At 39.6% G+C, this 144,179-nt stretch overlaps 4 protein-coding genes across 4 annotated transcripts; 2 read left to right on the top strand and 2 right to left on the bottom strand.

Moving 5' to 3' along the window:
* Positions 1–22,340: 22,340 nt before the first annotated feature.
* LOC139726757 (uncharacterized) lies at positions 22,341–52,665 on the top strand. The gene is made up of 3 exons (XM_071637749.1): positions 22,341–22,854; positions 47,828–48,078; positions 52,099–52,665. Exons 1-3 carry the CDS (start codon positions 22,341–22,343, stop codon positions 52,663–52,665), a joined length of 1,332 nt encoding a protein of 443 aa, XP_071493850.1.
* A 33,489-nt stretch (positions 52,666–86,154) lies between these two features.
* LOC139726755 (HEAT repeat-containing protein 4-like) lies at positions 86,155–104,256 on the top strand. The gene is made up of 13 exons (XM_071637747.1): positions 86,155–87,139; positions 87,669–87,812; positions 88,150–88,376; positions 89,483–89,591; positions 90,483–90,659; positions 92,190–92,374; positions 93,082–93,096; positions 97,330–97,629; positions 98,123–98,306; positions 99,703–99,888; positions 100,880–101,069; positions 102,300–102,501; positions 103,432–104,256. The coding sequence occupies exons 1-13, from the start codon at positions 86,155–86,157 to the stop codon at positions 104,254–104,256; spliced, it is 3,729 nt and encodes a 1,242-aa protein (XP_071493848.1).
* Positions 104,257–110,851: 6,595 nt separating this feature from the next.
* Positions 110,852–116,278, bottom strand: LOC139726754 (pancreatic lipase-related protein 2-like). Its single transcript, XM_071637746.1, has 5 exons — positions 116,227–116,278; positions 115,000–115,283; positions 113,894–114,122; positions 112,023–112,174; positions 110,852–111,157 (listed from the first exon to the last, which is right to left on the bottom strand). The coding sequence occupies exons 1-5, from the start codon at positions 116,276–116,278 to the stop codon at positions 110,852–110,854; spliced, it is 1,023 nt and encodes a 340-aa protein (XP_071493847.1).
* Positions 116,279–120,683: 4,405 nt separating this feature from the next.
* Positions 120,684–124,708, bottom strand: LOC139726752 (inactive pancreatic lipase-related protein 1-like). Its single transcript, XM_071637745.1, has 5 exons — positions 124,701–124,708; positions 124,196–124,523; positions 122,606–122,837; positions 122,202–122,332; positions 120,684–121,001 (listed from the first exon to the last, which is right to left on the bottom strand). Exons 1-5 carry the CDS (start codon positions 124,706–124,708, stop codon positions 120,684–120,686), a joined length of 1,017 nt encoding a protein of 338 aa, XP_071493846.1.
* Between the last annotated feature and the right edge of the window lie 19,471 nt (positions 124,709–144,179).

The raw sequence follows: 144,179 nt of genomic DNA, 5'->3' as shown, positions 1-144,179 counted from the left end.
GTTGTTATGAAAGGAGGTAGTAAAGTTTGATTGCATTTAGAGTGTGCCTCCCTTAACAATAACTATGACAACATGATGAAACTTAAACATATTTTGGCACTCACATGACGGAACTCAACGAATGGAGAGTATGTAAGAAAAACAATTATTCACTCCAATTTTGAAGGAAAATAAAGATTGTATATTTGAATCTAAATCCACTGTCAGAAGTGGACTTCATGATCCATCTGTGATCTTTGTTTTTCTGTGAGAAAGACACTTACCCATCGCATGCCGCAAATTCAACAATGCCTATACTTTGGATGAGATTAAATCTGTCATGGCACATTTTTATCACAATTGATTGCACTTAAATACAATCACATTATATCGCACGTCATAGTACAATAACATCGCTGAGCAGCAACAATGATAAACACCTCACTCTCACGGTATACATGAAGATCAATTTCAATCGACAAAAACCAACGGTGAAAAGCGAAGGAGAACTGAAACAATACAATCGTGTCGGAGGAATGAGGTGTATTTATTGTGGCAATATCGAGATTAACATTGACAGAATATTTCGAACACAGTTGTGGGTTTTACATTTAATAACTTATCTAATCTTTGGTGTTGTTGTTATTGTTGTGTTTTTATACATTTTAGGCGTCATAAGAGTAGTATACAATATATCTTTTCTTATGCATGTCGATACATTGTTGCAAATTGTATTTTTATTCATATCGCCCCGCTATCTCATGGTTCCCTTTATGTTCAGACTAAAGTTTAAAGTTTGCAAATGATGAAAAAGAAAGTGACTTATACATACATCAGAAAATAACATTAAAGAATATTTTTCATTATGAGTTTCTTCAATTTGTCTCCGTCTACAAATGAAATTTGTTAAGATCGCAACTGCTGATCTTTAAATTAACAAGTATGTCGGAAATAAAGAGAACCATTTGGACTCGAACCTGTCATCTACTGCTTTCCGGGCAACGACACTACCACCAGGCTATCCCTGGTTGCCGGCAGTGACACGATGAACATGGAACAATACCCAAGCTCTTAAATATTGTTATAGGTCGGGTAATTGAACAGAAATTATAAACTGTAATATATTCCCTGCTTGAGTTGTAGATGTCGGTTTAATGTATTACGTTGTGATCGTGTATGTTACTGCGTATGTCAATATTTTTCACTTTCAGTTCTAGTTTGTATCACGTCTTTGCTTGTATAATATGGGTGTATTTTATGTGTATTCGTTGTAATATCCAATGCACTCAGATTTTCCATTAAGAACAATAAAAAAAATCAATCAACAAAATCAAGCATTATAGACGTTTTCAATCAATTCGTGATGCAAAAACGTTGAACGCTCGTTAAAAGTAGCTCTCACGCCTGCATCTATGAGATTTTGACTCTGTTAGCATTTGTAAAGCTCTGCTTTATAGGGGGTCCTTCCATTTTCCCCCCTGCATGTCTCAAACCTGCCATTCATTGCTATGGTCAGCATATTTGTTTTGGAGAAAGATTTGCCAATTGATTTAACTGTCTCATTTGCATGCAGTGTTAATTTGTGTTCTGTTGAAAAATGAACTAAATTTTGAATTGTTGAAAGAGCTGCAAGTGCGTTCTAACTAATTCAATTGTACTTAAAATAAGCTTTGCATGGTGTACGCAGATTTGTGCAATCAACGCATGTAAGTTGTACAATTCATATCATTTGATATTGTTTTCAAAAATATAGTTGAGAGAATAAAATTCTAGTGTATTTTTTAAATGTATATTTTGTATCAAAATAAAGTTTGACATTATTATAACAAGATCTGCTTTTTAGCTTATCTATATAAGCAGAAAATTCAGTTTTCAAAATATTCAACGATAACTTATTACAAACAAGCTAATAATAATTTCATCCAAAATCGATATCGATCTTACTGACCAAATTCTTAAAATTTTCACGAGAGGCCAATAAAGTCGAATCATCAGCAAATAGAACAAACTTCACAAATTGTGAACAATTTACCACATTATTAATGTACAAAATATTATCAAAATAACAATGGTCCAAGGATTGAACCTTGAGGTACACCCGATGAAATGATTGGGGGATCGGAGGAATGCCCTTGATAAATAGAAAAATGTTTCCGGCTTAAACCAAAGAAGGAGTATATCTCTATTTCCTTAATACTGTAACTTTGACAGCAGTTACTGTATTGAGTGTGACAAAGTATCAAAAATCTTCGATAAATCCAAAAAGAGGCGATTGCATGTCTATTAATACTGATATTATTCAACATTTTATCATATAAACTGATAATTGGAAAATCACTGGAAAGGTGTTGTTGTTTTTTTAATCGACACTGCTGGGGAGTAAGCAGACTATTACTTGCCAAATAATTGTACAATCTATTATCCTGTAAACAAATATCTCGAGTATCTAAGAAAATAATGTTAGAAATGGGTCTCTAGTTATCACAGTCAAACGTAGTATCCTTTTTATGAACTGGTGTAACTTTTACTTATTTCATTTTTGACAGATAAATGTCTGTCTGTAAAGATAGTTTACATGTATAAGTTGAAGATTTATTTATGCAATACATAGTGTACTTTCAAGACTGTTACAATGATTGATACTCTATCAATGATTTCACCTTTAGAGGTGGAATTAAAGAACATTGTTTTCGTTCTGAACATTTTAGCATGAAGCTTTAGAAAAATTCATATCGGACGCAATATCCTATACGGTTTGGCATTAATGGGGTTGTTCCAATGAGTAAATGCTTGATATCCGGGACAAATTATCAAAATGATAGTCATTTTATGATGACAAATTATTGTAATGACTAGATATATGACACAAATAATATGTGTTTGTAGCTTTCTTATACAATGGAAGTTTCCTGTATGATATGGGTAAACACAGAGCTCCAAAAATGCATTTCATCGTGATCCGTATCATGATTGTGTGTATGTATGTGTGTGTGTGTGTCTGTGTATGTGTGCGTGCGTGTTAGTGTGTTAATAACAATTGTGACTTGAAGATGTTTATTGGAAATGTATCAACAATCACGTCAAACAATCTTATTCCATCGTTGCGCATGTACATTTCCAAATCATTTCAAATTAGCCATATCGATTTAAATAAAGTGGGCTTTCTTTTTTTCTGAAGCGGTCTTCAAAATGTACAATAAAAAAGCTAAGCTTTTTAGCAGTCCCCTCCATTTCCAATTGTCTACCTAATTACCCATTATCTGATTGATTCTATGTGACTTTCTTTAAATGTTGTTACCTTACCATTAATTCAAGTGCAGATTTATGTATTTGAAATATACTTTGTATTCAGATAATTACGTTGTGTTTGTGATTGTGTCTATCTTTTGTTGGAAATGGAAAATAAATGAAATTATCAAATACAAAAATGAAACAATTTGATTGTTATGTCATTTCCCTATAGCTGGCTTATACAAATGATCATTTCATGAAACAATGGTACAGATGGCAACTAAAAAAAAAGAAACAGATAGGTCGCTGCTTTCTTGCAATGACTTCCGAGATAAAGATGTTTCCAAATGGGTCGTCACAGCTCTTGCTCATAATCATTTGTGTGTATGTGATGGGGGGGGGGGGGGGGGGGGGCGAAGGAGGAACTAGAAAGATAGAAGCTAGAGAGGTAAGACATTCGGTGGCTATTTATCGTAGCCTGGATGACGAGGAATATCGAGAAAGAGTCTCTTCGATGAAGGGATAGAGGGGAGGAGGTCTAACCGAGTCATGTGAGGTAATTGTGGACATCCCTCAAAACGTCTGACACTCTCGCTCCAAGCGACAGCTTCGGCATTTGCGGTATAACGACTTCATCACCTCAGCTCTTTAATACTTCACTGATAGCCGGCGATGTAATGATCCCATTCTCTTCTTTTCCCATTTCCGTGTCCCGGCCCATACCCGTCCTCATTCCTTCTTCGTTTTTTAACTAAGTTTTCTCGATCTCCCCTGCCGGCTCATTTTCCCCTTCATTGTTTGCCTCCGCCATGCCCAAGCCCCGGCAAAGAGTCAAGTTGAGGATCGTTTTTCCATTTCTCGTACCTGTAATCCGTCTTGTAATTGATCGCTTTAATTTCCTCGATTGCGAGCACCCTAATCGTCGAAGGAGGGGCTAAGGTAGGGGTATAGCTGGCCGAGTGGCGGGAAAACTCGGGCTGATAGGGGGCTTTCAGAAATGACAAATCGCACTTCCGCCATTCTCCAGCCAGGATGAATAAAATGTCACGGGCTTCTGGCCGGGAAAAGGTGTCCCCACACAAATCTGACGGTAGTCCGATTACCAGTAATTCCTTTCTCATTCAACTCATTCTTTCGATTTTCTTTTTCTCTTTCTGTTTCTAAATTCTTGTTTAAGTCTCTTTCTTTACTCTTTTTCTCTATCTCTGTTTAACTGTTTTGTTTGTTTGTTTTTTCTGTCTGTTTATTTTAATTTCTTTCTCTAATCTTTTTCTCCTACGGCAGTTTTTCATCATCACTTGTCGTGAAATTGGTTATGACATCCCGAATTACTTGAGTACATATCATCTATCACTATATCATTTGATGTCTAACCACAAACTGTTCTGCTTATGTAAAGTACAAACCACCTTCCTCTGCTCATCTCCATCCTCTGTGTTCGATGATGATTGTGTATAGTTGTGTTTCTGCTGTGATGTAGTCAATACTGCAGCTACCCACACTCACTTGTTGGAATTGCGCAAAATTTGATCATGATTTCACTGACCCCAGACAGGGTAGCCATCCCAGTGGATACTCGGATACCCTCTCTTTTTGGCAGCTGTCGGAATAGACTGAAAAATGCCTAACCGATATTGATTAACCCAAACAGAGACTGATAAAAAAGGAATGACTAATGTATCACAACTTTTCACGTACAAAAGCGACATAAGTGTTATCCAAATACAAATGCTTAGTACACCTGTATGATAAGGGGGGGGGGGGGGGGAAGCGTAATTGACAGTATACGAGTCAAGTTGATTACCCCAAATAGCTAATGTTATGCACAAACCAGTTAGTAGCAATCAACACAGATGTTGTTGTATTAAGTTTAGATGTGCATTCATAGATGAACTAATGTTTAAAGACAGATCAACTCGATTTATCTCTATTGTTTTAATATGGGAAACACACTCGAAAACGAAATGAGTCATTGTTAGATACCAGACGAGAAGATGCGTTTCTCCGAATTTACTGGGTCAGACATTATTTGCACCAAGGACCACATTTACAGGGACACTTGTCCCTCTCTTTCGAGTAGCGATCGGGCCGCGTCTAGCGGACGAGCTACCGACTCGAGCACCCGCTATCAGCCCGTGACCGGCTCTCATGAGACCACGCATGTCCTCAAATGGTGCTTCATCTACGGGGTCCCATCATCCGACCGACATAACGACCGTCTCGGTCAAACATCCCTTGTCCGGTTGCATCGCTATACCTCTGATCGGAGAATCAAGGGGGGAAATAAAAAGGAAGGGCCCCTCTCGAAATTCTAATACCATTTCGCGCCGAACCCCCTCCCCCCTTTCATAGCCCTGGCAAGTAATTTGTATCGCGGTTTGATTGGCTTTAGTTTGAGGGGGTGGTTATTACAATCTCTGCACGTCGTATTTGTTGCGAATTCTTCGCAGTCGCAATCTCGTCGACCGATTTGGCGTGCTCGGCAACTTGCGCGGCAAATCGATGGTCTCTCAGCCACAAACCCCTCGAGTCCTCAGCCCCGATCTCTTGCAGCTCTTTCGGGAGGCCATTTTACTGTCTGTATAGTTTTTTCTACCGAGCGATACGACAGCGCCTTGTTGACTTTCTCTTCTTCGAGATAACTTGATTCATGCCCCTACTTGATGTTGCAGCTGGCAATAAATGGCTATAAGGACTCAATTACTTGCCAAGCTTAACCGCCGTGCAACGAAAGGAAGAAATTTTCTCATTTTGTTTTGAATGCATTGTTTATCAACCTCAGCTATAATCCACAGTGTTGTGATCACTGCGAAATATCAAATGAAAGGTGGATTTTGGTGGGTTACTATTAAGGAGCAACACCAAACTGACTATATACCCTTTGCAATTATTATGTAGCTGGGTTTTGTGTGCTGTTTAATTCTGCATTTTGGCAAAGGACATGGATTATGGGGAAGGTTGATATTGTGCTTTCACGCTTTGCACCTCCGTCCCTCACTAAGCAAACCGTCTTCATCACTTTTGCTCTAGAACTGCAACAAGTCAGACATAACTAATCTTTGATACACTCTTCCCATGAGGCTCAGAGCGCTTAAAAGATTACATAAATGGAACATTAATTATAACCACAGTTCAGAATGATCTAATTTAAAAAAAAAAAAATGACCAAGTTTCAAATCACCATTTGGACGTCACACAATTATTGGTCCACTCAAATAAGAAAAAAAAACAATTTTAAATACATTCACATTTCTTGACTTGACAGTGTCATGAAGGCATATTTTTGGATAGAAATGAGATGATCACCACATTTACGTTCAGTCTGTCTTTAATGTTTAATGCGTGTATACCACCATTTCTCTGAACACATTGCTTGCACCTAGTTAGGCACGATGTTTCACGATGGCTGCCCGTCTACTATCGTGGGCTCATGGCACGCTGTCATTGTCTTGTGACGAGCATGTCAAATTACTTGATTGTGGCTCCAAACATGTTCATTTTGACATGTATGAAGTATTCTTGCTATAAGAGAGACAAAGTGTGGGTGAGACCGTTCTCTAGATCTGTTGCAATACCAAACCTATTCCGAAAACATTGGTTCTCAAACGGATTCATCTTATAGATCATTAGAAATAAAATCATGATGTTAATTATCAAATTGCATTGCATTCCTTTACGTGATTGACAATATAGCTTTGCTACTTTTTCATGGATATAGTCAATGCAATAATGGTAGTTTGACATAGTAGCAATGACATAAAAACATATACAAATAATGATATCATATCATATTATACTATATATAGTATAATATGATATAATATAATATGATATGATATGATATGATATATAATATAATATAATATAATATAATATAATATAATATAATATAATATTATATAATATAATACAATATGATACAATACAATATAATATAATGTAATATGATATAATATAATTTGATATAATATGATATAATATAATATAATATATATAATATAATATAATATAATGTAATATAATATAATATGGTATGATATAATACAAGATAATAATCAGCAGAGAATATGAAGTAAACAATAATAGGCATATCTCTATATTCGAGTTTTAAACGTTCGCCACATAAATGTGCGATATCTCAACAATCACATTTCTTTATCCCTCATCTCTCTTTCTGCTCTTTGGTGGTTTTATTTTTCTTTCCTTTTTCCCCTCTCATCCATTCCCTACCCTCACTGTGTTTATGTCTTCCACTCTTAGTTTCTACACAACGAACACTCTCATCCTGGAGGTTTCGATGGCTGAGTCTTATGAAGTCCAAGGCACTCTGCCCGGGGCGGAATATTCGCTTTGATTATTTTCATATCCATCTCAACAGCGACTCCAGCGAGGTGAGAGTTGCTTTTAGTCTGAGAATCAACCCCCAATAATTTGCCCGGGGGACCAGAGAGACCTACATACTCTAGACAAACGCAGACGTTAACGCAAACCGAAACGCAGCATTTTGTAAATATATAGTATTGTAAATTTTAGGGGTTTTTTCCCCTCTTTTTGAAAGTGATGAGGGAAGTCGTTTTATGATGTCAGACAAGTGTATAATGATAGTGATTGAGAGAGATGCATAAACATGGTAAAAAGCAAGCAAATAAAACAAAAACTTACAATCGTTGTGACACTATCAGTGAGTAAGCGAATAACAGTGGGCGCAAATGATGTCATAACCAGCAACATTTATCATAGTCTGAGGATGGATGATTAAGCCAAATTACCAGAAACAAGATATAAGAAAAAGTAAAACAAAGCATGAGACAGACTTCAATTAACTTCCAGAATAAATGATTATCACCCCAAACAACCCAGCCCCTTCGTGACTTATTAGATTTATCAATAGAGGATTTTTTTTCACTTTTCGAAATCTTACTTTAAACCGGTTGGAGAGAACTTTTATCAACCTGTTTGATAGGAACTTCGCAATAACGTTTATTGTTAGTTTAGTTCTAACGATTTGTTTGAGAACTGTAGGAGATGCCACACCCGAGAGATGCATTCATTCAAAACCTCTTCGATGTATCATCCGCCTCCCACTATGCGAGAATTTAGTACACATGAAGATTGACCAGTAAGAGGAAAAGAGTGACATACCGTCACCGCTCCACCATTCTCTAGCTGCTCGACGTTCCGCAGACCAGGACAAAGTTCCTGAAGGGAAGCGTTACCCCCTGGAAACTGGAGACGTAGAAAGAATTGGGTCAAAGGAGGGCTGAACGAGCGACGCGAGCGGTAATAATCCCGATGATGAACTCGTTCGATCGGCACAAAAGATTGACCGTGAAAGTCAATCTTCTTTTTTTTTTCTAGGATTGTTAATTTCTAACTGGTAACTGCCAGATAGAATACAGATACGAAGTGTTGCTCGGTAACATTAAACAACTATTAACACGACGACAAACGGGACGAGAAGAACAACAACACAAACACATAAAAGAATCGAAGGTAGAATCAATGGTGATTCATAGCTGCACAATGAGGGACGTGAAGCTACGAGGGAGTTCATGGTTGGCGCATATTTCATTTGACCCTACACCACAGACTTTTAAATAGCATGAAAAAGGTTTGTGACGAAGCATTTTTTGTTGAAGTATACCATCTTCGTAATCAATGTAAATGAAATGCGTGGAGATGAATTGTTGATGAATCGCTTTCACCTGTACGTTGTAACAAGTGTGAAACCACATAACTTGACATTCGAGCTCCTCATTTGCCAGTGGACATTGGTGGATTCTTGTCGTTTTAAAGTCAATGGCAAATACACAAGCATTCCCATTCGACCTATATTTTGCACATGCGCAAATCTCAACAGTGAACTTCGTTATTGTAGTCTGCTAGAGGTTTTATATACATGTACTATCTTTCAGTATGAATGCTGGGGTAATAATAATGGTAGGGCCCTCGCAGCAGTGGCAACACTGAAGAGGCTACCCTGGATGTTCAAAAGAAAACCTTATTATTTTTTTGATGATTGATATTATTATTGATATCATTATTATAATCATTATTATCATTATCATCATCATCATTCACGTTAGTAATGCTGAAAAGCAATGTCATTATGTAATATCATTTTTGTTTCGTTTTGCTTTGGCGAGATATAATGACTTTTTGTGTTCTACTCGTCGTATAAATATTTCGAAAAAAAGATCCATCTGTCAAAATGGCAATTAAGCTCATGACTTCACGACTTGGGATTATTGTCGTTCTAAAATGATATGTCTCCAAGTTTTTTTTTTTTAGGAAACATTAACATGTCGTAAAATACTAAGCTATAGTGTATGGTTTGCTGGGTAATCTAAAATGAAAACAAAAGAAAACAAAGAAAACAAAACAAGACACATCGAACTGAAACTTTTCAAGGGTGATGTTTCATGGAAACTATACTGTGTACAATGATACAATCTTTAATGTGCAATTCGTGCAGGGAGGTATAGCCAGGTGCCCGCACCTCGTCAGGGGCCCGAATACCGTCACCCCGCTTAAAATCGTTTTGAGCGCACTGAACAAAAATGTATGCCCGAGACTGTGTTCTGTACGCTTGAAACTTGGCAGGACTACCACAACCAAGCAAATTGTGGTGAAAACCGAACAGTTTTTCGCGAAAATCTGAAATTTTAATAGGGCTATAGGAATACGTGTTATATGTCACCCGCACGCATCTTTTACGTGTATGTCTATGGGAACATCACGGTCATCGCACACGTCTTTTACGTGCTAAGTCTATGGGAGAGCGGGTGATGAGTTGCGGGCCCCTTCCTTAGCGCGCAACTTTTTCGCATCGTTCGCCTTTGACGACGATAGCTGCAAATTTTCAATATCGATCAGTGAACTTGTGATTCCATCGGAATTTTCAGCATTTTTCCTGTATGTGAGTTGGATTTCAAAGAATTTCAGTGGCCAAATGTGATTCAATTATGGGCAAACATTAACTATGACGAGGTGCGGGTCACCCAAGTATACAAGTTTTATGTGTAATGGTATGTTTATGTCCTGTGTTATACAATATGACGGACTGTATTTTTCATAACTTTATAAAGGAGAATTCCAGACCAATAGAAAGTTTGTCTGATAAGAAAAAGTAAAAATCTAATGAGCTCAACAGCGAAAACTTGATCGAAATTAGATGAAAATTTAGGAAATTAGGAAAGTGTGAAGTGTCAATAATGTTTTTGAGCAGCATAGATATGAATACTAGTATACAAATGAGTAATTTGATGAGATCATGGTCAAATAAGTTGTCATATAGTTTGTACACAAAGTCCTGACATTTCCATGTTGTTGTTGTTGCTGTTGTTGTTGTTGTTGTTGTTGTTGTTGTTCAAACGCTATTATCTCACTTTCTCAAATTCTTACGTGTCTGACTAATCATCTTTTTAAAGTTTTTCAAACAGAATTAACATCATGGTTTGCACTTTCATAGCAAGAAGATAATATAATTATGTCTGTTAGCTTTTTGTATACGCTCAATAGATATTGCGAGGCGTTAAAATCATCAGCTCACTCTTTGCATACTCATATCAACTGCTTGAGAACTGTTTTGTCAAAGATTAGGGGAAATCCACAATTTCATAACTTCCCTAATCTTTATCCGATTATGGTCAAATTTTCGTGGTTTTCCTTACGAAATTTTACGCTTTCTTTTCGCACTTAAGTGTAACGGGTCTGGAATTAACTCCTTAAGTCGTTGATCTAAAACTCATACTCATTGAATACATATTATATTTATCGACATTTCAAAATGTCACGAATAACCATTTCCTGGATAACTTACGTTGATTTATCAACCTGTATTCAATGAGATTCCCTTTTGCAATGGTTCTCCTTATCTTTATTTGTACATTTATCGTTTGAATAACTCGCCTATGATTTAGATCAAGTTATAATTTACAGACATGCAAAATAAACCATTTTCAAGGGTATCCCTTTTACACTGTTCATTCTCATGAAGAAGGTTGATGAAAGGTGCTGATATTGGCATTGCATATAGGATGATTTGACATCGCCAATCAAAATGGGAGTACTTGAGCTGAACAAATTCATAGATGGTTGTTTAATCGGAAAACATAAGATGAAGATTTGGTAAAATGCTCTGTGTAAGAATGAATGATTGGATAATGAATTCGTGTCTGGAGTATGAGCAAAATTGAGCAAAGGTGACGCTGAAGAAATAAAGTTTGAATTTTGATAACTCAGCTTGCTGAAATTCGATGGCGTGTCTGTTTCTTGAGTATCTGGTACTTTTTATTTGTAAATAAAAATAATCCTTTCTATGACAAAAAAAAATATCATGCCTATCATATCTTTAGCATCTCCAAACATTATGACAAAAAAATCAGAATGCTTCCAAAAGTGAACCACTTGAAGAAAATAATATATTTTAGTAGCAACATGGCGACACGCTCAAACTTTGACAGAAAGGAATGGACGACAAATTAAGGGGTTAGAACCTTGAGAATGTTATAGACCAAAATTATATTTATTTTTATTTTTATACAAATATGAATATAATCTTATCTTCTCATGAAAACACTTGAACAGGAATATGGACAAGCATATTCAACTACAATAACAGTGTTATATTTGATTATGTGAAAACGTATGTTTTAGGACATTGAATGCTTGAAATAAACAATGAAAAAGACAACAACAACGAAAAAGAAAGAAAGAAACGGTCACTTCAGTCTGGAACCCAAGACTATCTTGGCATTATTTGCATGTACGCCTTCGCATTATGATACGTCGGCTTACTCAAAGTCGGTACATTAGCTCATCGAAGATGAACATCAACTCTAATGCAATAACCTCTGGCTACGGAGGTCGCGCGTAAGTGTTGCGAGCACGTGAGAGGATAACAACCAATCGCTGCTTGATAATATTTCCGATTCGACAGAGTCACTTGATGTTGGTTGGACTGATTCAACATCGACTCGATCAATTAGTCGGAGTAATTACTCATTAAGATGTCTTAATTGATTGCCACGTTATAAGAACACATATCGGTCCAAGAGCGAACGCCCTATAAGCATAGCTTGTGGCACTTGCCTCGAATCATATCAGGGTCTTGTCTGATGTGCACACCTATAATCAGTACATCTGTCAATCATAAATTGCATACGCCATCACATTAATTGCTTTGTTATCATACCAGCATGTGCATCTTCTCAGTTTATTCTATCAAAAATTGATGTAACCAGGCATACGCGAAAATACAGATAGAAATACTCTGGGCAGGTGAAATAAGTCGATTAGTCGGCGGCAAAGCAGCTCGTAGGCTACTAGTACCTTGCGCAATCGCGAATGCGACCTACCAAATAATCAATGCTCACAACCTTTGTGAAGAGGTTCAGGAGAAGGCAAGTTCTACTTAAATAAGATTAAATCACAACAGAGGAAGAAGGAAGGACGCAACAGTCATCAGAAGAAGAGTGTAATATTGTGTCTTAGATTCTGTGGTTACCAAGTTACAAGATCTAATCAATCAAAAGGGCGTCTACTGTGGATTCAGTAAAATGCAGAACGTAGAACAAAATGTATAAACAAACAAACAAACAAACAAACAAACAAACAAACAGTCAAACAATAAAGCAAGAGCACCCGGCAAGTTTGAAGAAAATTAAATGAACAATCTGTTCAGAAGTAGTCAATCATATAGACTTGTCAAAAGTTTAGCATAATGTCATATGCCGCCCTCTTTAGATGGAAACTATTTGTAATGCACCAACAGCAGAATGATATCAAGAAAATATTAAAAACAAAATTTAGAGTTTATCAAAGCCTACTGAGAAAAGTGTAGGAGATATGTTATGACAGATATCTTTCTCATTTAATTCTGGAGGAGTTAGATAGATTGCCATCAATATCCTACCAGTATAAAGGAATAATTAAAAAAAGAACTGTGACTTTTGTACAGATTGTCCTTATTTCCTCATCAGTAATTTCTTTGTTTACATTACATGTACATATATCTTATCGATATTTTATACTCATATAATATTGTATATTATTATGTACATACATTTATAGGGGAATTCCTCATCAAATATTGGTCAACTTTGAGAAACCAGTTACTTAAAATTCCAACTTAATGATTCTACATTTTCATGACAGCACTCTTAGCAATCGAAAAGAGACTTGGCTCACATTAGTATAGTGGTTGCCTACTCGTCTTTGTTACCACGCACTTCGCTACTAAAAGCATTATATACTGTATTATGATCCTTGCGTCGTTTATCAGTGGATGACAATCATCACGAAAGTGTTAACGCAAGTTAGACGGACACCGGACAGCTTTTCCGCGAAATTGAATCTAGTCATGCTTTCCTCTTAATCCAATTCGGAATGGCAGACAAACAAACGCTATATAGCGTTATAATATGATCAGTTTAAATAGATGCTTCTCGGAATGTGGCCGGTTTCCCCGGCCGCGCGGTGACCCGATCAAAGATCACAGTGTGTTTAAGTGATGTTCAGTTTGAAGAAGAACGTGAATAACGGCACAGTTATGAAGAGGTTACAGTTCGTTATTCCAGAGATTCATTATTGCGAAGGTTCGTCAATCCGAAAACTAAATAAGGTTCGTAATTCCGGGGAGGTGACCTCCCTGGTAATTCTTTAGTATACGTACCTTCTTTTCAGTAGCGGATGAACGAACTTCCGGACAAACGAACCTTATTTCTTTTCCGGATTAACGAACTTTCGGAATATCCAAACTTAATTCATTTTCGGACAAACAAACGTCATTTCATTTTCGAATTATTGAATCTTCGGAATAAAAGCCTTCGGATTAACGCCACCGATGCACAATGATATTAGCGAACTCTTTTTTATATTCGAACATCGAAGTAAAGGGAATATTTCGGAGTAACGCACCCTAGGAATAACGAACATGACCTGATAAATATTACCTTACAATCACATTGCCTTGGCTGGCATGGAAGGCTGCGGTATACTTTGCGCTGATTAAAAATAATGACTCATTGATTAATTGACCGTTGTAAAAGACAGTAAGCTACTTGAAGGTGACAATCTGACCATGGATATGACTCATTAGCACAAACTAGGTACTGTTTCTGTTTTTAAAGTCGTGTATAGTTAAAGATGTCGATTTTTGTTGTTTATCAGTTCATCTAATTTGTTCTTTTTTGTTATTTCTTTTCTTTTCTTTTTGTTTGTTTTGCTCAAACCTCTGCTGTAATCAAAATATAGATATTCTTCTCTGCTACACCATTTCTCACAATTGACGTTGACACAAAGTGTTTCCGACCAACCACTGTTTGTTGGAGGAGATCGGGGGGGGGGGGGGATGGGGGAGGTGGGATGAGGGGGGTAGGGGTGGTTCCACTTTCCTTGTTGATTATAAGTAGTGGTGGTAATGACACCAATTTATCTTTTCCCTTTTGACTGCATTCAAGTAAAAGGTTCCATTTGTATTCTTCTTCTTTTTTTCAAATGATCATCTGAAACAGAAAGAAATCTTTTAAATCGAGTGATCGTTGCCCTCCCAACCACCTGTTACCATGACAACGAATATAAAAGCTTGCTCTGACCCTTCCAAATTTATGACTTTTGGAATTTGCCAAGGTCAAGAGTGGGAGTGGTGCACACTTGGAATCAGGAGGACTGAAACCAATTACCAAGCTCGCGATGACTTCTTTCCTCCGACGGCAGAATAGTTTCGCGTATTTTATAGTCCCTCGTCAAGAAATGTAAGTTTGCTATGAATAACGGACAATGGCATCTTTCACTCGTAGCAATCAATGGCCATCTTCAAAGACTCTGCTATCAACTCAACTTAAGTCGCAAGTGTGCAAAGAGAGTCGTATTTTGATGTAAAATGTGATATCGAAACCACGCAGTTGGCCCACTGACCGAGCGCGAAACAACGCAGTTCTGATGTCGTCTGCACGGAGAAGACCTGGAATGGTCTACATCTGGTTTAATGACTGGTGAAGGGGCCGTTTGTGGAAATAAAAAATTGGAGTTTCTAGAATCTGGAATGAATTATAAGATCCCACTTGCCTTTAAGAAAACCTAAAGTTTAAAAACTTATTCACCGACTTCAAAGTAAGAGCGCAGAAAGAGTTTATTGCTTATTGATATCATTGTTAACCACACCGATGCTCTTTACATTACCACATTGATAAATAAAGTTTACAGCTCTTTAATTCCAATACATAGCTAAAACATTTCACCCTGCAGTATCAAAGTTTATATGACGTCATTATGTACTGATTCTGGTTGCTGTATATCAGTCAATGATGGATATTATTTCCTCTTGCGGAAATGATTAAAATGAGAGGACAGCAAACTATAGATATGGATTGAAATGCTTGTTGAAGATCAGAAATGCATCAAAAAATCCAACTGTTCTTGTTGTGAAATGCACACGGAAGTAAGTTAAGAGTGAATTGCAAAGAAAAGTATGTAAACAGTGACTTGTTTGCATGTGTGATCGATGAATTGTTATCTATAGTGATGGATCGTTTGATCATACGTCGTTCGAATCCAGTTGTGTACATTTAACAGACAGTATGATATAAAACATTTTGAAACTGTTATGTATCAAGTAATCGTATGCTTAGATACAGAAATAAAACTTGCTGTCGGGCGGAAGGTCGGTGGTCTAGTGGAAATGACACCTGTCCGGAGATCAGGAGGTTGTAGGTTCGAATCCTGCTTGAGTATGTGCGCCCATGATTTTTTATTATGGCTACTACTAAAACACTGATCAATTCAGTGATTATTTAATTATTTATGTAGGGCAATTTGTCAATCAGTTGCAAAGAAATAAAACGTTGTCAAATGTCAAGGCAGTCATTTGTATTATGGCAAAGATAATGATGTTGAAAAGCGCACTTTCCGTTAGGTCTCTGCTTATTTGCTATAAGCTGTAAGAATGTTACGATGTGTATTATTAATCATGTACATATTCAGACAGTCTCTCCCCGCAGAAAACTGTGGCGGGGTACAACGACCTCTACGGCCATGAAAAAAGGGGGAGCTTCAAGCGCAGCTACGCTGATGGCTATACGCTGAGGCTCACAACATGTTTCTGATATTCACCGGCTCAGCTAACGTACTTTGTAAGTTTCTCTTCAATTCTGAGTCGCCGAGGAAAGTACGTCTTTACTCTCTGTAGGTGCATAGTGTAATATACGTAGCGTAAAAGTTGAAGTTCAGCAGTGCAGTTTTTGAGGTCATAGAGTGATGCAAAGGAGTTAGTAAGTTAAGTATTGTGTGCTGGTTAGAGTCTGCTGGAGCAAAATTTTGTTACTCTCAGTAAATCAAGTAACCTTGCCTTCGTTAATGATGGAATGAGATAAATATCATGTTTTACGGCAACACAATGGTCGGTGTATGTCGAATTTTGATGCAATCAGAATTTACAAACGAATTCACCACTTTATAGTAAATGTTATTATCTTATTTTAAAGTATCCGAAATTCTTGAAGAGCTTCGTGAGATATTGAGAACCCCTTCATTTTTTTTTTCTGCAGATGGTTTTTAATGGTCACCTGTCCCAGTCCATGGTTAAATTCTCCCACATCCAAGGTTTTGATGGGTACTAAAAACTTGCAACTGATATGACAATTAAGGCAATTGCTATCTTTCGATACATCAAAATAACTTCAAGCTCGAGAATGACTTATGATAAAGATAATGGATGTCATATTTTCTAATCTCCTGGTACCCGAATTGAAACTGAGAGCTGCTGAGAAAGGTGTATCAAGTTTGCCGCGTGACTACATGCTAATTACTCCAAAGGAGGAGGAGGAGGGGGGGGGGGGAGAAGAAGCATCACGGATGCTCCTTGGACGAGATGAGACGGCCCAGTCTGACAGGTTAAATCGAGTTTGAACATTGAGAAGCCGAGAAATTGAATTAGTCGTGTCGCTGTCTTCACTTGATCCTTCGTCATCAACCCGTGCGGAATAAACAACACGATGGATAATGAGAGGAAAATTAGGGCTGGCGGAAACGAGCACTAATGAACGCGCCATTTCGCTTCAATGCGCTCACCGGCGTATATCTAGATCCGAAGACGACCGAATGTTCATCTTTTTTTGTGACCCCGCTGGGCTCGGCCAAGAACCAGCGTTTGGTCTCGTCTTCTTGAATATTTTGATATGTATGTAATATTCCTCAGCAAATTGTTTACAGTTATTATCTCGTTCCCGTCTCTAAGCCTTCTTTAGTATGTTTGATTACGAGGAACAAATGCTACGTACGTGTATCGAAAAGAACCGAAGATTGGATCACATTTGAAAAAAAAAATCTAGAGACACTATAACAAAATAAGACTCTGACAATAGCTAAGGAATCATAGAAAGAAGGCATTCAGATAAGATGTTATAAATGATCATTAGCATCAACAACCGACTCTTTGTGTGCATTGAATTGACACAACTCGAGTGAAAATGCACCTTTTTTTTTGGTCAAAAACTTAGCCGTCATCTGGGTCTTAGCGTTAGATGAAAATGGCAAGTTTGTAAATATTTGGGAGAATACAACAGACGAAAAACGATTTTACGATGATACAATATGACAGCTGTAATAAAAGTGTGTCGCCTTGACGGTAGGCCAGCTATAAAGTCATCTAAAAAAGGCCATTACCATTGTTTTTATTTCCCCACTCCGGTTGGCCACTTGACTGGGTGGCTGTTGTTCCAGTCTGACCCGCAGCGGTACCTCGGGCGACTCGTTCCGCGTTCCCCCTTCAGTCCCACGCATTGACGTGAGTGGTGTATCTGACACTTTTGCCCATGAGGGGAAAATCATATCTAAAACGATACATTTTTTTTTCTCTCCTCCCGCCCTTCATTCCCTCACTGTCGTTTTGTGGGATAAGGGTTGAGTCGTGTCGCTCTCTAATGGCACCAATTAGCGCCTGCTGAGTAGCCGTATTGACAAGTACCAGGCTTAAATCTCACTTGGGAGCTGTTGGGTACCTGGGTGGGAGTGAGGAGGGAACTAAACTCCGAAGAATCTCGGAAGAGAGAAGAGGACCAGGAGAAAGGGGGAGAGAGAGAGGAAAAGGGAGAGCGAAAGGAGATCCACGAAGATTGAGGTCGAGGGGGAGAAAGATTTGGTAAACGATGCTATAATAACGATTTTGACTTCTCGCTTGAATGAAGGCCCGTGGGTGGTACGAAGGCTCGCAGTTGATGTTGCTAAGCTGAGCTGAGACGATGGGCTAAGCCCCAGGTATTTTCGCCTCATTATGACGACCAAGTTCTGCGGCGTAAATCCCAAAGCACACACGACATTAGCCTGGCTCGAGGCTCCCCCGCTGATTTCTTTCCAAAACGGTTCAAAACCAGTCTTCTATGACCTGATCAGAAACCCTGCCCGTTCACAGACTCTTATAGTCTTACTGTACTCCGCTATTTCCTTATTTCTATCTTTTCTTCACATTGAGTATCTTTCTTATGTGAAATGATTATGTTTCGATAAACTTTCTTCTTTAGGATTTTGAACAAGGCGGTTGCTGTAGGCACATGGAATTGTTCAAACATCTAAGAAATATAGTGACAGACACAGCTGTCACAAAGAATTTTGATTGTTTAACAGAAGTAAAATGCATATCTACATAGTAGACAATAAAATTCCGGATAAAACATCTTGAAATCATTAAAAAAAGTCAGGGACGCCTTTCATCTCGAGAAAGTTCTCATTCCTCATCTATGAAACCCCATCCATTTCAAGCTTAATCGCTCATTTACATGATTTGATTATGTTTGCTGCACACTAAAATTGATCAATATGTTTATCTCTTTGTGCATTGTTTTGTTATCATTTTAAATCATTGCACTTGTTATTCTTTGTCTTTGTGCCTTCAAAACTTGTAATCAATTTGTATTTGATTGAATGCGAAAATAAATAAAATGAAATTAAAAAAAAAATCCTCTTCAAGTTCCGTTTGTCAGCCTTTTTATACTTCGAGACATAATGGAATATCTGTATTCACACAAAGAGTCTTTATGACTACAGCTAGATGATTTAGTTAGATTTACATGCCAGTGACGATTGTATTGCATGGTGCTCCGGTAAGATGGTACGAAATTCAAATATTTCTTAAAGTTCGTATCTGTACTGCATTGTGATGATGCAATGCAAGAATATATAACTCCCCACAAAGCAAATCGTAAATAGGATGTATAGGGCTATCATTTATTTGTGACGTATGCTGTCTCATGAATTCTGCAGCATGCTTCAGTTTCCTTCGGCCATAGATTGTTCCCGGTTTAGTGCATCAATATGACACTGACTAATTTCCAAATCAACTGGTGCAATGACTTAACCGACATACTGTAAACACCCTAGGAAATAGTAAGATGCTTTAGCAACCTTCCACGTACACTATAAAGATCGCAATTTATTGTGTCTCTTTACCTCCTGCAAATTGTCCACCACGCTCACACTTAACACAAGTACAATTACAGCTTGGTGGCTACTACCTTTGTCCGTAATGAGTATGTGTGTGTGTTTTTTTTTTCTTGGTCATCGCACAAACGTTTCTCATTACGTTTATCTATCCACCAATCTGTGCTAACGCCAATTTGTCACAGTACGTCAGATGAAGTCGATCATTTTCGACCAATTAGAATGCTGTCGGTGGACATTCACGCCGCAAGCGCTTCATCAATACAATTACAAGAGTGTCGTCTGCCGATGACTAATTGGCGGGCATTTCATGTGCATGTTCACGGGTACGGTTGGAGATTTGTCTAGAAGGATGGATTGCATCCTATGCTAACGAAAACGAAATAGGAAAGTCTGTTTCCTTTCTTAATCCCCCCCCCCCAAGTTTGACCAATCGATTGACAAGAAATAGAAATCAAAGAAACCATAATTATCTGGGTAATGATAACCGACGTTGATTGTAAAGAGATAGAGAAAATACCAGTGCACATATCAGCAATGTTTTTAGGAACAATACTAATAATGATACTGATGATGATGGTAATAATAGTAGTAGTAGTAATAATAATAATAATAATAAACACGTAACAAAGGTGAGATAATCGAAAAGTAACTTCCATAATAATTGCCTTAGTGATCGTTACCATAAAAGGTGTAATATGAGCATCTAGGACAGTTTTCTGGGAATGTCTCTCAATAGTCAAATTGATTGTGATTGGAGGGATCTTCTTCTTTCTTTTTTAGTTTTCATATCCTTTAGTTGTAATACTAAATAAGATATTATAATTGAATATTTCAGATGTGTAACGAACCTAAAGCGTGTACATCTCTGTGTCATTTTGTTATGCTGATCTAAAAGTGGTGTGACTTTTAATCGTAATGTCGAAAACGATGATGGCTTTGTAGTGGAAAGATTATCTGTCTATTAGAATATACAATACATAGGCCCTATTTATAAAAGCGAGCGTCTTTCTTTAGGAGGTTTACCCGATAATTAAATTCGAAAAAGAGATTAAAAATGATCACTAAGGTAACATAATTTATATTATATTATATGATATAGATATAGATATAAAGGTGAAGCGGACTTGGCCTCGTACGTTGTGGGTGCTGCATTATCTTTATGTATAGGTGTGACGGAGGAATGACTCGAAGACGTTGCAGTAATGTTCACTATAGCCTTCCATTCTCCCGAGCTTTCGACTGGTAACTCGGTCGAAAGCTCGGGAGAATAAAAGGCTATAGTGAACATTACTGCAACGTCTGCGAGTCATTCCTCCGTCACACCTATAATATATATATATATATATATATATATATATATATATATATATATATATATATACATATATATATATATATATATATATGTATATATATACTATATATTTATTCAGCTACTTTAGTGATTATATTTTTGTTGTTTCTTTTTATTTTTAAATTATTGGGTAAATTTGAGAAAGAAACGTGTTTTGCAGGAGCATTCCACACAGACAACTGAGTCCACCAGAATGTGCACGTGATGCAATTCAACATTTGAATCATTACCAGTGCTAAAATATGAATTCTCAGATGCTCGTAAAACTGTAGTTGATTTACGAGCAATCGCGGTAGGGTTAAGCCCATGGTCTGTGTGATATGCTCCTAGCGCAACCAGTTCACCTAACGAGAACGCTGCAAACAGACGGTTGGAGAGACAGACTAGCTAGTGGATGAAAGGGTAGCAGAGCGCATGCGCACGTCATCGTGACGTAGAAGGAAAGGGACAGCCCCCCTTTTCCGACTGTCCCCCCGTCCGTCCTTGCGCGGAGGAGATCACAACAAATGACTTCACTTCACGCAGCCCACACCGGCCATCTACCGAGGGGGGAAACTCCGGCTCGCTGACAGGACCAAACGCGAAAACAATCGTCAGGGCGTTGATAGCTCGTTGGTCGCCCAAGAGGTGCCGCTCGTAGGCATCCTCCCTGTCGCGATTACCTCTCCTGCAGGATACTCGCTCACGCACCCAGCAGCACCTCGGAGGACCTATTTAAATCAAAGCGGTTCGTCACCGCCCGTCACTGTAAAATCTTAGGCGTACCCGACCTGGATGGACCCGCGTTCGTCATTCAAGCCCAGTTTGGAATTTCCGGTTTTCTCCGAGACCCAGCTTTGCGGGATTCCAGGTCTTATCAACGGTTCGACATCTGGACAATGTTATTTTCAATCGTTTTCAAATGTGAACGAAATATCAGCATCTTTTAGGGTCAGGAACAGGATTTAGAATGTCTTACCAGGTCCTCCTGTGTTTGGACAACATCAAGTGAGATAAGACAGCATTCACTGTGTGGTTCCATGCGAGAATAAATGATTTATGTATTCGAACTGGATTTGACTTCTTTGAGAGCTTCTGTGGGCACGCTGCTGTGACATAAATGCTCATTATCTTATTTTGTTTTCAATTTTGGAGACCAATTTTAAGATTGCATTCAAATCGTCCAATAATTGGAAAAGCTTGGATTTATGACTCTTTCCAGCAAGGATATCTATCCCAGACTTTGGGATAACTGAAGACGAAGGGGCAGAAAAATAGACATTCTTCGTTAAGCTGTATGAGTGGTGTAATTTTCCTGACTTCCTGTGTAAAGACTTAGAGAAGTCTTGATTTCTGTGTAATGTTTCCTCATTGTCCACCCGAACTCATGGCTTTTACCCCAGTCCACTCGGCAAAGTTTCCCCACCATCCCCCCTTTTCCCCTCTGGGTCCTGCCTTCCCTCCAGTGGTAGCCATCGGGACATGGCATCCCCACACGTACCGCCCACCGACAAAGCGCCCTACCCCGTACTTTATCACCGACATTCTCGGCCTCACCGACCCGGCAGCGGCGGCGGCGGCGGCGGCGATGGCCGTCGACCGCCAGCACCACCACTTCCACTACGCAGCGACGGGCGCTCTACCACGCTCACCGCCCTGCCCGTGGGATACGGCCAGCCTGGCGCAAGCGGCCGACTTCCACGCGCACTGCCGAGGGTTGCGCGCCTCTTTCAAACAGGTCGTGGAGAAGGCTGGTTTCGAGAAATCCAAACACGATTCGTCATCCTGCGAAGGGCACATTTTGCTAGGCCATAAACAAGCCAAACTCGGGGCAGACGACAAAACAATCGACCTACTCCATGCGGACACAGGTGGTGAGTACAATTAAACCATCCATTTACGCCATCCAGACCCCTGTAAAGTAATGTATATCCTTCATTGTCTAATTACCGTTGATTGTACATTTCGGTGGCGGTAACAGGCATTTATATTGCACCGGGGGTCTGTAACCAACCACCATTTGCCACTTTTCACCGCCGCTGCCTCTTCATTTTATCGCAACCATTTTAGTTTTTATTGAGGTTCGTCACCATTTTACGAGCAACAGTAAAGCAATTAGCGAGCGCATTGTGGGCTCAAGTGTAATTTTCTAGCCATTAAAGCCAAATTATAAGTGTAGTAATGGGCCATTTAATACCCGTGTGTGTGGGAGAGGCAGGGGGTAATGCTTTACGTGACGTATTTATTGTTGAATTACTAAATCGTCACGTCGACTCGTGTACCCGCTTCTCTGCCTTTCAGTGGGAAAGGTAAGTCGCCAAGTTGGCGATTCTCTCGCATATTCACCGTGACCTCCAAAATAGAGACACTCCGGAGTGACTGGTGATTAAGCATGCACATTTGCGGGCTGTTTTCGCAAGGATTGGGTCGGGTGTTTATCCTACTAGGCGCTGCCGGTGTCTCGTATCGCGGCAGAAGCGCGGGTATCAACTCAAGCACGCTTGGCCCAGTGCATCCCGTGTCGAATGGCTCGCCGCTGGAGATGTGCAAATTCGAGAGAAGAAGAAGAAGATAAAAAGGACAATCAAAACATTTTCCCGAACGATTTAGTGGACGATAGTAGTTCTTTTTTTCCCCTCTCAGCAGCGAGTCTGACTCGCGACTAGTATGATTAGCCGTGGGTCATTGTATCCACAAGTGCATTTAAGATGGTCTCTATTAAGTTACACGGACGAGAGTGGCGCGATTCAAAGAGAGCAATAGCCAGCGAGGATAAGAAAGTCAAATCAGTTCATGGCTTACAACGAGCACCAGTTTGAAACCCTCTTTTTCTTATTCTATTTTCCCTCTTTTAAATACTTTTCCTGAAGCAACTGTCAGCGTCCACTCGGCAACTGTAAATAGGTGATATCTGTCTTAGAGTTTGAGGTGATGAATCGATACCTAATCGTGTCAGTGGGCACCTGCAACTTTTAGGCAATATAATACACGTATATCAAAACATTCAGGATGAAAATTTATTCCAAGTGGAGAACATAGTTTTAGTAGACACACCATACGTACAACGTCAACTAAGCCATTTCCTCCCTTTCAAAGATTCATTATTCATAGTCATTACCAGGGAGGTGTATCTCATACCTCCCTTCCCGGACAAACGGAGTACATTAAAGCTTAATGTTTAGCAGCTCTGAGTAATACCAGGAACATAAATGGAACACATTTTCAAGTTGAGAGTACCATGTCAGTGATAACTGAATAGACGCAAGTTTTAGAGGTAAAATAGGCATGGTAGTTACAAATTAGAAGATCCCAGTAAGTAGTAGGTACCATAAGCAATCAAAAATTGACTCAATGTGTTTTTCAATGGTGTTAGATATTATGCAAGTAGGACTATTTGGGAAAGAACTTTCTAAAACTCTGATGTGATGCGTAGGTTAAGGGAGAAATCAAAAGACAGACATGGAGAACAGATTAGCGGAACATATTAATTTATATACTTACAGTACTTATTCACAAACGCATACGCTCGCGTGCACATGTAATACATAATTTTACACAGAAACATTTGGCGGCAGTTATTGGCACATCTCATGAAAGATACCTCTCTATACCTCTTTTATCATCAGAAATTCGGGATTGAGGGGGGGGGGGTGGTTGAAAGCAGTCTTGCTTTAATCTCAACTTGTCTTATCTATTCCCTCTATTTCTTTTTTCCCTTCCCGTCTCTTTCCCATATCTTTCTCATAATGCGAAGCTTCAGTTTTAGTTTTAGCTGTTGTTGTTGTTCTTCTTCTTCTTCTTCTTCTTCCTCTTCTTACGCCATTCTGGTATAATACTCTGTTATTTTTATATTCTTAATTGTCTCACTATGATGTGATTTAAATTTTCGGTGGTTCTTATGACTACGACTTATTTACCATTAATTTATTGCAAATGTTGTGTTTGCAGCAATGAATGAAACGTTTCGATTTTTTTCTATACGTCCAAGAAAAAAGACAAAATATTATTGTATAGTAAGAATCATTTTAACTCATTTATGTTCGTTTCTTTGCTGTTTATGAACAAAAAGTGGAAATGAATTCAAATCAATCAATTAATCAATCAATTAAATAATCAATCTATCTATCTATCTGTCAAGTAACAATACATTTACTTGCTTAACAGCATAAGAATAAATTTGCTCACTACTATAAGCTTTACTACGTCGTAACGTGGAACAACGAAAGAAAAAAGTGAAAACTAGTTTTACAAAAGAAAAAAAAAAACTTTAACCAGGGAGCCAAGTATTACCAATGGAAATTTTACACCAAAATGCGACCAAGAAATGTAGTTCATTGTGTATCTTCCCATAAGTGACAAATGTCTCACCTTAGGCGTTTCAAACACCTGAGAGCAATCGTTTGCTGAGATTTTATGGTCAGGCCACAAAGAATATTATTGGCAGAGCCGAGGTATGTCCCTTTTTATACTGCAGATCGAGTGGCACACTAACCTTTGCTGCGTGTTTCTCAATGACAAATGATAAACTTCTCGCATTAGTTGTGGTTTCATATATAGAGTTCTGTTCGATAGAAATCGTCGTATATACTCGGCCGTTTGTACCTATCCTCTTCTTTGATGACGTCATAATGAAAATGAATAAACCGTAACTACTTTCGCTACCAATCAGCAATCAGTAAAGTCTGAGGTTGCTGTGAAGCTATATCTTATCTAATCATTCTTGAATAAGAAGATGGTATTGTTTGAGTCTACCATCACTTTAAAACCTTTGATGTAATGCAGAAGGATATCAAAATTTAGGCGTTCAAGATGTATGAAGAATAGTTTGAATTTTGTGTAATCAGACGTAGTGGAGGGAGAGAGAGAGTTAGAGAAGAAGCGATAGCTAGATGCATCGTCGTACTTTTTCATATCTTATTCATGTTCTTCTTTATTTCAGATGTGTCAATCTCTTCAGTTTTTTTCGAACTTATAGGGCGGACCATTTCTGAATCATAATTATATCTAAAAATTTCGTTGTTCTCACTGCAGTCAGTATTGTAAGTATAGAGATAAAGCCAATGAATTTGTGTTGTAAATAAAGATCAGGCACTGACGTAATCTCCTCTCATAGCAGTCTCGATCTCGGGAACGTCTATTTTAGATCAAGGAGAGTATGGCGTCGCTTTTGCGGTCTTGGGGCGTGTTCGATACAGTCCCTTTCGATACTACGTCCCACATCACTATAGGGCCCTCGCTATGTAAGTCGTCCTTAGCGTCGTATAGAATGTGAACAGAAATAGATGTGTTCTCATGAATAGGACATGCACACACACACACACATGCACCACATAAACACACAAGCGCGCTCACGCTAGTCCCACCGATCTTTGGCATGCCACGGAATAAGAAAAAAAACCAACAGCAGAAATGTATATACATATCACGTTTTATCTGTTTAAAGCTGCACATTCAAGGAAAAATCTGCTCAGCGAGAAAAAAATTTTCAAGAAGTGTTATATATCAATAAATTCATGAATCTGAAATGAATGCAAAGTAGGGAACCCGGGGTAAAGTGGACCAAAAATGTTTGTCCAGCCAAAATGAGAATTGAAAGCAGAGTAAAACAAGATTTGTTTTTTAATGTTTATACTATTATCTGAGGACTACCGCTAACAAATGGCAGTAGAATTTTTTTTTTTCAAATTATCAGTTTTATCAATTACTGTGAATTTGAAAAAAGTATGAAAATTCCACTTTGCCCCAAACCATTGTGGGGCAAAGTGGAATACAAAACGCAATGCATGGGGCGTGCGTAGAAACGCACCAAACTTCATTTTACCCACAAACCCCTTAGTTAACATGTTCCACCTTGCCCCGTCCACTTTGCCCCAACCATGTATAATTTTATCAACATGCAGCACTGTGACGTCGGCCATCATTTGCTAGCCCTGATATCACGATTTATGGAAGCTTAAATTACTTCGTATTACTTTATGCGGAAATAAAATCATTTTGAACTGAATTGAATTGAATTGAAATCCATGCATCGTTGTTACCATGGTTTTCGAGATACTATTTCAGATAAGCATAATGATTTGGCATGAAATATATAATCATCAATTGTTGGTTTTGAGGTATGCAAAACAGATATTTTCCCTAAAGACACACATACAATTATTTATTTACACAGCTCTGATATCAAAAGATGGAGCATCCCTAGAGGGATCTTGGTGCATGAGCTTTAGATTCAAGACTGAATATATATAGGTTTAATGGGGGTGTTTCACTTTGCCCTTTGTTGTTCTTTGCCCCGGGTTCCCCCCATGTCAATGAAATATGAAAAAAATGCTGAAAATTGTAACAAGTTTTTACCATTTGAGTGATAAAATGAGAATAATGAAAATAAGAATACCTTGGACAAGCATTTAATTTTCAATGTCCTAAAAGAACACCATATAAAATAGATCAGATTAAGACAATATATATATATATATATATATATATATATATATATATATATATATATATATATATATATATATATTGAGATGATAAATGAGTGAAATATCCTTCACCCAAAAGTAAACTTTGGTAGCCTTCTTTGGCTAATTGGGCTCTGTCGTGTAACCCGTCTTGAAAATATGATGTTGAGCCGCTCGACCCCTTATTGGCCATGTTGGCCGACACTAGTTCTCTCGTCCTCTCTCTCTCTCTTTCTTCCTCACCCCCCCCCCCCCATTCTCTCTCTCTCTCTCTCTCTCTCTCTCTCTCTCTCTCTCTTGTCTCTCTCCCCCCACCCCCTCTCTTTCTCTCTCCGGCCAGGGTAACATCTCGAAACTGACCATCCTATTTTCTGAACAAGACTGCATGTCGAAGAAGGGTGACGAACACTCCTGTCCCACCCTCGTCCCTAGTTTATTAATTGTCTTCACCTTCTTTCTAGTTTCGTTTCGTTCGTTTTAGTTTGTTTTGCTTTTGCTTTGTATTGCTTTGCTCGACAAATTGAGTGAGCACGATAATTTCATACTTAATGAACTTTCTTACTCTTTTTTGTATGAGCTTGATCTTGTTCGTGGTCAAGGCCCGTTTGCGTATCTTTAGCTCTGAACTAGTGCATAATCATGGAACGAAACTTCATTCTGGCATTGAAATGTACCCTGTGTTTGTAGGGGGAGGTGAGAGTTGGGTCTCACCTAATTACAACGCAATCTTCTTTTTGTTCATTTTCAATATTGATAAAGTCGTCCACGTCAGCCTGACTAATTGATAGTCACGTGAGATTGTGTGTACATTAGCCTTATTAATAAATTAGTATTGTCATGTGACATTATGTTTAGTTAATTGTTGGCTCTGATTCTTTGGTTTTGCACCAGCGGCTATTATCTGCTGGTGAATTAAGGGTCACCTGTCCTCAGCAAGATATTAATGCAAATGACATAATATTGGTTTCACTTAAAATATTATGCTCTCTTACTGTGAGGGCGAGTTTTAGTTCCCCGTTTTACTGTTATGATTACAGGTTTCATGTAAAATACGTGCCTATAAGAAGAGAATTACCAATTCATCAGCTACGTACTGACGAAGAGAAATATCTATCATTTTGTTGAAACGATATCAGTCCCTCGACATGAAGGTTGTTTTTAATATAATATGACAGTGTTCCTATTCTTTCCCTTAAATATTGACCTGAGGTACATCTGTTTAGCTTGATAATTTCTTACTACCGAAGATGATCGCTGGGTGTACATCAAAACAAGAACATGTGTGGCTTTTGTGCACAGTAGGCAAGCTGTTGGTGTGACAATTGATCAGCGTATATACACAATTCGCTTCTCCACAATCATTTGCCTTTGACGCTAAATGTTTGCGTGCAATGGTTTCGATTGTTTGTTGTTGTTGTCGCACGTATATAACATCGTTTGTCAAATAGTGCAACCGAGAAGGGGAGGGGTCATCAAGTGCTCAGGGCCTTGTCGATGGCGCTAGATTTGCATGTAACTGTCCGGGCCCGCGGTCGAATGGCTTTTAACATGGGGGCGAGGAATCAATATCACTAAATGCTCGGCTAATACTGTAATAATTGGACTAGCTCCAGACGCGCCTATTGATCGACACCAAAGTGTTCTCTTGCGATCATTTGGGGTTTGGACCCATTATGCTTTGGGGATTGAGAGTTACCAAGAGGCATAGCGAGGCAGACAAACATATTATGAGGAAGTGGAGGAGGGGGGGGGGGGGAGGTAGGGGAGGGGGCGGGGCGGGTCGAAAACCACACTAATAGCGGGTATTCTGTCGGTAAAGCACTTTAAGTGATGTGAGACTGGAGATGAAAAAAAAAAAAAAACCCTCAACAACGATTGAATGAACAATGAGACATGTTAAATCACAATAGTCTGAATAATGATGACACTTTATGACACAAAAGATAAAGTGATGAAAATAGATATTTTGCTGGCGAACAAAAATCCAGAAACTATATTTCAAGAGACGGACATTTTACATTAACGAAAGATTTCAGTTTTTGTTTTCCTGCCATATGTATTGATTCATATTGAAACTCATGATACCGAACTACGATGGCAAACACACTGTGCATTATAGTTATCGTTTCAGAGCGTAAGCTCGCTCGTATCGCTAGATGTGTATATGGCAAATCATAGCTATCAGAAATCGAAACGGAAACACTCGTGTTACGTCTGTCATTAGAGAGGTGTTAATATTTCCCCTTCCCCTTCAGAGAAAATTTCCACTGGAATATAATGTCGATGTGCAAGGCTGCAATTAACAGTAGAAGCGCCTTTTTTCTACCTTCAATGCCTTCATTGAAAGTATAAAAAAGAAACAAAAAGCAACAAAAAACTCAACAACAACAAAATTCATAGTTCATCGACACATTAAACCGTGACTACATACACTCTTCTCACGTAAATGTTGAACCCCATTCAGCCCCCACGAGTCTTGTGGCCTGAAGTGGAGTGAGTATAAAGATAGTAGACTAGAATGGCATTTAGACAAAAGTCTTTTGACTTCATTATCAATCAAGATACCGAACGGAATATGTCGCTAATGGGCTCCATTGATTAGTTGTCTGTCAAGTCGCTTTGATTTCTCCAGTGTTTACACGATGTGTCGATTGCTAGTATTGCACTGGTGTGTCAGAATTGTAACTCTCCCCATATAAATGTCTTCGTTTTTAAGATATCCTACTGTACTGAATAACAGAAAAGAGTGCTTGTCAACTATCAGATATCTGTATATTCGGCAATAATATAGAGATTATGATGTTTCTCATATTTGACTTGACACAAGTAGATCAGCTGTCGAAATCTTGACTAACAGACGTACTCTCACGAAGCAAACATATCACGATGTGTCTTCATTATTTTCCTTCTGCCTTTTCTCTCTTTTTTTTTTTTTTTTTAGCTGACGTATAGATTCAGTAGCTGTGCATTGCAATTTCACCTGTACTAAATCTCACTTGTTTTGTGAAAGAAAAATACATAGAAAAAAATATTTCCTTTATAAAAGTATTTGATTGGAACATGACAAAAGAGGACATCGGAAAAAGTACGTTCATTGTGATTACTAGAAAGACATTGCAATTTGTATGACATGATATTTTTATGAAGGTAAACTCTTCAACACCGCACAATGCAGAAAAGGATTTCACTCAATTCACAATTTAGAGTTGATTGTTGTCCTCATGTGAATGTCTTTCAAAAGAGTAGTATTGTCATGACACAGAGTAGTTAAACTGTCTGATTATAATCTTAATCTGATTAAACATCAAACATATATTTCATTGTTTTTCACTGTCAAGAACAAAATCAGAGTTGCTTGCAAGACATGACACCCTTAAGCAAACATTTTGATAATCTCTTCTCAGCCGATCATCTTCACAAATAGTCTAATGACAGACGAAATAGGTCTCTGAATTTCAATTACATAAAATAATCGTGTGCCAGTGAAGTACATTGTTGAGAAGGAAAAAAAATCATTCCATGCTTTTGTTGATTTTTCTGAAAGAAAAGTAGATTCAAACCACCAAAAATAGGGGAGAATATTGAATTTTTGGCCAGGAATAACAATGCTATGGGATTTTAAACTTTCATATGGTGAACTGTATAGTGAAATAGCTTTCTCGTCACATTTTGCAAATGATTGGTGTCATGGCCTCGCACTTGTGATTGATTAATTAATTAATTGATTGATTGATTGATTGATTGATTGATTGATTGATTGATTGATTGATTTATTGATTGATTGATTGATTGATTGATTGATTGATTGATTGATTGGTTGGTTGATTGATTGATTGATTGGTTGACTGATTGACTGATTGACTGATTGATTGATTGATTGATTGGTTGACTTTATTTCTGCATTTCTTTTTCATACATCAATGTAACCAAAACTCAATTGAACAAAGTTATCGAGTATTCTTTGAATCTAACAGTTGAAACAGATAGGTGATTAGCAAAAATGTACAGCATTATTAAGTGATGGTACAAAAATAATTCAATCAGTTCGCACTCAAATTCTTTATGACATTTTCCTTATATATATATATATATATATATATATATACATATATATATATATATATATATACACATAATTTTCCTTATATATACATGTATGAATTCAAGAAAGCTAAATTACATCCTTCATATTTTAGTAAAACTTTTTTACTGTTCTACACATGTTTGACTATGTATCATTCTTGAAAAAGTGTACGGTACTTGAACACTTAGCTAAATTTCACTTCTGTTTTATGTGGACTCTTACCCTTCTAGTATAAGTATATAGATAACGGTCAACGTAATTCAAGGGGCAAGTGCCGTCTAGTTTCATCTTCTTAACGGTGACTTCCCTTTCCCTTGCAGGGAGGGGGATGGATAAACTTATTTCAAGGGCATGAAAACGTCTTACTATCGCCTAAAGAAGAGAAGAGTAAAGGTTGAAAGCAAGCAAATGATACAATGTGCAAATCTCTTTTGAAACTTTCCCATTATGTAAATATTTTGCACATAAAACGTCATTGCACTAAACAGATATTCCAGACGACTTGTATAATTTCACATCATGTAGTACCTATAACTTGATAGTGCCATGTATAGATTTATCGAATTCATTGTGGTCCTTGAGCAGATAAGCCAATACCCAAAAACCCAAAACAGAAAACAATGAACAAGAATGATAACATAGAGGCTCTCATATTCTAGAAAGGTAGCAATGTGATTCCATTACAATACCACTTGCTCAACAAGTTCTCATGTGTAGAAAATATGCATGCTGTCTTCTTTTGTTCTGCTTCAGTTCCAATTTTGTTTTCTTATGTGGAGCTGCTATATCATTGTTATTTGTTATCAATTTTTAATACCCTCCTATTCCTTATCCCAAACACTATAAATTCTGAAACTCTGCACCCAGTATAACCAATCAACAGATGTTTACATGCAAAAGTCTGAAAATGATCCGTAAGTTTCGTTTCAGACACCCAGTTATCCCAAGCTACCATTAATCAAGGAATCACGTGGCCGTGCCACAATCTCCACCTGATTTAAACTCACATGATATACATTTCACTTTACACATTGTCTGTGTCTTTGTCGTTCTAGTTTGTTAAATCATCGTTGTTGCCTCGGAATCTCCTCCCCTCTTTAACTCTCTCTCTCTCTCTCTCCTTGTTTTTATTGTCATGTTGCTTTGGTTTAAATGATCCACTTACTTCTTAATTATCACATGATCTCCACCAAGTTTAATTAACCCCTCTCAGATCCTGTTTACAAGAAGGAGTGCATCACCGCCTAGGGCGATAATTAATAAACATATTAATCACCATGTTATGGACATCCCCCCTTCCCCACAACTAACTGCCGCGTCTCACGACAGTCTCTGTCATGTGATCATCGGATATCCGGCTACCGATGACTCAAATGTTTTGGAAAACCTTTGCCATTATAACAATTACTGTTAGATTGAAAGTGTGAATTACTTCGTCACTATAAGTCGTACCATAATTTGTATGATACCCATTATGAAACTTTCTGGTCATAGATAAAAAAAAAAAGAATAGAATAACAAAAACCATGCCTGGAAACACAGTATCAGTTAAAGTGATCTTGTACATAGTTTTTTTTTAAAATCTAATTCTGTGAATATTGCCACCATTGAAACATCGTTATACAGCGAAACTCAATGACCCACATTGTATGCGTCAAGCTGAACAATCATTGCAACATTATTCAAAGAGCCAAAGCAGTAAAGAGGCACAAAGGTCCGTTTTTCTAGTTAACCCGTCGACTGTGGAAAACGGTTGTACTTTGTCTTTACTCTATGGGGGAAGTTACTCTCACGGAGGCAACAAGAGTACTCTCGCAGTACTAACATGACTAAGGTATAGTGAATAATACAGTGGTTTTGCAATCTGGAATAAGTTAATGGAATAAGTTAGTAGTGCCCATGCACCTTTCGAATAGTATCTAACACACAAACACACACAGTCCCCCCCCTCTCTCTCTCTCACACATACACACACACACACACATTCACACGAATATGTTTAGCAAAACTTTCAGTTATCATATCAGTTTGTTTTATGATTTAAGAAAATGCGTTAATCGCACTGCTAGAGGGAAGGCTCTAGAAACAAAGCTGAATTCCCTCATTGATATTCAATTCTAAGTACTAATGTCGCCTCATTATACAAAATTGTGATATGCGATTACTTGTAGCTATAAAAGCAGTAATGCTGTATGAGCTCAAAAGAGTGTCAAATCTAGTTTCATCGTGTCGGCTATTGCAATTTTCATTAGTCACACATAATATACTTCACTGCATCTTTTGATTTTAGATAACATTAATGAAGTCTGACAAACTTGCAAAAGAGAACGTGCAGTGACTTGACTGTAGTCATGCAGTCTAACTATAAATGGCAGCAAGTTTTATTTTAGATTGAGAGACATCTTCTCTGATATTGCCGGAAATAATATAAGAATTTCACACAATTACAATCATCTTCTTCCTACATATTTCATTTGATGGATCGCCTGTTTTTCTCTATCTCGTGAGAAAGAAACATTGTGGAAGAAAAAAAAAGAAAGAAAGAAAGAGAAGAGCAAATGTCAACATATCTTAATTGAATCTTGCCAAAAGGAGAAACAAAATGAAATGATGAAATGGATAAGATTCTGGATGCTTTGGTATGATGGTTATGCAACAAACACTATAGACTACAGAAAACAAAATGGATAAGAACGTTTCATTTGCATTCCCTCCTTTGAAACTCGATCTTTCTTGTGACAATTGTAAACTGTCCAGTGGTCACATGAGAAAAGAGAAGAAAGTGGTGGAGAATGCTGGCTTCGATCGCCGAGAAAAGAAGAAGACATTGATTCACCATCGGACTCGGTCCCCCATTCAGACACTTAATTGTCAAGCCCATTACACAACAATTAGTGGCAATTAGTGAACAAGGTTTGGCGGCGGAAGCAATGGGGATCAGATTTACGGGACGCGCGTCTTGTAATATCCCTTGCTGACTCGCAGCAAGTGCTCAAAGGCCATGAGGTTCTGTGAAGGACAACTCCGTCTTTTTTATCTCTTCCGCTCGTCCTCTTTAGTATACATGCACATCAGTATGTATTTATGTGTGTATGTGTGTATGTATGTATGTATGTATGTGTGTATGTGTGTGTATATATGTATGTCTGTATGTATGTGTATGTGTGTGTACATGTATGTATGTATGTATGTATGTATGTATGTATGTATGTATGTATGTACGTATGTATGTATGTTGCCACACCTTCGTCATTATCTCTACCTCCCGAGGCAGTCTTGTTTCTTACGTTAGATCATCCCTTTAAACACAACAGTTTGTTTTTTATAACTTCTTCAACTTTCCCATCTCTTTCACAATATTGATTCTGCTTGAACTTAACAACTCTTGTCGACAACTTGTTTAAAAACCATAATCTGTTTACTTCAGTTTTCTTCTCCCCAACCCACCCCTCCCCCTTTCCTCGTGCTCTAAAAGGTCGTGAAAAACGTGAATTGACTACCCACCAGTGTAGCTTTTCCCCTTTGTGTTAGTGGGGTATTGTCGCCGTAAAAGTTAAAGACCAGCAATCCAGGGGAACCATTAGCACAACCCACTAATAGGTGCCAATTAACCCGACACTCGTCACCGGACTGTTAGCTGCTTCGTTAAGTGTCGCACCAGTCACGGTAAATGTTGCCACTCAGACCCGACAAGTGTCCTGTCATGGGTCTCTCATCCCTCGTTCATCACTTTCACTAAAGTCATAACCATGATAACACACTTGCGGTACATTAAGTACAATAATTCCTCTGGCCTTAACCGATAACTGATGTCTGCATTGAGTCTCACAAATACCATTTTGATTTAATGATAGTATAATCATTTTCCGAAGTCATGCAAATTGCATGAAAACATTTGGATTTGGAACGTTCTCTGTTGAAGGCACTAATACATGCACATGTTGGATTACTTGTCTATTGTTCATTTCGATTCAAGGAATGAGTCAAAACCGTGAAATATTTCGATGCAAACTTTATCGTTGACGATTCATGTCGGGTACAAGTCGATCGGTTGGGACAATTTCGACAAGGTGGGACGCGTATTTCTCCCACTCGCCGGTTCCTTTATCAAGCCTGTTGTCTGTCCAGGTAATGCGATAAATATGACGAAACTGTCTGACAAGACTTTGACGGACAGCGGACAGCAGCCCTCTTCACTATATCTGCATCGATGAAGTGACCGATGTTTACCTATTTCTGGACTGACCGGCTGACTGACTGACTGACCAATGTTTGGGTGGACATTCTCCGGCCGCCCTGCCTCGGGTGACTCTCAAACTCTTCAACACCCATTGTACGATTGCCGACACATCTTGATTCAAAAGAACCAAGTCTGAAAGCGCACGTCCGACTTTACCGTCTTGGTTAGATAGCGTCTCGCAATCACGCGTCCTTTTCAATCAAAAAGGAAGCTGTCTCTTTTATCTCTCTTTCTTGTCCTTCCATCGTCCCCCTCCCCTTGCTTCTGTCAGCTGTTTCACACGTCACTTGTATTAAGTGTTGCTGTCTCCTTCTTCTCTTTAATAATGCATTCATTATCTGTTCGAAATCGTATGTATTCGCGAATAGGACCTGAGATCAGATGTATTTTTACTTTTCTGTTATACTTTTCCTCATTTTTGGAGTATTGTACTGAAGGTCCTCCACTAAACGTGTTCTTCGGGTGAAATGTACCTTTATATCAATTTCTGCGAAGATTTCTTTCTCTCTGTCCGTTCAACTTCATTTGTGTTTTAGTTCATATAATATGTAACGACCGTGCCATCCGAATCCAAATCTCCCTTAGCGTTGTTTGTATTGTCTTTTTGTTGTCTCTTGAGTTGAATTTTTTGTTTTGTCTCGCTTTATTTTCATTCGGATGTTATTCCACATTCAACCGATATAGGAGCTAGCCTCAAACTCTTGGCTCGCCCCGGGCGATCAACTGCAAATTCTTTCCCCCCTAAACCACGACCAGCACCAAACGGGAATCGCAACACGCCACTCATGTCTTATGTAGCGACTAAGTGCTTCCAAATGGCGTCTAATTGTGTATTTATCACGTCAGATGTTTTTTAACTCGCATACCCCTCTAGTCCGCCATGGACGGCGAGGCTTAGGGTGGTGTTGTTGTCGTTGTTTTTCCAAAGGTGTTTTCAATACGATAGAGTAGTTGCGCTGCGAGAGAGGACGGGGCAAAGAGCAGATACAGGCATAGTGGATGCAATTAGTGGAGGAAGTCGGATTGATATGCGTGTTGCTACTTCACTCGCAAACTGTAGTGACACATCGTCGATACCCGCTGAAAGTCTAATGACGTGGTTAGCAAGGCAAAACGTGTCGGGGCGGCAGGGGCAGAAAAACTTGCTTAACCCGTGGCAGTACGTCGTCGTACTCGGCAGGAGAAAGAGAGAGAATCTCTGCTTTTCGCACGGCCTAGCTCTCGCGTAACCTGATAGCACCCACCCGATTCATATTCCCGCTGTGTACGAGTGTTCGATCTTATTCATGCTGCCTTGTATCGAAAGCTAAGCGAAGTGTCCAAAAATGCTTGTGAAGGATTCATTGCTGACGTAACACTTAAAAAGTGATCCCTCGTGTACTTCTCAGTAGATGGCCAATAATGCCTCAGGAGTGCGTTTATAAGTGCAACTGAAATTATTGACGAAAGCCATTAAGATGTGGCCCATAAATCAAAGACTGATGAGATATTACATTATCAGAAAATGAGCTGTTTATGATAATAACGAAGAATTTTTTACCCTTCCCTAATGTTACATATTTTCTGCAAATTCTGTGTATAACACAGTGATACACTGTAATGATGTTTGTCTCTTATTAACAGCCAGGCGTTTAGCAAAATATTTAACAAGTCATCATGATACACTATTGATTTAGTGGACGTAAAGTTAAAGAGAGATACTCTAGGGTACCCTTAACTGACACTGGTGCGACTACTACTACTACTACTACTACTACTACTACTACTACTACTACCACTACTACTACTACTACTACTGCTATTACTATTACTACTGGAAAAAATTACTGGAAAAAATTATTCATAAACGCCTGTACATTTTTCTTCATGTAAATGACCTACTTATACCTAATCAGTTTGGATTTAGAAAGGGCCATTCCACCGATTTAGCTATAATTCAATTGTTAGATAATAAAAAACATTTTATAGGAATTTTCATGGATTTATCAAAGGCTTTTGATACCATAGATCATGATATATTAATTTACAAATTAAAAAGATATGGTATTCGTGGTTTAGCACTTTCTTGGATTATTGATTATTTATCCAACAGAAAGCAATATGTACTATTTAAGTCATCTAAATCTCCGAATTCTAATATTGTATGTGGTGTTCCCCAGGGATCAATTCTTGGCCCCCTACTGTTCCTTGTATATATTAATGATATAATAAATACATCAAAAACTCTTAAATTTATACTTTTTGCGGATGATACTAATATTTTCTACTCCCATGAGAACCTCGAAACACTGTTTAATACTCTGAACATGGAAATAGACAAAGTCTCCCGATGGTTTATATGTAATAAATTATCCCTTAATGTCTCTAAAACAAATTTTATACGTTTCAAACCTACTGCTTCACAGAACATTAACAGCAGTTATAATATCAATATTGATGGATCATCTTTAACTGAAGTAAGATCTACTAAATTTTTAGGAATCACAATTGACTCGAGTTTAACTTGGAACGATCACATTCATAATATCCACACGTCTGTCTCAAGAACTGTAGGAATTTTATATCGACTGAAAAACTTCATTTCTCAAAATTCCCTGACTATTCTATACAATGCATTGATCTTACCACATATCACATACTGCAATATCGTTTGGGGAAACTGTGGCTCAACTAAAATCAATCCAATTCTTACTCTCCAAAAACGTGCTGTACGTTTGATTACCTATTCCCGTTACTTATCCCCATCCAATCCCCTATTTCGTCAACTAAAAACATTGAAAATTGAGGATCTTCACACCTTTCAAACTGCTGTTTTTATGTATAAATATACATTTAATTGTCTTCCAAAAATTTTTGATGGCTTCTTCACTCCAAATTTCACCGTTCATTCATATCCAACACTTCAGTCGTCCGATTACCATCTCGAAAACCCCAGAATCATTTTAGCTCAAAAATCATTAAAGCACAATGGACCAGATATTTGGAATTCTTTACCCCCTAATTTAAAACAACGTACGTCGTTGAACATTTTCAAACGAGAACTAAAAAACACCCTCATAATCCAGTATACTTCTGACACATAAATATTCATACCACCTGGTCAACAAACACCCTAAACAATGAGTTCACGGCCATAACTGAAGTAACATTCACCTCATCACACTGATACACAAAATAACACTCAACGTACAAACCAAGATTCATCCCAACTAGTCCAGTCAATCTAGCGATTTTTAGGGGGTAACCCACCACTAATTGCAACAGTAGGAATTTCACTGCAGTGCAAGTCGTTGAGGCCTCCTGAACACCATACTAAAAGTCCCAAAAAATCCAGCGGGGCAAAATAGTAAAATTTGCATAATATGCAAATTAGCACCTGAAATGAGAGGAAATTGACAGATCTCAGCTTCCCGTCGTCCAATTTTAAAGAATTGAATGTATAAACTTATATTTCGTAAGTCAAAGAACACGATAGATGCCTTTTCGAATCGGTCGTACAAAAATAATTTGCATAAAATGCAAATTAGCGGTAACTGTAAGAGCACATTCATAACAACAGTACTCACGTTGGCATAATGAACGTTTTGCATATGGGGACGCGGGGTTGAGAGGGTAACTTTGGGCGCCTCCCAAGGGGCCGCTTTAAATGTGCACCACTTTTTACTATAAAAGTATTGTAAAGCAATGTCTCCTGTATTGATTACATTGCATTTCTTGAAAACAAAAATACCCTTGCTATAAGGCACGATCGCATTTTGACAGTATGTACGTTTGGAACATATATATTCGCGTTATATGATATTATATGTTTTCTATATTGCCAAGGGCATTTCGGGGGGCACACTCCACAGGGTCGCCCTTCAATAAGCACCCTCTTTATTGCGTAGATCTTGTAAAGCAAATCTTCTTCTATCATTTTCATGACTTTTCATTTATATAAGAGTGTATTTGCTGTATTGCTGGACCTACTTTTAAAACCATTCATGCTATAAGAACTGCATTTGCGTTGCTAATATCCGTATTTTGTCATAAAGGGCGTGAGCGTAGGTGTAAATTTAGACGCCTCCCCAGGGATTACCTTTGCATGTCCACCTTTTTGACAATGTAGTTATTGTAGAGCAATGTTTCCTCTATCAATCAGTTGCATTTTTTGGGAAACAAAAGTGCCTTTGCTGGAATTTCGAAAACATGTACGTTTGGAACATATGTATATTCGCATTATGATCGTATTATGTTTTCTATATTGCCGTGAGGGTGGAGTATTTTTGGCACATCCCACAGGGTTGCCGTTTGATGCGGACCCTCTTCAGTGTATAGATCTATCATTTTCATGACTTGTCATTGATAAATAGTGTATTTGCTGTATTGCCGGGACTACTTTTAAAACCATCCACGCTAGAACAACGGTGTTTGCGTTGCTAATATCTGTGTTTTGTAATAAGGGGCGTGAGCGTAGATGTGAATTTGGACACTTCCCAAGGGATTACTTTTGAATGTTCACCCTTTTGACAATATAGTTATTGTAGAGCAATGTCTCCTCTATTAATTAGCTACATTTCTTGGAAACAAAAGTGCCTTTGCTATCCAGCACGATGGAATTTTGAAAACATGTACGTTTGGAACATATATATATTCGCGTTGTATGATATTATATGTTTTCTACGTTGCCGTGAGGCCGGGTTGAATATTTTTGGCACATCCCACAGGGTTGCCATTTAATGTGCATCCTCTTCACTGTATATATCATTTCCATGACTTTTCATTGATAAATAGTGTATTTGCTGTATTGCCGGGACTACTTTTAAAACCATCCACGCTAGAACAACGGTGTTTGCGTTGCTAATATCTGTGTTTTGTCTTAAGGGGGCGTGAGCGTAGGTGTAACTTTGGACCATTCCCAAGGGATTGTCCTTTAATGTTCACCCTTTTGACAATATGGATATTGTTAAGGGATGTCTCCTCTATTAACTACAATGTATTTTTGAAAACAAAAGTGCCCTTGCTGCATGGCATGATCGAAGTTTGAAACATGTACGTTTGGAACATATAGTATATTCGCGTTAATGATATTCAATGTTTTTCTATATTGCCACGAGGGTGGGGTACTTTGGGGCACATCCCACAGGATTGGCATTTAATGTGCATCCTCTCACTGAATAGATATTGTGAAGCAGTGCTTCTTCTATCATTTCCACGACATTCATTGATATAAAAGAGTGTAGCTGTATTGCCGGAACTACTTCTAAGACCATGCACCAAAGAACGTCAGTATTTGCGTTCATAGTATCCGTGTGTTGTAATTATGGGGCTTGAGCGGAGGTGTAATTTTGGACACTTCCCAAGGGATTGCTTTTAAATGTTCACCCTTTTGACAATAAAGTTAATGTAGAGCAATTTTTCTTCTTTTAATTATATTGCATTTCTTGAAAACAATAGGGCACTTGCTGCACAACCGTTGGAAAATTGGAACATATTCGTGCTAAATGATAGTGCATGTTTCCTATATTGCCCTAGGGGTTGGATGATTTGAACACATCCCACTCGGTGGCCTTTGAGTGTGCACCCCTTAGACTATATGAATATTGTAAAGCAGTGTCTCTACCATTTAAAAATCATGAAAAGTAAAGTGTTTTTATTTACAACCCGGCAGAACGACTTTCTACGTGCATGTACAACTGAATTTGCTTTGGCATATAATGCATGTTTTGTTAACCCGTTTTGGGACCACGAAGGTCAGTGTATAGGGGTGATTTGGGCACTTCCCAAGGGCTTGCGTTTGAATGTCCAACTTTTTGACAATATAGATATTGTAAAGCAACGTCTCCTGTATTACATGAATTGTATTTTACGAAAATAAAAGAGTATGTGCTAGACAGACGGAAGAACTTTTCTGAGGCATGTACCCATGGAACATTTTTTCGCTGTTGTATTATACTGCATGTTTTTCATTGCCTTTAGGGTGCGTTGGGTTACTTTGAGCACCTCCCACAAGGTGGTCTCTGCAAGTGAACCCTTTGGAATGTATGGATATTGTAGATCAATGTTGTTATTTCATATTTACTCCGGCAACCTTTATAGAAATAAAAGTGTCTTGATATGGCAGGAATTCAATTCAGTTCTTATTTCATTTTTCGACAAGAACATAATATAGACATTACTTTTTTTGTAATAGAAAATTAAATTGAATGAGGTGCGTAAAACTATGTAGGATGAAAAGAATGTTCAATGATTGTAGCACCTTACGATAATTTTACATAGTCATAAAACTCAAGTGATAGTCAAATAACTCAGGGAACGACCTTTTTTGAGACATGCTTTCCATGCATTCCTTTGACTGTGCTATCTTCAATACCTCAAAACCCTCAAGGGTGCAAGAGCTGAATCATCCAGATTCGAATAAGCAACTCTCCAAATAGAGTTCATTCATTACAAAATTGGACAAGTTACAGATGTTGACAGTTGTTTAAATTCGTACTTTGATTCTACGTAATTAATGGATAAGCTATCATTATCTGTCTGATAACAAACTATTATTCGCTTAAATTTATTCATGCTAGGTTTCCAATGCTGAAAAGTTTGTTTTTGGTGAAGAGAAACCGAAATATCACATTTGAACACTCTTGATATGCATATATCGGGCACTTTGATACATTTGAATATTCCGTTGGCTCGGTAACCTTTGCATATTATGCAAATGAGGTCCAGATTATGTACATGGAAATGTTTGCATCGCACTAACTGACATTGCAAACATAGGTTTCAACACTTTCGGTGTTCCAATCTGAAACCTAGAAGTATAGTTTTCATAAAAACACTGTATTTTAATCATTATTGGAGCTAATTTGCATATTATGCAAATGAGGCCCAGAATATGTACTTGGAAATGTTTGCATCGCACTAACTTACATTGCAAACATAGGTTTCAACATTTTGGGTGTTCCAATCTGAAACCTAGAAGCATAGTTTTCATGGAAACACTGTATTTTTATCATTATTGGAGCTAATTTGCATATTATGCAAATGAGGCCCAGAATATGTAAATGGAAATGTTTGCATCGCACTAACTGACATTGAAAACATAAGTTTCAACACTTTCGGTATTTCGATCTGAAACCTAGAAGCATAGTTTTCATGGAAACACTGTATTTGTATCATTATGGGGAGCTAATTTGCATATTATGCAAATGAGGCCCAGATTATGTACATGAAAATGTTTGCATCGCACTAGCTGACATTGTAAACATAGGTTAAAACACTTTCGGGTTTCCAATCTGAAACCTAGAAGCATAGTTTTCATGGAAACACTGTATTTTCATCATTATGGGAGCTAATTTGCATATTATGCAAATTTAGCCACTTTACCCCATTGGATTTCTTGGGACTTTTAGTATGGTGTTTAGGAGCCCATAACAAGTTGCACTGCAGTGGAATTCGTACTGTTGCAATTAGTGGTGGGTGAAACCCTATTTTGACTGGACTAAACACAATGCACACCGCACTGCACCGCACGCCCTTCACACAATTACTTCCCACTCAGTGAGTGGCAAGATTTTCTTTATGTATCTCTTTATTGTGCCCTTCGCACAATTACCCCCCACTCAGTGAGTGGCAAGATTTTCTTTATGTATCTCTTTACCTGGGGCCATCTTCCTCGTCAAGCTTAGCTTATGATGATGGTCCCCTGCATTTCATTTTTATCATTTCCTATTGCTTCCTTTCATATATGATATTCGTTCTTGAAAAAAAAAAAGAAAATGTATGTAAGATCCAAACGTTACGAATATTAGCTGTGTAAATGATTATGTAAGTATATTGTTGATTTGTGTATTTGTATTTATTTTGAAATGCAGAAATAAAAACTGAACTGAACTGAACTGAACTATTACTATCGTACTTCAACTACGTCTGCTACTTCTTCTTTTTCTACTACTACTATTACTACTACTACTACTACTACTACTACTACTACTACTACTACTACTACTACTACTACTACTACTACTACTACCACTACCACTAATGATACAAATGGTGCGGGATAATACATGCATATAAAGAAACGTACTGTGAATAAGATTACCACTTCTAGGCAGACAGAGAGAAAATGAAATATGTGAATCATATTTATACTTGTCTCTCGTGTGTCCAATATGGTCCTATCATGAGTGTAAATAGTGTAAAATCTACTTTTGAGCGTTTTTAACTTGGTTATAAGACTTCGTAGTCAATGGTTTGGAGTCACCATGCAGTGTTATAAGATTTTATTACGTGAAGATCTGCCTCCAAGTAAATGAATACTGCCACTAAGGTGTGTTTTAGGAATCCTTTGTCAAACCAATCCCCAGAGGACATGGGCACTGTCTTGATATGGGCAAGGTCTTCCTTTTTTGTGTGTGTGATGCCTTCTTTAGTAATCCACATTAGTCCATTAAAGGGCCTTCAAATGTGAGAGATGTTTGAAACATTCCGAGTTTGAAAAAGAAGAAAGTCCCTCCTTAAAAATAGATTTACCCATATAATTGTCTCTTTTTTTTTAAAGTAGAAGGAGGTAACACATGAATAGCGCCGCCACATTCAACAGTCCGTCAATCTGTCAGATTTTCGCCAGCAGTGAATGCGGAGCGATTTCTCTTTTATGTGCGACTACAAGACGTTATAGAAGATGTCTCAATTTACAAATCAATAGTCGCGACACAAGCGAACATTTCATTTTTGTCGTCAATGGCCGAGCTTGTGTCGGAGGCAGTAAGTGTGAGGCGAAGGACATTCTCGTGTTTGTCTGAAGTGGATCGTGTGAGACGGTCGGGGAAAAAAAAAGAGACAGGGTTCTTAACGTCTAATAACTTTAAAAGTCTATCAAAGCTCTTGATTGTGCACGCGGTGAAGAACTGGTAACACTTGCGACAATGCCGACAAATGGCTATTAACGCTCCGTGACACTTCGACTAAATTGATGAAAAACCCTTTTCTATGCGTCCTTTCGCTCCATTATCCTGGGCCAGCGGCCATAGTGGGGAAAAAAACCCGGAGTGCAGCAGACAATCACCTGATTACTCACTGAGGGGGAATCCAAATGGATGCCGCGCTAAACCGATCGATCAAAAGCAGAAGACAGTGTAAAAAGGGGTAAATATGATTTGAGGGACAAGTTTTTTCTTACCACCATATTATACTGTCTCAAACACTCGGCGGGGCAAAATCCTACTAACAAGAGAGAAGGGAGTCGAATGAAAAAAAAAAAATCTAACCCGATTAATGCTCAACACAGGTAAACCGGCATAATCTATACGCGGCAACAGCTTCGTAAAAAAGGGGATTTACGTTTCAAAATGACACCCAGACTTACTTATTGCTTGCATCTATTGACAAAATTATCAACTTGTCTTGCTTCAAATCCCACGAAATTAGCATTGCCCTAGTTGATGACGTCGGTGTTGTTGGAACTTATGCGTATAAGTGGTTCTTTCCTCTGTGTGCGGAACGGAAATGGAGGTTCTAAATGCTACACTAAAAGTGCACGATTAACTAACTCAGCAGTCAGCACATTTTGACATGAAAAGAATCCTTCTTGTTTTAACTTCATTCTTTTTCTTGATATTTTGCAGGCAAAGACTAAGAAATATTGTTAATACTTTGAGATTTGAGATATAGCACGCCATTTATAGATACCAATGTGATGACAGCCAAAGTTTTGTACATGATGAATTATCATGAGTGAATAAATGTTGGGATGCATTCAGTTTATATTATGTTCTTTCTCTCTTTATGTATGTATATATATATACATTCATAAAGAGAGAGAAAGAGAGAGAGAGGGGGGTGCTTGCGCATGTATGTGTGTGTATTGTGTAGGACCTATATCAACACTAGCCCCTTGGAAGATTAATGAAATATGCGCCAATATAGTATCCACCAATCTTAACCGAAATAAAGATGATTTTTAATCTATCAAGTTTACGAAAAATACTTTAAAAAAGGGGAAGCAGGCTTTTCTTTCATCATTTATGCACGATTGTAAGGATCAGTCAGTGATGATTTCGATGTATATGCAGGGATTTGTAAATGGAAGAGTCGGTTTTGAACATGATGAAAATATGTCACCTGTTAAACTTTTCAGCGTATCTTTCCACGTAAAATTACGCACTTACAGGCAAGGTCATTTTCCCCTCGAAATTCCACTTCGCAGTTTTTTGAAATAACAAAAATCAATATTGGTATCTTTTTTCCTTCTCTTTGAGGTCTTCTCTTTGCATAAAAAGATGCTTAAGTCAGAAAATCAAACATAATTATAAGTCAGGTATCAGCCGATCAGAATTGAGTATTCGGGGACCTATGTTAGATTTCCTGACTTATGTTTGATCGCATCTTTTTTTTTTCTTTTTCTTTTTTTTTTTTTTGCAACAGGACCCTAGTTATCTTGGGCATCTCTGAAAAAGGCAAAAACAATGGTTGTGATATTTTCTCGATTTGTATTTTATTTGCAACCTTATAGGAATATGTCATGTCACTACATTAGGTATATAAAGATAAGGCTTATATCAGTATTGTTACCCTTGGAATTAAAAGGTTTCGGAATAGAGAGAGTAGGTAAGAGAAATGGTTCCGGGTACAATTCACAAATCATTATGGAGTCATTACCAGGTAATCATTAATAGTTAGATTGTGAACAGTACTGAATTTGTGAAATACGCTCGCGTGTATATCATGTCAGCCATACGTTTTAAAGTTAATAATTTGTGTGTTGTGCATATGTTTGTGTGTGTGTGTGTGTGTGTGTCGTGAGTGAGTGTGTGATTTTTCATGAATATTGCCTCCCGGCAATGTGTATTCAGATATGACTTTATTCACAGAATTGTTTACTCACGCCAAGCAAAAGGCCAGAGCCACACAACGCGCAGGGAGACGATCGAGGGTATCATTAGCCAGACACAGGGTCCGTCGCGTGCCACTTGCTTTTGAGCGTTTTTGACGGCGTTCTGTCGCCGATGCTTGGCGGTACAGTAGTGCCGCGTTGCGGCGGGAGCACGCTCCGCAGTCGAGCGTTTAATGCTACGCGGGAGGAAGCGCAATGCTACCCTTCTACATACGGAAAAAAGGGGGAAAAAAAGCAAATATAGAGAGACAGTGAGAGAAAGAAAAATATATATATCTGTTAAAGCCCAGTGCTGATGTTTTATGAAAAGTACGCATAATACCCACTCTCTCACTCTGTATTTTTTTTTTCAATTCTCCCCCCTCCTTTTTGCCTTCCACACCTCTACTATAATCGCAATAAATGTTGTGTTGGTACAGTCGTCGCTGTGCATAATGATGAACAGTGCTAAATATCAAGTACATTATTCTATGTGATTACCAGCATGAATGGCCGCTGAGACAATTCTCAATCAAGCGCTGCCCAGTATCACTGAAAGTATAATGAAATCAGAAAATCCGATGGGGGTTAAACCGTGTGTATGGTTGAATTTCTCTCCGAATCCTTATTTTCATTGCGTAAAAGTATTAAAGTCCTGAACTCCTGCAATTCTTTGTGAAATATACATTTAACAAAGCCGAAGTCATACTATATCGTATCACTAATGCACCGACTTAACACGTTTTAATACTCATCGTTATCAACATAATTGATTTGTATCAACATTCTACTCAGTAAATTCGGGGGGCATATGCAAGTTAAAAAAAAAAATCAATATGACACTCTTTGAAAAAAAGAAAATGTCTAAAGAGTTGAGATATATTCGGTTAAAAAAAGCTGTAACCTACGTCGTTTCCAGTTGTGGATGGAATAGACATCAGCATAAAAAAAAAAATTCACCCAAACCGAACAGGATTATGAACGGTGCTCTTCATACTGCAGAATTTACTATCTATTTTGTGTTATTGTTTATCTTGCTCCTGTCCATTACAAGTTGATAAATAAAAACAAAAAACAAGGCCAACTATTCTTTTGTCGTCGTTGACACCCCCCCCCCCTTGTCATGTAATATTTATTCGCCCTGATTTATCTTGTGGTAATATTAAGCTTTCCAACACTTAGTTATATAATTATGTGCTTCTGACAGGTCACGACAGTGACATCTCAGACTGCAAGTCGGACACGAGTTCGATCTCCAAGAGGAAACATCCCGCGGACGACGACGACGACGACTCGTCATCGCACGACGCGTCAAGCAAGGAGAAGAAGAAGAAGGCGCGGACGACGTTCAGCGGGAGGCAGATATTCGAGCTGGAGAAGCAGTTTGAAGTGAAGAAGTACCTGTCGGCCAGCGAGCGAGCTGAGCTTGCGTCATTGCTGAACGTCACAGACACACAGGTATATGACCATAATTATATACTCCATCTCTCAGATTTATTATGAATTAAAGGGATTGTTTAGTTTTGGTTGAGATGGGTTTTGTGGTTTCCAACTTTGTGTGAGATAATGAAACACCTTTTATGAAATATGAAAGGGCGTATAATTATTTCTACGAGGAATTAAATATTTATATGATGGAAATTGGTTTTGAAATGGCCGAGATCATTGCATTATCCAGGGACAAAGAGGTCCTAATGTATAAAAGTCGGGACCCACCTTTTATTAGTACCACTTTGTTTTATCTTGTTTTTGGATATCTCAGCAATTTCAAAACGATTTTCATCTAATAAACTTTTAATTCATCGTAGAATTGTGTGCTCTTTAGTATGTCATAAGTGGTTTCTAATTATCTCATAAACAATCAAAATCTGAATCCCCGTCTACACCAAAACTATACCATCCCTCTCGTTCCGTTCTCCCAGCGTGCACTTGTACATTGTAAGAACAGAAAAAAAGAATATGCACAAGAGCCCAAAGGCAGCAGTTGCGATCATTTCGAAGTCTCGAACTTTACCACCAACAAATAATTGCTCTTTATCGTCGAGGAGAACATGTATATAGCGGGCCGTTGTTTCTCTTTAATGCTGGTAATTGTGTTTATCGCAAACGTCTCGTGGGCCCAGAACAAACAATTCTAGAGCGATAAAGACATGTATCCGCAAATGGGTTGGGCTTGTAAAGTGATATGGTAACCTCTCGGAACAATACATTGGAATGTGAAGGAAAGAAATTTATATCTTGATATTTAATATCAGACAGGGGTAATGTAATGCATATCGATCGGTTTGTATATAAACACTCACACCCAGAGAAAAAAGAGTATTTTCATTCACTTGATTCAGCTATGCATTTTGAGAGGGCAAAAAAAGCTGAACCAAATTTTTCTCTACTGGATGCAATTTTCATGCCCTTTTCAGCCGAGTCACGGTACTATTCATAAGTTACGGACACTTTTTTTAGTAATCCAATTACTGCAAGAGTAGCTTACAAAAAGATGTGGCATAACTGATTACGATCGTTACAGATTTGCTTGTGAAGTCATTTTTTTTCACATGGCGCAATAAATAAAAATCGGTTTATTGTAGTGAATGGGAATAGACAGGGAACTAAAAAAAAATCAGTGAGATATATTGTTTCTCGTCACCAATTAGTTGACTTTTTACTCGATTTTCAGAGACAGAGATTCAGACATGCTCTCGACATGCATGGCCGTGCTTCGTTTTAGGGCACTCGATCTCCACGATTTTAGAGTGTCTTGAAACAATCCAGTGATTCAGAGGAGTTATTAAAATTTGATACACTGAACCAACTTTCCTCGGTCAGCTGAAATGTCATGAAAGGCAATTACGTCCCCATTTTGATACCATGTGAACAAAACCGGAAAATGTTTCCATTAGTAGGGCTAGACCATCTCCCCCTTCATACACCGATATGTATGACTGCTCTCCCCCTCTCTCTCCTCTACCCCGCCCCTCCCACCCCGCCCCTCTCACTCTCTCTTTCTCATACCTCTTTTAAATTGTAATGTATTTTCTTATCCCACGGGTGGATTACAGTTTTTGATTCCACTTATTCTCTTCCTCTGGCTTTCATTTTCGTTTTATGTCATGGGCGAGTGAAATGATGTTTCCATCCATTGAGATGGCGCCCACTGGGGCGCACAACACATCAAGCCGAGCTTGAATTGCCGCCTCCGTCCAGAGCTTGATGCATCGTAGACCCGGCGATCGTCATGGTCGACTTTTGAGACGAGATCGTTTTGATATCTAAATAGACTTGTTAATGATCATAATTGCTCGGCATTCGAGGGCACGTGCCGCTACGGACAAGCAACTTGCGGTTTTGATATGATTTTTCCCCCTTTTTTTTTCATCGTCAGGAAGAGAGGCAAGGACATCGAAGATTCGCTTTAGATTCATTTCCAGGGGTGTTCGAGATTCGAGCATTGCTGCTCAAAAGCAGGGAAATGCACAACAACGCATTTCCACTAATCCCTCATTCTATTTACATCAGATACTTTTCTCGCATCGAGCTACCAACGCGGTCACGGAAGAGCGCGCGCTCGTACAAGTGCATTCGATATCAATTTCCGTTGAATCTTTATGGAATTTCGCAGTGATAGAAGCGAGTGCAGAGGGAGAGAGAAGGAAAAAAGAAAGGGAGAGTGGACGAAGAGAGATAGAGGCTGTGGCCAAAACTCATCAAATGATCACGTTTATTTGCTCGGTATCATCTTTGCATCTTGAGAAGAATGCACGGTTCGAGTGAAAACTAATCCGTGAATCATTCGGCAATTACATGCTCTCCCTTTCTCCCAGAACACTCATGCGCTTACTGTGTACAATTTGCGGAATCGTTCTTTTTTTACTCTTTATTGCTTGTTTGCCCCTCCACGCGGACAAAAGCCATACTGTAGAAACTTCTTCGTACACTTCGTGTATTTCTTTCAGAGTTTGGCTGCCCACGTATCTCCGCCAAAAGTTATAATCAATCAAATTTTCGTCACTGGATATCTTAGACAGGATGATCAATCAATTCCCATTGATTCTTGCGAAAGAAACAGTGGCGGGAAAATAAGAATGAAATTGAGACGGGGCAGAACGTTTGAAGTCACTCTGCTACATGAGGGCCGGGCGGCGAGAATGGGAAAGAGGAGAATAGAGAGGGGGTGGAATGATTAAAATGGATGGCCGTCGGATCATGCAGCGACAGATCTCGAAAATTAATTTCGAGCGCGGACGCATGCGTACGCACATACCTTGGATCTCGATAACGGGGGTCGAAAAAGAAAGAAAGAAAGAAATGCAAAGACAGCTTAACCAGGCAATTATGCGCGGGAAGGATTCAAGTGCGTCTTGTTTCCTGTCATTTGTAAGGATTATTGCATTGGAGCGTGACTAAGAAAGGTAATGATGACAGATCTCAGGAAATTCACGCCGTTGTCGACATGTACAGCAATTCTTTTCTATCACACAAAAAACACACACACTCAAGTGAGAGTGTGTGAGAGAAGAGAGAGAGAAAAAAAAATATGAAGGAAACCGAAAGAAAGAGATACTTTTGTTGAGAATTGTGAAAAAGTTGGGTGCACTTTCTCCCACTGGATTGATCAATGGTTTTCGATAATCTTTTGAGTGATCTTAAATTTTGAATCGCAATCAAAAGTGCTCTACATCAGTGAATTGTGACTACATGCTGATTGGGTTTTTGCTTTTTTTTTTTTTTTTTACAGAAATAGCTCGCTCTGTCTGACTGATTTCGCTGGCGTTAACACACTTAAGATGGCGACGAACTATTTGACTGCTATAAGAAACAGGCCGATTATCTCAGTGATAACAGGCGACTTTTTAAGTGCGCACTGAGAGAAGAGGCGATTTTTTCGATGTTCCCAAGGTGCAATTACGCATGTCTCGCTCCATCATGCTAATAATTTGTCGTCGCGTGTTCTCCCGCGAGCTAGTTTTGTGGAATTCTCAAGCTATTAACAACACGCCACCGTTTCGCGACCAATTTGTCTCTGTTCATACTTTGATTGCGCTAAACGCCGTAATGGGCGCTCCAGGAAACCTATTAGTTGCGTTCAGGAAATGTAGCAACTCGTCCGGCTCTTTGTTAGCAGGAGGCGCGAGATCCCGTCGGATCGTGGGCAGGAAGAGCAACATTTTACTCCGACCCTGTGGTTTCTCGCGTCCTTTTTTTCCCCCTACATCCTGGCGCGAAAACGTCCTCTCTCTATTGGCTGCGTCACAAAGCGACGTCCGTGCTCCGTTGAGGGATTGCTCGTTAAAGACGCAAGCGTGCGCGCACGTGTCTACACGAACGGAAACGCTAATTTGCATTTTACTTATCGAACTCGCGTGTTAACAAGATAATGGACCGCACGAATTTCCTCGTGTCTTTTTTCTTCGTTCACCATCCCTCCAAATCTACATGCCTCTCCCCCTCACTATCTCTCATTGTTGTCTTTGCTTGCCCCAGGTTAAAATATGGTTCCAAAATCGTCGTACGAAATGGAAGAAGACGGAAGGGATTTCGAACGCCGAGGCTGCGGAGCACAAGATTGGCGGTCCCAAGCACATCGACACAATCCGGCAGAAACAGCTCGACGCCAACAAAGGCAAACTATGTCCGGACACTATCGCCACCAAGAGCGAGAATCCAGACGACGCAGAGACCCAGACGAAACATCCCGCCGACGAAGTCGTTGTCGAAGGTACGCCAAGTCTGACGTCGATAAACGGAGCCGCCGAGCCCGCAGGCGACGCACGCGCCGAGTATGGGACGAGCACCCAAACGGACATCGACATCAATGATCAGGACAACGAGACGCAACGAGAAGTCGATCCCGTGAAACACAGCGTGCGCGATGTCTGCATCGAACTCTGTCGAGCTCCGGTTGAGCGATGCCAATTCGGGGTGGGACTTCCCCCGTTAGTCTCGAAGGAAGAAAAGCAGGACCTACCAGAGTCCATCTTAAAACCAGAGAACATCAGCCCCCCGCTTCAGAGACCACTCGAACAAGACGAACCTACCTCGGACGTATGATAATTTATTGAACTCTGCCGACATCTTATATCATGTACACTTGATTTTGACCACTTTATGTATATTATGAATCCATTTATATCATGCCCTCAGATTTGTGTACTGTGTAGCTGTTCTGACTATTCTTAGACGTGCTTATATAACTTTGGAGACCCTCTAGAACAAACACACAAACATAACCTGAAACAAGTATTTGTAACGTGAGTTCTATATGTAATCGATGTGAATGCCGTCATCTATTGATTGATGAACGCTTGAAATGACTGGGGACGTCTTCTGGTTACTGCGAACGATTTCTTGTCTAAAGACTATCATGTTCGCTGAGTTTCAACCAAGAAACGAGTAAACGAGTCGATGGATTGCTGTAGGTCATCACAACACCCAAGCAGTGAAGGAAAATATAATAATCGGATGGTCATAATAACAACTTTCTTCCAGTACATGCGATATGCAACAACAGGCAAACCCCCATTGAAGTTCTAGGTTATCATTGTTCAAATCAGATTTATATGATTTTAAAGCAAACTGTTGTCTATGGTTACACACGCACGCACACACACACACACACACACACACACACACACACGACAGCAACGCGAGAATCGATGATTTAATATGGCGCCCCACACTCACACATGGTTGATAGTCACACATATACAGACGAAAAAAAACACACCAATCATTTAAATTCATCGCTGACCAAGCTGTATCTCCGTGCTCTGGCTTTCTGTGATAATCATTACGTACAATTCCGATTGAAGTTCATAGGGTCGTATTAACCAGTAAATTATATCCCGTGATCAGCCAATAACATTGTTCTATTTAAACGGGTATACAGGTATATGCGGGATCCAAGATCTGCTCTCTCATCACCCATAGTCGGTTGCGTGTGGTATATGTATTCACTGAATCCGACGACGTTCTAGCAATCTTCCCATTGTGAAGCTAATCGAAACACAAATTTCCCGCTTTTTAATTGGGTCGTCGCATTGGGCGGGTAGGTGTAAAAACATGGCCATTGTGATGTAGTGTGGGGGAGCAAACTGCGATGTCACCAAAGGGGGCACATTGCGCCCCTTCATGTGTCAATGAGAATGTTCATTCAGCTATTCACACAGCGGGGTCAGCGTGTTTTGTTTGCCGCCCCTTGTATCTATTTAGACACCATGTTGACGCCTGTATTCAAAGTGTAATGGCCTCTAAATTCAGCATATACTGTCACGTGGTTTTTATGAGAAAAACCTGACTGAATAGACTGGTCTATTTCTGTGACGGGTTAATTCATCTTCTCTTATCCAATATGTTAATCATCATCATTACTAATACTGTTATCATCTTTATCATAATGATGATGATGATGATGATGATGATGATATTAGTAATGATAATGGCAATTATTATCACCATTTTGATTACCTTTATAATCCTTATTATTTTCACCATTATTTTTAAACTTTTATTATTGTTATTATTCTATTTCGTTTTTTCTTTATTTGACACTTAAAGCAACCGCCGGAATACAAATTTCTGGATAGCCAGAGGATATTACACGGTTTATATTTTTTCAATGAAATAAGCAACCCGATGATAAGCAAAATTTTATCCTATGGTTTGCAATGGACAATAATGGCAAGAAATTATCACTTCACTTGGCGGGATCTGCTAAATATGTCGTAATGGCCTGAAATGACTCTGACTATGGCAGCAAATCCGTTTGACAGGCTTTTAAAGTTATCCTACATATTTATTACAAGAAATGCTCACCTGAGCATACTCTTCCTTTAAAGATTTCGGAGACAGCAGTATTGTAGCATGTAACACTTCCAGGCGATCATTATCAGTTATCCATGATATCCCGCCGATCATAGCGGTGCGGGCTGAAGCAGACTGGCACAAGACAGATCTTAGTTCTTCCCACTTAACATGTCAATGCAAGTTTGAAGCTTATAAACACTTTAATGTTTGAGTCATTGTGGTACAGTTATACAGATCTGATGTTAGCTACAAGATGCAATTACAGTCTTAGATGCTGATGAGTTGAGACAATTGTGATGAAGAGAAGTGGCCCACGTTGATTGCAATAAGAACTAACATTTTATTAACAGATCAAAAATGCATCGCATTTTGACTGATGAAAATCATGCAGCCGGTAAAACACTAACTAGGCGCGACAGTTACGAAAGTATACGTGTTACTCTGTGTGTCCCTTGTGCTTCTGATGTGTATCTGTATTCTGTTATATACTGCTCAGCAATACCCACCTAAAGATTTTTAAAAAAGGTACGAGGGGAGAGTATTTGGAACTTAGAATGACACATATATTATCAATAATCGTCGAAACAAATTTCGGATATATATGCGTTTGCGAGAAAGAGAGGAAGGATTATTCATGGTTGTCATCGTTAGCAATAAGAGTGGAGATGACAGTTTGATAGGATGCATTCGATGTTTCATATTGCAATCAATAAAACTGCCAATGCATTATGCATCTTAAGTTACGATCGAGACCCCCTATAATACATTTGAATCTGCATCCTTGTCAGCTGATCTAACTACAGGTCCATCAAGAAGAAAACAACCATCAAAATCATCAAGAATAGTGTTCGTTACAAATCCTCAACAAGGCGGACTCTGCCACACTTGCGGCACAACAGCATCTCGCTTAATTGTGCCCATGCACACGTAGTCGTTTTTTTCAGCAAATTGTGTGTTGTTGTTTTTTCGTCGCCAACTTTATTGTCATGTCCTGGGATGCTACACCAACATGAGGTTGACTTTCTTTGTCCACATCTTTACTCGCAGCTGTAAATAATTGTTTGTGAATTTCGTCAATAAATTACCACATCGTATATCTGTTGTATACAAGCCAAAACACGGCCTTACCAAGTCGCATCATTTTAGTCGTACGCAATTTTCAACAATGTGAAATTCTCATTAACTATCTGCTCCTATTGTTATCAAACTATCTAGCCTCGTAACCTCTATCGATTGAGTCAAAAGTAATGTGAACGCACACACATAAACAGACGTATTATGTAGATATATGTGAATTGAGTACGTTGTCCACGTGTTGGTGTGATAATATCATCAAAAATAACACTGAAACCAAGTTTATGCTGTATTCTATTCACCAACATTTTTTTTTTTCGGCACACAAATTTTCGAGCGATTCTCTCTTTCTCAAGTGTTCTTGATATTGAGAGAACAATATCAATTATATATATATATATATATATATATATATATATATATATATATATATATATATATGTTATATATGTTATATATATATCTTCGATGAGCTCATTACATTTGAATGGGAGACAGAGAGACAGAGAGAGAGGGTAAATGGTATATTGAATAGACGTATCGTGTACGGCATTTAAAACACGCGACATGACAGTGGATATCCCATGATGGAAGACGTATTCAGTTTCGGACAGAGTAACAAAAGATAATATTCACTCTTTGATATTTCTCAGCAGCTTTCTCTTCTACGCCGGAATACATTCTCATCCCTGTATTCGAATTTTTAGAAAGCTTGTAAGCTTGTGGTCATTGTGAGAGGTGATTCTCATCTGAATTATTTTGTGCATTTCAGGTTTATATCTTTGTTTGTATTGATACATTTCCCTCTCTAATACCTAGCCGTAATACATTAGGGTGCGCGTCACGAGTTCGATACCCACGAATCATACAGCACACAAGTCATACAACCGATGAGTTCGACAATAAGCAAATAGGCCCATGAGTCTGACACTAGGCAAACAAGACCCACGAGTTCGACATTAAGCAAACAAGGCCCATGAGACGTACACATTAAGCCCCGTGATGTAATGTCGAACTCGTGGGCCGTTTTTACCTAATAAAAATGTCGAACTCATGGACCTTATTTGCATAGTGTCGAACTCATTGGCCTTATTTGCCTAATGTCAAACTCATGGGCTGTATGACTCTTAGGCTTTATGACTCATGGACCTTTTTTTCAATGCCGAACTCGTGGGTCGTATGTCTCGTGGGTGTTACTCTCGTGGAATGACCCCAAAATAATACAGACTACCCGTACAAAACTCTTAAATGTCGAATTCTATGGACTATTTCGTTGTATACATTTTGTTCTCATCTACAATAACTCTACAATATTCTAACTGTCGTGTAAAGGCAAATGACCGTAACTATACTATCATGCACAAACTTTCACGTTACCTATAAACCTGACATTTATTTGCACAGATGAGGTAATCATAGTCAACCACTACGGCATCTAATAATAACGATAATAATAATGATGATGATGATAATAATAATAATGATAATAATGATAATAATAATAATAACAATAATAATAATAATAATAATAATAATAATAATAATAATAATAATAATTGTTATTATTATTATTATCATTATTATTATTATTATTATTATTATCATTATTATCATAATGATAATAATAATGATAATAATGATAACAATAATAATAACAATAAGGTCTTATTTACCCAGGGTAGCCTCTTCAGTGTTGCCACTGCTCTACCAGGAGGGCCCTGCCATTTAATATCATTACCCTAGCGTTGCCAGGTACCCATTTATACACCTGGGTCGAGAGGGACATGGTGGGTAAAAGCATCTTGTCCAAGGACGTAAGCACTGGGCGGGATTCGAACTCGGGTCCTCCGATCGGGAGTGGGGAGTCTTATCCACTGTGCCACACCGCCACCATCTATATTGCGCATGACAATAAATGAACATTGTGTCTACAGTTTCAAAGTGTCTCCCTCAAACTGAAAAAGAAAGCAACAAAAGCAACAGGTCGCGTCTAAATAGATTATATAGTCCATTTCAATTTATTTACTCCTTAGAACATCATGAAGTTTACAAAATTTGTATTTAAAACATACATGATATCAAGTATTATAGTGGCGGAATCATGAGTACAAAAATAGGCTTACTGAAAGGGATCCTTTTAGGCAAAAAAAAAAAATCGTAATGAAAATACATGAATTCATAATTTTGCAATTACGTTGAAACAAACATAAGTTAGACACAGTACAATACAAAAAAATACAATACAATACAAAAACAGTGAATTTATATCAAAAGACAAATTTAGCAATAATTAACATGCGGTGAGAGTGAAGTACAATGTATAGTACATTATTTTCATGATCAATTTTGTGGAAGGTATTATAATTTATGCAGATCAGCCATATTTTTTGATGGGTAATGGCTGTTTGATCAATATGGTGATTCCAAGATAGTCTGTCATCTATAGTAACTCCGATTTCTTTTTTACTTAAAACTCTATCAGTTTTGTTATTCTTAAAATGTAATTGTAAATCAAGTATCAACGCCGTTCTGAAAACTTGAAGGATATAAGCATGGCAAATGTAAAGAAACTGTGAATTTGAAAGTGTCGGGCAATACAGCATGGCTATAGTTCTTGATGTGACCTATCGTCGTAAAAGCTTGCGGATGATTATGATATATTATAATTAGAAATTATTCATTAACAAATTTACAGGTAAGCTGCGTGCTAGAGTTCAGGGTTTGATCACGTCAGGCGTATTTTTACGAGTCAGTTGCTCACGTCAGGTATATTTTTATTTTTAGGAGTCAGTCCATCTTGTCTTTATATAGTGTTAAGAATATCTGTTATGCGGTGTGTGTGTGTGTGTGTGTGTGTGTGTTTTGCAAGTAGGGATCCTTTGGAAATTGAACAAGAGTTCAGGAAATGCTCCGGTTTATATGAACTTTTTGATATTTTGTCATAATTCATTGTCGAAATATCCCTGACAGCAGGTCATGCTTAAGTTTTGGCCCAGCTCAAGTCAGCTTAACTCTGCGAAATTAGTGATAGACCAAGACCAACATCATACTGACGTCCGTCTTGCGGAATCGTAAGTTGTCATCGAGAAATTATAATCATGCAGGCTTGTTCTGCTTAAGCTAGGGCTATACCGATCAAGAGTTAAGACTTGAAGAAAAACCGCCTCGCATACTGCATCTTATCATTATGATGAAGCCGAAAAGGACAAACTCACGTGCTATATACAGTAAGATAGCGTATCAGCTACACGTCCTGTGGAATCGTATACTATAGCTATATCAGTCACGTAACGAATCTTACTCCTGAAAGAGTTTGATCGAAAGACCTAAATTTTGCGGAGTCGTGAAGAATATTAAGGTGACTATACAGGAGAAGGAGGAGGAGGAGGGGTCATGTTGTGGAGGCTGAACACCTCAGCTCAGCTGAGGGTATAGGAGTCTTATCATCGTCAACGACATCATAGTGGTTCAGGAGGTGGAGATGACATTTTACGTCCACGACTATTCTGTCATTCTGTGAACACGTCGATGTGTGCCACCAGTAATGGTAGGATGAAAAGAGAAAATCTTTGCAGTCTTGGCGGGGTGGATTCGCCTGCAGATCTGTTGAACAAACCGAAAATTAGCTTCGCTGTGCTCAAGAGTTTACTCATTGGCATCCATACACTGGTTCATCTATGCCATATCTCTCTGTGGGTGGAAGAATCGAAAGTTAACCCACAGTAGACTGTGAAAGGGATCAGAAGGAATATTATGTTGATCGTTTTTTAAACCTAAAATCGCTAATCACCTTATCTTTATTTTCTGTGTACTTAACTTATGTAATGAAAAATGTGACGAAGTAACGAAGTTTCTGTTTTGTTTATTTCTTTTTCTTTGAGATCTTTGACTACATGGAAGCACCGTAGCCCAAAACAATTGTATAATGATGTACGTTTGATATATATATATATATATATATATATATATATATATATATATATATATACGTACATTTACGTTTCATGTGAGTTGTATTCATAGAATTGGATGCATCACATGCTTTCCTGTTCTATTTCCTATCATTTCCAACTTTGTGATTTCGTCATTTCTCGTAGGTATAACAGGGCAAATCATAACCATTTTCTTAAAACGTAACTGCTGTGATTAATTTTTTTTCTGAAATATCATTAACTTTGTGACTTCCGTTCTGTGTTTGTTCTAAATATTCATTAAATCCAGCACACCTCGATACAGACATTAGAGATGGGAGTCTATAGCACTTACCAACCATTCAAGTTAGACGGGTTGGAGAGCTTCGCATTTGCTCACTGTCTGAATCCAGTATATCTTAATCAAAGCGCGTCGTTTTCCCATGTCATGCAAGAGAAAGGCTGCCAATGAGGAAGAGATAGATGGATAGATAGATAGATAGATAGATAGATAGATAGATAGATAGACAAAGAGCGGAAGAGAAAGAGAGAAAGAGAGAGAGAGAAAGGGAGGGAGAGAGAGCTGAACAGACATCAACCGTCAAACTTGCAGGCCGCTTCCCGTCTTTTGAATTCCAAACGCGCGCGACCCATCAAGAGTTAAGAGTTTCTTCGAGACCTGAATAAATTAGTCTGAAGAGCCAGTGCTGGCGGTGATACACCAGCTTCTCCGTCCCATTCAGTTCTTAAAGACGTCTTAATAGCCGCCAGGTACTGCTTAAAGAATCCACTAAAATACAAGTCCCCCAGCTCGAACGGATAGTTGCCCGTATAACAGGCGTTTAATGAGGCCAAGAGTCCCGTTTTTATTTCCCCCACTGTTTTCTTGCCTCGCTCTTTTTGGAAAGGGAGACAAAATAAATCGGAAATAAACAACGAGGCACTAAAACCGCTTGTGGGCTGCCACTGCATCACGCTGTTTGAAAAGAGTCGACTCTAATTCATCTGTCAAAACTGAAAGTAAGCCATCAAGCAGAAACGCTGGAATTGATATATTTAGATGATGGCATGATCGCTAGCCTGAGCTGCCCCTGAGGGAGACCGGCGGCCATCTTGAGCGATAACAAGACTTCTTCGCGCGCTCCGATCGACTGAGAGCAGGAGCGGCTCTTGTCTCCCTCTTTCGGCTCCCCATTTCCCCTTTCTCCGTGATGCTGCTTAAGTTTTCGCTGCTCCAGATAAAGACAAGGGGAGGCCTTGAAACTTCTTCGTTCTGGAAATACCTTAAGATGCATGGGGGTGGGGGAGGAGGGGTCGATCAAGTAAAAAAAAAAAAGCAGGGGAGAGCTATCGAGGCTGTTCAGCTCCATTAAGTGAATGTCAGACAAAACGGTTTTACTAATCTATTGACATGAGCAAAGCATTTATTCAAGCCCCCGAGTAAATGGGTTCCACCGGGCTGGAATTCGATCCGTAGCGGAACAGCGGCGAACTCCAGGTTGCCACTCTCCATCTCTCTCCCCACCCCGCTTGCTCTCTCTGCAGTCGGTTTCTGAGAACATCTATACAAGGATGAGCGAGGGAGTCGGCATGGTGAACTGGAGGAGAGGCTAAAAGGGTTATAGGGAGTCAGTTTGGTGTGATGAGGATGGACGGTAGTCGCAAGGATGAGGGGATGGAGGAGAGAGGTGGGGGTAGACGTGTTTTTAGGAGGAGGGACAGCGCTTGGGGGACATTGTCATGAGAATGGGTATACAATGTATGTGATAGCAGAGGATCGTTGTGAATGCAGAAGGTCGTAAATGTATGCTTTTGTGTGAGTGTCTGTAGAAGGGGTCATCTTGATGGGACCCCCTCAAGGTGTCAAGGGAGGGGATACAACTGTCACGATGTGTGTCTTGGATGTATGATGATGATGATGTGTGTGCGTGTGTGTGTGTGTGTGTGTGTGTGTGTGCGCGTATGTGTGCGTGTGTGTGAGTGCGTGCGTATTATTGTATATATATATATCCATATATATATATATATATATATATATATATATATATATATATATATAGTGTGTGTGTGTGCGTGAGTGTGTTTGCGTATAATCCGTTTTAGGTGGATATGGGTTTAATATAAGTGTGAAAGAAGGAGATGATTGTATACTATTGTAGACGATGTTTTGTGTGCTTGTGAGTGCTAAGTGTGAATGTGAGTGTACATTGGCATCATAATTATACAGGGTCCGCATGCATGCAGCCTTGGGCGTGACTTACAGGAATTGAGATGGAGGGGACTCAGTAAATGTGACCATGTAATTAACACTGCAGGATAAGTTTATAATCCTATGTTCCAACTGCATCCACAAAGTTGCATCACGGCATTCTCTTTTATCAGTCCTGCCCAGTTTGCTCGGCACTTCATTTTGTGTATTGAACCCCTCATCGGTATCATGTCACGTTTTACCTGAAATGTGGGGAAAAAAGTAAAACTGAACGTGAAATGATTGGTCTCTTAATTTAGATAAAGAGAAAAAGCTGTATACGGATGCCTTCCCCCACCAATGCAGAAGGAGGGATGTGTGATGAAAGTGGATGTTGAATTGCGGTGAGGAGGAGGGTACGTGGATGGATGAGAGTGGGAAGGGGTACGACAACCACGACAGCGTTGTGTTGGACACATTGGAGGGATATGCATAATTTGCCTGCAGAAGTGGACAAACCGTGGAAAAAGTGAAATGGGTGCTTTTTGGGAGTTTTCGTAGCTGAGATAAACGAAACATAGAAAAGAAACATTAATTCTGCAGTTCCACTCTATAAGTGCAATTAAGTTTAGTCTATATTAAAAGAGTGAAAAGAAAAAAGAAAAATAATACTATCCGTTTCATCAAAATCAAATGCAAAATCAGAAAATATCGTTTTTAAGTTTTGTATGCATTTTAACGTTTATCAGCGATATTGATCGCAAAAGAAATGCAAATTAGAAGATATAACAATATTTAAACTGCAAGATTTGTAACTGATTTGTACACAACGGAACGCACAATGAAGAGCATATAATGGTCTTGGTAACAACTTGGAATTAGTGCAGCGCAGTGACCCCTAAATGTTATCTTTTCTCAGTTACTGGAACACGACAACGATGTGATACAAGTTTGTTTTTCTCCATGATTTCGCTTGAGAAAACAACAACAACAACAACAACAACAACAACAACAACAACAACAGCAACAACAAAACCAAGAAAATTCAGTGCAGATGCTGTACAGGTCAGTGGTGAAGTTGAAGTGCTTTAAGCTCTGCATGTGCGGGTGCCTTGTCAAAAACACAATGAACAATAAAGGAGGATATAAAATTGCAATGGCGCCATTATGCAATTTCGAAACGAGTAACTGCCGACAAAATTATGCTGAATTGTCCATCTTAAATGTGTTGCAAACTGTTTTGTTAAAACCCGCCTCGTACCATTAATGAATAAATGGCTGATTTCCATGTATCTAAATACATACTAGTAATTATTTTGATGTTGAGATGACAGTGATTTGAAGTTCAATCGCAATCAATCATGAAGTTTTGCATCAATTCACTCCCACACCCTCAATTGTTTCCTACTTTATCACAGGGAGTTCATCTCCAGTTTATCCCCTTGAACATCTATACGAGCACTCGGGGTTCTCTTTCTCGTGTAACGTTTTATTTTAATGCACTATCCGTTCTCTCTTGGCGAAAATATCCAAATAACGTTAAGAAGGAACAAAGCATTCAGCGTATCATTGAATCCAGTGGTGTAACGAACTTTCACTCATCAACAAGAAATGAAATATGCGTGATTTTATGTTATGTATATCTCCACATATTTTGTATATTTCCGGACATGATGGACTCCTTTTCAGAGCGCCTGAAGCTCGTCATTGTGCGATCGGAAGAAAGAGAGAGAGAGAGAGAGAGATGGGGTATATTATGGCAAACCGCAACAACGCGTTTAAACAGCTACAACGAGCATTAATCAACTCATCATATCTACGCTTAACTATCTGCTTTTACAGTTTTACGACATCATGATCGACTAATCAGGCCATTCAATTCATAATTTTGGCAATTGCGCTGTCTGGAGAAATCCACGAGGCATCGTCTTGGCGCTATTCAGACATAATTTGGATTTAATTGTGTTTACAATGCTATAAACCACTGCGATATCATGGATATAGGATGGGAAACATTATATCTTTCGTTCGCTCAACACAAATTCACATGGTCCTTGTCCCAATTTTGAATAATACTCACTAACCAGGACTAATCAGATTGAACTAAATATTAGTTTTGTGGAGGCAGTGCACCAGGAAATGATATTTTTGGATAAAAAAAGTGGATAACACTCCTTGTTGTGTTCTTTTCTTCATGACAATACGGTAATAGCCCACCCTGATTAAACTTGTTTTCTCGTTTTTATCTCTTATTTCACTGATGCAGCCGTCTAGATCTGTACAATTAAGATGTAACATGAGATATAAGCAGTGGCATGATTATGATTTTTCTCCCTTTAAGCACTTTGAAGGCTTTACTAGTATATTGATCTAAATTATTTTTATGTTAACCAAATATAAGCCACTTTAAAATATGATAACATCAGAAGCAAAAGATAATCCACTAGAAATGAAAACATCAATGGCACGCTACTAGTAATGCGTCGTAGACAGGTGATAATAATGAGCCCTCTGAATGTAGTTAGTTAACTGTAGAGATTTTAAGCGCTGCCCATTTTGTCTCACTGTTTTAAATCAGGAAGGTGAGTCACCTCCCTGTTTAAATTTTGTTTTTTTTTTCACATTATGTTGAAAAGGAGTTAAATGTTATTTATTAAATCCGCGAAATAATAAATGTGATGACCGTATGTAAATATGATATAGACATTGCATAAACATGTTTTGGTGCTAATTGGAATAAGACACAAGAATGTATACCAAATTATTCAATTTATTTGTATGTTTGTATTTGACTTCATTGTATGCGATCATATTAGACAGTGGTTCGTCTCGTATATCAATGAGTCATTTGTTGGATGGACAGCAATTATAGGAGTGCTCAAATAGCTGGCATTGTTATAAGCATGTGGCTAATCTTATGTAGAGTAAGAATCTCAGCATCTCCAACGTCACTCTGCAGTTGATGTGAACATTATCAATAATGTACTGACTTTTTTATTTATCACCAGTTTGTTTTAACTTATAGCAAGTTTCAACCAAAACCGGATTCTATTTCTTTAAACATCCTTCAAGTGAAATTCAAATTTACAATTCCACTTTAAAGTGACTTTAATTGATGCAGTAAACGTCATTATGTCTCAATTCTCCCATTGTTTTTGCATTAAAATTTTATATTTTTCGTCAACATTTCCCCAACACACATATAACCACGTTTTGGTTGTAAAGTCGACACATTCGAAGAGAAAACAAACGTATTATACACAATGTTCCTTGGAATGCAACCTTTCGGTTCTGTAAAGGGGGATTTTGGAAAGAGGAATACGTTCTCTTGAGCTGGCTTAACATAACTTTGAATCTTCGTAAGCTTGCATCAGCTGGTTGCTCTTGATCACAACAGTGAGGAGAATACAAACTAGCATGTGTCAAGGATAGTGTGGATGTGACATTGCAGAATGAAATGGACACCTATTCCATGGGGATGGGCAAACAATGGTGTATTTGCTGAAATTTGAAGTCAAATTGCCACCATTAAAATTGCGACCGTACCCAGTTTCGATCAAGGGCAACCTCATAAACGACATATTTTTTTTTTATTGCGCCTCTGGGTTCTCTCTTATCTCACGGGTGAATATTGAAAAAGAATATGACTTGCATTTAAGAAATGGAAAGTGTCTTTTTCTGTCGTACCCAACAGCAAATCAAAACACTCGTTTGGTCGATCGCAATGACGCACACTGTTAGTTTACTCGCGTCAATGGACATAACATGGATACCCTAACAGTTAATTCTCTCGACTTATCTCCCTTCCGTTAACTTGGTATTACTCTTTTCTGAAACAAATCAAGACTCTTCCATTACATCCTTCATGGAATATTAAACAAATAACAGAAGCACGAATAACAATATTTCATCTTGCCCTCTATCTTTCCCCTTCTCCCTTTCCATCTTTGAATATAGGCACCCTATCTACGTGTAATATGATATACATAGATGCACAAATATCAATCATGAAAATACTTATCTAATTACTTTGTATTCCCAGTGATATTTTGCTTTACAGTATAGTTTATACCCAAGAATTACTTGCTGTTTTTTTTTATTCTGAAGCAAACGTCAATTACAGATGTCCCTTAGGAAATCCTTTGCTTATTATAACACAGAGAAATAGTCACACCATCGTAATGAAACAAACTATTTTTTTTTTTTTACAAATGCGTAAAACGAAGGCGGCTTGTGAAGCATACACGCCTTCTCGCAATCATCATCGTTATGTGAGGAAGACGAACCGGGGGGGGGGGGGGGGGGGGGGGGGTTGGGGAAGAAGTTGTTTCGAATGACATTGGAGTCACGTCACCTGAATGATACTTTGGAGACTTCCCACTGAACGCTACGTCAGAAGTCATGTCGCCTTTTGGGTGAGTATTATACCTTTTATTCCAACCTCTTTTTGTTTTCCTGATTGAAAAAAGAAAACTCTTATGGATGTTCATTAGTTCTTTTATCATTGATTTTGTGGTCTTAGAGTCACATAGATATGAGATAGATGTGCACCATATTTCTAAGAGAGAGAGAGAGGGGAGGGGAATGGGCGGGAGAGAGAGAGAGAGAGAGAGAAACAAATGCAGACTCTAAAGTGACTTCAATGGAAACTGCATATACTGTAGGATAACATACTTGGATCCTCAGATCGACTTCCCAACGTGAATTTATGATAGATTATTCCACGTCCATTATACTTGTTCTTATCATTTTTCCATCGCACATATTATGTAGAGGTAAATCTGCTCGAAGCAGAAGTTTGAATGAAGTTTGAAATAATCTACCATCATAAATTCACGTTGGGAAGTCGATCTAAGGATTCAAGTGTATTGTTACCCCTTTATTCAGTTTCAATCATTTGAAGTCAGATGGAACTAGACTCTGAATCAATCATTTCGATGTCAATTCTTTGTGTCATCCTCCATCCATGGTGGAAGTAGCTCCATGATCTATCATCAAACTTTGCCTTCTACAAGGCAGTCATAATGATAGCCTTGGTCACGTAACCAATGACGCCCCTCGAGTGGAACCCTTCAGCCGTTTACCACCCGAGCGACGTTGGATGAGGGCTCCCAGTGGAAGCGATGCCCAAAAAATGCCTTCAACGAGGTGACATTCTCTGACTTCCAGCATGTCATCGACTTCGCTTTCTTTGGGTGGCAGCGTAAGGTTCAGACACCGTCAAAGCAAATGTGTCGGACTATATACAGACATTATATAACGATGGACGTAGTAGTAGTAGTAGTAGTAGTAGTAGTAGTAGTAGTAGTAGTAGTAGTAGTAGTAGTAGTAGTAGTAATAGTCTTAGCCCCTTCAGTATCAACATTGTTCTCCAAGAATCTTGATATTATTATAGAGCACCATCAGAAATACCAGGTAGCTACCATACTGCCCCCTAGATTATCCTGTTTAACAAATCCAAAAATCCCATCTACCTGGATGGGGTTGTCATACTATCAAATTGACTATGGACAAGAGGAAGAATCACTGTTTGTTTTGCTTTACTTTGTTTCGTTTTGTTTTTGGAGCGCCCAAATCCACATCGTCAACTTACGGCCAATATTTAACTGTGTGGTATTACCATGGCGGACATATTCTAGAAAACATTTTGCGTATACATTGATCAAGTCATGCAGCCGGTATTTGGATACGTTTCAAGTTAACGAGTGAATAAGGAAAGAAAAAGGGACAAACAAAAAAGGACGGAATAGATAGATGATATAGAGACAGACAAACAGACTGATTGACAAATAGGAAAGTAGAAGGGATAGATAGGCAGAAAGAAAGAACTTAGGCAGATATATGGTTAGATAGATAAATACAATCATAGAGATAGATAGACAGATAGATAGATGGATAGATAGATAGATAGATAGATAGATAGATAGATAGAAAGAAATATAGAAGATAGATAGATAGATAGATAGATAGATAGATAGATAGATAGATAGACAGATAGATAGATAGATATAGATAGATAGACAGATAGATAGATAGATAGATAGATAGATAGATAGATAGATAGATAGATAGATATATAGATAGATAGATAGATAGATAGATAGATAGATAGTTGGATGGGGAATGCGAGAGGGAATAATGCGGTGAGGCAGACTCTTCCACTCTCCGCTGGGGGACATTTAAGTGTCCACGTACGTGTGGTAAAACACCTCAACAGATCAATCCAAATATACTCTGCACCCATTTCGATGACTTTCGTGTTGACTTTGCTCCAAAGGGGGTCAAAAACATCCGCACATCAGTGCCCTGTGATTTTCCCTTAAATGGTACCGGAATGGGACACGATCGAGGGACATGCCAGCCACTTAAAAACCTTTCGTCCCCCATGGAACCAATGTGATGGAGAAGATATTGAAAAAGGGAGATGTCACGAGGAAAAAAGAATGGATAAAAGTCTCTGCAATGAATAAGAACTGAGGACTTTGAATGAAATGGACTTACAATGAATTAGTTACCGTACGTGCAGCCTTTTGTTGAAACCACTACTTGTGGAGGACTTATAATTCCATACACCATTTTGCCCGTAATGATACTAAGACTTAAATTTGATTATCTACTTTGATTGTTATGCCGTCACCATCATCAGAATAACATCTAGTTAAGTATTATCTTTTATACCTTAATCATTCATGGGAGGGATAAAAGGGCCGAATGAAACACTAAGTGCGCAGCTCAAATCATACTTTATACTATCAAATTTCTTCAAGCCTTATTGTTTTGAGAATCCCCGTTTTTTAAGTCAAAGTAGCGTTATTTCAAGTTTTTCGAAGTTACATTACCCTGCCGACTGACGTGTACCTCACTCCTCCCATCCCTGGTTTGTTGCGTAGCAACCAGTAAGAAACCACCACTTCACCTCTTCCAATTTATCCTCCCACTGTTATGTTGTATCATTCTGTCACAACGATGTGAATTAACATGAAGGGTCTGATTGCAAAACGAGCGATCCGCATTCTTTTTAAGTTGAGATACTTGAGACGAAAGCTGAAAAAAAAGAAGAAAACATAATAAGAAATGCTTTTATCATAACTTTAGGAATATGCCTTGTTATGTTACAAGTGAGGTATCACTGGAAATCTTGCTCTATCTGATGATGGACTAAGGCCTACTTTAAAGCGTTTAATAAAGGCGCTTAGCCCATTTTGCGATCAAACCTTTGTTATCATGGAGACATGTACAAAGTAAGACTATCATCTGAACTTCCACCCCACCCCCACAGGTCTCACACCTGTAATCAAAACGGACCCTCAGGAGCTTTCTGAGGTCATCGTTTCAGAGATATTATATTAACTGTATAAAAAAATTAAGATCGTCACCGTAATAATACCTATAAAGTATCATAGTAATCTGTGTATAGGCCCTATTAAAGGAACTCTGCAATAAGTTTCAACTATATGTGTTCTGGTATTTTTTGCTTATCTAAATCACATGTATTTAAGATATAACCAAATTTGTCTCGGCGTCGACCGACATAATCTCTGTATTGTTTAGTTTCTTTCAAAGATGTCAAGCCATAGTCTGCCTACCTGAGGGAACTAACACTACACCGCCTCCCCTTGGAAATCGGAGGAAGGAATTTAAACAAATCGGTTTGCCTGTGTACTACACAGCGACAAAGTGAATTATTCGTGAATTTTTATATTTTGATACGTTTCGTAACACCATTCTATCATGAATGTAATGGGAGACTATATCATTATGATTAGTATGTACGCTTGCAAGACCGTCAGACTGATTCGCATTTTCTAATGGGACGCCCTCTTCGGCATCTGATTATATTGCTGCCTTTCCCTTTTCTCTTCGGTCATATTGTCGCGTTTTTACCCTCCCTCACCTCCCCTTCCCTTTCTCTTCTCTTTTTTTTTTTGGGGGGGGGGGGGAGGGGTGGGAGCTGTTCAACTTGTGAATTCACTGCTTCCATCATTAGAAGTTGACTCGTGTTCATGACGATCAGTATCAAACAGAGGGGAATAAAAAACGGAGAACTTTGCAAGATTTCAAAATAATGACTAGGTGTCTCGTTTCACCTGACCCACCGTATGGACCCAGAGGAGGGCTATTAGGGGAGTTTTACTGCCGATGATCGGGCCTCAAAGGCGTCATTACCAAGCAATGAGGAGGGTGCCCGTCACGAATAATTGGCTCCCTCCACGCTTTGACACTAACCGTCGAACTTGAAACAAACACGTGATACGCGATATTGAAGCGAAGCTCGTCGTTAACTGCGTTTTTTGTTTGTTTTTATCGCTCTTCTGTTTGATATGCGCATATTTGTCAGGGACAGGTAATTGAGCGTTAGATGTGTTTGTAAGATGTATAAGGGCTCATCTCAAAGGAGCAAGTATGTTTAGGATCTATAACAAAAACGATTCTCAAGCGACATGTTACAAACACTTGTGGACGACACTCAATAACATAAAGATTTTATTACGACACACTCATTTACGTGCCTCTATAAGCAACCAATATCATATTATGCCTCTTCATCCAAATCCTTTACAGCTGAAACCTAATAGATGGGTCTTCCAAGTTGGTTGAGTACAATCTTGGCTCTGTTGGATATGTCTCTGGGGTGTCCCCGAGTAGTCCTATTATGACACCGGGAGAATAAAGAAAATGTTGCTGTTTTATCGTTATTGTGAGGGCGCTTATCCGTCTGTTTCGAGTCACAAGCAGAGAGGCATAAATTCTCTGGATAGAGGGTGACTGACTTTCGAATCGGTTCATGTCATCATCATAAATCTGTCACGAGCTCACTATCACTCCAGATCCATCGAAAGACATTCTTCCACGTCAATCGAAGACGTGCTTACATTTTGTCTCCCTCTTTTTAATGCTCTTTATCAAGATGATTTTCAAAATGTGTTTGCTGTTTGGGGAAATAGACAGAAAGCCTCCCAACTTTCATCCTTGATCCTGTTGAACCGCATAAATCTGAGAAATTTTGCCAAAACCAAATAGAAGAGTCTCGATTCGCTGCTGTGACGTACGTACTTAGCCTAGTTAGAATATGCTCTCAGAATAGTTTTTTTCCTGTAGCAGTATATTCCTAAACATTATTATGATAAATACTTACGGTGGCGTTTTGTCAGACGGGGGAGGGGGTGGGATGAGGAGATGAAGACATTGAAGTACATTGGTTGTGCAGCTGAGCACTGTATCAGACAAGAGAAATTCGAACGTGGTGACGATGATGGTGATGACCAAAAGTACAGTAACATTGTTGATGATAGATGATTAACTCATTATAATCATAACCATTTTCACAATTTATCAAATCTGTGGACGGTTATGCTCCCTGTAAGCACGGTAGGTTTGTATTTTTATTTTCTTCATTTTATAAGGGGACGGGGTGAAACTGTACCAGCTTTAAAACTCCTGTTCTTCTTATACCGCTGATATCATATTTGTCTCGCCAGTGACAGCTCAAAACTTTCCAGTGGTATGAAAACTAGAGAGGTTTTCTCTCACCTCCCGGCTATAAGCTACATCACAATGCTCGCAACATTTTATCTAAAAGAAAAACAAAACAAAACCTTTCAGTGATTCCTGTGCGCGAACGTGTGGATTATGTGCTTGTGTGTGGGTGTGGGTGTGTTTTGATATTTTTGTACGTGTGTGTGTTTTCCAGTAGAAGCAATTGATCACGTGGCAATATTTTCGCTGCCTTCACAGTTAGTCAAAACGTGTTCACAGTTGATTAAACATTGATGTCTGTAATAATAATACGGTCTTCTTCGTCCATGGTAGCCTCGTCAGTGTTGTCACTGCCCTATCAGAGGGTCCTGTCATTATCATTACCCTAGCGTTGCCAGGTGCCGAAATTAATACACTTGGGTCGAGAGAGACATGGTGGGGAAAAAAAAACACATCGGGGTCATCCCACGAGACCGACATTCACGAGCCATACGGCCCAAGAGTTCGACATAGAAGAAAGGTCCATGAGTCATTCAACCCATGAGTCATACAGCCCATGAGTTCGACACTAAGCAAAAAAGGCCCACGACTTCGACACTAGGTAAAAGCGACCCACGAGTTCAACATTACATCAAGGGGTTTGATGTGTCGGTCTCGTTGGCCTTACTTGATTAGTGTCGAACTTGTTGGACTTGTTTGCCTAGTGTCGGACTCATGAGCCTCGTTTGCTTAGTGTCGATTCCCCTGCTGGAAAGAACACAGTGTCTCACAGTGTGAAAACACATGTGAACACAACGTGAACACAATGTGAACACATTGTGAATACAGTGTGAAATCTCTTCACACTGTTAAATTCGAGCGTTTTAACAGTGTCAACACATTGTGAATCCTCAATTCACAGTGTGACGCGGAACATTACCATTTGAACATCTCCACACTGTTCAATTCGAGCGTTTTCACATAGTCGACTATGTGACCACACTGTGAACACACTATGGCACACTGTGTTCTTTCCAGTAGGGGAACTCGGGGGCTGTATGATTCGGGTGCGCGTCACGAATTCGACACCCACGAATCATATAGTCCACGAGTCATATAAAGCCATGAGTAATCTACCTACTGTCATACTCATGGATTGTATCACTCGTGGGCTGTATGACTCATGGATCTTTTTTTTTTCAGTGTCGAACTCGTGGGCGGCACGACTCGTGGGAGTCGGTCTCGTGGCATGACCCCGTGTGATTCATGGGTGATGAACTCCTGACGTGCACCAAATACACCTTGTCACGGGACGTTAGTACTGGACGGGATTCGAACTCTGGTCCTCCGACTGGACGTCAAAAGTTATCCACTATGCCACAGTTCTATTGTAATGATGTTGAATTTGATGACAACAATAATGATGATGATGATGATAATGATCATGATGGTGATCATGATGATATAATGACAGTAAAGCTATTATTGCTGACAATATCAATACCGATGATCATGACAATAGTGATGATAACAATACCACTAATTCTCTAACATTATTGACTGTAGTTCCCTCGTACTGTCTCGTCTAATGCCTGACTGACTTCTGTCGAAGTTTGATTAGGAAATCAGAGCTATCTTATTTTATCTAACTATATCTATCTTTCACTCATTATATCTTTCTTTGTATCTTTCTGTCTGTCTCTATTTCAATATTTTTTATCTACCTATCCACCTATCTATCTATCTATCTACCTAAATTCATCTTTCATTTTTTTCTTTCTATCTATCTGTTCATCCATCTGCCTATTTGTCTCTTTGTCTGTTCTTCTTTTATGTTCTTTCTATTCCGTCCTATATCTATTTGTCACCTTTTTCTTTCCTTTCCATTTTCTTTCTATCTTTCTCTCTATATCGTACACAGTGTTCTTGCTCACGTTATACCATTTTACTAGGATTTTTTTATAATGGTAATAAGAAATTATCTCTTCATTGCGTTTTACAACCTCCTATTGTTCCTCTCCTCCTCATTCTTCTTCTTCGTTTTATCTCTCAAGCTAAAACAGTCTACATCGGATTTCATTGGTTATCGCTTCGCCCCATTCGTTGGTAAACGCCTTGGTGAAAAATTCTAAGCTATGCATCTGACACGGTTGCTAGCCATGTCTTTGTAATTGTCTTCTCCTTTATGTGGCATTATTTTGGGTGAGGGAAAGGACTATGCTTTGCTCTTCTTTGGTCTGAATTCTCCGCTGGTTTTATAGATGATGAACTTGGGGGGCAAAAGAACGCCGTGAGTTCGAAGTCTTCATCCTTTGTGTGCGGCACTTTTTTACAGCCCTTTTCTGTTTGCTCTAGCCTCTCACGGAGGACTATTTACCGACACAGAGGACTATCCATTGGGCAATAGTCGTAGTTACTCTCATCGCCTGCGCGACTTGCCGCGTGAGGACAGAGCGATCGTCAAATCCATTAACCACTTGAACGACTGAAGATGGCCGCATCCGGCGACAGGAGCGCGCAGAGAGAACGTGCGCGACCGTAGACATAATCTTAGGCCTGGAGCAGCGAAAAGGGAGTCTTCGCTCGCCGCCTCCTAGCATCATTCGGATGTGCGCAAGGTTCACGTCGCGTCTATAGCAGTTGATATTCTCATATCTCGTACAATCTAGCACCACTGGCGGCTGGTCAGAGAGTGTGCTTTTTTTTACTCCAAAGACTTGAAAGAAAAATATTTTGATAGCAAATACTATCAGTAATGGTATGGCCAGAGTGATGTTGAACTTTCACTTGTAAGTTTATCGCGAAGTCATCAACGTCTATAACTTTATCTTAGGCACGTTTTCATCCAGGGTTTGCATGCACATGATGTGGGAATTTCTAAATGCATCATTTATATGTTATAGTATAATTATTATGTACTCTTTTTTTTTTTGAAGGGGAGCACATTCAATTTCATGCATCTTACATTCATATATTTTTTTTTAAATCAAAATTTTTCTCGCCATGTGTGATCATTTTCGTTTATATATTTTATCAATGTTGATGCCCTCTTTATGTTATTTTGTAGTCTATCTAATACCTCGTTATTCAATGTTGCGTGTGTGTGTGTGTGTGTGTGTGTGTGTGGTTAGGACAACATTAAAAAAATTGTCTCGTTTTTTTTCCTGCCTTTTTGGCGACTATGTTTGGCAGTTTCTTCAACTGAACAAGACATTACTCGTTTGATTTCTTTCTTTCTAAAATCTACATTCCCAAGGAAGCCATTCATTTCCTGTCAGTTGAATGAGCGGAATGTGCAAAATTGACCCAAAATCCCCAACACCACCTACAACAACAGCAACCAAAGAAATAGTAACAGCACCAAATAAAAAGAAATATCAACCACGTCAACAAGAAATGCAGATGACGTGGATATGGGGATTAAATAACAAGTGTTTGAATGTCCGAGTTGGGGGATGGTGGGAATTGTTACACTTTGCACGATCCAGTGGTGACGTGTCTTGAATTAATCGATAGCTATCAACGGAGGCGTCAATCAGAAACGGAATTATAATGCGCGCTCGCTCCCCGCGTACGGACGCTGAGATCGGCGGGCCGCGGCCGGTGCAACAGTAATAGTATAGTAGTCACGTCAAGTTCGGTCACACAAAGCGTTGCGAAAATTACCCAGACTGCAGCTTGAATTGCTGATTGTGAACACGAAAGGCATGGGATGAAAATGATACCACTCTCTTCCTGGCCATCTCTATAGAAACGAGAAGAGATCATGGGTGTGTGGATGAGGAAGGAGGGCAGGGAGGAGGGGAGGGGGTGCAATAAGATGAACCTTGGAGCTTTGCGTCTACAAGTGTATATAGCTCATTTGATTTTGACTATAGTATTCATCATACATTATACCAATGTAACGGAGACACGTGACTCCAAGCAGTGATCACTCTGACACGTGTGGACACTATGTTACGTTGCCGTTTAGCGTTATCTGCATTAAAAGTAACACAATTTGTGAGCTGACTTAAAAGAAATAATTTCTTTATGCTGCATATCAATGATATTTATCTGTTGTCTCCAATGGTGTGCACGTCTTTATTTTGACAATAGTTGCGTCACAACGTGCCGTCGCTTTTCACTGTAATAGGAGTCAGTGTTCAAGCCAGAATCCTATTCCTCATTTTAACCATACCATAACCTTTCTATCAAGTTAGTCTTGTGTTAGTTCGGATGACAGTACTGATGGATGTAGTCATAACTAGTATTCGAGAAACTACCGCTGTCGGTGCACGATAATCGTTTTTAACACGAGAGGTTCATTGGAAATCCTCTACGAAACGACATCTCTTCTGTTACAAATAATATGCAAACCACTTTGTGGGACACAGAAAGCAATGAATGTATAGGTGCACTTTATCGAAGCGGTCGAGGACTTGAATTATGTGTGTTTTCATTTCGTATAGCGGAGCAGGCTTTTAAAAACGTAAAGGTTCTAATGATATCATATAACATTACGTATAGTTCTCTTTTAAAGTTAATTTCAAACAAAATCTCCTTTTGGTATGTGGCAACAACCGTCGCATATCATAACCCCAAATAGACATTAATTTGTGCCTTGTATGATTTATGGCAAGACTCCAGCAGAGAATGTAACTGACACAATTAAAGAATTAAAGTCGTCATAAAGTTATGAAAACATATTGATTTCATCGTCCTTCTGGGCAACGTTAAAAGAAAGTATAGTAATTATCATGACAATGTGGTGCAGATGCTGCTGATGATGATAATGACAATAATAATGAAACATTAAATATGATAATAATGATGATCGCCAGTATTATCACCTTAATAGCCGTAATCATAACGCTAACAATAAATGACATGAAATTGTCTAGTTAGAACTGAAGAGAAAAAGCGGGGCATTATTACGATCATGTTTGCCCTGGCGAATTCACTCGTCGACAACTTCAGAACACGCGCTCGTAAAGTAAAAGTTGGTGTGAGTGGTTTCAACGATAGCTTCAAACATGACGCTGTAAGTAAACCACTATCCCTTGCGAGGCTCACGGGATATCGTGTCTACAACTAGCTCAGCCCTCCGAAAAAGAAATACAGAAGAGGAAAAAAATCCAAACTCCGACTCGAAACCTTTTAGCGGCGTCAGGGCGCACTTGTGAACGCAAGCTTTACTCAGCTTGCCAAAACGTTTTCGTAAACACCCCGATCGAGTTCTTTCTCCGCCCAACAATCGGCCGTCCGTACTTAATCTCTGAACAAGTGCGTTCTCCGATCCGCGTCTTCCTCTCCCGCCATCGCCAGCCTTGTCTATTCATGAGCGGCTACGCGCCCGGATCATGTGATGTGATGTGGGCCCCGGATGAGCTTGCTGCCTTATAGCATAACACACACACTATATACACACACATACACACACACACACACACACACACCAACAAAACAAAACAAAACAAAACAAAACGAAACAAAACAACAATGTTCCACAAAACACACGCACACACACTCACACACACATACAAAAATAATAACAACAACCACAAAACGCACGCACACGCACACACACATATGGATTTAATCTGAATACGTGCATCCACTCACAGACACACACACAAATGAAAAAAAAAATGACTCTGTGAGAATGTGAAACAGTATTTCAGAGACTGAGGTGGCGCCGCCTGAAACACTTGACAGCCATCTGCTACCACCTATAATATATCAATTATTATCTCCATGTGAAAGTGTTTGCACAGTGTTTACGATGCACATAATATGATAGTAAATAACCCGGAGGCATCATACGAAGCAGTGTATTCATAGCGAAACAGGAGATGAAAACCCTCATTTTTTATATCCACACTCTTTTTTTGTTTATCGTTGACATTAAGGAGATTGAGGCGAACGAACAAGCTCGTTTCAGAGTAAACAGTGTTATTTCGAAATGTGACTATGGTGACAGACCCCTGATTTTGACAGCCATTTTGTAATAGCTATACAACAGAAGTGCATCGCTAATTCAAGATACATACCGGTGGTGAAATAATATTCCGAAACGAAATTTTAAAAAAGGCGGGTCTTGAGCAGCATGGTAAAAAAAAAAAACCGACAACAGCAATACTCGATTGTCGTCATATCACTAGACAAAAAAGTACAACAACAATAATCAGCTTTTACCAATATAGTGTACAACTCAGACAAAGAAAAAATAAAACATCTAAACTGAAAATTAGGACATACTGCTATAGATAGTGTAATGCTTTTGGGAAATGCAGGCTATGAACAAGATCCGAACTTTTCAGATTCCTTATTCTGCAACAGCTACTGCTCAGAATAACATGGATGCAACATTCCTTCAACAGCAGGGGGGGGGGGGAAGTCTGTTTGATAGTGCTTTCTTTTCTCTGGTTTATCCGTCTATATGAGTCTGCTTAAGTTGTGTCTCCTCACTTATAATGTCGCCAAGACTTACACTCCTTATCTCTCTTTCTCTCATGTTCCTCCTCTGAAGTTCTGCACAGTTCTAGTGTCGCATCGTTTTGTAGTTGATGGAAAGAATGTTTTTGAATCCCTTACAGGTTTAATAGTTGCTTCATTCTGTGTGCGCGTGTGTATGTGTGTATGTGTGCATGTGTGTGTCTGATTTCTTTTGCTTCTTGTCGTTAAAAAGCATCGTTCGAGCCTGAGACTCATAAAGGCCAGACATTGAAATTCCCCGATGTACACATAATAGCGTGTTATGATCACCAAAAGGCGCCGCGAGCCAACGCCATGTTTCGTTAGGCGCGAGGCGCAAACTCCAGTAGTGACATTGGTGTCTCGCTTTACGAGCTCTCATTTAAAAGCACTTAGGTTATGAAATGGCCGCTAAAATGCATTTAATAGTCATTCGACGCCCCGTCCGATAGTTGCATTTCGCTGCATAGGATGACTAAGTTGGTGCATCTCATGCAAGTTTGGTTTTTGGCTATCAAACGAGCCTCATTTTTTCCTCTCCTCTGTCCCTTCTATATCGCTCTCGGTCTCTTCATTGGCTTCCTTGTTCTTATGCCGTACCTCTATTACGGAGGCGTCGTGCAGCGCTCGTGGCGCTGCTCTTGGACTTAATGCATGTGGAGTGGGGCCGGATTTCCCGTCCGCTGCGCCAGCCGCCAGTGCGCGTCAGTTCCTCGGCGGAACCAAGCGGGAACCGCGGCCACTCTAGAGCCCTCGACGGAGATCAAATTAACAGGGAGCAGGCGATGTCTTCTGACTCGAGCCTGTGGGATGCTTTACATCCACTGGGATCAAATTCCCCACAGCGGTGAGGTAGAATGCAAGCCGACTATCTGCCTTGTATGTTTGGTGGAAGAAACCGCCGAGATGTGTTGCTGAAGTGAAGAAAATGGCAGAAGGGTATATAGCTATCCGTGTAAGTTTCTTGCGAACACTTTGGGTAGAGAGTAACAACGACTAGAATAACTGCTGAACCGCATCCAATTTACCACTCTAACCGAGCATATAGCTCACTGCAAATTGCCTTCACTCTCAGACGATTACTTGTTTACGAGAAAGCTTTATAGTACGAAAGTTCTCAACGATTCGGAAGAACCAACATCAGCGATTTCTCAAAGCTATTCATCTTTAAAAATACTCATGGATGGGCAAAGTCTCCCAAATAAATTATTATATTTCCTCCAATAATTGAAAAATGTACAAAATGACGCGAAACAAAATAATGAGTGTATATAAAAACAAACATAAGTTCCATTAACATTGGAGAAACAAAATGCTGATATTTTCATTCCAACGTGATAAAGCGGCTGAAAATGATATAATCAAAGTATATATCAATATGATTGCGTATGAACCGATCAGGCTTTTTTTATATATGAGTATTGCGTTGATGACATGATAATCTCCTCCAAAGAAATGATATTCTCTTCATCCTCTTTTCTAATGCGTGATTAGGATTACCAATATCATCAATACTGTTTATTTTTATATATAAGCCAGTTCGTAGTTCCACTCTGCGCTCAAGCAGAAAAGGTCATTACTCTGGGAACAGGCATACTGACTTTTAGATTCACTGAGATTAACATCTGTGATATTCATAAAGATCATTTATATTGTCATCCTTGCATAAATGGTGCCGACTGCCAGCACATCTACCTGACAGCGAGAAAGAATATGTTATTAAAGTATAATATTTGGCAATAATGATAGAATGTTTTGTTACTAAATTCAATGCAACTATTAAAGCGTTCTGGTCATCCAGTTGGTCTGTGCAAGTTCATTTTGACGATGTTACGCCGGGCAAAGCTATGTATTATGTCGCTTTGGAAACGACTAAAAAGCCTAGCCAACTGAGAAAAAAAAAAGAAAGGTCATTCGGAAAACGTGCCTGTAAGTTTCTCACGAACTAGTATGTTCCAGTCTCTTAATCACCATCTTAAAGGGTCTGGTCACACATTACGCAAAGACAGGTTACCGACCTCCAGCAACCAAACATTACTGGCGATCATCGACAACCAATCGGCGACCAACCCCAACATTTTGATCGGTGACTGGTTGCCGACCGGATGGCCAGCGCCTTTCGAAAGTTTTCCAAATACACTGTTACAAGAAACCTGATGATGAATAGGCAACTGCTCGCAGAAAGGTTGCAAATGGTCGGCAACTGGTCGGCCACTGGTCGGCGACTTTATGAAGACCACTAGAAATCGGTCGCCGATTGGTTACTGAATCGTTCGGCAACAATTGTTAAGATCGCTCTCTCTCTCTCCCTCGGTCTCAGAAGCACAAGATGGCTTGGTCATGTGAATAAGGCTGCCGTCTGTGATCTAAGCCGTCCCTTTCCCTTTGCTAACAATCCCTTAGGCATGTTTTAGTATTGCAGGGATCGCTTTGTGTCGTCAGGAAACGGTGCATGAATGAACGTGGACTGCAGCAAACACCAGTACTTGGCACGTGGACGCGGCAAGTTTGCGCAGACACGTCATATCAATAGGAAAAGTTTTTTTGTTTCTTTTAGTAGTAATTGTTATAATCTGGTCGGCGACCACTTTGCAAAATGATTGGCAATAATGTTTTACTAGTCGGTATATTTGGTCGGCAACTGGGTGACGACAAGGAAACCTCATGCCAAAGACCAGAAATTACTAAAAATCAGTCGTAATGAAGAGGTTGGCGACCAGTCGGCGACCCGTTGCCGACTTTTTCACGACCAGTTAGAGACCAGAAGAACCCTTTACCAACTAGTTTGGTCGGCAAAAGTTTCCGATGCAGCAGCGAAAACCTGTAGCTAACCAAAACAGTTCGCCGACTGCTGACAACCATTTGCCGCTTAAAAAAAATAAAGAAAAAAGGAAACAAAAACAAAACAAAAGCAAAACACGCATACACACACACACACACACACACAAACTTCTTGGTACAGTGTAGCTGTGACAAGCCAACTACCGACCCGTTACGTCAGAAGCCGTATACTATACATAGTTAGTGACCAGTCTTATTCGCTTATGTGTGACCAGGGCGTTAAAAATTACAGGTAAAGTTAAACACAAGTCGACAATGACGCGGTGATGACCCTCATACGTCATTTTCTTCCTTCTGACCGGCATTACATGGTAACTGAACCCGGGAAGGGGGGGGGGGGGGTAGGGACTGGGGATGTTGGACTGCTTCCCCTCCCCCTTTGGCTTAAAAAAAATAACCACAAGAAGAACCCAAGACTTTCAGTGGGTTCCTATCTCCCTGAGAGTCTTCCGATCGAACATCGACCGGGGGGGGGGGGGGAGGGGGAGGGGGAGGGGGAGTGGGGGGGGGGGAAGGGAACGGGAGCATTGACATTACCCCCCCCCCCCACACACACACACACACACACACACTCGCACAAAATATTCCTACAATCCCTGCAATCTGCATTTTGATACTTACCCGCTTCTCGTCTATGGCTGTATAGGCCGAATTTAACACTTCCCTTTTAAATCTGCCTCTGCCAAGGAGGCATATTCATCTATTCATCCAATGTTTATTTGTCTGTCTATTTATCTGTGAGCAATATTACGCTATAAAGGTTATATGAACGGATTTTGATGAAAGTTTCAGAATTGCTCCGTTGTGTTAAAAGGAACAGGTGATTAGTCTTTGGTTGTGATCTGGAGCGCGATTCGGATCTAGGTTTTGTTTTGTTTGTTTATTTGTTTGTTTTGGTATGTGTGTGTGTGTGTGTGTGTGTGTGTGTGTGTGTGTGTGTGTGTGTGTGTGTGTGTGTGTGTGTGTGTGTGTGTGTGTGTGTGTGTGTGTTTTGTTGTTGTTGTTTTGAGGGATTTATGCACAATTCGATGTCATCAGTTGTCCTCTGTGGCCCGACCCTTTTAACAATGAGTATTAATTTTGCAGGTATACAGTAAACAGCTGCCTGCAGGCGATAGGCTCCCTTCAATAATTATGTGGTCTTCTTTGTCTAGGGTATATCATAGCCTCTTCGGTGTTGACACCGTTCTACCACCTGAGCCGGGCATTGCCATTATTATTGCCCTAGCGTTGCCAGTTAGGCCTACCCATAATACAGCTGGATCGAGAAGGACGTACATGGTGGGTAGAAACATCTTGTCCAAGGACGGTGAGTGGATTCAAACTCGGGACCTCCGACTGAAAGAGGATACATTATCATCCTCTATGCCACAGTGCCCCAAGAAAGACCCTTATAGGCCTACAGTTATCTAGCTGTTGCTTCCAAGCAAGAATGGGATAATCATCCAATAAAGATTTGCTAAGATTTGTATCTAGTTGCTGTTCTGGAAATCTCTTAAGACGTATGTTTATATATTCTTTTCTTTTCCATTTACGTAGCAATAGCAGTTATGTCAAGTAATCTTTCTTAGCACATGTGATTTTTTTTTTTAAATCTAATCTCCATGGAACCACTGATAAATTAATAGTTTAACGTACACATGCTATCACTTTGTATATCAAACTATGGAGGTACCACACTCAAACGCTTTCAGCCTAAAATAGTAGGAACGGTGTACACGATGCGCACCTGTTCTCTGTATCGGTATGCCTACATGATTGTAATCTAACTCGTTCATTCCCATTTATATCAATTTTTATGATTGCAGCAGAGTGTCAGTAATACTTGGATATCACCTTCGAACTCGCCCCCCCCCCCCCATTTGACAAGTATTTTTGATGGTTTTGGTCTTAGTAACACCTTTGAAATGTCTTTCGTTTGATAATGCATTAGCTCTCTGCCTATCAGATATCGCAACAATTTTTGTATGAAGGTCGTATTTGAAGATATTAGCAATACAAAAAATTTCAATAATGCGAAATCATTTAAGCTTGCCTTTCACATGTTTATCGACGGATCATTTCGTGTTTGTGTGTAAATGTTGGGGTTTCCTTATGGCAAAATCGTGAAGAGGATAAAATAGAGTGAAACCGATGCAAACAATAGAGGCAATGACTTGCGGGGCGGGGGTGGAGAGACAATAAAATTGTGAAATTGTATGTATACAGATAAGATCAATAGAGGGCGGTGATGCCATTTAATAACACCCTAAAGCTACATTACTACTTTGCGGCAAATCTTCATACGAACTTTAAATGGCAAATGGATCCTAAGTGTCATGATTAGGCCATGCTACCATGCATATAACATTACACTTGCCTTGTGATATATGAGCTCTGTTGTCATTTGTGACCGAGACAGGGGACACAATAACACCCCCCCCCCCTCACACACACACACACACACACACACACACACACACACACACACACACACACACACACACACACACACACATCACACACACACACATACTCGCATACACACAAACATACGAAACGACACACTGAAATTATTTAACCTTAAATTTCCTAGTGCTGGGGACAGAGGGTAGGCGTAAGCCGTGTTCATAGTCTATGAAGTTGAAACACACAAAATACGTGAGAATCCAGAACGAACTCATTTGTATTTTTCTACTTTAAGGACACCATAACTTCAGCGATCACGACACGCACAACGGCCGTTCGCATTGAGGTTTTGTACGTACAGTGTGTACCTGTACATGCAATAACACACAGACCCAGCTAGCCGGCCATGGAAACGAGTGTAAACAACATGGAAAGGTACGTTGATGCAGACTGTCTTACATTTTTGTGAGTCTAGTTTTCACAAGTACTAGCTGTAAATGCGATATTCACTGCCACTGTGGTATTTCCAACCGTATTATACAGGTATTTTGACTAAAAACCGGTTGTATCAAACAAGCTGCTTTCGAACACGGCACTCACTCCCACCCCGGTCGCAAAGCAAAGCCCTTTGATTGTGTTAGAAGAGTATTACGTAGTCCCATTCGCTTAGAAATGTGTAACGTCAAAGGTGAGTACATACACGTATATACCAAGTCTAGGCCTATCAGTAATCACTATGCATTTACTATGGGAGCCAAAAATGAAGCCCCGCCAGCCCCCTCACCCCCCCCCCATACCCCACTTGCCGCTATGCTTGCATTTGTGCATAAGCTGACAAGGTCAGTAGTGTAGAGTTACATTACAAAATTGGTGGGGACATTACAATGTAGAAATTCTCTCTCTCTCTCTAGTCACGTAGCATACAGATATGCAGGTGTGGTTCTGATGAGAGAACGCCATTGTCTGCGGTCAGCGGCAGCTCTGGTAGCCTCTGTAATGCTTGCTCCAGTCACCTATTTGATGTCATCAAGCCAGCTTGCTGCAGGTCTTCCTTTTTTACGTTTTCCCTCAACCATTCCTTGGATGATTGTTTTCTGAAGGCAGTGATGTCTGGTAGCATGGCCAAAATATGTCAATTTTCTGGCCACAATATCAGCCCGTAGTTTCTTTTCCACTCCAAGCTCCTCTAGCACCCATGTATTTGTTCTTCTTTCTTTCCATGGTATCCTCAGTATCCTACGATAGCACCACATCTCAAACGAATCCAGTCTCTTCTTGTCTGCTGACTTCATTGTCCAGGATTCTGAGCCATATGATGCCACGGCAAAGGCTGTAGATCTTAGTAGCCGGACCTTGAGGGAGGAAGGGAGTTTACTTTTCCAAAGCTTTGTCATACTTTGTACCACATTCCGGGCCATTGCTAGTCTTCGTTTAATCTCCTGTGAACAGTCCCCTTTGGTGTTTATGATGGAACCCAGGAACTCGAAGCTTTCCACCTCTTCAATGACATCACCATCTAGAGAAAAGACACCATCTGCAAAACTCTGTTCTCCATCTACAACCATGATCTTAGTCTTTCTGGTATTCAGCATTAGCCCCCTCTCTTCACTTGCTATTTTTACTGCTCTGAGTAGATCCATCAATTCTCTTCTGTTGTTGCAAACCAGGGTGGTGTCATCCGCATACCTGAGATTTGTTACCCGTTGGCCACCTATTGTCACTCCACCAAGGAAATCTCCCAGGGCATCTCTCATAATCCGTTCAGCATAGATGTTGAAAAGCTGGGGCGATAGTATGCATCCCTGTCTGACACCTCTACCAATCTTGAACCATTCTGTGTCACCTCTGCTTGTTCGTACTGTAGACTCTTGATCTTCATACAGCTTGCTGATGAGCTTCACTATATGGCTAGGAAAACCCATTTCTCTCATAGTGTTCCATAATTTTGTATGACAGACACAATCAAAGGCTTTGCTGTAATCTATAAAGCACAGGTAGAGTGGTACAGAGTGTCCTCGGCAATTCTCAATGATGTTTCTGATGTTGATGATATGGTCTCTCGTGCCTCTTCCTGCTCTAAAACCAGCCTGCTCTTCAGCTATCTCATTTTCCATCTGCCGTTTCATTCTGTTGTTGATGATCTTGAGTAGTATTTTGCTGGCATGGCTTATCAAGCTAATGGTGCGATGGTTTGAGCACTCCTTTACATTTCCTTTTTTAGGTATCGGGATAAAGACCGCTCTTCCCCAGTCCTCGGGCCATTCTACATTCCTCCAGATTTTGTCACAGAGTTTCCACATGATGTTTATGCCTTCCTCACCAGAGGCTTTCCATAACTCGCCTGGGATATCATCCCAGCCTGGTGATTTCCCGTTCCTAATTTCTCTCATTGCTTGGCGCACTTCCTCCAATAACGGGGGTGGTTCTAACTCTTGCTCCCCTAGGTTGCTGTTGGTGGATTCCACCTGGGTCTTCTGCTCGTAGAGCTCATTGCAGTACTCGGCCCATCTGTTCTTTATGTTTGTGCTCTCTGTTAGGGTGGTACCATTTCTATCATTGATGACATCTGACCTTGCTGATGGTTTTTTAGTAACTTCTTTGACCAGAGCATACACCCTCTTAGAATCACTTCCTGCTCTCTCCATCTCCTCACATTTTCTCTCAACGAAAGCACGTTGATCAGCTCTAACTGCTTTTGACACTTCTTTGTGTTGTCTTCGCCACTCAGCCATATCCCCTCTCTTCCTAGCATCCTGTCTCTTGTCAACAAGTTCTAATGTTGTTCTAGATAACCATGGTTGCTTCTTCTTCTTCTTCTTTGGGATGATCTCCTTAGCTGTGCTTAACACTGCTTCTTTCATTCCTTCCCATAGTTCATTGGGAGACAGCTCTTCGTCATTAATCTGAAGAAGTGCCTGAAATCTATTGCTCACACTAACAGTGTACTGTTCTGGTATGTTGTCTACATCAAACCTTAATGATGGTGTGTCTTTCTTTTTTACTTTGAGCTTTAGTTTCAGCTGTGCAACCAGAAGCTGGTGGTCACTCCCACAGTCTGCACCTGGTCTTGTCCGAACACTGAGCAGTGAAGAGCGCCATCTTCTTTTAACGAGGATATAGTCAATCTGGTTTCTTACATTGTCCCCGGGACTCTTCCATGTCCATAGTCTTCGGGGGTGCTGCTGGAAGAAAGTGTTTCCAATAATCAGGTCATTAGTTTGGCAGAAATCTTCCAAAGAAATTCTACTGCTAGACAATCTCTAGAAAATATTGGAGGCTTTCCCCAGTATTTTACAAGGAAAAGAATTGAGCAATATTTATGTAATGCAATGCAAATGTATTAAGGTGATTTCCCACTCCATTGTTCAGCAGGACCATGGATGAAACATAAACACGCTGGTTTTCAAGTTGGGACCAATCATGGAGACTGAGAGGCTCTCCCGCCCCCTCTTGTTTCCCTGTGCCGACCGCGTCAAGGTACCCCAAGTTGGCTCCGATGAAACACGGGTCAGGAGCCAGTTCTCTTTCCTGTCACAGAGCTTGCCTCCGACGCGCACCCAGGATGTCCAGGGCAAACTCCAAGAGGACTACATCAAGAAGATCAGTACGGACATGCTCTTCAGTGAGGCAGTGATCCGCAAGCATGCAGCTCACACATTGCCGTACAACAAAGCCGACTTGAAAGAAGCCTTTGATGCCAGTGGTGTTGTGAAGAAAAAGCCCATCAGAAAGATTGGCATCATCGGGCGTCACAACCAGAGGGGATCGGAGAAGAAGCACGCACCGTGTCACATCACCACTGTGTCCGAGCACAGACTCAAGCCGCTGCAACGTAAAAAGAAGAAGATAATACCGGACAGGGATGATGAGATTGTCTCTGAGGTTGGAACCGTGCTGAAGGGAAAAGAGACCTTCCTGACACAGGCTCCCCAGGCCGATGAAGATGAGAACAATGAGGAGATTGAGGCAGTCTGGCACCAGGGGCCCAAGATGAGACCCAAGGAATCGGAGAACTGGGACTCCCATGTCCTGATGAATCTGAGCAAGGCCACAGCGAGGTGGATTGTCAACGAACGCACACCGCAGGGCCCTCAGAAGGACCGTCTGGCGAAGCTCCTGAATGAAACATACGGCGAGTCCTCGCAAGATGACACCTTGATACGGGATGATGTTAGCTTGAGTGAGCCAGGAACTACCGATCCCGAGCATAGGGCTGCCTCAAGGACCTCCAAGCAGCGCTCCTCGGCTGAGGTGGCCAGGGGTCGTGCGTCCAAGGAGCAGGAAGGAGAGAAGGATGAGCAAGAAGAGGAAGAAGTCGATATGAATTCAAAACCCTTGGCGTCATTCTACCGTCTGCCAGGGGGTGGGGGTAAAGCTCAACGACATCTTGCTATTGATGCCCTAGGTGAGTAATCTGATGGATCTTAGCTAGAAGAAGAACAAAGTACACATCACATCAATTACATTGCAATGTTGCTGATATTGACTGCATATTTTACCATTTTGTATTCTTAAGTTCAGGACATCATAATATGTTTGCCAATATAATGCCAAATTTCATTTTCTAAGAGAACATTTCTTTTTAAACCCTAACATAGCACAAACATCAAAATTTGAATGAGTCTTGTTCAGAGGAGGATACCCTCTAAAGATTTTGATCAAACTGAAGCAAGTTCGTTTTTGCTTAAATACAATGTATGTGTTCTTTTAGAGAAAGCATCAGAGGAGTTAATCTTTGCAGAGAAATATCTAGTATTGTTTAAGCTACAAAATACAAGCTAAAGGGAGAATGAGTCGAGACTCTTCTTGCACTGTGAGCAATATTATGTCATAAACAATGTATGTGAATGGAAGCTAACATATCTTGTTTCTAGCATTCATAGAGCAAGGGTGAGATTTACCTAATTGGATTTCTCATTTCTTCACATGTGCAGGTGCAATCAACTCAACGGCCAAGGACATACAGGTATTTCGTCGAAAACCGAAGCCACCTCCGACCCTCAAAGACGTGATGAACCCGGCCATAGGAGACAAGATGCTAGATACGCAAAACCAATATCAGCAGGAGTGGCTGTTGGGTATGTTTCTCCATATAATGCTGGTTACGTTGAGTTGAGGGTATTTTCATATATGTACAGTACTAGTGAATAGCAATTTTTTAACTGTGTCACACTTCAGACATAGCTTCTTCAAATTTTGACTTTAAACATAATACATTTGGAATGTTCTCACATCTCTAAGTTTCATGGAACAGTGAGGCATGCTTGGTGTACAACAGGGAAATTTTGTGTAACTGCAAGCCCATAATTGTATGAAAGTATTCCCTGGCTTTCTTTCCAAACTGTGTTGAAAATGTAATCTTTTTCTTTTTCCTTGCTCCTTCCTTCCTACCCAAACCCAAACTGATAATGAAAGGTGCCAAGGTGATCCACCAACCTGGCACGAATAAGCTCAGTCTGGATTCGGGGAATGTTTACCAGCTCTCCACCCAGGCAAGCTTCCCACAGGACCCCCAGCTGTGGCACACGGAGGGTAGAAAGAAGAAGAAGAAGAAGAAAAAGAGTGGGAAAGAGGGACAGAAGAAGACGGAACTGCCACGCCATGGCTACAAAAAGTGGAACAAGCTTCCAGAACCACTGCAGGTGAGATTCCATTTTCTGCTTCTTCTTCTTCTTCTTCTTCCATTTGTAGTGTATCCTTCAGGTCTGAAAATTAATCACACTGCAGTGTGGTGAGCACACATTAATTGAACTATGAGCACTGACTTTGGATCTCGATGCATATATTTACAGTGACGTGCAGTTAAAAATACATTGTAGGACTGCTTGCTAAAGTGTGACTTCCCGTAATTACCAACTGGAAATCATCAAGTGGTGGGAAGTCGGCTTGATCCTCCTTGAGTGCAATCCATTCCCTGCTTCTGCGTGGGAAGAAGAAGGAAGCCAGAGCCTGGGAAGTGTGCAGACTGGGGTCCTGAAACGGCATGTGTGGCCCTCGGTGATCGAAGACAAAGGTTTAAGATGGTCGTCCCATTTAATGTCAACCAGGTCAAAGTGGATTCTGTACAGCGTTGCCAGATGAATCTGCTGGTGTCTTCTTTGAATCGTGGGCCACTTGAGCTTTCTCAGCATTGTTCAAACACTTGCTCTTGGGTTGTAATTGCCCGTCACATATCTGGCACTGTTTCATTGCACCATTTTGCTCAATTAGGTCTCAGAAATACATGCATGTAAATATTGTCATGCTCTCTGTTCCTGATTTTCATTTTTTTTTTTTTCAGTCTCCCTGTCATGTTGATCAAGTGGAGGAAAAGAAAATATCAATATATACATCTGGGCATTTTTCTTCTTTGTTTTTTTGGTTGCTTACATTTGTGTGTGTGTGTGTGTGTTTAGACGGGGAGGTAATAATTGCATTAGAAATGGAGCATTAGAGCACTGAAATTACCAGGTAATTGATGGCACTGACATCAGAGCTATTATATTAACTACATTCCAAGTTGACATACAAAAAAAGTGGATGGGCCTTTATCTTGTAAGGGAATGAAATCAACACCAGGGCATTTTGCTGTATATTAGTTTAGTTTTCACCCTTTACTATGTTTGTATTTTCTGGTGTAATAGACAAGTAAATATCACATATCTGTCATCCTCACTCTAACATAAACTTTTAATGTCTTATTTTCTAACCAAAGTATAAATGACATGTTCATTCATGGATGACGTTTTGTTGTGTGTTTGGTTTGTAGGAGGAGCTGATGGACATCCATGAAGCTGGGTACGACCCTGAGGCGCACAGAGAGCCAGATCCCAGCACTTTGAAGAGGCACAGGGAAAACCCCTCCTTGGTTCAACTAGGTGTGTCTTCTTCTCTCCCATGTCTGCAACTTGCTCACACTTCTATCGTTCTAAATCTAGGATGTGTATTAGCAGCATGGTTCATGCCAGTGCTGGCCTTGTAGAGTTGTTCCAGAATGACCCTTATGTATGTCATTGTAAGAAAGATTTGATGGGTTGCAATCTAAGATACTAATTTGTCACGAGGAAAGTTATGAAATTTCAGTCGCCCTGAGTCATCAGGATGATCATACAATGTAGATTTTTTAATCATATTTCTCGTTTGTTGTGACCTGCACTACAATTGTATATAGGTGGTTCAAACAACATTGCCTAGTCAAATAGTATGCCTACACATACAAGCATGGCAAAATCATCCCTAATTCACTTAATGACATATTCATCATTCAAATGGAGTAGTTGGATGACTTAGATTTGTGCTGCCGCAAGTTATATCCTGAAGTCTGGATTACAGACTAATTCATTACATTTTGGTTTTTAATTTTGAGTTTGTTATGTTCATGAATATCTTTGAACATTGATGAATTATGTGAAATGTTTTTACAATCGTGAAGGTGGAATTAGGGCTTCTTATTGCGTGCATCTCCACAATCGTGAATTTTGGTTTGTGATTACAATTTCAGAGTAATTCCAGCCCTCCCTTAGGTTTATGATCATGTCTGGTATTATGCAATGATATTTCAGAGAGGATTTCAGGAAGAGGCTTGAATTCTTTTGTCTGACATATTTCCCTGGTTTAAATATATCAAAGGGGTGAATAATTGTTCAAACCATCGCTGTGCATCATTTAATCATATTTGAAGCAGAACTTTTGTCAAAGACCTTCTGTGGATGTTAATGTTTGTAAATTGCAAAGTCAACCGCGTGTTGATTCTGTCATACTGCCCTCAGTCGACGAGTGGAGAACCAAGTGGCACATGGGCAGTAAGTGGTATGACAGCTCCATCAACGACCTTAGCAAGGACATGGAGGACATCAACGAGCACGTGCGCCTGCAGGCCATAGCAACCATCGCTAGGGCGGCGACCTTCAGGCCACCCGACGATCCAGGCAGTGTGCCTATCACAGGTGAGCATGTGGTATCGAGTGTCCTGGCTTCTGACCCCTTTCGAGACCATGGGTGGTATTCTGAAATCCTTCCTAGGAAGAAATTTCTTCCTAAGTGAGGATTTCTTCCTAAGTTTCTTCCTAAGTACACTTAAGAAGAAACTTGGGAAGGGGGTGGGAATATGCAAATTTTTGACTTAGGAAGAGGTTGGTATTCTAGAATGCACTTAGGAAAGAATTTTAGGAAAATATTTAGGAAAGCTCCACCCCTGTCCTAAGTACGTTGTTAAGAATAGCAAACTGCAAGCATCGTGATAGGCGCGCTTGTCAGTCATTGCGCGCACATGTACTTTGATGCACGAAATGAGCGTGAGAAAGGGGACATGCCGCGCTCTCGTGCATTTGACCCTACGTCATAGTAATATGCGATTGTCATTGGTTAGTTCCTTAAGATACGGCATTTCGTATTGGCTTAGGAAAGGACGTGGGTGGGGATAAGGATGGCCTAATTTGCATTAAGAAGTGCCTAGGAAGAAATTTTAGAATACCAATTTTGTCTTTCCTAGGCACTTCCTAAGTTTCTGACTTAGGAAGAAACTTAGGAAGAAACTTAGGAAGATTTTCAGAATACCACCCCATGAGTGTAGCCGACACCAATTGCTTTCAATGTTGTTGGACTCTCCTTGTGCTGGTAATGTGTTTTATATCACTGCTTCTATCATTGCACCACTTCAATTTTCCATGTAAGCTTCTTTTAAGTCTCATTATCAATGTAAATTACAAAGATCAATATCACAGCTTTTTCACAGCTTGGTGCAAAATCTGTGGCCCTTTCAGTATGGATTTTAAAGCTTTTGTTTTGATCACTGTATAAGCCATGGCCGGCGGAACCGGGGGGCTGGGCTCGGACCCCCCCCCCCCACTTTTTTTGTACCATACACAGGAATACAAAAGGTGTCACCACTTTGGGCCCCCCACTTTTTTACCCTGGAAGTGTGTAAGAGGCACTGGAAAGAAATGGAATAGATAGAGACCTTGAAGTGCGAACGCAGTAAGGTTATTTTGGGGGGCTGAAGACCTTTTTTTTTTTGCTTGTCAGCTGAAGAAACCCGGAAGTGCCCCCCCCCCCCCCCATACTTTTGAAAACGCTCTGCCGGCCCTGTAAGCTGTTATTTTTGCGTGCAGATATTTCTGCAAATGAGGAATGATGTTTTCGCATGATGTCGTTTTTGTGATTTTGACACTGACACCATTATAAGTGCACCAATGCCTGTCAGTTTGAGATATTATCGTGTGTTGTTAATTTCATGGTCCAACATTGATTCGGGAAATTTGCCGAAAATTAAACCCTCGCAGACACAACAGCTTACACAGTATTTTAGCTGTGAAATCTGTTCATTAAAATGCTAGCTGTCATTGGTCTTGTGGAGGTATCATTTTTGTGTGTGTTTAGAGAATTATAACTTTTAGACGTCCTTGAGTGTGGTGTCAAAGTTACATGATACAGCTGTATATGGGCCCTCACCAAATTTTCTTCCATCGTGCTGATAGGCAAAAGCAAGGGCAAAGGCAAACTGACGGGCATCTTCAGCAAGGTGGAGAAAGACATGAATTCACACGGCGTCCTGCCCCAAAAGCTCCTACAGTGTGTGGAGAAGGCCCTCTTCGACCCTAGTCCCAGGGTGTGTGTTACGGCGGCTATCGCACTCTACACGCTCAACAGACCCAATGAAGAGGTGAGTTAATCGTGTTAGTCTCCCCACCAGCCACCTGGTCCATTTTGTGTGTGTGTGTGTGTAAATCTTCGTAAAAACTATCGCACACTGGTGTCAAATTTTACAGATGTCGCTGGTATACTAAGATCAATCGTCACCATGCATCAATGGTCCATTGAATAGCCACTGTGTTTTTGTGTGCATGTCCTTTGTTACAATACACTAGTAGTAAATATCTACGGATGCTCGGGCTCCACTTTTATAGATGTTAATGGTTCTGTATCATTTACAAACAACCATAGCAGTGGTCGCTTGATGTCCATTTGAGGACATTTGATGAACATGTTTCTTCCTTTTCTTTACACGTATTGCCATGTGCATATCTTTTAATATGTTTTACTGTTTCCTATCTTTCTGTGTATGTTGCATGCCCACATTTTTATTTCCTAAAAAAACAGAAACAAGTAAAATATCTCTTTATATTTTAGAAAGTGCTTTTATATTGTACAAGAAAACATGTCAAAAAATGTAGAGGATCCATGGGACCTTACTAACACTTCAACATATTCAAGACTGTATCTTAATTTTAGCTGAACTCTTTGTAGTATGTAGTTTTGCTATACTGATTTAGATGATTTAATTTGCTCCTCGCTATTTTCTTGTGCATGCAGTCTATTTATTTTATCGACTCTTTCACAATATTGCTTTCATGATTTGTGGACGTGTAGCCCCCTTACGAACAGGTAAGATGTGAAAATGTGCTCTTTGCTGTGGGGAACAAACGATTCTCACCATATCTTGTGCTGTGCTAATCGACTCAAACCTATGGCGTCTCATTTTCACAACTCTCTAACACATGGAACTTTCAGCTCAAAATTACTTGTATTAGTCATCTCTATCCGATAACTAATATTGAATGGTCACCTCTACTTGCCCAAACTGACTCCAAGTTAACATGTGTATGTATTAGTGTACGACTCAGATAACCATACTAAGGTATGTTGCACTTTTTCATGCAATGACGGTAACATGAAAAAAAAAATGAATTATTACCTTTTTAAATAAACATATTTTGTAATTCATTGATGTTAGAGAAAATCAGTCAATGAATTCAAATATGCTTTTTTAGTTTGCAAACCAAAACACTCCTGGTTGATGAAGTTTCTACATGTAACATTGATACGACTTTACTAAAGGTATGTTGCACTTTTTCATGCAAAGAGGGTAACATGAAAAAAACAACAAATGAATTATTATCTTTTTAAATAAACATATTTTGTAATTCATTGATGTTAGAGAAAATCAGTCAATGAATTCAAATATGCTTTTTTAGTTTGCAAAGCAAAACACTCGTGGTTGATGAAGTTTCTACATGTAACATTGATACGACTTTGCAACCATTATAAATGCAAACACACAACAAGTACTTACATGTCTCAAGAGACGTCTTTGAATTAAAGATTTGCGCAAACAGATGACCAATAATTCAAGTGCAGGTCTCCTTTAACCATAATCTCAGTAGGATTCAAACTTTAATCATGCTGCTGCCTATATGAACATTTTTCTGTCTATTTATACATGTACTCTCTGAAATAGAAACCATGCAAATATAATATTCGAACATATATGAAAAATCATTCAGAGCATATCATTCTCTATAACAACAAACTTTTTTTTCTGTCTTTACAATGAACAGCATTTCAAAATTTCTCTTGCAACCATATTTCTTGATATGTACATTTAAAGACTACGATTCTCAAGGCGTGTTTCCTCGTTTGGTTTTCATTGGTTTTCTGCAGAAGTATTTTAAAGAATTAAGCGTTTCATTCCTCTACATATATATATATATATATATATATATATATATATATATATATATATATATACATATATAAAGTAAATTTGATAAGAAACCAACACAAATGAAGCAGACACTTTTAATCCATTCATTATGTCTGCTTGCGACGAGTTAAACCGTTATCTCTTTCAGGGGCCAATGCTTAGCATACTTTGAAACTTCAAAAATTATTTACAGATCCATGTCTGTAAGCAAGTAATGCTTTCTTCTCAATAATACCTCATGTCCATATTTCATAGATTTTGGAGATGAGCTTTACAAATTTGTCATGAGCCCCTTATCTATTTTAGTGAACATAATTTATCACACATCATCATTGAAAAAAAAAATGGATTGTCCTTGCACAGCTACATCATAAATGCAAACAGCTTTGCATGTTTTTGAACAATTATATACATTCTAGGAAACAACCTGTAACACAGTATTACATGCATGTCATTTTGCATAAAAAAAGAAGTATTAGAATTTTATTTTGATAAGAATAATTACCTATACTGCTGGTGGGAATGCACCATTAACAGAAATGTCATAACCATGTGACTATGTCAGTTTGAATGCTCCTTATGTTTTTGTTTATCGGAGAAAAATATCAGTACAAATATTACTAACATGTCTAAACCATACATTTTTGCACAGTGTAATTTCAAGTCTATGTGCACCAGTTTACAGACTAAATGATTAATACTTATTGCCATCGGTTTGTGTGACATTTTTACTTGGCTCGAACGAGATCACAACGCTTCGTTAGAAGCAGGTATTGGCAGACTAATCTACAGATCAGATGAGAGTAAGAGAAACAAGAGACATTTGAGAAGTCAAGATCTTGATGCCGTCTGCTATGGTATCTCTCAAGCCACCTTTAGAGTCGGAGCACAAAAAGTGATGTTCTGGAATAGGGCTGGTCTGCGTTCCATAATAGGATGCAGAGTGATGTTCTTGCATAGAAAGGACAGCGATCTATCACATGTAATTTAAATTGTGTGTGGGAGTTGTAGGGTGATTATCAATGAGTGGTGTTCTTTAAAGGGATGGTATAGTGTTGGTTGAGATGGGGATTCAGGTTTTAACATTTTATGAGATAATTAGAAACGTCTTATATGAAATATCAAAGAGCGTACAATTCTAAGAGGAATTCAAAGTTTATTTGATGAAAATTGGTTTTGAAATGGCTGAGATATCCAGAAACAAAGAGGTTTTGATATCAGTAAAAGGTGGGTCCCATCTTTTATGAGGACCACTTTGTTTTACTTTGTTTTTTTTATACCTCTAGCCATTTCAAAACGGAATTTCATCAAATAAACTTTGAATTCCTCTTCAAATTGTATGTCTTTGATATGTCATTTAAGTGGTTTCGACAGTGTAATTATCTTGCAAAAAGTAAAAACATGAATCCCCCTTCTCAACCAAAACCATACCATCCCTTTAATCATAAGGTGGGAGGTGCAATGGAAGTGATAAGGTGTGATGCAAACTGGGGTCTTTGAGCTAACTCATCTACCTTCTGTCACAGGGCGCAAGTTGGCCGGTGTTCCGTTACCTGAGCCCTGTTGCATAAGTTGAGACCAAACATAAGTTAGAAATTCAGTAAACGTAAGTCTCTCAGTACTCAATTCTAGGTGGTTGGCTGATATCTGACTTATGTTTGATTTTCGTATTTACGTTTGATTGCATCCTTTTATGCAACAGGGTCCTGTTTCATGAGGCATGGGGTTTTGTGGTGGTTTTTGATCTTGGTATGCTAAGATGCCAAGGTTCAATTGTGTGATCAGGTGCAGAGTGATGTTTTTGAGCTAGTTGGTGAAGCCTAAGTCCTTAGGGTGTCAGAAGGTATTAATTCCATAAGCGCTTGAGCCACTTTTAGTGCAGTGTGCACAGCTGTTGGTCTCGAACCATTCGGTTCACTCTGACTCGAACGCCTGAATTCACAAAGGTAATTTTGGAAATCTGCCGTTAGGTATGAAACAGATGTGCCTTGCATATGCGCATGCTGGCAAACGTTCATTGATGGAACATGATTCTCGGGTTGAAGACTGGTGCTCTGGATCCATTTCAACCAACCTTCAGTCACAATTAAGGTACAGAGTTGGTCCCCCGTGAGTCGTTAGGGTGCCGAAGGGTGTTTTGAGCTCAACTCAACTTAGACTCGAGTCTACCAAGAGTCAGAGAACCTTAAGTTCTTCAGCTACTTGGTGATGTTCAGGGGGCATAGAGTTGCATGGGACATAGACTGCGCTTCAAGACAAATAGCAGCTCCGTGTGGTCTTTTTGTAACATCCCTGTCTCTGTTTCTCAACCACTTCAAGGTAACAACCATACAACTAATCCTCTTTTGTAAAGCTGTACTTTTACTCCTAATATCTGTATTTGTGAAATTAAATGTGTATAATGCAGTATCTCTACCCATTTGACCTGCATTTATTGAATATTCCCCATGAATTTGTGCCTGTGCCTGTGTGCATGTGTGTACCACGTATATCACATTGATTATATATTTGTAAAAAGTGCCTACGTTAACTAGTATTTTTTAAACTCTACATAAAAAGCAGCAAGCGTCATTGAAAAAACATGTCAACATCAAAACAAAAAGAGTATCCCCTGATGTTAATCTGTTGCTGCATGCATCAGACCATCCCCCCCCCCCCCCCCCCGAAAAAAAGAATGCAGGCAGAATAGGATGTTCATTGACTGGCTGCAACAATTTTGTGCATGCAAATCATGTGATTCTTCATTTCATTATCTGTCAGACAGACTTAGAAAAACCCTTTGTTGCCTATGTTCAATGACCTGTGACATAGCACAGCAATAAATAAAGCAAACAGTATGTATTATGACAATTATACCTGAAAATGCCATGCCTGTCCCGCTGTACAGTGTGAGCTGTGTATTAATCATCTGATTTCATTCCTGTTTAGAGAGCATGGTTGTTGCACGACAAATGCATCATGGTGATATTTTGAAAGAGAAGTTTGCCAGTATGTTAGATACAGTTTCCTATTCTTGATTCAAAATTTGAATTTTTATGCCTGCTTTGCTTCACAGGTCTCCCACAAATGCAATATTTCCTTTAATGAGCTTTCAGCATTTTTTAATTGCATTTTTTTCTTTCTCTCCTCTTTAGGCTCGAAAGCTCCTGAAAGGGGTGATCAAAGACGGGAGTGCACCCGAGCGCTGGGCCGCGGCGCAGTGCCTGGCGCATGCTGGCGTCTGCGACTCCTTCGTCGTGGGCGAGCTGGTCAAGCAGCTATTCGACAGCGAGAACATGGTCAGGCACGAACAGTGCGTGAGACTGCTGACCAACCTGAGCCGCGGGTCGTCCATCGTCCACTCGATGATCGCCGAGCAACTGAACAGCACCAGCTGGAGGCACCGCATCATCGCCTGTCGGGTGCTGCCACGCCTCTATGGCACCATCAATAAGGTATTGTCCCCCACTGTATGCACCATAATTCTGCCAGCCATTGTTGGGGTCTACACAGAGAATTTGGGTTTTTCTTTCATTGTTGCTACATACTAGGGAAGGACTGTCCAAAATTGTATGTTTATTGTCATTTTCATGGGCACATATTCTTGAAGACATAATTTCTCTTCTCCCTCATTATTACAATTACCCATTACCCTCATTTTTTTTTTAAATACAAATTCTATCATTCAGTGGGTTGGTCTTATTGTAAAAATTTCAAAGCACCTGAATTTGGGAAGGATGGAGATTTATGGAAAAGAAGTACAGGTACAATTGTAGGCTCATTTCACTCTGTATGAATTGTTTCATGCAAAGTTTATACCAGGGAGGTGGGAAGTGAGTTTCTACCTCCCTGGTCATACCCAATGAAAAAAGACGCATTGTGAGTAATGCATTTCATTTTTTCTTTTTCTTTTTTTGATGGTAATTTTCACTTTGCTCTACCTGCCAGGATATCACCCACAAGCTTAGCGACCTGATGTGGAATGACTGGCACCGGGAGGTGAGGAAGACTGCGGCACAGACCCTCGGCCGTACCGGTCACGGGAAGGATGTACACGACGAACTGAGGGACCGTCTGCTGAACGGCAGCGAGAGGGACCGCATTGATGCCCTCCACAAAATTGGACATTTGGGTAAGTATTGTTTTTCTTTAGTACGTTTGATAGTTTTGTGGAAAAATCCACTGTCTTCCTGTTCTTGGTGTTATACTTTGCAGTGGTATCTTGAAGCGAGTTAAAGTCTTCAAGCTGATGGGGGTGGAACTGGTGCCATCCCACAGACTTCAATGGATCCAGCGTGGGATCCTGAGCTATGCAACATGCAGCTTCTTATCTAAGCATTTTCCAAAGATTTCCCCAAGCTGTACCTAATGACCTGAAAACTCTTGACTGACTCGTGGAAGAGACTCTCATCATGGTTATGTTTAGAATGAATGATCATTAAATTTTTGTGTGCCAAGTTTGGATTTCTTACTCAATTGATGGCTTTGCCAACTTCGTATATATTGCTCAAATGCAAAACCGTACATGAATAAAGCAATACCGGTAATTCACAATATGCCAGAGTACACTGACAGATTTACTAGCTGTTCCATTCTTTACACATATAACTTGCAGTGCCTTGTGACTACAATAAATAGCAGTGTTCCATAGGGATGTTTTGAGGAAATTCTGATTTTCTGTCAAGGTTTTGTCTTCAAGAAGTCATGCCTCCCAGATTCAGTCATGAAAGAATGTGTAATCATGTCCTAGTATAGTATAGGCCCTACAGTATTGTTTTGCAGTCTGTTTTAGGATTATGTTTTTAATGTTGGCCATTTGCAAGGAAAATGGCCATAGCTTTGTCATGATATTTACTTCACAGCAAAATTTGCATTTTCCCCTACAACATTGCTGGACTGCATTTCTAGCACAAATGCTTCTATAAAATGGCTTATTGAAAAACGGAATGTTTTCCAATAGCGCTCATGCCTTGCGGTCGCAGAATAATGTGACCCATGGAGGGGTTTACACCATGGCTGTTAACTCTTTATATGCCATGGTGTAAACCCCCTTTGTGCCACATAATTCTGAGACAACGACATAGTTTAAAACATTATGTTTTTGAAATCTATGTAATGTATATAGATTTTTGTTACGATGGAAAAGTAATGAGCAAAGTTGTAGAGAAAATGCCAAGCTTAGCTTTAATGAAAATTGTATTACCAATCTATGAATGTTTTTCTTCCAAATGACCAGTAGCTACATTATTGTGGTGCCACGACTTTTGCACACAAAACTCTGATAGAGACTTGGAATCTACTCGCAAATCCAGTAGGAAACTGCAAGCTTCATGCGACAGAAATGGATTTTGCAAGGAATGCTTTCATTGTGTTGCGGCATTTGGCGATTTATTAATAGGTTTTGGCGGGTTTGTGCGTTTGAGCAGAATATGCGAACTTGGCATGCCGTCCACTGAGTTGGGCGTGCGAACCTGGCACATAAAGAGTTAAAGATTTGAAGTGTCAATACGTCTATTCTTCACCATCAGGCATCATGACAGCTAGACTCCTCCCATCCTACCTGAAGTGCTTCGATGATGCGTACATCGCAGTCCGGATAGCCACCACAGAGACAGCGAGTAAGCTCAGCATCAAAGACCCAGACGTCCTGAACAAACTCCTCTTTCTCACCGAGTTCGACAGCAACTGGAAAGTCAAGGCTCATGCACTCAAAGGTACTCCTCGCATCTGACCTTGATGATTAGGGAAAAGGCTCATGTGTGGTATTGTAGGGTGTACTGTAAAACACAATATTTTTGCGGCATGAAATTTTCGCGAATTGGAGCCGATGGCCTTTTTCGCGGCATGAAGTATATGCGAGTTGCCTCTAACATTCAATGTATATAGTGTAGATAAGGACATGTGCATTTTAATATCGCGAATCTTGGCTCTCGCGAAATTTGCGAAATGAAAATGCACTGGAACATTCCTCGTTTTACAGTATGTCGATTTCTTGTTCTATCTATTACCACTTTGTCATTTACTCGGGCAGAACTGGATAATGTCAGAGATTGTGACAGCATGTTCTTTGTAGTACACTGGAGTGGATGTGGGCAATGACTTTCACTTCAAAGGGATATGCCCGTGTTCTCAAAATCAGGTTTCTAAGAAAGAATTACAAGAGCCACTTACAATGATAATGGTTATGATTTATGGTTTTGCATCCCTATCAAATATTTGTTTTTTCTGAGGTAAAAGAAAATAATAAGCACCAAGTGGAGACAACAGCAACAAAATGTATTCATTTTTTTAAATGAGACGTTAGTTTGAGGAATGGTCTTTTTTCTTAAGGGGGGCATTTTGTGATGTATTTAGAGGAAGCAGATGGACTTGTGTGAGACATTTCTGTTCCTTGATTCTGATGCACTATCTTAGAAGACTAAAGCATGAAGGCTATAACTCGGAAGATTAAAGCTTATAGGCTGTGACGACACACCAAGTTTTGTATGTGTACACACTGAAAATGAGGAGGGCAAAATGCACATGACTTAACTTCACTTACGTGAATGGGACGGGGTGTTCCTTTGCTCTCCTATGAGTTTATACCCTCCTCTATTCATTCCTCCCATGGGCCTGGCATTCAGCTTTCTGTTATGGTAATAAATGTACATGCCTGTTAATAATGCCCTTGTTTTTTGCTTTTCTGTCTTCCCTTGATCTTGGTAGCCCTCGGAGACATAGGCGAATGCAACCAGCACATCAAGAGCGCGGTTCTCTGGGCCCTGCGGTTCGAGTCCGAGGCCGGGGTCCGGGCGGAGGCCTGCCGCACCATGGTCAAGCTGAAGATGAAGGACGATGAAATACCGCCCATGCTGCAGGAGAAACTCCTGGTGGAACCCGACGAGACCGTCAGAGAGTATGTAATGTGTGCAGTGCTCAGCTATTATGTAGTAACCCTTGACCCTTGACCTTTTCCAAGCATTGTTTTTCTACCATCCAAATATCAAAGTCTCATCACTTGGCCACTAATAAACTTTAGATTTAATATATAGATATAAATGTTTTGAAGTACATGGCTGCCATGGAAAAAGTGATTGCTCTTAAGCAAGCAACCATGTGACCAACTGCTTTCCCCTACAAAGGATTATGCAATCGTGATTAAGTGACTTGCCTCAGGGTTTAGTCACTGCCGCCAAGGAACTTGAACTGTGGACCTCAGGGTTGATAATATTTTCATGTTCTTTTCTCGACCAGTTATTTCTAATTTGCCCCACAATGTGATTACTGATTGGCACAATGATGCTTCATATCTCAGTCTTTTGATTATAAATGTAGTGTGAGGCATTTAGGCTCCCCAATGCTGATGCACAACCTGACAAGATTTTGCAACTTATTATTGTGATGCAACTGGATTCTGTGTGTTGGTCCTGGCATTCTCAAATTAACTCTTCCTCTTCAGTTTCATGTTAGTCTCTGGAATCTTTAATGGATGATCTTTGTTGGCATTCGCAATGTCAATCATTACTCACAAAAGGAAGCAACTTTCCACACAAAGAAATCATATCTGGCACAAAATATGATATGTGGCATAAATGTAATTTAATACTTTTGTACTTGCCTGCCTTGAAACTTTGGTGCAGACTACACAAATACATGACAATAGGTATGTACACCAATAGGGATTCTCTGTAATGGACCAAAATGTGTCATTTGGGTTGACTGACTCAAATCTTTAAAGTTTGTCTTACCTGGGAGAGTTATCTTTTCTCTACCTACTGTCAAAATTTGGTGACAAAACCACAATTTAGATATTCACACTCTTTTTTTTTTTTCGGGCCATGTTTTGTGGACAGGCAGCTTTCAGTGAAAAATAGAACATGTTTTCATTGATACTTCTGCACGGCACGCCTGAGTGACCCTAATCTTCAATTCTTTTTCTCCTTTTTCTATGAAACTTTACCTCTTAACTCTCTTATTTCAATCACTTTTTTAGCATGGGTTAGGATGGTAAAGCTTACAGCATGCTCTTTTAAATCATATAGAAAAGTGGAAATTCATTTCGCCAACTTTCTTTTTTTTTGGGGGGGGGGGTTGGGGTTGAGCTGGGCGGTCACACATACTTTTTTCTCTCTTTTTCACCACGCAGACAACTGGCGATAGCGCTGGAGTCCTTCGGTGTCAGTCCCACCGGGGACATGGAGATGGTGCAGCAGATCAAGGATGAAGTTCGCCGCCTCTGCACCCGGTACAACATCGCCGCCAAGATCGCCCTCAACGAGGAGAGGGAAGAACTGGCCGTGCAGCACAGACGCTACTTTGACACCTCTCCAGCACCCAGTGAACTGGTGGTAAATATATGGTTCCCTGACATTTTCCTCCCGTGACAATTGCTTCCGTGAAATATCTACTCGCTAGTGCCAAACAAATTCTACCCACAAACATAACCCTAACCCAGATCCTGATCCTCACATCAACCAACATCAAACTAAACCTAGGCTGAAACCCTATCACAACCCTAACATTCACCCTAAATCCTTTGAGAAAATAAGATTGAAGCAAGTGTCGCAGGAGCAAATGTCGAGTCAGCGGTAAATGTGTAGCTTTATTTTCTCAATCAGAATTCCCAGCTATGAATCTCTTTCATATCAATATATTGATATTGAGATATCAATCATGTATTCTGTTCTTGTTTTTTTTTCACCCAAACAAAATTCAGCATTAAAATTCTCCACAATTTTCTGATGATACACACTTACAAAAGAGAGGAAAAACAGATGAATTGCAGATAAAGCATGAGCTCGAGACACTTGCAGCCCATCGCTATTAAGGAGGACAACTGAACTTGCAAAACTAATCAGCATTATCGTTGTTTCGTGCACTCTTGGATCACAATTGGTTACAATATTCTTGTGGGGGGGGGGGGCACACTTTGTTATAGTGGATAAGACTCTTGACTTATAAATAATCACAGGTCCCGAGTTCCAATCAAGTCATGTGCCTATGTCCTTTGACAAGATGTTTTTATCCACCATGTTCCTCTATACCCAGGTGTGTAAGTGGGTACCTGGCAACATTAGGGAAATAATAATGGCAGGGGCCTCTGGTAGAGCAGTCATTGTAACAGTGAAGAGGCCTACCATTGATAAGGAAGACCATATTGTTATTTTTATTGTTGTTTATTGCTATTGTAACTATTATTGTTATTGTTACTGTTCACTTGCTGTGGTAAATTGAAGTAAATGAGTTGTCATCATCTTGTTTTATTCAATTATGCTCAGAACTCTGAGGTTTGCCATCGCAGTGAGTCGGTAACCAGACCCTCCACCAAACACAGTACCCGCACCATCACTCCGTCCATCCAAATCAGCATCGATGATGACCCGTACAGCACGGACACGCCAGAGATGGACCTGCCCAGTACGAGGGGGAGCGCCGTGGCCACCGACCTCATGGGCAACCGCCTCAGTCCCGGGCCCCAGTCCAGACCCCAGTCCCAGCCAGGCAGCCAGTCTGCCCCGGGGGTTATTGGAACGACGGGCACCCCAGTCGGGGTAGGGAAGATCACCCCGGTGGGGAGGAACTCCTCTGCAGGCAGAAACTCGTCGGCAGGAAGGCGGACTCCAGAGGAGAAGTTAAACAAGCTGATTGAGGTGTACGAGGGCACCGCCTCCATGAGGGAGTATCAGGAGTATGTCAGACCGGAGAACGACAGTGGGGACTCGCGCAGGAAGCTCACCCAGATACCAGAAGCCCCAACGGAGGAGATTGAAGTGGATGGACGAGATGATGATGCCACCAGTGGGGGTGACAGGGAGAGTGAGACGCAGAGCTCCGCCGTGCCGCAGTCTCGCTTGGACGACGCCACGATGGAGACTGTGGACGTCCCAGCATCAGGAGAAGTCATCATACCGTATCCTCCCATCCAGCGACACAGAAGCATCACCAAGAAGGCACCGGAGACCACCGCCGACCACGTCCAGGATGACCAGGACGATGAGTACGAGGCCTACGATGATGATCTGGAGGATGATGAGGAAGAAGAGTTGCAGAAGTCAATTTTGCGTCCAACCCCGGACCCCGAATCAAGAGCACCCTCTAATTAAGAGAGAGTACTGCCTGCACTATGAATTTGTATCCTACTCTATATGCATACAAGCATTCCATGTTCTAAAGAAGTTTGTCATTGTATTCACACAAGTTTATGACAGCTTTTTTGGGGGAAGGGGGTAAGATATTCTTTTCCTGTCAGAACAAACCTATGACACTAAATAAATGATTTGTGCCTTCACAACCTGAAAAAGATTCAGATTTCAATTCATTTATTCCACTGAAAAAAAAAAAAAATATGTATGCAATAGAAATGACACTTATCACAAATGATTCTAAGATCGCTAACCCTCATGCTAAGTGAATCCTACATGTGTACCTACTTGATGTGGGTTATTAAGCTTTCATCGGTCTTCAGGGTTGCACATGTCTCTATCAGAGTGTTTGACCAATTTGGGGGATGAATGTTTAAAATCTGAAGTGAATGGGCAATACTCTCAAACATGAAGAAAAATAGGTTTGTAATTTGAACATGGCTGCCACGTGTGTCTAGATGAATTATTTGACTTCAGGATGGAGGTATTCTATGTAACTTGTCATCCGTGGGAAGCTACAAATTGTGTGGTTGAGCAAATTAGAAAAATAATTGATTCTTAAACATCACGTTGTAAGGTTTTATCTACAATGTATTTCAATCAGTGATTCTTGCAGTGTTTTTTTTTTTTATTTTTCATTGCAACTCCGCTGCTATAAAGGGATAAGAGCCATCACTGGCTGACAGGTGGAAGCTTTGTAGTCTAGTGGATATGATACAGTTTGGAGCTCTTTGGTTCGAGTCCAACCCGAGTATGTATGCCCGTGGTACAAACTTAACATGGCTTCTACTAAAGCACTGAATAATCAATGTTTATGTACGTCGATGATGGGCAGTGTTGACCTTACGAGAAAACTCCAGAATCTGAAGGGTTAACGTCTCAAAATGCCCATCGAAATCACCGTCAATAGATTGACTTCGACAGATGTAAGCGCCAGTCTTGGCAAATGGTATGCATTAATGATGCATGTTGTAATGATGCCACATGTACTGAGTGTAGTACAGAGTGGCACTTCGTTATAAAGAGGTCAGATGTGACAAAACCCTCATCCATCAAGTCAATTTTGCACATCACAGTTTTTTTATGCCTCCGCCAACGAAGTGGCCGGAGGCATTATGTTTTCGGGTTGTCCGTCCGTCCGTCCGTCCGTCCGTCCGTACGTCCGTCCCGTTTTGTTTTTGTCGATATCTCAAGAACCGTGTGGTGGTTTTACATCAAACTTGGTATGAGGGTATATCCTTGGGGGATAATACTTTGTTTGGATTTTAGGGTCACGGGGTCAAAGGTCAAAGGTCACAGGTTATTTTGTGAAAAAGAAAGGTTGAAAATTCATGTTTTTCTCCATATCTCGCAAATGGTTCAAGGTATCTTCATGGAACTTAGTATATCGTCGCTTGCCCGGAAGAAGGGAACGAGCGCGCGAATACGCGTAAAAAATAGATTTCGAGAAAATCGCAATTTAAAGTTTCAATTGACTATATCTTTGATATTTGAATATCAATACTGCTGAAAATTCACAAGTGAACAGATAATATTCCAATTTGGTACTAGCTAAAGTGGCTATAATGAATAATCTACAAATCTTATGATATTGCTTATGATCTTACCTCATGCAGGTCTTTTCTCGAAATCTATTTTTACGCGTATTCGCGCGCTCGTTCCCTTCTTCCGGGCAAGCGACGATATATGCTTGTTCCAATGGGCAGTGATTATCTAGGGAAGTTGGGGGTCATGGTTCAAAGGTCAGGGGGTCAAAGGTCAAGGTCAACTCCTCAAAATATCACTACTTTCCTTATATTTATGCAGTGCCTGAAGGTTTTTTTTTTTTTTTTTACTTTTTAACTTGATGTATGCATGTATTACCCGATATATATTCTGTTGGAAGTTTCTTGCCAAAAGGTCAAAGGTCAAAAGGTCAAAGGTCAAGTGAAAGTGTTGAATTGCACTTTTTCCTCCATATCTCAAAAGTAACTCAAGGTATCATGAAACTTACATATTTATGCATGTTCAACCTAACAGTGATTCTCTTTGGAACTGTGAGGTCAAAGGTCAAAGGCCAGGTTTAGATAATGCTATTATCCCATTTGATACTGAAATTATACTTTTTCTCAATACCTTGAAAATTACTCAATGCATAAACTTATAAAAGGGTCAAAAGTCAAGTAAAAATCATCAGTTCCCCAAATACCTGCACTCTGACATTTTAATCATTCATCCAATTGAACCTAGTTCTAGGAAAGTGAACATTCAGCACATTTGTGGCAAACCTGTCATTTTAATATTTTGCCAATTGTGTGAAACTGTCATCACACATTGTCAAGACATTGTTCTATAGACCTATTAGGAGAACCATGCATTATGGCGGAGGCATATCAGTTGCCGTAGCGATATATCTAGTTTAACCCTTTGTTTGCCTCAAGTGTCAATTAGCTCAGAAATCTTCATAGCACTGTATACACTGTCCAAAGTCCCTTGCACAGAAAGGGATCATGATCTTGTTTGTTATTTATTTGTTCTTGTTGATACATGTTGCTCACTGCACTTTTCAAGAAAGGGAACAAAGGAAATATCAAATCACAGACTGGCATTTGTACTTGAATTTGCATTATTACAAGCTCTGGCTGGTACAGTGAATATGTACTTTCTGTCGCAATGTGTTATGCATGTGAACTGCAGAAAGTGTACAATTTCATATAGGGTTTATTTATTTCACAATGAGCTATGATAACAGATCAACTTGTTAAAGTTTAATCAATCTAATCTTTTGTACTCTTCAACTTTCATGTCAATCATAAGGTATTCCGTCCTTTTGCCATGTTTTACTTGACATGTTTTGTACTTCCCGACTTGTGCTGACTGATTTTTTTTTTTTTAATTCTTCTATTGCAGAAGTGCCTTACAATATTACATGTCCATTTCATTCAATGTTTAAAATGGTACTTGGTGGAATATATTTATACGTTTTTGTTTATATAAAACCTATAGACACTTGTAGATATAACTTCATTTGTATAAAAGCCACTAGCAAGGTATTCTTAATCTATGCACATTTTGACACAGAATATAAGAGTTCTAAATGTGCTCATACCTGTAATGGCCACTTTGATTGTTGTTTGTAATGGCGATTAATAATACAATTTAGATGTTATGTGCAAGATTGCTAGGGTTAGGATAAGGGTCTTGCCTTCCTGTGAATGTACAGTCTTGTGATCAAACACTATATTAAAAGATATATATATATATATATATATATATATATATATATATATATATATATATATATGTAGTGAATTGATTAGTCTTCTTTTTTTCTGATTCATTTCTTTTGCTGAGTGCTATATTTCTCAATGTATGTTTGTGATGTGTTTGTCTGTGTGTGTGTGTGTGTGTGTGTGCATGCTCATGTTTTTACAATTGCTTCAAATGTACATATGAAGGGGGGGGGGGAGGACATTCATTTGTTAGTGGAACAATACAATGATAACGTATTGAGTGAATGATTTCAGACTAGAAATCCATTTCTGACATAGCGATACATTTTCAACAGAATCATAAAAGCACATCCAAATAAAAAAAGAAATAATCTAGCCTCACACACTGTATAATTATCGTTTCACATATGCAATCCACTTGAACATGCTTCCTAGACACTTATATGCTTAAAGAGACCCCAGGAGTACCATTACTATTTGATGGGGAACTATAAAACATTGACACCGTGTCGAACCATGCAAGTGACACGATATTTCTCAGGGTTGTCATCTCAATGACACTGATGTCAATGACCTTGTATGCAGACAGCCGGCCAGTGGTAATGACAGGCACAGAGAGGGTTCGCCTTGAATAAATTGGCAACAATTTTCTGAAAATTTCAGTCCATGGTTTTGTATCAACTTCTTCCCAATTAAGATTTTCACTATAAATTCTAACCAACTGTCTTTAACATAAGATGTGCAGTGAAATTGTTGGGTATCAATTTAATGACAAGGCGATGATTTTTGCTGCTACATTCTCCTTAAGAATTCATAGGTTAGGGGCATTTTTTTTTCAGCGGATATGATGCAATCAAGCACAAGGTCACAAAACAAAACAATACAGTGGAAGCAAGAAAATTATCTGCCTTTGCATTCTTCGGGAAGTTACTAGTGTCAAAATCCATATTTTGCTTTTTATGCACCAGGACGTTTTTATGTTATCAGTATCAAGGACACATTTGAGTCTGTCTCAGAGAACGCGTGGAACAATGTACAGTTCAAATGGGCACGCCGAAAAGTGATCATCTTTCAGAAAAAAAGATAGTGAACTTTCTGCATAATAACTGTCATGATGTTCATGGTTCATCCAAACACTCACATACATGTAGTTTATTTGCGCGCACTCACACACATAGACACACGCACGTATTGAATACTTGCAGCAGTCAGGCGGCTCTTTATCAACATATCAACCTTTTAATGCATTCCGAGTTGCTAAATTTCATCTTGCCACATGTACCCTATAGACATTCCATTGATGTTGCATGTGTTCGATAAAAAAGAAACAGAAAGAAAGAAAAAAGAAAAAAAGGAAAACTAAAATGTTATTGCAGGAGGCCAACAGAACGAATGTGCCGGTATTGATAAGCTTTGGCTATGATAATATTTTTATCTACATCAACTGTCTCAAATGCTGCTCTACTACCACTGAACAGTTGAAGCTCCATTTTCTGCTGAAGGTTTATTTCCATATCCACGTCAATGTGTGACCAAAAATTCAGATTGATCGGCGGTAGGTACCCTGGCACACGTTGTCGAGAAAACTATCATCTTCGTCAAAATAAAAATAAACAAGCAAACCTACCACTACAAAATAAAACATGCAAAACAAAACCCGTATAAAAACACTACGAGATAAAAAATGACATTCTACTTGCACGAAAATGCAGTACAACTAATCCATCTGCTCAGAGAGTGCATCCAGTAGTACGAGAACAATGATCACACAAAAATAGTTGTCTCTTATCACAAAATGGAAATCCTTCGTCTTACGCTGTGAATTACCAGAAGGACCTATCTCACTGGAGGAGACATCGCAGCAACTGCGACTCGGAAAGACCCCCCCCCCCCCAAAAAAAAGATATATATATATATATATATATATATATATATATATATATATATATATATATTGTAATGAATCGTGGAGAAGTCATGCTGATGTGTTATTTCATGAAAACAAAATTTTAAAAGTTAAGGATTTGTATTTGTTACACCTAGGACAATTCATGTACAAACTTACCAATAATTCTCTCCCATTTGTGTTTGAGTCTATGTTCACTAAAAAAAGATCTGTTCATTTTTATCCTACCCGGCAATCCAACTCATTTCATTTGCCATTAACTCGAACTATGTTTGCTAAATCCATGTTTTCTTTTACTGGCCCCAAATTTTGGAACACTCTCGATAATAGTATGAAACAAGTTTTAAGTTTAAACACATTCACATTTAAACTGAAGAAGTTGTTCATAAATTCTCATATAGTTGAATGAGTTATATTTTAATTAGCCTTAATTCTGAGCGCTCTTTTATATTCGTTATATTCACTCTTTTCTTTTATCTATTCCTTTCCTACATTATGTACATATACCTCGGTGATCCACCGCATCATGTGCCTCGCGTGTGCTGGTATAGACCCTTCATCTCTTCTCCTTTCTCGCCTTTCCCTGTCCTCTTGTCTCTTTCTGTTTCTTCTTTCAAAATAATTTCCTCTTTTCCTCTTTTTCCTTTACTGTGTTTTGTTTTTCTCTCTCTATCTTTCTCTTTACAAGAGAGGTTGCTTGTGTTTGTTTGTCCGTCTGTTTGTTTGTTTGTTTATATGTATAGGTCTGTATGTGTTGTACACCTTTTATATTATGTCTAGCTAATTGCTTTTTGATGTTATTTAGTCTTTTTGTCCACGAGGAGACTGCAAAATACAAGCTTAGCTTTTTAGCATGTCTCCTCCATTTCCTGCAACTTTAGTTTCAATTCAATTTTCATTGTTTACTTTGCTTTTGTGATGCGTAGTATTGTCAACTTCACGTATTTTTCTTTGTTACTACATTGCATTGATGTTGTGTTATTTTGTGTATGAAAATGTTGTTGGAAATGAAATAAATGAAATGAATGAATGAATGAATGAATATATATGGCTTGCGCTCTAAGTGACTCCAGGGCGACTTCAGAGAAGTCGCGGAGATGTCGTCGCGACGTCTCCGGTATAGGTCGCCAATCATATGAGTCTCCGCAAGGTCACGGAGACGTCTCGGAGACGTCTCGGAGACCAGCTGGAGACTGGAAAAAAAAACGGTCTCCGAAAAAAAAAAAATGAACATGTTCGATTCTCCTGGCCGCGACTCCCCGGAGACTCGGTTAGATTCCAGGACACGTCGCGGAGACGTTGCGAAGACGTGTCTGTGACTAAGGGAGACTCGAGTCGCCACCTGGCATGGTCGCCAACTAGTCCCCTGCCCAATGAGATACCCACTTTTTATGGTATACTTTATAGCAGTACTCGGATCTGTACAGGAGGAAATAATTTAGCTCTGGATACAGTACGGGGCGGAGTCAGTTGTTTCCAAGTAAAATTTTCCGCTAACTGCTGTGTTCTTGTCGGCATGGTAACCCATAATGGCACACCCCTGAGGCCCACAGTCCTGACACTGCTCGGATTGGAACCGCCTCCAGCTGTCGCACGGCACTGCGGTGAACTCGCAGGTCTGAGATCGAATGCTCTGTGAGTAGAGACGCAGCGCCCTAAGGTGGCTGCATCCAGACCGCGGCTCGAAGTCCGTGCAGCCCGGCTGTCGCCGACCGCCATTTGGATAGAAATCTTGATGTCCGAGCTGTAAAACATGAGATTTAACACAACGAGTTTCTATATTGTATTTCTATCAACTCATATCTCCCCCTGTAGTTTATCAGTATAATATTTTCTACATCTATTGGCTGGTTATCAAAGAAGTTCATTTAGATTGTCTCGACAATATTTTGAACGATGCAATGCAGTCGCCCAATAGCTACGATAAACAATACTCACAAATATCCGTCTCTTAGATATGAGTCACCAAAAGTGTCTCCTGAGGTGAAGAACACAACGTCAATAAAAATTATATCTTACCTTGTATATAGTTTGGACTAGATAACGGACAAATGCCGGGAGATTCTTCGTTTGATAAAGCAGGTCTGTTCACCAATATCTAGAATTTTAGTAGGCTACTATATGTAGGGCTAAAAACCTTGTCAGAGACTTTCAGACATGGCAACATCTCAACGTTTATTCGTGCAAACTGATGGATACCACATAATTGACAAACAGCTTTTTGGAAGAAGATAATGGAATACTAGGTCGTCAGCTCTGCAGCGAAAGAAGAGTCCATATGTACTATGAAAGAGTATAATCATTTAAGATGGCATAGTCCAAAAATTTGGGCGGTTTAATAACATAAGGAAACATAGCGATGAATAAATCATCCCTTGTTCAGTCTTTCAAAAGTTTCTCAATCCTTGAAACCTGATGTAAGTATTTATAAAGTGTGTTTTTTGTGATTACATCTTTGTTTAAAATCTTAAGTATTTCAACAGTTACCTAAAAGATACAAAATAAAAAAAGGGGGGGAAGGAATTAGGAGCAGAAGAATAAGGCAGGAGGAGGAGGAGGAAGAGAAGGAGGAGAAGGAGGAGGAGAAGAAGAAGAAGAAAAAATAATACCTCTAACATTTGCCCCAGGCCAGTAATATCATTTCCGTCCGTGTGCAGGACGTCAACGAAGAGGGCGTCTGTTTTATCCAGACGGCACTGCGGACCGTTGTAACGGAAGTCGAATCCCTCATCTCGGTAGTAAGGACCGGCTGGGTCAAGTCCTTTAATCATAGATGGGAAATCATCATTATGACGTCACTCATTTATAGGTCTCACAAGTTTTGTGTACATTAAAGTCCTGGTAGCTATATTATCATAATATCTTGCTAGTAACATAGGCCCTAAGTCATAAGTTGTAGTCGTAGCAGTATAGCAGTATAGTTGTTGTAGTGATAGCAAGATAGTGTTATCATTATCATCACCATTATGATGATTATGATTATTGCTATCGTTATCATACCTCCATTATTGTTATCTCTAGCGTTAAAAGTATTTCCACAACATTCCAGACACAATAATAAAAACAGTGCTCCCAGCTGGTGAGATCATTCTTACGTAGCTTTTACCCTCCTGCCACTCATTGCCAAATGACCGATTTTCTCGAAGTTCACTTCCGATGATGAAATCAAATGTTTTCAATTTACGTCCGTCCCATTACTCTGAAATGTCACTTGTACCGTATGTCCCCCCCCCCCCAAAAAAAAAAAAATTACAACGGGGCCCTACGCAATGATGTCTCTCAAAATATTGCATCAATCTAAATACAAATTCAGGGTATGAAACTATAACTCATTGCCCACATCTTACAGAAAACCCCATTCGATTTTTTTCAGTGGTCAAAGAGAAATGAGGAATATTGTAGAGGATGTCGGGAATCTCTTTTGCCCAAGTTCTGCGTATTGTTCACACACAATATCATCGAAGCGCTAAACTTGGAAGAATCAGACTCATGACATGCTTTAGTACAATCTCTATTTCTCTGTGACCGCTTAACCAAATCGAATGGGGATTTCTGCAAAATAGAGCTAAGATGTTATATTCTAAGACCCTGAAGTAGCATTGAAAAAAAAAATAATCATATTGGATGTTATCAATGTGAAAATCTGATTGTAATTTTTGTGGGACATACTTCAGTATGTCCCTCAAAAATTACAATCAAATTTTCGAATTGATAACATCCAAAATGATCGACCTGTCTAAGTGCTACTTCGGGGCCTTAGAATATAACACACACACACACACACACACACACACACATATATATATATATATATATATATATATATATATTGCAGAAAACCTCATTCAATTTGGTTAAGCGGTCACAGAGAAATGTAGATTGTTGTAAAGCATGTCATGAGTCCATTTTTTCCAATTTTAGCAATTCAATGCTCTAGTGTGTGAATGATATACAGAACTTGGACAAAAGAGATTCCCGACATCCTCTACAAAATTTCTCATTTCTCTTTGACCACTGAAGCAAATCGAATGGGGTTTTCTGTAAGATGTGGGCAATGAGTTATAGTTTCATACTCTGAATTTGTATTTAGAGTGATTCACTATTTTTAAAGATATCATTGCGGGGGGTCCCGTTGTATTTTTTTTGGGACATACTGTAATGGCGTAAACAATGCCATTCAATCTTAAATTATTAATTATCGTTCACCGCTCTGATGTAGACTTGTGAAAGAATTAACCAAGTTCCGCAAAAAAAGAAGTGACTTTCATCGTTAGAGGGTGAAGACAAAGGAATATAATTGAATTCAAGCGGGGGGGGGGGGGGGGGGGAGGGTGGGGGGAGTATGGTTACACTGCCTCGCCAAGAATTAGAATTATAGTTCCGCCGACGGTACCAGTGATACGGCACTGGACGGGACGATAATATCAACTGACTCTAAATATAAAGTAAACTGGAAAATCAAGTAACCCGTATGTAATACCCGTGATCCGCTGAATGCCCGGCTGAAATTCTCCGGCATATCCCATGACGTGTGCCCCAAGACTCATCCCCACCAGATGGAGATGTTTGTAGTACATGCCCGCCTCGAGGTTGAGAAAGCGAGCCATCAAGGCGATCTCACGACCCACCACGCGAGTGTTCTGATGACATTTACTGTATAGGCCGAGGGCGCCCTCGCTCCAGTCGACGAGAATCACATTCAAGTCATCCTGAAACCCAAAAGTCAGTACATGTATCATGACAAACGCAATTTAAAGAGAGAGAGTGAAAGTAGGGGAAGTTTATCATTTTCTCCTTCTACTTAATTTTGCAGTAGATTTATTGTTTTGCTAACAGAATATGCATAGTATGATATACGATCGTGTTGGAAAGAAATGAAGTGGTAAAGGAAACATAATTGATAACAGCTGCTAAGAGGCATGCAGTACCGAAGTGTGACGTCATGATCATTCATTGTCGTGGAAACCGCTTCTAATAAACCTCTGCTAGATCCCAATATCTGTGAGCACAACAGATGGTAATCATGTTCTAACAGAGGACTGTGACATCAACACTTCGATACTCCCTGTCTGTTACTTTAATAAGGTAGATATTTGCTTGAGAGTAAACCACTCAGTGAAAAAAAAAATCATTTTCGATTTCATGTTTTTGGATGCCTCTCCCTTATAAAAAGGAACAGTTACTACGAAAATTCCAATTAAAGACCTTTATCATTGTCATAACATTTATTGGAACGGAATGTCACCACACTTTCATTTCTGCGAGACGAATAATTCTCGTTGACGGAAGAGGCAAGAGTCTATGCATTCCTGGAAACTGTCATGTTAGTCGTTCAGTAATTAAATCAAATCTTCACTTCCTTGTATGGTAAATAAGCACTATGGTCTACGGTTTAATAAATGTCGTCTTCAACTCTTGCATTCCTGGAAACTGTCATGTTAGTCGTCCAGTAATTAAATCAAATCTTCATTTCCTTGTAGAGTAAATAAGCACTATGGACCATGGTTTAAGAAATGTCGTATTCAGCTCTTCCTATCCTTAATCGGGTGGAGTAGGGGGGGGGGGGCATAGGAACATTGCACTCACAGCCTCTAGAAACGCGTCTTTCTGGTCTTGTTCAAGTTCCCTGAAGGCGTTAGCCGTATACCCGTGCACGGACATTTTGGTCAGTCTTCGAGGGTCGTAGTACGACGCCCTCAGCGATGAGACGTCGTGGCGACTCAGCTCCTGTGGGTGGTGTTTGTTGGACCTCGTGTAGAGGAAGAATCGGGTGTTGATGGCTTCAGGCGAGCGCGGCGGAAAGCCGATGGCGTGGCACGACTCGTCATTGAAGCAGCCCACATCGTCGTAACACACCTCGTCGGCACCAACTGCTTGACAAAAGGAAAGGGGGAAGATCAGTCAATACCATTGTCCTCTCCCCCTTTCCCCGTCACACACACATACACACACACACACACACACACACGCACGCACACACACACACACACACCTACACACACACCTACACACACACACACACACACACACACCGTAGCACACGAACAGGGGATCTGCTTTGATTTGATTTATTTTCCATAATAGTCAAAATGATCGCATATAAATGAAATAACGCCACAGAAAAATAAGAAAAAAACAAACAAAACACGAATGATCCAGGGTGATGCTCGTTCTTCCGAAGGTTCATTAATCCGAAAAATTAAACAGGCTTCGTTATTCCAAAGATTCGAATTTCCGAAACACAAAAATGCGGAATACCTAACGAACTGTAGAATTAGGAACCCTATTTCATTTTCGGCTTAAGGAACCTTCAGAATAGGGAACCTCTTCATTTTCGAATAAACGAACTTTCGGAATAACGAATCTTCGGAATAACAAATTGTGACCAATGATACATAGGGCTTCTAGAACAGTTTTTGAACTGGCAAAAATGATACAATAATTGAAAATATAGATTCTATAGTATAGGTGCACACAGGTCTAATACCTATCATGCGGTATACGATACATTAATTGTACCAGACAATGTTGCAGAAACAATGTTTAGATGCATGTTTCTAATTGTTTTCAGAATTATGATAATCATCCAAAGAGCCGGTAACAATTTTTATCGCAAGCAAAATCCACGTATATAAAGTAATCTGAAATGAAACTGATTTGGTACATTTTTGTTTTGAAGTAGTTCGTAAGAGACATTAAGTTACGACATAATTATCTAACGATGGTGATGGCAACAAGAATGAAAGTTTGAACAATCGCTTAATGTTTCTTTCAACAAACATCAAAATTTCTTTATCGAATATAGTCCATTACCTTGCACCAGATAGTGTGTGAAGAGAAACGCAATCACCAGCGCGACAGTCATGTTTAAGAGACAGAAAATTGGGAAATGGCGCCCGCGGGGATGGATGTCAGTTGGCGTTTGACAGCAAAATGATATCAACACTCAATAATCTTCATATTAATAGTCGTGAGAAGGAAACTGATGGCGGTCGCGCTCACGTGCTTTGTTCGTGTGTATGTGTGCTTGCTTGTGCGTCATTGTTTGTGTTTGGTATAAAACCCCAACTGCAGGACACGACGGAACCGGTGTGTAATCTTCTGAACTCGGACAACGCATAAAGGCGGGGTGTCTGGAGCTTAGAGCACGGACAGGTTAACGCCTTCGCCATCTGTGACATAATGGCCCGAATTCACGAAGGTGGTACAATATTATTGAAACCATGGTTTAAACCATGGACAATTTGTATGGAGCGCCTAGTGTCGCATGGCCTATTTCGTTACGAAATGATCACTTCGTTAACGAAATAGGCTATGCGACACTTGGCGCTCCATATACATGTCCATGGTTTAAATCATGGTCTCAATTGTAACACCTTCATGAATTCGGGCCAATGTCTTCGTTATGCATTGAGTTTAATCTCCATATAGCATAGCGGATGTTGTTCTTCTTTTGTAATGCTACAATATTTATAGACGTCTGTTAAGAATGTTAAAAATGCAGTCGCGCGTATATAGGATCAGCAAATTTTACTTCCTGTTCCTGTCTCATTATCGTACAATGAGACAAGAATTGATTGGAAAAATAACTTTCTAGGGTTATGATACAAAATTATGTGTTAAAATTACATAGGTGACACAAGTGAGAACAAAATAAAATCGATGTACTTGCTTTGTGTAATGAGAGAATGTGATAGGAAACAAAAATCAGGATAAGTTCTTGATAAAATTTATGAAGTCCTCTATCCACGATGATAGCATCATTTCCATAACCATCTAACCCAATATTATGCCACTTGCACGATAACGCAAACGATCAACTTTTATCAACACTGATGTAGATGGATTACAGTTCATAATAATCAGATAAGCGATAGTTTATCTGGCTTAGATATGAAACTAAAGGAGAATGATCAAAGAACTAGCCGATTTACATGCTAAAATTAGAAACAACAACAAACAAACAAACAAAACTCTCGCGCCAATGTAATTGGTGATTGTTCGTGTTCACCAGCCTGTGGTACATATGCATTCTGTTGCAAATGAAAGATCGGTGGAGACGGGGTTAACGAACTTCACTTGATCTCCAAAGGTCGTCTTCTTGTGATTGAGTCTCCTTGCAAGAGGTTTTTTCAGCAGGGCACATGTAGGCCCTACTTAAAGGGATGGTATAGTATTGGTGGAGATGAGGATTAAGCTTTCAACTTCTTGCGAGATACCAAGAAACCACTAATGAAATAATGGAAAACGTACCGTTCTAAGAGGAATTCAAAGTTTATTTGATAAAAATCGGTTTTGGAATGGAAGAGACATCCAAAAACAAAGTGAAACTAAGGGATCCTAAGAGGGACCCACCTTAGGATTGCTCGGTTTTGGATATACACTATGTCAGCTATTTCAAAACCAATTTTCATGAAATAAACGATGAATCCCTCTTGGAAATACATGCTCTTTCATCTTTCATAAGAGTTTTCTCATTATCTCACCAAAAAATGTTAGAAACATGAAGTTAAGCCTCAACCAAAAACTATACGATCCCTTTAAGGTTCAATCACACCGGTATTAAAGACCAGGGAGGCAGACCAATGTGGACAGAAGCGGTAGGCACACTGTCTGAAGTATTCCGGTGCTCGATAGTCCGCGATGTCATGGTCAGTTTGCTGATATTTATACCATTATCAATTGCTATCATCATTAAGCTACCCCGTAAGCAATCACAATGAGATAACACATGACCCTGTTATCGTCTGCCGGATGGCGGGGCATCGATTTGCTCCCACCACACTATAAGGCCTAGAAACCAGATTTTGAGATTGTATCTTTTACTGTAATTATGTTACTTAGCATTGTCATTGTCTCACAATAAAGGCAGGAAAAAGACATCTTTCTTTTTTGAGCAGTTAAATACTGTTTATAATCTTATGGTTCTTTCGGTTGTAGAATTTTCAAAACCCTTGTAACTGCAAAGCTTATAGGCCTTTAACTGACTTTAAAAGTTTAAAACACATTTTGAGGAGATTGAAATGCTCTCATCTCTCTCGAGTTACTATTTTTGTGGTGAATTTCTTTCTAATAATATTGTACCATGTGTTATGAATGATCAATCCGTTGCATTTACTTTTATTTTCAATATAGGATGTGTAGAAAAAAAATAATCAGAGTTGCCATTGTAGTACAGACAACATGACAATTTCCGCAGCTTAATTCTAAGCCCTGGGAACTGGGAACCATTAAAATACGCGCTAACCACTCCCGCTCGCACGCTCTCTCTCTCTCTCTGTCCCTCTTTATTTCTCTCTTCTCTTTTTACTTGTTTAGTTGTTATTGGATTTGTTTGAGGTTGGTTTTTTTTTTTGCATACTTTCCTCTATTTACTCAAAGCACAATAATTTTGTCTTCCCAGGGCCGCCACTGAAATCAAGCACTTGATTAATGATGGCTTTCTCCTTTATTTTTCTGTTGTTAATCCAAGAGATTAATCACGTAATTACACAGAAATATAATCAAGTATTACTTGTAAGGCGTATTGTTTGATATATTTCGTTAACTCGTATCTAATCGTAGTGTAATGTACCTTGTACTAGTAATCAGTTATGTGTCCAATGTATAAAATAAAGCAAGATATCATTAAAGCAGAGGGGTGATTATGTGCTATAAACTATTTTTATCACTTTTCTCCTTCTGTACGAATGTATTTGTAAAATCGCAATTGCTGACCTGTTATTTAACAAAACAAAATGTCGAAGGAAAAAGGAACGAATGGGACTCTAACCTGTCATTTACTGCTTTTCGGGCAGCGACACTACCACCATAGGCTATACCTGGTTGCCGGCAGTGAAACCCGTATAGATTGTGAAGTCATTAAATAGTTAAATCATAGATCAGCAGTTGCGATCGTACAAAATACATTTTGTACTGAGGGAGGCAAGTGATTAAATCTTTGTTGGCACCAACAAGTATTATACTATTTGAATATCATACATGTACGTATAATATTGTTTATGTATAGAAAGAGCAGAAATTAAACAATATAGAACGAAGCCAAACCCGTTATCTCCAACATGAATTGATTATCCATGACTGTATTCAAACATTTTGTATTTGTTTTCTGGAAGTTTAATACATCGTATAAAAACTGTGGATAAAAATATATATAATACGTGCATGTATATGTTCATTTGTGTGTGTGTGTGTGTGTGTGTGTGTGTTAAATTAGATGGATAGATAGTGCAATTAAAGCTTGGATTTATACATAGCGAGTGAATAAGGAGAAGGGCTCGACAACAATTCATACCGATGCAACTTTATTTATTTTAAAAAGCACTTATCATAACTCATAGAGAACAGTATTTTGCTGACATCAAACTGCAAAGAGTTATGAATTGAATCTATACAAACGTTATACATTGTTACGTCAGTGTGACAAACTCATCTTCTGTGAAATAATTACGGCTTTACCAAGCAGTTGCGAAGTGAAAACCATACTTGCAATCTGAGAAAAAAACAAACAATTATTTGGCAGTGTTTGGATGGAATGACAGTTAATATAGAAGTAAAATGATATGTTAAAAATACATGTCTCAGCTAGCACATCTTGTGAAGATAAAATATACAGTTTAAGATATGTACAAACATTTTTTCGATAAAAATCTTAAATCAACTGGCCTTGCATTTCATATACTATTAAAATGATATAATATAATTTCACACGCATGCAACCTATATACAATGTCTGTAAACCAAAATATAAGGTAACTATTTATTGCATGATATCTCTGATATTCTCATTTCGGCATGGCTCGTACCAAGGAAAACTGGCAATTTTTGAGTATCAGCTTTGTTTTGAAAGTCTAGATCCATGCACATTTACACAAACATAAAAACACATAATGATAGTATACAAGAAATTCATCTTTCACGCTTTACGTGAGCCTAATACCCATAGAATATACGGGTGGTGTTTGGAAGATGGTCTGACTATGTATAAAAACTCGACTAAACACCCCCTGTCTTCACACTGTGTTTCACACTGTGGGTCACTGCACTTTTCAGCAGGGGTACCAAATTATAAGATTGTACAAACGTCCATCATATTTTGGTTCGTTGTTTAATGTCTCATGTATCATTGAAAAAAACCAAACAAACCAACAAACAAACAAACAAGCAAACAAACAAGAATTTGGGTATCGTTTCCACTCTTAAAAAAGTGGTATGCCACCAAGATCGTAGTTATAGGGTAAAAGTGACAATATACAATTACGAAAAACATCTTATGGAACGTTTGTCGAGTTTGTTATGCAGAAAGGGGATTTGTCATTTGTCTCTAGAAAGAACAATCCCCGAAGTTCTTTGTAGTGTTCAGCAGGGTAGCCCATGGCGGAGCAACCTGTGCCACAGGTCCGACACAACCCGGCGAGGTAGGCACTCAGACTGGGGCAGGGGAAAGCTTTGAACTGGCAGACGTTCGCACGAACGCTCTCGGTGAGGTACCGCGGTGACAAGTTGTGACTGCAGCCACCTAAGTCGGCGCCGTATCTACAGGCCGATTGGTGGCGTCCTCCGTTGGGGTAAAAGTCCTGATGTCCCATCTGTAAAGAGATGATTTACATAGGGGTTATGGGATTTTTTTTTTTTAGAGGGAGGGGGAAGGAGGGGGTCAAAGATAGGGCAGATGGTTGGGTTAAAGGTCAATAGGCCTAGTTACCTCCCCTCCCCCACCCTTCCCCTCGAATCCTTTCACTTTTGAAATAAGGTAACATTTCTCATTCAAATTCTCCTCAAACAGGATCTCTCCCAGATTGCATTGCTCGTCAATTTATGAGATGATGTTCGTTATTCTGAAAGTTTGTTATTCCGAAACACCCAAAGTCCCTGAGCCCAGAGGCTCGATAATCCGAAAATGAAAAAGGGTTCAGTATTTGTTGCGTTATTCCTAAGGTTCGTTATTCCGAAGCTTCGTTAATCCAAGAATGAAATATTCAATTCAACCTTTTTTTCTAATCCGAAAATGAAATATGATTCGTTATTCCGAAGATTTGTTATAATCCGAAAATGAAATAAAACTCGTTATTCTGAAATTGAATGATCCGTGGCGAAGCCGGGAGGGGGGGGGGGGATCATCGTTTCTGTCGAGTAGTAACTGTTATGAGGGGGAAAAGGGGTTGATCTGTCCTAGCGAGGGAGCACGCAGGATGCTTTCAAAGGGGCTGATCACTACACGCATGTGTGATTTTTGTTTTTCTGCCTTTGAGTGGTATCTTTTGATATAAGTAGTTTCTTCGTCATGCACGACTTATCCTCATAAGTAGAAGAAAGTAAAGGATGTACATGTCTGCGCTTGTAGGCCTATGTGTTTGTGTGGGTGCGGGTGTGGGTGTGCGTGTGGGTGTGCGTGCTTTCATTCAATTTGAATTACGTAATATATCCAACCATTTTTTAACATTACGGCATCGCGTTTTGTCACTAAATGGAAGTCCATTTCATTTTCGGATAAACGAATCTTCGGAATAACGAACCTCTCTTTCATTTTCGGATGAACGAACCTTCGGAATGATGAACCTTATTCAATACATGTATTCGGCATTACGAAACTTCGAAATAACGAGCCTTCGGAATAACGAACTGTAACCTTGTGAAGAGCGGTCGTTGATACAGGCGTGCTGTGTATATACATTCTATGCGGCATTCAAAGTGCTTTAATCAGCTGTCCACTTTAGTCCTCTGACAAACACGGCACTTAAGAAAAGAATGTAGGCCTACATTATGTGTTTGTGCGCATATCAATTTACCGGAAGTGAAGTGCCGAGACCTATCCTGTCGTTGCCGTCACTGTGGATGACGTCGACGAAGAGGGCGTCTGTAGGGTCGAGCCGGCATTCGGGCCCGTCTGCTTTGTAGAGAGGGCCGGCCGGATCTGTGCCTTCACGCAGATAGGATAGAATGGATAGAACAAAATCATAGGATGGATCTTTTAAGTCTAGATCTATGCGCACATGATTCGCCTAGCAGTTACATTGTCCTCAAATAGTTAAAAGCAATTGTTGGCAAACTATTACCACGACTTACTCTTGCACTCTTCACTGGCGTCGTTGCCCCCTTACACTGATTTGAATCTCTGCGATTTCACCATTGGTGGAAATTTTTAGTGCCGATATGGATAAGAATCTGTAGTTGTTTACTGTTCAAACTATACCAGTAATTCTGCCGAATCCCTGCTGGAACGCCCCGGCGAAGCCCGCCACGTGAGCGCCGAGACTGTGGCCCATCAGGTGAACATCTTTGAAGTACATTCCTTTTTCAAGGTTCAGAAATCGAGCCATCAGGGCTACTTCTCGTCCAGCCACTCGCGTGTTCTGGTGCTGTTTCCAATAGTTGATACCTCTGGCCCCACGACGCCAATCCACTGAAATGTAGTTTACATCCTCCTGTAGAAAAATACATCAAATATAACATCAAATTAGTTGGACATTAAATCAGTAGATGATCATAAGAATAGACCAACAATGCCACACTTACTTTATATATTTTTTTCTGTACTTGTCAATAATCATAATTATATTGTTTTGACAGACACCTGGATGATATAAAACTATAACCATAAAATGGAGTACTTGAATCAAATCCACTAGCAACACTATATAATATTCTTATGTTTGTGAACTTATCATAAAAAGAAACATTTTGTCAAGTATTATTTTGAAGTAGAACGTTGAGCGTACACTGAATCAGACTATATGAAAAATTGAGTATAAACCTTGACATGGACTGCTGAAGCACAGTATCCGCTTCACAGTCCATGGCGCCGCGTAATACCGTAATCTTCATTAATGCAGGTGTCGCACAGTCACGAAATTGTGCAAAGATGGACATACTGATCGCATTAACATCGGATCATTCGTGAGGGTAGGCTTTTGCAAAGGCAGCCCACAATGAATAATTTGTGGACGTGCACAGTCACAGCGAGTGTATTATAGCGACCTGTGAGCGGAGCTATACTGCGTGTGTGCGAGTCCACCGCTCGCTGCGTGCGAGTCCATTGCAAGCTGCCTTTGCAAAAGGCTACCGTGAGGGCACCTTTTTTAGCCATCGTATGACCATGGCAGGGGCGGCAGGAATTCCGTAGAGGGTGGGGGGGGGGGGGGGAGGAGGGGGGAGCGCAAAGCACTTCCGGGTTTCATCAGCTGACAAGCATTTCAAGCTTTTTCTTAAATTTCTTTTAATCAAAAAAAAAAGAAGATAATAAAGATGGCGCGCCCGGTACGCCTTCTCCTGGATCCGCTGCCTGCATGGAGCTACTTAGCTCAATGGTATGACCGCCGATGGAGTTTCTAAGACTTCGTCAGCAACTTCGTGAGCGGCAGCAAAATCTCTAGCGAGCCAAAAGATAACTCGAAGACCTTGGTTCATTTTATAATCTCATCTTCGTGTAGCTTTCTAGCGTGGTTCGGACGTCATCACCGATGGGACCTTCCGTACGCATCGTTATTAGCCAATCAAGAGCCGATGCAAATATGATTCATATTTGCATCGACTCTTTTGATTGGCTTTTAACCAGTTTTGGGGCCAACTTCGTGCGAATATTGACAATCGCAAATAATTCGTTATTAAGCCGCCCTGTGTCAATTTTGGGACAGTGTGACGCCACCCTATAAATCAAGGAACGCAGATCTTGACAACACACGCGATGTGATTATGCGATACATTAGGCCCTCCTTGTTACTTCCTTCGTTAAAAGTTGGTAAGTATTATACTAATCAGTAACGATCTTGAGATTTCCACGTACCTCGCGAAGGAAAGTGTCTTTCCTGGAAATTTCGCCCGACCCAAAGGAATTGGAGTTCCAGCCGTGAGTGGAGAATTTGGTCTTCTTCTTCCCATCAAAATTCGACGCTCGAATGCCGTCAACGTCGCCCCGGACCAGTTCCTGCGATGTGTTCCAATTTCGCCGTGTGTAGAGGAAAAACCGCGTGTTCACAAACTCAGGAGATTCGGGCGGGAAACCGATGGCGTGACAGCCCTCGTCAGTGAAACAGCCCAGGTCATCGTAACAAACCTCTTCCGCTTGGCCTAAAATTTCAAATAAGCACGTTACAAAGAGGGATTCCGTCATTCTTGAGATTTATTTAATGCGCCTTGACCGGCAAAGAAACCCAAATATATAGCAAACGGTTCTTTCGCGCCTCCAAATTTTGCGGGGGGGGGGGGGGGGGGGAGGGGGATTTCGCCTTTTCTCAGTACTGGCACCTTTGAAATATGCATAACAATTATATTTCTTGTGCAAATTTCACACTTTCATGACAACATTGACCGATTGCTGTTAAAATTCCCAGGGGTGATTTTGTTACCCGTATTGAAAAATGTGGGCAGTTTTTAGAGCCTTCCACTACATACAATCAGGTGTTCATAAAAGTTACATGATTGCATGCATGTGATATTGCAAATAGGAGCGTACCTTCTCTGTGTGAAGGTGTTAATTTTTATCAAGCACGCGTGATTTTTTTATGAATGTCCTTCTCTGGGCATGCAAAAACCCAAGATGCCATGGCAAATTATTTTTTTCTTGGGAAGATATCCGCATGCTGACATTATCTTCGTAGAAATTTCTTAGTATAAACTCGAAACAGACGGGTTTACCAACCTCCTCATCTACGTGTATTACTTGAACAAGTTAAAAAAAATACCCATTAAGATGTGTAAATCCCGACAACATAACACATACTGTCATAATGCTTACGTGATACAAAATTATTGTATGATCTTGGAATCTTAAGGTCTGCATAGTGGTGAGCATAACATATTCCCACCCCATGCATGTGGAATTATTATTGTTGATGAGTGTATAATTATTTCTGTTAACATGGTACCACACACACTTCAGTACAACACGGAGCGTTGTTGCACCTTGTACACATTCACTGATACGGCATCACCGTGGGGTGCACGTCACGAGACCGACACCCACGAGTCATACAGCCTACGAGTCATACAGCCCCGATGAGTAATACAGCTCACGAGTTATACAGCCCATTATTCGACACTAAGCTATTAAACAAGGCCCACGAGACCGACACATTAAGCCCCGTGTTGTATATGTCGAACTCGTGGGCTGTTTTTACCCAGTGTCGAACTCATGGGGTGTATGACTCCTGAGCTGTATGACTCATAGACCTGTTTTCAATGTCGAATTCGTGGGCTGTATGACTCGTGGGTGTCGGTCTAGTAACCTAACCGTGAAGGTACAGTTCTTTCATGAAGCCTACTCAGTTTCAGGATGAAATTTGTACCAAGCCGTTGCAACCTTGAGAAAAATTCCGTTAGGATTAAAAATTACGAACACCTCAAATTGCGGTATCATTTGATTCTTTTGATGACCAAAGCTATAAGTGCGGGGGCAATACGAGCTATTCTTTATCCTATAAATACTATTTAGTATCTTTATCCAAATGTAGATTACAGCAGATATAACGCTATTTGACATAGTCAGGAAGCGAATTCCTGTGATACGTTCTGCGTCGGAATATCAAACACCATCAGCATAGTATTAACGTTTAGTGTATAGATTCTGCTCCTTCCTTCCCGAGAATGTACTCCTCCTATTCATCCCACAGTTTCTTAACTCATCACTCGTCAGCAACGAGACCATCATATCCTTTAAGAAGCCCTGTTCGAATTTTTTTACTATGAAGAAAATTTGAGTTGGCTCATTCGGTAGTATTGTGCATGCTTTGTATTATATTCTGTTTCACTCTTCGTTCGATAGAAAATAGAAACTGAATCGAATCGAATTGAATTGAACTGAATTGAATTGAATTGAATTGAATTGAAATGAATTGAATTGAACAGAATTCAACTGAATTGAAGTGAATTGTAGCGCGTCTACCTCCAGACAGTGCCTCCAGACGTTACCAGATCCAAAAGGCCCGGGTTCGAGCCCGAGTCTCACTGAGCGATGTTGTGGGTAATCATATCGTCCCCTCAAAGCCTAGCAAGAGGCAAAACACTATGTCCCTCGGATAGGACATAAAATGGAGGTCCCTTGTGTAAGAGTGTCACAACTCATGCACGTAAATAATCCTGCTTCATTTATTCACCGCAAAGAGCAGGGTGTTAACCCGGTGAAGTGGTCTCGCCATATATCCAACTGGACCCAATGGAAGACCGGGTAGTGTAGCTGAATATGGGCTATCCAGCCATCTTCGCAGATAGAAAATACCCCCCCCCCAAAAAAAAAACAACAAAAAAAAAACAAAAAAACAACAACAACAACAACAACAACAACAACAAAATCAACAAAAACAAACACACAACAAAACAAAAACAAACAAACAAACAAACAAACAAACCACACACACAAACCAAACAAACAAACAAACGAAAAAAAAACTTCCAGCCCGTCGAACTCCACATCTAACGTAGATGTTTCATTATTTCCATTCCAATTTGAGTTTGATTTATTTAAATTATCTAAATCCTTAGATCATTTATTTCTCTCTTGGAACCTTGTCTACAAAGGACTTTACGAAAGAATCAATCTACTTAGTTTCAAACAATCAGGTCTTGACAAAAGAAAGAATTCCAAAATTCGACAATTTGAAAAGGTCCAACGTAACTTGCAAAGGCTCAAAATCAAAGATGCCGTCGTCATTTTGTCTTCATTTCCTTCTTCATCCTCCATCGATGTAATCATTAATAAATAATGGAATTGAGTTAGTTTATAAACAATTTGTATCTACATTGTAATTGGGTGAGGTGAAAAAGGTGTAATAATTGTTTGTGTGTGTGTGCGTGTGTGTGTGTATGTGTGTGTGTGTGTGTGTGTGTGTGTGTTTGTGTGTTTGTGTGTCTTGAATCACCGCTGGACTCGTGATGGGATACTATTTACGACAAAATTAACGCACGAAATTATTAAATCACAACAGACATGTTGACTGTCTGAACATCGCCCATTCAGACCAATGAATTCATACCAATGGGACTTAGAAGTTATGGCTGTTATTACTATTTTCAAGTGTGCATGGATGACTTGTTTCCCCCGGATTTGTTCCTGCGGCTACGGATGGTATATAGTGAGGTGCCCGCACCTCGTCAGGGGCCCTAATATCGTCACCCTGCGTAAAATTGCTACAAGCGCACTGTGTTCAGCACGCTCGAAACTTGCAGGGTTACCACAACCAAGCAAAATCTTAGATTTGTATAAGGAATACGTGTTGTTAGTATCATCACGCACACGTCTTTTACGTGCTTTGTTAATGGGAGCGCGGGGTGGCGAAGTGCAGGCCCCTTCCTCAGCCCACAACTCAACTATTCCGCATCGTTTACGTTTTACAACGATAGCTGCAAATTTCCGGTATCGATCATTGAACTTGTAGTTCCATTGGAATCATCATCATTTTCCCTTTATGTGAGTGGGATTTCATAGAACTTCAGTGACGTTGTGTGATTTAACTATGACGAGGTGCGGGTCACTCCAGTTTTATACATAGAAGCATCATATCAAATTGGTTTCTCGTACCATCGCTTTACGTAACACGATTTTCCTGATACCCTGCGCACGACTCAATTTCGTTTACTTTTTACCTATTCTTAAAGGGGTGATGTAGTGTTAGTTGAAAGGGGGGATCAGATTTCAGCTTTGTGAGATAATTGGAAACCACTCATGAAATATTAAAGAGCACACAAATTCTAAGAGAAATTTAAAGCTTAGTGAATGAAAATCGGTTTTTAAATGGCTGAGATATCCAAAACCAAATTAAATGAAAGTGATGCTTATAAAAGGTACGTGGGTCCCACATTTTATCAGAATCTCTATATTTTTAGATATCTCAGCCACTTCAAAACCAATTTTCAAGAATCAATGCCAATTTAAGTATGCATTCCATTTAGAATTGTACATGCTCTTTCAGAATTCATGAAATGTTTCTCATTATCCCACAAAGAGTGGGGAACCTGAAGTCCTACAAATTTAAATTATATCATCCCTTTAAAAATTACATAAACAAAATCCATGTTCGTAGAATAAATTTCAGGTAAGTCCCAATTATTATGTTACACTTAAGTTACTTCACTTCGTGTTGTTATTCAACCTAAAGCTTATGAAGGTTATATCAGGTCGATACTTCTATGTCGAGTTGTGTGGCTTAAAGTTAAACAGAATTTTTGAAATATAATAAATAGTTTCTTTAAAGATTTGCTGTTATCTCGTATGCAATGTCGGTTTTGTCTTCTTTACATTTGTGGATGACCGTTGTGTGATATATCTCTAATTTTTATCATATAGAATTTAAAACTAAAAGCTTTAGACATCTTTTATGACATTCTAGAGGCGTAATCTCTGTGTATAAATATTAATCTTTTTCTTACTGTCCTCTTTTGGCAAAGAAAGCTTTCGTAGCATTACAAATATAATCACTAGATGATCATGTGGGGGGGGGTTCAGCATCGATGAATTAGCGCAAGTCCTTTGTCGGTGCGGCATGAGTGATGCAGAACAGCAATTTCTCATAGAAATTCATATGGATTATGTGTGTATTAAGAATATATCCCTGGATGGATCAGAAACTGTGAGATATTCATTACGATGCTATAGTTTGTTTACCCGCCTTGTGGTGAAACCCACGTCCTCGGTTGCTCTTAACTTCTTTTTGTTTTACTTCACCTCGTTCCAAATACCTAGGATGATCTTAGTTTGCGCGAAGGCATAAACACATGCAAATATTTACGACCATGAATGTTTCATAATAATCATGCTTGCATACGATGTATACTTTTCTTTTGTTTCTTTGTAATTAAGTTATGTTTTATTCAATTCTTTACAACAACACAATTCTATTTTGTTTTGACTTGAGAAGCAGAAGGACTGTAAAAAAAGTAATAAACTCTCAATGAGTAGTTTTATTTTGTCTTTGATTCAAGGACCGGACCGCCTCTGCGAGAATTTTAAATGTCAATCTGGATTTTGTCCACGACCCGACAGGTTTCATGGGAGTTGACGTAATTGTAATCTATATGTGATTCCGTCGAATATGATTACCGAGTGTCATTATTTTGTTCTCTCTGAGGTACGATAGGTCGTCCGCATAATTTGTTTGAATCTTTATCGTGTCCTTGTTTCTTGCAGAAACATTAAAGTCGGTGCATGAAGAGACTCTCTCCTACCTCTCTGATGCAATTCTTTCTTCCACCTGGTGCAGAAACTACTTTCCAATCCATTTTCGATTATCATATTTAGGAGACATATGCACCAGGGCGGATCCAGTTTCGCCAAAGGGGGGGGGGTGTCATTGGGTCACAACAATAAAAAAAAATGATAATAAAAAGTCTTCACATTTTTGTGCTGCCAGTCCTCTTCACAATAAACAAAAAAGACCGCCCAGGGGTGTGTGTGTGTGTGGGGGGGGGGAGGGTTAACCCCCTTGAACCCCCAAACAAAACAAACAAAATAAAAAGAGGGGGTTAAACCGTCTACCCCCCGATCCGCCACTGCACACTGCACTCACTCGTATCATTCGTTTATCATTTGATTTTAATTTCATTTACATCGCATTGGGTAGAACATTAAATGGAGGTCCCATGTATGAGAGAGTCACAACTCATGCATGTAAAAGATCCCGCTTCATTCATTCATCGCGAAAAGAGTAGGGTGCACAACCCAGTTAAGTCAGGCGGGTCCGCCTCACATCCAACTGGACCCCACGAAAGACCAGCTATGCAGCTAAATACGGGTCATTCAGGCATCTTCTCAGATGGAGAATGAAGCAAACAAATAAAATACTTCATTCCCTTGACCTATTACTGTATACGTATATATTTCGTAAATTGGGAATTTCCGACGATTTCGCGAGTGGTTAAATTCGCGATCGTGGAGTCCTGCACTGAACGGAAAAAATGTAAATGCGTACGTCACATCCACATCGGGATCAGAGTCACTCGCGAAATTCGCGGAAATGATAACCTCGCGAAATATTCCGGCGTATACAGTATTTGAAAGAAATGTCATTTTACAGCAAGTTGCATCACTGCATGACTTATGTAGTTAGCATTATGAGATATGTATCCCGTTATGGAAGACAGCGAAATCGACAAAAGCAGCCACGTTTATCAAATGAGATTGAGTTGATTCTTCAAGGTATTTCAACGCGGCAATTCGCAAGGGTATGCAGGGTACCTACCTCATCATACTCACCAGATCGGCGTGTGGACTCCTGACGAACGCAGATTTCGGCTACAGAATAGTGAAGCGCATAGTTTACATGACAGCACTTTGGTGTGCGCAGTGAGCGGTGACCGTACGTCCTCCACAGACTGATTCTGTAGTCTTTCAAAGACTCTCAGACTATCAACTAGACAATCCATGACTTGTTTCCGAAGTTGCTGATCTGAGCATAACAGGAACAACAACATGAACTGAAGTATTCGTCTTGAAATGATCACTTCAAATATGGAACACAGTCAGCCCCGCGTTCAAGAGCTCAAGAATTTTGTTACAATTGCAATTTGGCTGACGCTATTGTCACCTCACATTCTACTATGTGCAGGCGATTTTCGATGCCCGTTGGCATGCAGCTGCCCTGGTAATGGGCAAATTATCAACTGCGAGCGGAGGTCCCTTGAAGTTATCCCATCCATAGATTCTGAGACCACCCACACATTGTACTCACAGAGTAACAGAATCGACGAGATTAAAGATTATTCCTTCATAAACGTGACACGACTAAAACATCTCGATCTCGGTAAAAATGGTATAAGTCGAATCGGCCGTAACGCTTTCGCAAGATTGTTCATTCTGGAATACCTGTCACTCGACAAAAATCACATCATTGACGTATTTTCAATCCAGAACATGCCCCTGCTGAAAACACTAGATTTGTTCTCAAACTACATCAATGTCGTCAGTGACAGCGACTTTCAGTGGGTATCTCTGGCTAAGGAGCTCCAGCTGTATTTGTCCTATAACTATCTACGAGGTCTGGCAAACGTTTCATCCGCCGTCGAAAGGCTACATGCAGATTTTACCGGACTTCAATTGTTCGATCTCCACTTGTCCAGGTGTGCAGTTTCCATACGGTTTGCTGACTTGAGCGACAATTTCATCAGACACCTCCCGAGCTTAGCAAACATGGTGTCTCTCGAACACCTGATCATCGACCGAAATCTTATTCACACTGTTGATTCGAACCTGCCACCTTCTCTTTCAGTTTTATTCATAAGAGGAAACCTGCTCACCGCCATACCAGACATCTCTCAATCTCCGAATTTGATAACTATCGAATTAGGAGGAAATGTGCTGAATCCTACCCAAAGCACTGCAAAGGTTAGTCAATTTCAAAGTCTGACTCTGCATACAAATTTCACGGGAAATAATCTCGTGAGGACACACTTGTTCTTAACCTCTCTAACTTTATCGGAATGCAGGCTAAGCGGAGTTTTCGTATTCAATGTATCAGTGACTCCAAACCTTAGAACTTTAAATCTACAAGGAAACGATATCACACGATTTGAAGTTTACGCATTTTTAATCGATGACGTTCGCCTTTTTAGCTTACATGTCGGCACCAACAAGCTAACTGAAGTTGCATTTTTATCTCATTTGAAGAACGTAGAGTATTTCAGTGCTCAAAACAATGTCATTGAGAACTTGAACCATTTCCATGGCAGCGACCATTTGCTGAAAATCCTTGTACTATCAGGTAACAAGTTAACGGTCTTAGACCACGACTTAGAATTAAGTTACCTAGTGTTAGCTAATTTTGACAATAATCTCATATCATATATCAAAGATGATTTTTGGAAAGGATTTCCCTCGCTTTTGAAACTATACCTTTCTGGGAATAGGTTGACACGTGTCATAGCTATGCCGACTTCTCTGAAAACTCTGCATATGGAAAACAATCTCATTCAATCAGTGGAAGAGCTGAAAAAACTAGAAGTATTGGAAATTCTAAATTTGTCTGGAAACAGATTGCGCAGATTCGCAATCAGCGAGTGCCCTTCATTAGTCGAATTAGACTTAGGTAAAAACGAAATACAAACCATGGCGGATGTTTCTTTAAAGAAGGTACCAGAACTTAAAATACTTAACCTGTACGGTAATCATATCGATTCAGTTGGTAACAACTCAGTGTTCAATCATAGAATGTTTTTGGTTTTAGATGTTGGTGATAACCTCATTTCTGAACCAGGTGCTGTTATCTCTGCAGATTCATTTCTCGGACAAAGAAATCGTATCTATGCTTTACCGGATTCCTTCTTTCATAAACTTAGAAGTGCAGACGTATCCTATAACCTCCTTACGTATCTTGACGAAACTCATTTTGCGGGCGAAGGCACGTGTATCTTGATTGAGCTTGTTATAGATTGGAACAGACTAACTTACATTTCCAGCCCAGCTTTTAAATGGTGTACATCATTCGATCGTTTGTCCTTTTAGAATAACCCTCTTACACAAGTATCCGGATTTCAGGTTCTTGTGCAAGATTTAGCCTTAATTAAACTGTCTAACCTTTGTTTAAACGAGTTTTTACCCGTCTTTAACCACAGTCATGTTCAGAATTTGAATATGATTAATATGACACACGACACAAATAATAGGTCCAAAGCAATTGATTTAAATCTTTCGCTACCAGGGTGCATATTTTTAGCTTTAACTCAATCGGGTCTCATCAGTATGCCGTCTTTAAATGCCCCCTATTTAATGACACTGGCCTTGTCTTACAATGAGATTGCGTCTATAAGTCCACTCATGTCAAGCAAAGTGTTTAGTCTCGCTTCTCTACATCTCAATAAGAACCATCTGACCAGCATTCCAGCACGGTCGTTTGTTAATTGTTGCCCCTCTCTCGAGGAAATCGACCTCGCCGAAAACCACCTCAGATACATCGAGCATTCGGCGTTCTACGGGATCATTCTCGCAACCGTGCAACTAGATGGCAATGACTTGATGACGATTTCACCGAAAGGTTTGAGCACTTTCCTCGCATTACGTTTAGCCGTGAACCCATGGCGGTGTGACTGTGAGATCGTGCCCTTGCGAGACTGGCTCCTCGGTCAGTTGACTGGCGTATCTGATTCTCTCGTCTGCTCCACTCCACTGGCGTATGAAGGCATTGATGTGAAGCATGTGCCAATGTCTAATGTATGCCGTGCAGGACCACCGGCACGAGAAGTCTTTCCTAAGGATCTAAATAGTTCATCCTCGGTGACATCCTCCTCATCGCCATCTCTCGGAAGTGATACCTTTGAACAATCTTTCACAGCGATGCTGCTAGTGTTGCAGATCTTTTTTTCCCCCAGCTGTTTTGTTCTCGTGCATTTCTTAGTTTAGAGTTCATAAGGGAAATTGAAAGTTTATAATAATTACATTGATACATGTTTCATGGCGTTTTTGGTAAGAAAGAAGATGATCGACCAGATCCACAAGTGCGCTATTAGTGGTAATCGTGAGATTGTTTGACATATCTGTTTTCATGAATAGTTGCAGTGCGTTTGCCTGTATATTTCAATGAGTATAAAAATGCCTATTAACAATTCTTAGCCTTTTCGCATTACCATAACACTACTTGGTTCTTCTGGTTCAAAAGGGTCTTCATTTCTGTCATTCATTACACAAACGGGTACACCTATGGGTTGAAGGGGATATGCACCTATGTTACCCAGGTGGCGACCGTATTGCTTGGACCAGTCACTGCTTGCTCTGCGATAAAAGTGACATTATAGTGAGAGGATAAGATAGAAAGTGATAAAGTGGCTTTGAATTTTGACTGAAATGTATTTTTTCTGTCATGGCGTATCTCGGCGTATCATGCCAGCAAATACCCTGAATCATGGATGCCCAGTTGATCAGTATTAATCATACGACCCAGTCAACTTTGTTGATGTACTGATTACTCATGGATGAATAATCATTTTAACCAATAATCCTCGCTAATGTAATCGAGCATAACGTGGACTAAAAACATTTGTTGTGATTTTCTTTTTTTTTCACTTGAAATGACAATGAATATTACCCATATTGACAAAGAAAGTGATGACAAAAGAAAAGATAAAAGACAGCAAAGGACAAGGAGGCAGACAGGAGAAAATAATTTTCACATGGTATGTAATAATAATATTTTAAAACATTACGTGAACAATTCCTAAGTGTTATTTCCACTATTGTGAAACAAGATGTGTATTGATATCAATCTATATTACTAGTAATATACTTTTATTTCTTTTGTCTGTAACATATCCTAGTACAGCACACTCCCGTTAAGACGAAAACGATTATAACGAATTCCGGTTATGACGAAGTAAAGATTTAGGCTGCAACGTTTTCCGCTCTATGTTTTCATTGTTTATTAATTTGTTACGTTATAATGAAATTTCAACATAACAAAAATGAAAATAAAATGCCGGTCCCGAGGACTTCGTTTTAACGGGAGTCCACTCTTTACTGTTTCGAAGTGAAAATGAAAATGAATAAATGAATGAATGATTAAAAATGTTCTAACTAATCCGTACGATTTTCAGATACAGATACATTGGCTCTTCAATCTCATAGACAACTCACACATTTGTTGTGAAAAATAATAATTCGATGTATTTGTTTTATCAGAGATTCAACGAAATGTGTACGTCACATGCAAATAGTTTGCAACACCAAATTACTAGTTTTCTGAAGTTTCAATAACACTGCACAGTCGGGGCTAGAAAGGTTTAAAGCATTAAAAAGCAATACTGTTCCCGTCAAGTAGGGGCTAATTGTAATACTGATGGGTGGTGGCTTACCTATTAGTGCCAAGCTATTGAGCAGCAGATATAATCCAATGTGTGAAATGACCGTCATGATGAATGGAAGCTACTAGTAAATGTCAGGCCTGTTTCAATCGGTCACTTTATTTGGTATACAATCAGCTGGGAGGCCCAAAATAAGAACCGCTAATCCGGCCTTTATCATCGCCCGCAAATACGAAATTTTCAATTAGCAGAAAAAAATAAAATCTTCACTTGAGTCTCGAAGTGATCAGCATTTGTTTGGATTGTTGTTACCCTTTGAATCAACTTTGTTTGGTTAACTGTTGATTTCAACAGGTTCAGACTAAAGCGACTTTGTTCTAGATGGAAATCTCCCGACACCCTTATACAACCGAGTCCATCACAACCACTGCATTGTATTGGTCGAGACGAGGAGCAATCGATTTTTATCAGTAACTAAGTAGCGTCCTGACAGTATTGCTAACACATAATACAATTAGGTTTGTCTTTCTTTTTTTTTAATATCTTGCCTTATGTTCTTCAGGTGAGTTGAAGGCTAGGTAAACGGCCAATAACAGTACAGGTTTGGCTCTACCACAAATAATGCTTTTAAACCAAAACAAAAGGGCCAACCCGGCCCGGTTGCCCGGTACTGGTTATTCACATGAGAAGTTCTTTAGTGCCCCATATGTCAGAGTGGCACAGAAATGAACACGAATAAGATATGAAATACACGTGTATAAAATAAAACTCCTAACGCAATGGATCTATTAGATGTTTGGGAGGAATATATAAAATACTCATCGTCATGAAGACTATATTCTCGTCCTTTGCCATGGTAACGCCAATTTCTCCATATCCCCCCCCCCCCTCTCTCTCTATTTCTTTTCATATAAACATGTCATGTATTCAGTAATTAAAGAAAACTAGTGATGTATCATTGTCATGAGACCAGCGTTATCAATAAGCCGGTTCGGGGTTCCACTTTGCACAATATGAGCAGAAAAGGGTCATTTACACCAACAGGCATGTTGGATTTGATTAATTCACTGAGATGAGCATCTGCGATGCATTATTCAAGTAATAAATCCTTATATATGGTGCTCATATTATGACAGCCGCATTTGGCGATATCATTAGGAGAGGATTAATACATTCAACTCAAAGTCTAATGAAATGGGTGCTTTCCGAATTGTGCAAATTGATGGATTATTCTGGTTTAGGCAAGCCCATTCTTTGAACATGCTTGATGAATTCCATGGTTACTATAATAGGTTGTAACGTCAGGCAATCTTTTGCATTAACAGGTTTTTATTGATCTTACCAACTACAATGGTTACTACAATGGTCAGTGATATCTGTTAACAAGACGCCGTGGAAACACTGTCATGGGTTCGATTAAATTTGCAGAAAGCATTCGTAGCAGTGGAGATCATCATATGAATGTATCAATTTTGTGTGTGTGTGTGTGTGTGTGAGATAATGAGAAACCTCTTATGAAATATGAAAGACCATGTAATTCCATGAGATATTCAATGCTTATTTTGATGAAAATTTGTTTTGGAATTGCTAAGATATCCAAAACAGAGCGATTCTAATAAAGTGTGGGACCCACTTTTTATTACGATCTCTTTGTTTTACTTTGTTTTTGGATGTTTCAGTCATTCCAAACCCGATTTTCATCAACAAACTTTGAATTCCTCTTAAAATGGTATTTTTTCATAAGTGTTTTCTTGGTATCTCGCAAAAAGTTAAAAGCCCAATTCTCATCTTAACCAATACTGTACCATCCCTTTAAGGTGTGTAATAGCTATTTGTACCGATGTGACTCTTTGGTTTGAAGACCAGTCATTTTGTCTTCATCTCCTCGTACACCCTTCATCTATGTAATAATGAATTGATAAATGATTGAATTATTTAGTTTATTAACAATTTTAATCCCGAATGCTCTTTCATACCTTCTGTATCTACATTGTAATTGGGTGGGGTGAAAAGGTGTAGGCCTAATAATTGTGATTGTGTGTGTGTGTGTGTGTGTGTGTGTGTGCAGTGGCGGATCCCCCTCTTTATCTTTTGTTTAAACAAAGGAATAAATAGAAGAAAAAAGTATTGGGGCGCCGCCCCCTCCCCCCATTTAATTTTTTTAGAGGCGCCTCCCCTTTACGGAATTCGTGGATCCACCCCTGTGTGTGGGTGTCTTGAACCACCACTGGATTCGTATGGGATGGATAAGCATACTATTTACGACAAAATTAACCCACGAAATGTTGACCATCACCCATTCAGACCAACGAATTCATACCATTGTGACTTAAAAGTTATGGCTGTTATTACTATTTTCAAGTGTGCATGGATGACTTGTTTCCCCCGGACTTGTTCCTGCGGCTACGGATGGTATATAGTGAGGTGCCCGCATCTCGTCAGGGGCCCTAATCTCGTCTCCCTGCAATGCGCAAAATTCCCACAAGCGCACTGAACAAAAATAGACGCCCAAGATTGTGTTCAGTATGCCCCAGTCACATAGTCATCCCGGATCACCCCGGACCACCCCAGATCTGATCCGGGGTAATCCAAGGAAAGATCCATGTTGATGTCTTGGACATTCTTGGAGATCCGTGTATGTCCGGGGACATCCGGGAAGCCAACACGGCAACTTTTGGAGGTCAAAAACACCCGGCGTCATCCTGGGATTGCCGTGTTGGGAAAGCAATCCGGGGTGATCCGTGTGGCTAGCTGCCGCGTAGCTGCCGTGTTGATCCGTGTAAATGCCGTGTTTGTCCGTGTAGACGCCGCGCTCATCCGGCCTTACCCATGTAGCTGCCGTGTTGATATCGTGTGTACACTCCATCGAGGTGGAAACTATCCCGGATCTCCACGGATCACCGCGTAGATCCTTGAGCATCCGTGTTTATAATGTAACGGGGCAGCTGCGTATCTAGGGAAACCGGCGCCCGTGGCAAGCGCGAAAAATTTCTGAAAAAGTGTTCAACCCCAACCCCATCCCGGTAGGGACTTTTAAAAAAGTCCACATGACATGCTTTTTCAAGCATTTAAAATTTGAAATAGCTGAGATATCCAAAACCAAAATAAAGCCAAGTGGTGTCAATGAAAGGTGGGTCCCACCTTTTATCATGATCTCTTTATTTTGGGATATCTCAGCCACTTCAAAACCAATTTTCACCAATCAATGCCAATGTTACTATGAATTCCTCTCAGAATTGTGTGCTCGTTCATAATTCATAAAACAAAATGTTTCTCATTATCCCGCAAAAGGTGGGAAAGAAGTCCCAGCGTAACCAAAACTATATCATCCCTTTAAATGTTACATGATCAAATGATGTTCGTAGAATAACATCTCAGGTAAGTCCCAATTATCATGTTGCCCTTAAGTTACTTCACTTCTGGTTGTTATTCAACCTAAAGCTTATGAAGGTTATATCTAGTCGATACTTCTGTGACGAGTTGTATGGCTTAAAGTCAAATAGATTTTTTGAAATACAATATTATAGTTTCTTTACAGACTTGCTGTTATATCATATGCAATGTCGGTTTTGTCTTCATTACATTTGTGGATGACCGTTGTGTGATATATCTTTACTTTAGACTTCTTCAGACTAGATTTCATCGTATAAAATTCAAAACTAAAAGCTTTACACATCTTTTATGACCTTCTAGATGGGTAATCTCTGTATATCAATATTAATCTCTTTATTATTGTCCTTTTCGGCATAGAAAGCTCTTGTAGCATTACAAAATTATCACTAGATAATTATGTGTTTTTTCAGCATCAATGACTTAGCGCAAGTCCTTTGTAGGTGCAGCATGAGTGATACAGAACAGCAATTCCTCATATAAATTCGTATGGATTATGTGTGTATTAAGAATATAACCCTGGATGGATCAGAAACTGTGAGATATTCATTACGATGCTATAGTCTGTTTACCCACCTTGTGGTCAAACCCACTTCCTCGGTTGCTCTTAACTTCTTTTTGTTTTGCTTCACCTCGTTCGAAATACCTATGATGATCTTAGTTTGCGCGAAGGCTTAAACACATGCAAATGATATTTACGACCATGAATGTTTCATAATAATCGCGCTTGCATACGATTTATACTTTTCTTTTGTTTCTTTGTAATTAAGTTATGTTTTATTCAATTCTTTACAACAACACAATTCTATTTTGTTTTGACTTGAGAAGCAGAATGAATGTTAAAAAAAGTAATAAACTCTCAATGAGTAGTTTTACTTTGTCTTTGATTCAAGGACCGGGATCGCCTCTGCGAGAATTTTAAATGTCAATCGGGATTTTGTCCACAACCCGACAGGTTTCATGGGAGTTGACGTAATTGTAATCTACATGTGATTCCGTCGAATATGATTACCGAGTGTCATTATTTTGTTCTCTCTGAGGTACGATAGGTCGTCCGCATAATTTATTTGAATCTTTATTGTGTCCTTGTTTCTTGCAGAAACATTAAAGTCGGTGCATGAAGAGACTCTCTCCTACCTCTCTGATGCTTTCTTCTGAATTCTTTCTTCCACCTGGTGCAGAAACTACTTTCCAATCAATTTTCGATTATCATATTTAGGAGACATATGCACCAGGGGCGGATCCAGTTTCGCCAAAGGGGGGGGGGGGATGTTGACCCAATGACGATGGGTCACAACAATAAAAAAAAATGATAATAAAAAGTCTTCACATTTTTGTGCTGTGTGTGTGTGGGGGGGGGGAAGAGGGTTAACCCCCTTGAACCCCCAAATAAAACAAAGAAAATAAAAGGATGAGGGTTAAACCGTCTACCCCCGATCCGCCACTGCACACTGCACTCACTCGTATCATTCGTTTATCATTTGATTTTAATTTCATTTACATCGCATTGAGTAGAACATTGAATGGAGGTCCCATGTACGAGAGAGTCACAACTCATGCATGTAAAAGATCCCGCTTCATTCATTCATCGCGAAAAGAGTAGGATGCACAACCCAGTGAAGTCAGACGGGTTCGCCTCACATCCAACTGGACCCCACGGAAGACCAGCTACTGCAGCTTAATACCGGCTATTCAGCCATCTCCTCAGATGGAGAATGAAGCAAACAAATTAAATACTTCATTCCCTTGACCTATTACTGTATACGTATATATTTCGTAAATTGGGAATTTCCGACGATTTCGCGAGTGGTTATATTCGCGATCGTGGAGTCCTTTACTGAACGGAGAAAATGTACATGCGTACGTCACCTCCACATCGGGATCAGAGTCACTCGCGAAATTCGCAGAAATAATAACCTCGCGAAATATTCGGCGTATACAGTATTTGAAAGAAATGTCATTTTCCAGCAAGTTGCATCACTGCATGACTTCTATAGTTTGCATTATGAGATATGTATCCCGTTATGGAAGACAGCGAAATCGACAAAAGCAGCCACGCATATAAAATGAGATTGAGTTGATTCTTCAAGGTATTTCAACGCGGCAATTCGCAAGGGTATGCAGGGTACCTACCTCATCATACTCACCAGATCGGCGTGTGGACTCCTGACGAACGCAGATTTCGGCTACAGAATAGTGAAGCGCATAGTTTACATGACAGCACTTTGGTGTGCGCAGTGAGCGGTGACCGTACGTCCTCCACAGACTGATTCTGTAGTCTTTCAAAGACTCTCAGACTGTCAACTAGACAATCCATGACTTGTTTCCGAAGTTGCTGATCTGAGCATAACAGGAACAACAACATGAACTGAAGTATTCGTCTTGAAATGACCACTTCAAATATGGAACACAGTCAGCCCCGCGTTCAAGAGCTCAAGAATTTTGTTACAATTGCAATTTGGCTGACGCTATTGTCACCTCACATTCTACTATGTGCAGGCGATTTTCGATGCCCGTTGGCATGCAGCTGCCCTGGTAATGGGCAAATTATCAACTGCGAGCGGAGGTCCCTTGAAGTTATCCCATCCATAGATTCTGAGACCACCCACACATTGTACTCACAGAGTAACAGAATCGACGAGATTAAAGATTACTCCTTCATAAACGTGACACGACTAAAACATCTCGATCTCGGTAAAAATGGTATAAGTCGAATCGGCCGTAACGCTTTCGCAAGATTGTTCATTCTGGAATACCTGTCACTCGACAAAAATCGCATCATTGACGTATTTTCAATCCAGAACATGCCCCTGCTTGAAACACTAGATTTGTTCTCAAACTACATCAATGTCGTCAGTGACAGCGACTTTCAGAGGGTATCTCTGGCTAAGGAGCTCCAGCTGTATTTGTCCTATAACTATCTACGAGGTCTGGCAAACGTTTCATCCGCCGTCGAAAGGCTACATGCAGATTTTACCGGACTTCAATTGTTCGATCTCCACTTGTCCAGGTGTGCAGTTTCCATACGGTTTGCTGACTTGAGCGACAATTTCATCAGACACCTCCCGAGCTTAGCAAACATGGTGTCTCTCGAACACCTGATCATCGACCGAAATCTTATTCACACGGTTGATTCGAACCTGCCACCTTCTCTTTCAGTTTTATTCATAAGAGGAAACCTGCTCACCGCCATACCAGACATCTCTCAATCTCCGAATTTGATAACTATCGAATTAGGAGGAAATATGCTGAATCCTACCCAAAGCACTGCAAAGGTTAGTCAATTTCAAAGTCTGACTCTGCATACAAATTTCACGGGAAATAATCTCGTGAGGACACACTTGTTCTTAACCTCTCTAACTTTATCGGAATGCAGGTTAAGCGGAGTTTTCTTATTCAATGTATCAGTGACTCCAAACCTTAGAACTTTAGATCTACAAGGAAACGATATCATACGATTTGAAGTTTATGCGTTTTTAACAGATGACGTTCGCCTTTTTAGCTTAGATATCGGCACCAACAAGCTAACTGAAGTTGCATTTTTACCTCATTTGAAGAACGTAGAGTATTTCATGGCACAAAACAATGTCATTGAGAACTTGAACAATTTCCAGGGCGACGGCCATCTGCTGAAAATCCTTGTACTATCAGGGAACAAGTTGACCGTCTTAGAACACGACTTAGAATTAAGTTACCTAGTGTTAGCTTACTTTGAAAATAATCTCATATCGTATATCAAAGATGATTTTTGGAGAGGATTTCCCTCGCTTTTGAGACTATACCTTTCAGGGAATAGGTTGACACGTGTCATAGCTATGCCGACTTCTCTGAAAACTCTGCATATGGAAAACAATCTCATTCAATCAGTGGAAGAGCTGAAAAAACTAGAAGTATTGGAAATTCTAAATTTGTCTGGAAACAGATTGCGCAGATTCGCAATCAGCGAGTGCCCTTCATTAGTCGAATTAGACTTGGGTAACAACAAAATACAAACATTGGCGGATGTTTCTTTGCGGAAGGTACCAGAACTTAAAAGACTTTACCTGTACGGAAATCAAATCGATTCAGTTGGTAACAACTCAGTGTTCAATCGTAGAATGTTTTTTGTTTTCGATGTTGGTGATAACCTCATTTCTGAACCAGGTGTTGTTATCTCTTCGGCTTCATTTTTAGGACAAAGAAATCATATCTATGCTTTACCGGATTCCTTCTTCCTTAAACTTACAAGCGCAGACGTTTCCTATAACCTCCTTACGTATCTTGACGAAACTCATTTTGCGGGCGAAGGCACGTGTATCTTGAAAGAGCTTGTCATAGATGGGAACAGACTGACTTACATTTCCAGCTCAGCTTTTAGATGGTGTTCATCATTCAATCGTCTGTCCATTCAGAATAATCCTCTTACACAAGTATCCGGATTCCAGGATCTTGCGCAAGATTTAATTGTCATTAAACTGTCTAACCTTTGTTTAAACGAGTTTTTACGCGTCTTTAACCACAGTCATGTTCAGAATTTGAATATGACTAATATGACACACGAAACAAATAATAGGTTCAAAACAATCGATTTAAATCTGTCGCTACCAGAGTGCATATTTTTAGCCTTAACTCAATCGGGTCTCATCAGTATGCCGTCTTTAAATGCCCCCTATTTAATGACACTGGCCTTGTCTTACAATGAGATTGCGTCTGTAAGTCCACTCATGTCAAGCAAAGTGTTCAGTCTCTCTTCTCTATATCTCAATAAGAACCATCTGACCAGCATTCCAGCACGGTCTTTTGTTAATTGTTGCCCCTCTCTCGACGAAATCGACATCGCCGACAACCACATCAGATACATCGAGCATTCGGCGTTCTACGGGATCATTCTCGCAACCGTGCGACTAGACGGCAATGACTTGATGACGATTTCACCGAAAGGTTTGAGCACTTTCCTCGCATTACGTTTGGACCGGAATCCATGGCGGTGTGACTGCGAGATCGTGCCCTTGCGAGACTGGCTCCTCGGTCAGTTGACTGGCGTATCTGATTCTCTCGTCTGCTCCACTCCACTGGCGTATGAAGGCAGTGATGTGAAGCATGTGCCAATGTCTAATGTATGCCTGACAGGACCACCGGCACGAAAAGTCTTTCCTAAGGATCTAAATAGTTCATCCTCGGTGACATCCTCCTCATCGCCTTCTCTCGGAGGCGATACCTTTGAACAATCTCGCACAGCAATGCTGCTAGTGTTGCAGATCCTTTTTTTTCCCCAGCTGTTTTGTTCTCGTGCATTTCTTAGTTTAGAGTTCATAAGGGATTTTGAAAGTTTATAATAATTATATTGATACTTGTTTTATGACGTCTTTGGTTGAAAGAAAATGATCGCGCAGATCGAGCACAAGTGCGCTATAAGTGGTAATCGTGAGATTGTTTGACATCGTATCTCTTTTCATCATAAATTTGCCTGTATATTTCAATGAGTATAAAGTTGTCTATTAACATATTCTTAGCCTTTCCGCATTACCATAACACTACCCAGCTAAGATTTGGACGTTTTCTGAACGATTTTGAAATGTTTCAAGTTCGTTGTTTGGACGTTTTGTCAAAAAGTTTTGAGAAGGTCGTTCTGAAGGTTTTCGACGTATTTAAAACGTTTCAAATGGACTTTATAAAACGTTTTC

The sequence above is a fragment of the Diadema antillarum genome, unplaced genomic scaffold (genome assembly GCF_040938485.1).
Source record: "Diadema antillarum isolate AM-2024a unplaced genomic scaffold, OU_Dant_1.0 seq00000098_RagTag, whole genome shotgun sequence".
Lineage (NCBI taxonomy): Eukaryota > Metazoa > Echinodermata > Echinoidea > Diadematoida > Diadematidae > Diadema > Diadema antillarum.
This window is presented reverse-complemented; position numbering and strand designations above follow the sequence as displayed.

Bases quoted from the DNA above. Each gene is read 5' to 3' on its own strand.
- LOC139726757 (XM_071637749.1), top strand. From the start codon at position 22,341: ATGTTTCCTCATTGTCCACCCGAACTCATGGCTTTTACCCCAGTCCAC. The intron at 22,855-47,827 runs GTGAGTACAATT...TGCTTCTGACAG, and splicing joins ACTCCATGCGGACACAGGTG to GTCACGACAGTGACATCTCA. The intron at 48,079-52,098 runs GTATATGACCAT...TGCTTGCCCCAG, and splicing joins TGAACGTCACAGACACACAG to GTTAAAATATGGTTCCAAAA.
- LOC139726755 (XM_071637747.1), top strand. From the start codon at position 86,155: ATGGAGACTGAGAGGCTCTCCCGCCCCCTCTTGTTTCCCTGTGCCGAC. The intron at 90,660-92,189 runs GTGAGCATGTGG...TCGTGCTGATAG, and splicing joins AGGCAGTGTGCCTATCACAG to GCAAAAGCAAGGGCAAAGGC. The intron at 102,502-103,431 runs GTAAATATATGG...AATTATGCTCAG, and splicing joins CAGCACCCAGTGAACTGGTG to AACTCTGAGGTTTGCCATCG.
- LOC139726754 (XM_071637746.1), bottom strand. From the start codon at position 116,278: ATGACTGTCGCGCTGGTGATTGCGTTTCTCTTCACACACTATCTGGTG. The intron at 115,284-116,226 runs GTAATGGACTAT...TTTGTCAAGCAG, and splicing joins CACACACTATCTGGTGCAAG to TTGGTGCCGACGAGGTGTGT. The intron at 112,175-113,893 runs GTATTACATACG...CTATGATTAAAG, and splicing joins GGGCATTCAGCGGATCACGG to GACTTGACCCAGCCGGTCCT.
- LOC139726752 (XM_071637745.1), bottom strand. The intron at 122,838-124,195 runs GTACGTGGAAAT...ATTTTTCTACAG, and splicing joins AAGACACTTTCCTTCGCGAG to GAGGATGTAAACTACATTTC. The intron at 121,002-122,201 runs GTAAATTGATAT...ATCTCTTTACAG, and splicing joins GTCTCGGCACTTCACTTCCG to ATGGGACATCAGGACTTTTA.